Source organism: Peromyscus leucopus, chromosome 16_21 (assembly GCF_004664715.2).
Source record: "Peromyscus leucopus breed LL Stock chromosome 16_21, UCI_PerLeu_2.1, whole genome shotgun sequence".
Taxonomy (NCBI): Eukaryota; Metazoa; Chordata; class Mammalia; order Rodentia; family Cricetidae; genus Peromyscus; species Peromyscus leucopus.
The window spans coordinates 35,979,448-36,080,888 of NC_051084.1; the positions used below are offsets into that span (position 1 = coordinate 35,979,448).

Genomic DNA, 101,441 nt, shown 5'->3' on the forward strand with positions numbered 1-101,441 from the left:
GGGGCACTTCCCAGTGGGGCACTTCCCCCAGTGGTGCACTTCCTCCAGTGGTGCACTTCCCAGTGGGGCACTTCCTCCAGTGGTGCACTTCCCAGTGGTGTACTTCCTCCAGTGGGGCACTTCCTCCAGTGGGGCACTTCCTCCAGTGATGCACTTCCTCCAGTGATGAACTTCCTCCAGTGGGGCACTTCCCCCAGTGGCGCACTTCCCCCAGTGGCGCACTTCCTCCAGTGGGGCACTTCCTCCAGTGATGCACTTCCTCCAGTGAGGCTCCATCTTCCAGAAGCTCTGCAAGCTTCAGACACAGCGCCACCTGCTGGAGACAAAGTGTTCAACCCTGTGTCCTATGCAGGATATTTGACATTTAAACCAAAACGGTATCAATGAAGAGGACATGGGCGCAGTGCTCGAAGGTGCCGGGCAGGGCCCCTGGGCGTCTGCAGAGGAAGCAGAACTGAGGCCTGTCCTCCTCAGTAGCCCCTAACTCCACCTTGAGCGCTTTTCTTTCTCAAACTCTGCACTCAGATCTGTGTGTGCAGAGATGCTGTGTTTGACATAAGCTGGAATCATCTGGGAAGAGGGAACCTCAGGTGAGGAAACGCCCCACTAGATGGGCGTGAGGGCCGGCCTGTGGTGCGCCCTCGTGATCGGTGGTTGGTGGCGCTCTTTGCTCAAGCAGCGATCAGCAGGGCCATCTTGGACAGTCAGGACAAGACGGCAAAGTGTGACTGATGCTACGGAGGAAGGAAGTGACTGACATCTGCAACACCCACGGCCTCTAAATACCAGGAGTGCCAGGAACGAGGACTTCCCGTTCACCCTGCAGCCACCCTTAGTCCAGAGGAACAGGGAACCCACTTGTCCTCACGACTTCCATAATGTCTGCCTCACGCTAAAGATCAATCAGCAACACAGTGAACGTTTATACTGTTTTTAATGCTCAAAAGCTCTGTACAAAAAAAAACAAAAACAAAAAAAACCATGAAGGATTCCTCACAACATCCCTGTGAGGTAGGTAGGCAAGTATTATTCTCCCATTTTGCAGATGGGGAAACTGAGGGAGAGAGGTAAAGTGATCTGCCAGTGGTCCCAGCATATCTCCAAGTCAGTGCCAACCAAGAGAGTGTGAAGGGCCCCTCTCTGGTCTCTGACTCCTTGGTTACTTATCTGAAAATAACTGATATGCACAAAGCAGACACCAGCAAACCTGAGAAGCCGTGAACAGACATACAGCAGCTTGCAAAAGAAGTTGGCTAAGAGGGTCACTACTTCCCCAGGCAGGAAACAACTTTTGGCCTCTTCAAATGTTACAGCTTCCGGCTGACAGGTCTTTCCACCTTCCTGCTGAAGGACGGGAGCCTCAGAGACTCTTCCCTGTCCCCACAGAGTCAGACAGGTAACCAAGCTCCCAGATGTGCAACCACTGGATGGAGCAAACTACAGTCCCAGCCAAGACTCACCAAACACAGCCCTCTATGCTCGCCTTCCTACTGAGTGAACAGAACTGCTCAGAACTCCGCAGTGTCCCAAGGACACTCAGGGGTCCCGGCAAGGGCGGACCTGGAACCTGAGGCCCGACAAACCACCACGGCCCTGCCTGTCTCACCCTCCACTTCCTCCCCAGAGTCACCCTTGACCCCTGTCAACAGGCTTCCGACACACAGCTCCCTCCTCTTCACGGCCTCCCTGGCCTCCTCCACACGCCCTTTCCCCACCCTGGGAGGGTCTCCCTGATATTTCCAATGCCCCGGGAACTTCCACCTCTGCCAGTCTAGAGAAGGAAGCCGGGGTGGGGAGGGGAGTGGGGGGGGGGGAGCTCGCCTCTCAGTCTTCCAGGCTGGCGACACTCATGAGCCAGGAGGAGCTGGGCAGAGCTGCCCAGCTCGCCATCCCCTTCGCCTACCTCAGGCAGTTGCTTAGGCTGAAAGTGTGAGGAAGCAAGAGCAAGCCAGCCAGAGGAAGGAAGTTAGAAAAAAAAAACAAAAACGAACATGGCCAGCCTGCTGCCCACCTAGGCAGTCTGATGGCCAACAGTAAGAAGAGGACGGTGGTAGTGACTGGCTGTGTGGGGCGCGGGCTCCCTGGAGGCTGTTCGTGAGCTGGTCTGTGAGGTACACATGCTGGGCCCTGCCAGAGGCCATCACATACCCCAAGGGTTTAACAGAGAATGGCTGTGCCATCGACACATCCTACAAAAACCTCCTTCCAAAGGCTCTTGGCCCCTCAGTCTCTCCGGGAAGCTGGCCAGTGTTCATCTGGAGCAATGAGAGCCTCGGGCCCCCAGCCTGCCTGCCTGTCATGGAGCAAGAAGAAGAAGGTCTACAGTAAGTCCCCGACATCACAGGGCTCCGGGTCTCGGCTCTGCTCCTGCCAGCGATGGCGGAGCCTTGACAGGGGCTGCTCTTCCACGCTTTCCAGCTCAGGGAAGCCCAGTTGGTTGAGGATCTCGTAGATGCCAGCTTTGGTTGCCACCTAGAGAGGGCAGAGGTGGGGCAGAACTTCAGGGCAGTGAGACATCATCCGGCCAGCTTTCCTCATACCACCCTCCCCTGGCTGAGCTCTGAGGCACATGGGTGAGTCCTGGGCCCAGAGCTGCCCTCGGCCGGCTTAGCGGCTACCACAAGTTTGCGTGTCTATCTATCTATAACCACTTTGTTAGAGGGTCACTGACAGTCTTCTCTCCTGAGACTGCACGGAGCAGGCCGGGCAAGTACATGGGGCCCTGGACATGCCTGGGAGACCTCGGCAGCGCTTGCCTCGCCACTCCGGCAAACCACATCTGGACAGGGAGGCTGCAGAAGTGTGGATGCCAGAGCAGATGGCAGCCCTTCCCTTTGTCTGGGAGTTCAGCCAGCTTGGCTTTCTCTGCTCTGGACATTCAACACAGAGCTGGTGGCCCAGTAGCCTGGCCCTTGGCCCCAGGCTCCAACCATCTCCTACACCTTCTTGGAGACAACTCCACTTGGAGTAAAGAGATGCTGCTGTCCTTCTCGCTGTGTCCAGGGACCCTTGTCCCAGTCTTTGTCTGTCCAGGAGAGGGGCTGAAGTCGCCTGAGTTAGAGTCACACTCCTGCCTAAACCAGCATCTCTCCCTCAATATCTGTCCAGATCCAGCCCGAGAGGGAGGTGGGGGGGCAGAGCAAGGTGCCCCAGCTCTTGGTTCCCCTGTCCAAGAAGAACTCAAGCAGAGAGTGTCCTTGTAGCCAGGTGGTGGTGGCGGCTCATGCCTTTAATCCCAGCACTCAGGAGACAGAGGCAATGGGATCTCTGTGAGTTCAAGGCCAGCCTGGTCTACAAAGCAGGTTCCAAGACAGACTCCAAAGCTACACAGAGAAACCCTGTCTTGAAAAACCAAAAACAGAAAGAAAGAGAGAGACAGAGATAGAGAGAGAGACAGAGAGAGAGAGAGAGAGGAAGGAAGGAAGGAAGGAAGGAAGGAAGGAAGGAAGGAAGAAAGAAAGAAAGAAAGAAAGAAAGAAAGAAAGAAAGAAAGAAAGAAAGAAAGAAAGAAAGAAAGAAAGAGAAAGAAGTGTCCTGTAGCAGGAATCTTAACAGGTCTTATTAATAAAATCAAACCTGAAGCCAGTTATTGAGGTGAATGCTGGAAGATCAGAGAAGCAGAACAAGTCACAGCCACCTCGCCTCACCAGTTCCTCAGCTGATCCTGTTTCCTCAGACTGGAAGCTTCTGTGTCCTCATCCAGAATGAATCTCAGCTGAACTGTGCTGCTCAAAGCCTAAAAGCTTAACCAGCCAAATGTTTCTAGTTTCTGGTCCTCACGACTTATATACCTTTCTGCTTTCTACCACCACTCCCTGGGATTAAAAGTGTGAATCACCATGCTTGGCTGTATCCTTGAACACATGGATCTCTGATGGATCTCTGCCTCTGGAATGCTAGGATTAAAAGGCGTGTGCTACCACTGCCTAACCTCTATGTTTAATATCGTGGCTGTTCTTTCTCTGACCCCAGATAAGTTTATTAGCATGCACAATATTTTGGGGAACATAATACCACCACAGTGTCCCCGTCCCTGGGCTGGAGATGTAGCTGCTAGCAGAGTGCTTGCCTGGTAAGCATGAAGCCCCTGGGCTTGAGCCCCAGCAATATATAATCCAACGTGGCATGATGGTAAACCCCCGTCATCCCAGGAAGGTGGAGGCAGGAAGACCACAAGTTCAAGATCATCCTCAGATACATAGCGAGTTTGAGGCCAGCCTGGGCTACATGAGACCCTTCCACCTATATTCCACCCCAGGGCTCAAAGAAGAAGCCAAGTCTGGGCCTGCTCACCAAGGTGGTCTCAACACGGCCCTCGTCAGGTCTTCTCACTCAATACTCACCCTTAAGTACAAAGATTCATTTCCCATGCCTTCCCACACTGACACCCGAGACCAGCCCCAAGGTGCATCTTCTGCAGCGCGCATCCCCACACCCCTGTCTGTTCCCTGAACACATCTCCATCCAGTCCTGAGGCCCTGCACCTGTCCTGTACCCACTCTGAGTTCCTGGTTCCTGCTCTCCACCCACTCACATCCTGGTAGCTCACTGCGGACCTGAACCCAGATTAGAATGACTGACGGACGGTGAGGCTGACAGGACCGGCTCCCTGGCTGAGGGGTGATTACAGGCTGCTTTCCTCTCTCTCTCCTGACCAGCAGGTGCCAGGAGGGACTGGAAGTCCACACAAAGAGGGGTCATTGGGGCCATAGGAAGAGAGGCGCCAACGACCAGTTCCCATGACAACCATAAAGAAGTCCGTGTCAGGGTAGCCGTCTGCGCTTTACCCCTAGCAGGAAGCAGGTAACTGCTAGGTACCTGCCCCCACACACACACGGGGCGTGGCCAAGGGGGGACCCCTTAAGACCTGGAATGCATACATGCTTGTTCTCTTGGCTACCTCGCGGTCTTGGGTGCGGGATGCTGGTACTGCGGACCAAGGCAGAGTTCTCCAGAGAACCGCGTCGGACCGCGCCCCACCCCTCCTGGATCCTGAGACTAACTCCTTTATACATATTATGGATTAACCCTGAATGAATGAATCCCTTTTGACGACCAGACAGACTCCGTGGAACTGCCATTTTATCTGCCGCTTTATTCTTGTCTGCAAGGCCTCTCTTACCTAAAGCACACCTGGATCTTGCCAGCTCAGGCAGAGGCACGCTCGTATATATCACAGAGTCCCTACCACCTTCCCAGATGACGCCAACACCATTGCCACTATTCCAGTACAGAAGACAGCCGACTTACAAGACTGGCCACCTTGCCCAAGGTCACGGGCGGGAGGAGACAGGTTCAGGACAAACAACCTTGCTCTTGGCCTTCATAGGGCACAGATGGGAGTCGAACAGAAGAAGGGACCCAAGTGCCCAGGCGTCCAGGCAGTGCGGGCCATGAGCCACACAGAGCAAGCTCCTAGCGGGCAGGCTGCCCTCCTCACACCCACCTCTCCCTCCCCCATCCATTCATTGACTCGGCTGTCACACTGACTGGCTGTCTGCCTGGTGAGACCCTAGGCAAGGGACGCAGCAGCTGGGTGGGACGCTCCCCATTCCACGGGGGAGCCTGTCACTCGGGGACCGGGTGGGAAGGAGACAGCCTGCCTTACCCATCACCCCGAGGCAGGCCCATCAGCCTCGGCCTCCCCTCTCACCTCCCGCATCCAGGTGGCGAAGGGTCTCTGCCAGGAGCTGGCCTTCTCCAGGCGGAGGTAGGCGTTGAAGAGGATCAGGTAGATGTAGCGCTCCAGGTACTGCAGGCTCCGCAGCTGCAACCGCCGAGCCTCCTGGGCCTCTCTGGTGGCCTTTGCCTGGAGGACAAGAGGAGGGAGGGCGTCAGCGCGGAGGCCCACTGTATAGCAACACCTCCGTGCCCGCCCACTGCCTGAGCACCCCGCAGAGCGGTTTCAGTGGCCAGGCCTGGCTTGGCCACAGAGGAGACCCATGGGGACCAGTTCCTAGGGCGGGGGGGGGGGGGGGCTCTCAAATCCATTTCCTATTGAGACGACGAAAGGCCTCTATTTCCCTGGAGACCACGCTGTTCCAAAGTCAGGCTGTCTGCTGAAAAGCTGGGGACATCTGAAGTACAGAGGGTTTTGATCCAGGCCCCCCCGCCCCGAGGCTATCCTGTGTTTCTGTCTGTCTGTCTGTCTGTCTGTCTCTCTCTCTCTCCCTCTCCCCCCTCTCTATATTTCTATCTAAATCTCTTATCCCTCACTCCTAAAGAGTACCCTGAGGGAAGAAGGAGGGGGCGGCCCCCCACAGTGGGGTTCACAGCCTCACTGCTCTTAAGAACCACAGGGAACCTTAACATGCAAGTGTCTGGGTTTGGCCCAGATCAGCCAATGAGGGTCTCAGAGGGGTGGGGTGGGGGCACCATGGGATTCAACACTGGAAGTCACTGAAGGCTTGGTAGCGCCAGTAGCCTGTCTGTCGGAGGACGACACTGTGGGAGATGCATGCTCAAGAGAAAGGGGACATTAAACAAATGGAATGCTTTCAAGGTCCTTCTCAGCAGGGAAACAGGCCAGGGACACTCACAAGATCGGGGACACACAGCCAGCCCCGCTCTGTAGGGTGGTCTGCCTCCATGTCCCCATCTCCTCCTCTGCCTACCATGGGTGTGCTGCCCACACAGCTATGGGAAGGAGTCCCAGAGGGGGAAGGCCACCCAGACCCGTCGTATCCGATCCTCACACCCTCGGGCCTCTACCCAGGCCCACTGTGGCGCTCTGATCCAGAAAAAAAAAAAAGTGTGGCACGGGATGTCTTTCTAGAGATAGTGCTAACTGTGGGCGGGCCCAGCGAGCTCCCCGAGGGGCCAGGGCGGGCTGCTCTCCCAACAGCTGGGCCACAGATGGAAGCCCTGCCATGATCACACACAATGCCGACCTTCCACACTCTGGGAAAACTCCAGGGTTGTCCCCACCCCAGACATGACATGGCCCGGCATCCTAAAACTCACAGCTGGAGAGGGGCCTACACAGTACCAACTGAGCTTTGAGAGCATGGGAGGGGTGGTAACTGGCAAAGCTGGGGACCCTAGGGAGGGACGCCGGGGGTGAGGGGGTGGAGGGTACCAGAAAGGGCTGGAGAACAAGAACAACAGTGCCCTGGATCCCTGAGAGACAGCGAGGCTCCCAAGATGGTGGCCATCCCACTCTTAGCCTGCACATCTCGGGGAACTGGTGAGAAGGCACGTGTGACCCACACTGCCCCCCCCCTGCCCCCAAGTACAGGTCTGAAGCCACAGAGGTGAGGGCCGCCTGCCCTGGCCTCTGGGAGGCCCCAGTGGCTGTGTCAGGAAAGGAGGGGGAAGGGCAGAGGAAAGAGGCCCTCAAGGTGGGTGAGGAAGGAGATGCAGCAGGCACCAGGGAGGTGAGCTGGGGTCAGGAGGGAGGTGTGTCCCCAGGGTAGAAAAGGAGGCAGCTTGACGGTCGGTCAAGTTAGCAACGGGGGAAGACAGGGCGGTTAGTTTCGACTGTTGTGGACTCCGACACCATGTAGAATCCCCTGGAAAGAGAGACTCGGTGAGGAAGGGTCTAGATTAGGATGGCCTGTGGGCATGGCCGTGGGGAAATTTCTTAATTGGGTTAGGTGGGATGGGGAAACCCACTCTGAATGGTGGTGGCGGCAGCGGAGAGCTAGCCGGGCACGGCCAGGTATTAATTAATTCGATGCCCTCTGGTCCTGACTGCGGGTGTGATGGTACCAGCAGCCCAGCCGCTCCAGATTCCTACAGCCGCGACTCCCCACAGTGGAGGGCTGCATCCAGGAGCCGCAGGCCAATTAGAGTCTTTCTCCCTCACGTGCCTCTGTGAAGGGTATCTTATCCCAGAAGCAGGAAGGGAAGCCAAGACACGGGCTCAGAGCTTGGGGGAAGCCAAGACAAGAGCGTGGGTCCTACACACGAAGGGCCAGAGCAGCTGCCTGTAGAAGATCACACGGGACAAGAGCGCGCATTTCACACTATTTGAAGGATTAACATCGTGAGCTCTGAAAAATCAATGTTGATTACAGGCGGCAGATGTTAGGGAAAAGAAAGAAAAAAAAATAGAGAGTTTACTTAAACGGAAAGCACGTGGCCACCACAGTCAAACACAGACACCATGTTTGACTCACAGGACGGTGACCTGGTCCCCGCTGCATGGGTCAGGTAGCCCCCACCCCTCAGTCGGCCTCTCCTCTCCCCGTCTCCTCTGGACCCTGGAGTGTTTTCAGGAGGACTTGAGTCACCCACAGTGCTCCTTGGAAAAGCCATTTTAAACGGCTTCCCACCAAGGCTCAGGAGAAGGGCCCCCGCTCTCACCTGGCCACAACCACACCACACCAGCACCGACCCAAGACACCGGCAAGGATGAGTGAGGTCTGAGGCACATCCGGCAAAGGGCAGAGGGAGTCTTTCTCCTTACCACCAAGGGTAGAATTATCTCTAAATTCAGACGCTGTGCCAGGATGATGCCTGGCACCCCCCAGAGGTTCCCGGGGACACATCCTGCCTCTGGCCACAGGGCTGTGATTTGAGACAATGGCCCATCTGCCTGTCACAGCCCAGTTTTCTTAAAAGCACTTCCATGATGGCCCAGTTCCGGGAGGGGGCACCCGGCCCACCTCCAGTGCGTAAAAATAGCCAAGCTGTTTTTAAATGGTCCAGCAGACCAGGCTGTCATTAGCTGCCATGAAGCTGGACAAAGGCTTCCTGGACCCTTGGGACTGAAACCTAAAATAAAAGGGACCCAAGAGAGATGCCAGGGCCAGGGCTGCGCGGACCACAGGCTTCACCTCTGGCCTGTCTAGCGGGAATGTAGGGTCCGGCTCTGTCAGGATGGCTGTCTGGGAGCTCTTTGCTGGGCCACCAAGAGGTAAACGTGAGGCTGGCCTCTGTGCCTTCAGCCACTCTGTTCCTTCTGCCCAAATCGCCCTTCCTCTCCACCTGTCCTAGCCATAGTGGGCTTGTCTCCCCGCCCCAGGCTCAGAACCAGCCCCTCTCTGCAGCCTGCTCTGAGCACTCCAGGCCCCACAATCCCCCCATCCTCGGCCTCCTTTGCTCTCAGTCAGAACCATTTCACTAAGGCGGGGTTTCTAACTGCTTCACGGAGGTGGGACCTGCCTCCCCAAACAACGATGATGATGATGATGACGTCCAGGGTGGGTGGGGGTTGTCACCAGCTTTCTGCCTCTCTGGCCCTCACTCCTACCCCAAAAGGTCTGCATTAGCGCTTGGGATGAGCAAGTCCTTGGCTGGCCAGTGAGTGTTCTCCCCTGTGGTCTCCTCCCGAGGCAGTTTCCTGTAGCTTTGAGAATCTAGATTCTAGAAAGATGCCCCCCTTCCCCAACACACACACACACACACACACACACACACACACACACACACACACGCCTTCAATCAGGTGCCTGCACAACACTCCAATGGATATCTGTCAGGTACCCCAACTCATCACCCATGTCCTCCTAAGGGCGCTCACCCACCAAACCGTTATACCCATAAGTTTGCCATTTTAATGGCGACTGCCTCCTTCCGGCAATGGCTATCCGGCTACACATTCAATTCTCTCCCTTCCTTGATTTGCATCTCAACCAGGAAATCCCACGGCAACCTTCAACGCTCTTCCAGAGGCTCCCAGCCACCCCATCCTGGGGACAGTCCCTGCCTGGCCTACCTCCATGCCCCAGGTCCCTTCCATCATTGGAGAAGAAGGGCTTGTCCTGGAAGACCATCCCAGCCAGCCGACTAAGCAGCAGAGGGACAGCAGACAGACAGGTGTCCCATGTATGCAAATGTTTATTCCACCTGCCCTCTACCTACCACCCACTCACCAGACACTGCAGAGGCCTGCTGTGTGTGGCAGGGGCCTGGGAGCCGGGCTCTGGGAGTGGACCTAGGCAATGAACGAAGGACTCCCCAGACAGTGAGAGCTATAAGCAGAGAGGCAGGTCCCAGGGAGATGATGCCTGGGCCAGGGGGTGCCGGAGTTGACCCTGGGACCCCCCCCCGCTAAGTCCAGTGGTACACAGAGAGCATGGCAGGCACAGCACCAAAGTCCCTCGGAAGGCCAAAAGGTTTCCAGCCCGGCAGCCAGCAACCATGGCAAGGAAGGGGAGTGAGGATCAGTTGCAGACAGGGGCCCTCTTTACACACCGAAAACACCCGCGTGAACACTCACACTCACAGACACGCGCACACAAACTCTGTCCAGCAGCTGCACCAATTCCAATGGCTCTATTCTGAGCTGGCTGTGAAGAGCCCAAGGAAGCAGGTCCTTCCTCCTGGCACATATTCTGTGACAGCCGATGACATTCCGAGGCTGCTCTCATTACAGGGCTGGGCCCTGGAGACTCATTACCGACTGGAATGAGGTCTCCGGGGACAGTGTGGCCCGAGTGTTAGAGAGGCTGAGACCCACCAGGGCTCAGCGCCTGAGCCTGAACCGTCTCACTTCCTGTTTCTCTTAGGAAATGACTTTAGTCTCTGGGGCACTGAGTGGACCTCTCTGCCTCACGGGAGCTCCTGTTGGCTAGGCCTAATCCGCACCAACGAGACGATAGTGCACACAGAAGCAGCCACAGCTTCCTCCATAACCCTCCTTCTGACGCCATGAAACTGTCCCCTGGGTCCTGAGTGCCACCATGGAGGGGAAGGAGGACAGGACAAAGTAGAAGAGACTTCCAGCCAGGTACAAATCTTCCTTGGGCCCCAGTTTCTTCCTCGGTAAAATGGGTCTAATAAAACCTGCCCTGACTTCCTTACCTCTCTGAGGGGCGGAATGGACAAGCTCTAAGTTCTCAGAAAACTCCGTCAGAGCAGTGTGGTCTCTGTAAAGGATCCTGTGGAGAGCAAAGGGCAGCTGCAGCCACCTCTGCCTCAGCTTTGTCTCCAACTCTTTCCGGATGGAAGACGGAAGGTACAGGAGGTCATTTCAAATACAGAACGGTAGGAATGACTGCTTCACCGGAGGTAGTGGCGCACGCCTTTAGTCCCAGCACTTAGGAGGCAGAGGCAGGCGGATCTCTGTGAGTTCGAAACCAACCTGATCTACAGAGTGAGTTCCAGGACAGTCAGAGCTACACAGAGAAACCCTGACTCGGAAAAAAATAAAATAAAATAACTGTCGCCAGGCGAGGCCAAGGAAAATGCCTGCTGGCATTAATGCTTCTAGCCTGGCTTCCTCTAGAGCCTGGTTTCTGTCATAAATATCTTTCCCTCTCCAAGTCCAAAAGGAAACAACTGATTCACGGGTAGGTCAACCTGTGGGCTGGTGGCCACGTTGGAACACCTCAGTAGGGCCTGGGCTTCTCAAACTGGCCCCAGCCACCTCATCTCCACCCCAACCTCAAGAGACTTTCTTTCCTTTCCTTTCCTTTGTCCATGTGAGGCAGGTTGGTTTGTTTGTTTTTTAAATGCTTATGTGTGTGTGTGTGTGTGTGTGTGTGTGTGTGTGTGTGTGTGTGTGTGTGCATGTGTGAGTATGTACAAAGGTCAGAGGACAACTCGGAGAAGTCTGTCATCTCCTTCCTCCATGTGGGTCCTGGGGGTCAAACTCGGGCTATCAGACTTGGTGGCAAGTGTCTTTACTCACTGAGCCATCTCGCCAGCCCTTGAGGTAGTTTTAAAACTCCTTGGGCACTCTGGTCCTACACACACACACACACACACACAGACACACACACAGACACGCACACACACACAAACTCACAACTCACACGCACAAACACACAAACTCACACGCACAAACACACACATACACGCACGCACACACGGGGCACCAAAACCTAGACACAGCCTCACAGTTGCCCTGGAACTGTGGAACCATGGCACTGCTCTGAGTTCTGCTTCCCAGGCCAGGCAACTGAGGCAGGTGGAGGCAGAGAAAGGCAAGACTGTCCCAGGAAGCCCTTGGGTGCTCCCTCTTGGCATATACCGTACAACACCAGCCACAATGGTATGAAAGGCCCTCAGCCATCACCATGAACTGCCCGGGAGAGACAGGCATGTGTGTGCCTCGTTTCATCTCGCTAGAACACGGTCTGGCTCAGCCTTCTCCTTGGTCTGACTCGGTGTCAGCAAGGGACAGGGAAGGAAGCGAGCACACGCCAGGTGAGCCTAGCCTCAGACACACGGACACAATCCCAGTGAGTACTCAAAACCTCCATAATCCCACCCGCGACGAAAGGCGAGCGCGAGGGTACACAGACCAGAATGAGGGGGCTGGAGAGATGGCTCAGCGGCTCAGAGCACTGGCTGCTCTTCCAGAGGACCCGGGTTCAGTTCCCAGCACCCACATGGCGGCTCACAACTGTCTGTAACTCCAATTTCAGAGGATCCAGCATCCCCACACAGACATACATGCAGGAAAAACTCCAGTGCACATAAAATAAAAACAAATAGATTATTTAAAAAAAAAAAAAAAAAGACCACTTGGAAAAGCTGAAACTGGAATCACTGAAGCTCAGTAAACAACGGGAAGCCCTCTGCACCCCCACACGGTTCGGGGCATGTCGTAATATATCACGCCACCTCTAACAAATCAGCTGCACACAGACTTCCTGGCTGTTCGTGCTCATCTCACACATGGAGGTTCACACGCAGGACGTTCCTTCCTGATCCATGAGCGAGCAGGGGCCTCCCTCTTCCCTGCTTCTCTGGGTCCCTGGGGTTACTTTACTGCCGAAAGCAGTACCAGCGCCAACTACCAGCCATGTGTTCTTCACGGCTTCCGGTTAACGGGCAAGTCAACCGCTGAAGCAGGCAGAGGGCCGGGAAAGATGGCTTCTGGAGGGTGAGGAGCCGGAGCCAAGCTGCCACATGCTGATGGGAGCATCGTAATCTCACGGCTGTGGTCTGCTGGGAGAACTTGAGATGGAGTGGATAGACTGTCGACTGGGACATTCCCAGGCGGTGAGGCTGACGGAGGGGGCGCATCCCAGATGGAGCCTGGGCCCGTTTCCATCCAGAGCCGAGCTGCAGCATCCCACACCCCCGCCACACATGGCCCACCAGCCTGCTCTATGCAAAGCTTGCCAGGCTCCAGCAGAGACTAGCTGAGGCCCTCCAGTTTGAGACCAGGGGGCAGGGGCTTAACTGAACCCCCGGATACTGAAGGTAAGACCCCACTGCCAGTTTCTAGGAGTCAGTCCATGGGATGAGTTGGAGAAGAAACTCACCCCATTCTAGAGCCTGAGCAAGCTTCCCCCACAGCCATCTGGAGACCCTGGGCTCAACTGCAACATGGACTAGAAAGGGGCATGGGACTGGGGGGAAGACCTTTGCCTCCCATCCCTGCTCTGACATCAACTCACACAGGACCTTGTGTGGCCTGGCCTCCCATGACATGCATCATGGCTTCATCTGTAAACACGCACTGGACTCTGAGGGTATTTTGATGCTAGGAGAAATGTTATAGGACACTGTTCCTAAGATGCATCCTCCGGGCCTTCCTCTCTGCTCAGCACTTAGTAGGACCCGGTCCAGCCCGATGTGAATAGTCCTTGAGGACTTCCAAACGCTGCTCCTTGAGAGGAGCATGGCACCAGCCTGGCAGGTGGGGACATGAGCAGTGAGAGGCAGAAAAATCCTCTCCCTCAACAAACTCAGCTCCTTCCAACATCTACATCCTGGTCTTCCACCTGTCAGCCCAGATGATCTATCCCGGCTCCATCACCTCTTTCATGGAACTGGCTCCCTGTGTGTCCACTGAGCATAGCCGACCCCGCTGTCCCCTCTGATCACGGGTGTTCTCACAGCGCAGAGAAAGTGGGACTTTTCACACACAGCTCAGCGAGACTACGCAGAAACCCTCCTCCCTCGCGCATGCGTAGAACTGGCAGGAGCCCCTCTCGAGCGGGCGTAGATCTGGCTTTCTGTGCTAAGCATCTGGCGTGGCTCAGGGTACAGCTCAGCCCATCGTGATCTCAGGCAGAACACAAGCCCAGGCCTTTCCGGGTCGAGACCTGCAGAGGACCTTGGAGGAAGAACCGCCCTTCTTGCTAATGGAGGGACTTCCAAGTCTCCAAAAGCTGCCGTCCTCAAAACCTCGGGGCCATGAGAAATCAGGAATGCGGAACTTCCCAGCACTGACCTCCAATAGAGCTAACAGACACTCTACTCCCTGCTCTCTAACTAGCCCATCTGTTATGAAATGCCAACAGTTCAGATGATAATTGATGTTTAAATTTTGTTTCCTCCTTTGAGATTTATTTTTCCTTGCGTGCGTGCGTGCGTGCGTGCATGCGTGCGTGCATGTGTAAGACTATGCCATGTGTATGGGTACCACAGAGGATGGAAGGGGACATCAGATCCCCTGGCTCTCCTTACACCTTCTGAGGTCACAAAGGTCTCTGTGGATGGTTGTAGTGTGACAGCAGAGTCAAAACAGACTGGGTTTGATGTCCACGCCCCCCACCCCCCAAACACACACACATACATACACACAGACACACACACACTTGACAGTCAAGGCCATTTTGAGATACATATGGAATTCGAAGCCAGCGCAGGATATGGGAAACTCTGTGACAAAATGAAAGAAAGAGGTGCCATGGCTCATGCCTTTAATCCCAGCACTCAGGAGGCAAAGGCAGGTGGATCTCTGTGAGCTCAAGGCCAAGCTGGTCTACAGAGTGAGTTCCAGGACAGCCAGAGCATCATAATGAAACCCTGTTTAAAAAAGAAGGAAGGAAGGAAGGGAGGGAGGGAGGGAGGGAGGGAGGGAGGGAGGGAGGGAGGGAGGGAGGAAAGGAAGGAAGGAAGGAAGGAAGGAAGGAAGGAAGGAAGGAAGGAAGGAAGGAAGAAAGAAAGAAAGAAAGAAAGAAAGAAAGAAAGAAAGAAAGAAAGAAAGAAAGAAAGAAAGAAAGAAAATACACACAAAAGTACATCATTCCATTATTATGAGATGTGTTTGGCATCTCTGTAAAAACAGATAAGTAAATCCAGAAAGACTCAACAGGAAACCCGGAGCTGTCGGTGGCGGGGTGTGAGGTTTCTTTCTTTGGCCCTGACCATGCTCTAATTTCCCCGATGCAATGGCAACCGTGGACCAGTCTACTCTAAACACGTGCATGCATCAGGCAGTCCGTGAGCTACATCTCCATAAGCTGGGCTACAACGGATGCCCTGCTGTGGCCCAGGCCCCATGCCACCCCAGTTCCGAGCCATGAGTACGGTCTCAGAGCTGTGGAACATCCTGACACTCAGATGGCCCCAGCAATCTGCATTTTAGCAAGCCTGCAGGGGAATCTGAGGGACTGAAGGAGGAGACCCCAGTTCACCAGAGGTGGCTGTCAGCCTTGGCTGTACTCTGGACTCAACCCAGGCAAATTTTTTTTTTTTTGGTTTTTCGAGACAGGGTTTCTTGTGTAGCTTTGCGCCTTTCCTGGAACTCACTTGGTAGCCCAGGCTGGCCTTGAACTCACAGAGATCCGCCTGCCTCTGCCTCCCGAGTGCTGGGATTAAAGGCGTGCGCCACCAACGCCCGGCTAACCCAGGCAAATTTTAAAAGCTACTCACACACTGGTCACAAAGCAAACCAAGCTGGACTCTAGGAGGGAGCCCAACCACCAGGTGCTAAAAGATCCCCATACACCTCTTGCACACAAGCAGAGTGAAAGCCCCTCTGAGAGTCTAGGGACCTCCCCCCCCCCCCAACACACACACTCTATGGTACCTTTAAGAACATGTCCTAGGGGATGGGAAGATGACTCAGACGGGAAGGTACTTGCACACAAGTGTGAAGTCCTGGGTTTGAATCCCCAGAACCCAAAGAAAGCCAGATACAATAGTTCTTGCCTATAATTCCAGCATTCCTCCAGTAAGATGAGGGGTGGGAACAGGAGAATCCTTGAAAGCTCAGGGCCATCTAGCAAACAAAAGACCCCGCCTCAAGATAAGATAGAAGGAGCCAGAAAGGTGGCTTGGCCAGGAAGAGCATTTGCTGTATAAGTCTGATGACCCAAGTTCAATCCCCAGATCCCACATAAAGGTGAAAGAAAGGAGAGAATGTCTGACGCTCACATGCTCGCTGTGGCACACCCCCTCCCGTCATACACTTACTAATAGTAAGTAAAATTACTTCAAAAATAAATGACAAGGCCTGGACAAGATGTCTCAGCAGGTAAAGGCGCTTGTTGCCCAGCCCAACAACTTGCATTTAATCCTCATGAAATTCACTGGTGGGAAAGAATAATTTTAAAAGTGGTCCTCTGTCCTCCATATGTGCCGTGGCATGTACACACACACACACACACACACACACACCACAGAGGCAGAGTACCTGTAGTAAGGCCCTGGGTTCAATGGGAAGGTGGTGGTGAGGGATTTACCCTAATTTAGCTCGCTGGGGCCACCTGGTGGCCACACTTGTGAATAACTGCATCCAGCTTCTGGCTCCTTCAGGGAGCCTGGGATGGGGCTCTGGGATTTCATTTCATGCAGGGAGTGGTCCTGTAGGCGCCAACTTTAGCCTTGGAAATGTGAGGGGCACCCCACCTGGTGGGGAGTCGGGGAGAGATCTCCCTTGTTCAGTTTCCTCCATTAAACATTCTACTGTGAAGTCAGCCAAGCTACCGCCCCTCAAATCCAGCTCCGTCCCTCACCTCCATCCCTGCCACCCCACTCCCCAGGAGTAAAGCCAGCTGCCCACCCGATCTCCCTTCTGGTGACTGCTGACAGCACTGTGCTACCAAATAGCCTTCAGTGCCTCCAAACCACTAGGAACCCTTAGGACTCCTTGCCTTCGCCCACGTGGCCCTGGAGGCCCCCAGTGATTCCTCTTAGGCTGCTGGAGACCCAGCTCCTTGCAGCCCAGGCCCCCTGTGCTGTCTGCTCCCTCTCTGTCCTCACAGCGGACATACAGGTACAGAGTCCCAAAGAAGTGACAGTGTGGTGGTATTGTGTCCCCCCAAAATATTGTGCACCCTAATAAACTTATCTGGGGTCAGAGACAGAACAGCCACTAGATACAGAGGCTAGAAAATGGTGGCACTCACACCTTTAATCCTAGCATTCCAGAGGCAGAGATCTGCCTAGATCTCTGAGTTCAAACAGCCAGGCCTGGTGACACACGCCTTTAATCCCAGGGAGTGATGGCAGAAAGCAGAAAGATATATAAGGCGTGAAAACCAGAAAGTAGAAGCTTTTGGCTGGTTAAGCTTTTAAGCTTTGAGCAGCACAGTTCAGCTGAGATTCATTCCAGATGAGAACACAGAGGCTTCCAGTCTGAGGAAACAGGATCATCTGAGGAACTGGTGAGGTGAGGTAGCTGTGGCCTGTTCTGCTTCTCTGACCTTCCAGCATTCACCCCAATACCTGGCTCCGGGTTTGTTTTTATTAATAAGACCTTTTAAGATTCCTGCTACAGGACAGCCTGTGAGCTCTGGAGAGGGCCTGGCCCACATCCTCTGAGGCAGACCTAAGCACCCCCCTTCCACTGCCTGAGCCTCCAGCGGCCGGAACCTAGAGGCCTCAGCTCTCGTACTCTGAGGTGGGGCTCTGAACAGTGCCAGCGAGCGAGCGAGCGAGTGCTGGCTAGTTTGATGCCAACCTGACACAAGCTGGCGTCACTGAAGAAGAGGGAACTGCAAAGGAGAAAATGCCCCCACCAGGCAGGCCGGTGGGCAAGCCTGCGGCACATTCTCTGGACTGATGATTGATGTGGGCGGGCCCAGCTCACTGTGTGTGGTACCACCCCTCAACTGGTGATCCTGAGCCGTATAAGCAAGCAGGCTGAGCAAGTCAGTAAAGAGTGTTCTTCCGTGGTCTGTGCCTGCCTCCAGGGTCCCTGCCTCCAGGGTCCCTGCCTCCAGGGTCCCTGCCCTGGCTTCCCAGGATGATGAACTACGAGCTGTAAGATAAGATAAACCCTTCCCTTCCCAAGTTGCTTTCGGTAGTGGTGTTTCATCACAGCAACAGAAACCTAAGTCAGTGTGAGACACAAAAGTAACTAACTCATAGGAACCTGGAGATGGGGGACCTAATCACAGGTACATCATGCCTCCCAAGGGTGCCAAGTCCATTTTGGAAGCTCCTGATCCATCATCTCCTCCCCATGAGGGGCAACCTCTTACTCTGAACTTTCCCCCAGGCTTACCTGACTCCACACGCCGAGGCCGCCTCCACACAGGGGCCTCCCCTCTGACCCAGTCAGAATCTGACCCCAGGGCCCCAAGCCAAGGCTGTCCTGGGTCATTCTGGTCAGGTGTCCCCAACTTGAGGCTGAACAAGTGGCTTGACCCAGTCTCCTCTTACAAGACACGGGCAGAAGCCGCCCTGACCATCACCCAGCCCTGGCACACACTGCCACCTCCTGGCACCATGCAGCACTGCCCCTACCCACCTGCTTCCAGGCTGAGGAGCAGGGAGGGATCTCTGCCCCCATGACCAACCCAGTTCCCACATGCCAGAGTCCTGAAGCTGCAGACTCCATCACCTGCCCAGCCCGCAAGTCCCATGACAGGCAGAGAAGGGGACCGAGGTAAACTCAAAGGCATATTCTTTCTAAACATCTGAGAGCCCCAGATTCATACATTAAATCTGAACCATTCTGAAGACCTTATTTTTACAATGTAGTGAGGTATTAAAAAACCATTTGGGCCAGGCGGTGGTGGCACACGCCTTTAATCCCAGCACTTGGGAGGCAGAGGCAGGCGGATCTCTGTGAGTTCGAGGCCAGTCTGGTCTACAGAGCAAGTTCCAGGACAGGCACCAAAACTACACAGAGAAACCCTGTCTTAAAAAACCAAAATAATAATAATAATTATTAGTATTATCATTATTATTGTTGTTATTATTACTATTATTTGGGGTGACTGGTAATATCGCTCTGCGGGTAAAGGCAACTGCCGCCAAGGCTGATCACCCCAATCCATTCTCCAAGGCCCACATGGTAGAAGAGAGAACCAGTTCCTACAAGTTGTCCCTGACCCCTACACTCATGCTGTGCGCACACAAATAAGTAAATATGTAAAATAATATTTAACTGAGCAGAAAAAAAAAAACTAAATGGGGACCAGACCCAGACCCCAAACAGTGTAGACAAACCTGTCCTGGGGTAGAGCAGCCACACCACGCAGTACTGAGCTTCGTCCCTGTTTCCTGTCACACTGCCACACACCTGATTCTCTGCTTGGCCTCTGGGAGGACCCCAGGGTCCCACACTAGAATCGTGCTCCAGCCCACAGAGGTCTCAGGTGTTTCCTCTTTACTGGCCCCTCCCACAGCAGGCTTCTAATGTGCTTGTTATCCCAGATCAGGTGGCAGTGGCTTAGGGGCTGCTGACATTTCTCTTTCCAGGTCCACAGTCCCTTCTAAGAGGTGGGAAAGTGACCAAAAAGAAAGAAAGAGGGGACTGGAGAGAGAGCTCAGCGGTTAAGAGCACTGGCTGTGCTTCCAGAGGACCCGGGTTCAATTCCCAGCACCCACATGGTGGCTCACAACCTTCTGTAATGAGATCTTGTGTACATGCAGACTGAACACTGTATACATAATAAATAAATAAATCTTTAAAGGAAGAAAGAAAGGAAGGAAGGAAGGAAGGAAGGAAGGAAGGAAGGAAGGAAGGAAGAAACAAAGAAAGAAAGAAACAAAGAAAGAAAGAAACAAAGAAAGAGGAAGGGTCCACTGGATCCGCTGCCACCTCAAACCTGCACCAGTGACCTCCCCCACCACATAAGCCCCAGCCCATCCTGAGAGCCAGGAGCCGGGGGAGGGGGGATGTTCAGGGCTCACCTGTCGGTAGGTACAGATAATAATCTCCCGAAGGTGATAATGCATGGGTGTCATGGTCTCGCTGACGGTGTCCAGCGCCGCATCCACCTCCTTCTTCACATGGTGGCCATCGGGCAGCAGCTGTACCACCTTCATCACCACCTGAGGCCAGAGGAGGGGTGAGTGGACGGAAGGCCAAGGGCCATCCTCAGCCCTGAGCCCCCTGCCTGCTTCTCAGGCTTGGGGTAGTAAGAGGATGCAGTATCGCTCAGGCCACACATCCACATTTTTTTTTTCATTCATAAGCAAGATTTTGTGAGTTGTTCTGAGGGTCTGTACATGTCCATTTCAATGCATACCTTACTCGCTGTGTATGTGTGAAATGTGTACATACGTGTGATGTGTATATGTGATATATGAGTGCATGTGTGTACAGACGCATGGGCCTGGGCACATATGGAGGCCACTGAAGGAGTGTCCTGCTTTCTCTCCACCTTAATACTTTGAGACAGAGCCTCTCACTGAGCCAGGGCCTAGGCTGGCCTTCAGCAAACCCCATGGATCCTCTTCTATCTGCCCTGCACAATGTTGGGGTTACACACGCACACAGCCATGCCTGGCTTTTACGTAGGGCTGGTCATTGGATCTCGGGTCCTCACGCTTGATCAACGATCCCTTGTACCCACCATTCTTAACACAGGGATCAAAAAACCTAAGAGGCCGAATGTGTCCATCTCTCTTGTTCATTTCCTTGACTTGTATCCTTAGAGAGACCATCAAGAGCCTGGGGAGAGAGTTCGGCTGGTACTGTACTTGCTGCTCAAGGTGGAAGACCCAAGTTCTATCCCAAGTACCTATGGAAAAGGCCAGGCAGACTGGGACATGTCTGTACCTCTAGTGATGACAGAGGGCAGAGAACAGAGACAGGTAGATCCCCAGGGCTTGTCAATAATTAATAGTAATACTACTAAAAATAATAGGCAGCCAGCTCCTGAGGGATCACACCCAAAGTTGACAAAAATAATTTTTTAAGCCAGGCGGTGGTGGCACATGCCTTTAAATCCCACTTTAATCTGCACTCGGGAGGCCAGCTACAGAGTGAGTTCCAGGACAGACTCCAAAGCTACACAGAGAAACCCTGTCTAAAAAAAAAAAACAAAACAAAAAACAAAAAACAAAAAACAAAAAAACCCAAATAATAATAACTTTTAAGAGGATATCAGGGTAAAGCAATGGCTTAGCCTTTAAGAGCATGTACTGCTCTTATAGAGGACCTGAGTTTAGTGCATCAGGTGCCTCACAACAGCTGGCAACTCCAGTTCCAGGGAATCCAGCGCCCTCTTCTGGCCTCCAGGAGCACCTGCACTCATGTGGACATACCCTCACAGAGACACACAGGTACATGCAATTAAAAAATAAAATCTTTTGCCAAGTGTAGTAGTGCACAACTTTAGTCCCAGCACTCAGGAGACAGAGGCAGGCAGATCTCTGAGTTCAAGACCAGCCTGGTCTACAGAGTGAGTTCCAGGACAGCCAGGGCTGCATAGTGAGGCCCTGTCAAAACAACAACAACAACAAAAATACTTTAAAAAGTACTAAACCTCTAAACTGTCATGTCACCTCTGCCTGTCACAGTCACAGTTTAGTGAAACAGACAGGAATCCTCAGTCTTTCACAGCACATTAACAACAGGGAAAATCAGGCTCCTGAAACATAAGGCACACACAGTGCTGGCAAGCAGAGCCGGGGAGATGATGGGAGAGCCGGGGAGATGATGGGAGAAATGGGGAGATGATGGGAGAAATGATGGGGAGATGATGGGAGAGATGGGGAGATGATGGGAGAGCCGGGGAGATGATGGGAGAGATGGGGAGATGATGGGAGAGATGGGGAGATGATGGGAGAGATGGGGAGATGATGGAGAGATGGGGAGATGATGGAGAGATGGGGAGATGATGGGAGAGATGGGGAGATGATGGGAGAGATGGGGAGATGATGGGAGAGATGGGGAGATGATGGAGAGATGGGGAGATGATGGAGAGATGGGGAGATGATGGGAGAGCCGGGGAGATGATGGGAGAGATGGGGAGATGATGGGAGAAATGATGGGGAGACAGATGATGGGAGTGCCAGAGAGATAACAGAAGAGCCGGGGAGAACTAGGAGAGCTAGGGAGACAATGTCAGTGAACCACAGGAAGTACTAATGGTTCGAAATGCTCAGAGTATGTCAAAAGCACGGGTGAGGTCTCTTACCAAGATTCATCTTATTCTTACTTTTTAATTGTTGGACAAGACGTTTACCCACTGAGCCATCTAACTGCCTGCCCCCCATGTAAAAAGACAGGATCTTTACATGTTCCAGACAGTCCTCAAACTCAGCAGGTAGCAGAGAATGATCGTGAACTCCTGATCCTCCTGCCTCTACCACCCAGATGCTGGATCACAGGCATAAGCCACCACTCCCACTCAGGATATGTGATGCTGGGCTTAAGCCAGGACTTCCTCCATGCTCACCAAGCATCTATCTTATTTACTGCCGTGGTAGGGGTCCAGTGCAGGGCCTTGAACATGCCGGGCAAACACTCCACCACTGAGCTACACTTATGTATTTACTCAAGGTTTCACTGTGTAGCCCCCTGCTGGCCGGAAAGCTGCTATATAGACCCGACTGGCCTCGGATTTGGTTTCTGCTAGCACAGTTTGTCACACTAAGAAAAGAAAAAAAGAATCTGAGCATTCACCACAGGAGAAAGACGTTGTCTCAAGAGGAGCACGTCCAAAGGCCCAGAGGCACACGGGATTGGCAGTCTTGACCTCTCGCCCAGAGGTCAGGGAAGCAGGACTGTCCGTAGGTCAAGTGGCAGGCATGGTGTCACAGTTACCAGGCAGACAGGAACTATAGCTGTGATGCCATTCGCTGGTCAGCTACAGACCAAGCGTGCAGGGAGGAGTCACACATGTGATACGACACACGGCGTGTGGCAGGTGCATGGTACATGACAACTGGATCTGAAATGTTAGTGGCTGTCCGAGAGCCAGGGGCCCTGAGCCGAAGCAGGGGGATGCAGGACAGAGCAAGTTGCAGCCCTGCATGGGGCACCAGCCACAGCTGAGTCTCAAGAAACTGTGAGGTGGGTTATCAACAACACTATGAAGACCCCAGCGCCCTGGCCAGCCAGGGAAGGGTCCAGCCCCGGCCTACTACGGCCCTGTGCAGAGAGGCTCAAGAGTCAAACTGAGGCAGAGTCCGTCCATCTGGGAAGCAGAAAGCCAGCCCCACCCCCACTAAACCGCCAGCAGAACCCAAGATTCCAGTCCGCATAACACTCCCGGAGACCCAGGGGGCACACCCACCTGAAACTCGCCCTTGGTGAACTTGGCATCAGGCACGCTCACCAGCTCCTCCTCGCCCACCTCGGGACAGCCCTGAGGGATGACAGACCTAGATGAAGACTCTTCCCTCATCTACCACCTCCCCACACCCGGAACCCCTACTGGGGGGGTCTGTCAGGACCGATGGGAGGGGCCCCAGGATGACATCAGGCATGACCTCTGCCCTTCCACACTAGCCATAGCCAGCCCCACCCCTTGCTTGGGATGACCTCTGACCTCACTCGGAAGGCCACACCTACCCCGATGTGCCAGCAGGCCAGGACAGCCACCACCATGGCGGTGGTGGTCCGGCCCTGGCCGCTAAGGCAGCTGAAGACGAAGCCTGTGTCCGGGTCCTTGGAGAGAGCAGCCCGCACGGCCTCAAGCAGCCGGTCAAAGTCCTGCGGCGACGAGACCACAGTCCGGGTTCAGGGGTGTCACTGGCTGACCCCCACCCAAATGGTAACCCCAGTTTTCTGTGTCCATGTGCCCCATCCTACACATAACCTTGTCCCTATACACACAGGACCACACGTATGTGAAAAGTTGCATGCATTCCTGTGTATGTCCCCATCCCAGGCACCCAGGACTGGGCATATGAGCAGACACAACACACTTCAATATGCCAACTCTCCACCTGGCGGGTCATGCTCAGGTGTTCTCCAGCCAGCAGCCCAGTCCCTGCCTGGGAAGGAACCACGTCCTGCCTGAGCTCATCCAAACACTTAGAGAGCAGCCATCAGGGGGCAGCATGCCACCAACCGTGAGTCCACGGAGAGCCACGCAGGCAGAAGGAAACAGCCCTAAGTAACGCTATCCCAGTCACATCCACAAGCCACACAGGCCAAGCACACATAGCCCACAGATGTACCGACACCTGTAAGACAAACCCCAGAGGCGGCTACAAACACCCTTCTGTCACAGATCGACAGCCGCCACATGAACATCACCTCAATCACACAGCCGGATCCCACAGGGTTTTCTCCATGAGCCCCGCCCCATGGATGCACCACCTACACACGGCCCACAAACACAAGACAGATGCCATGAACCCCATGGGAACCTATACCCGCACAACCAGGGCACCATGCATCATATATCCATCCCTCCAGCACATCCCGTTCCCTGTAACACATGGTACACATGCCTGCAACACAAGACACACACACACTGGCCCCACAACACAAAGCATATGCAGGTAGAATATACAATGAATGGGCATGTGCACTTGCACACACACACACACACACACACACACACACACACACACACACATACACGACGGTAACAAGCTTCTGAAGCCACATATGAACCCCATTAGACAACCCCCTGGCCCCATTATAGAGTTGAGCTGCTCTGGTTCCCCAGAGGCCGGGCCCCTCACCTCCTCCCGGGGGGCACAGAAGTCTGGTACGGGAATACGGTGGTAGGTAAGGCCAAGGCAGGGCCCCTGGTGCTGGCTGAAGACCTCCTGTGTGGTCAGGCACTTCTGGAACCTGGGGGTGGGAGGGTTCTTCGTGTTGGGGGCAGGAGCACTCAGGTAGGCCTTCAGCTGGGCCTCCAGGGCCTGGATAGGGGCAGGACAGAGGGCAGAGGCCACTGAGACAGGCCTGAGAGGCAGGAGCCATGACTAGTGCTGGCTTCCCAGCTCCAACCTCAGGTCGGAACCACCCCAGAGGGCAGAAAAGCCACAGGAGTATGGGGACATGGGAAGACAGGAACAGGCCTGGAGCGGCAGCTGCCTGAATCATCCCCGCCTGGGCCCCAGCTTCTCAATCTACACAAGAAGGGCCCTCTGGCTCTCCCTCGTCCCCCTTCTCTCTCAAAGAGCGCCTCCCATGCAGACCATGTAAAAAGCCAGAAACCTTACCTCCAGCTGCTCAGGGGCCAGGGTTGGTCCGGGTGGCCACAGGCTGTGGATGTGACCATCACACTCCAGGACAACCTCCTCCCTCAGGTTGATCCAGACCACCTGCCGTAGTTTCCTCTTGGCATCAGACAGGTAGGCCAGGATGCCGCCTAGGGCCTGGGGGATGAGGGGCCGTCAGGGCCAGGGCTAGCCTTTCCCCTGCCCCATGTTTGGACCTGGGCCTGGGGAGCGGGCACCTTGGCACTGGGCTGGGCGGTGCCGTAGATAGGCATGCGAGGTACACGCCGGAAGTTGGCGACGTCCATCTCTCTGACGGTGCTGAGCTCATCCGGGGAAACAAGATCGTCTGCTTCCTGGAGGAAGGACACCAAGGCTGAAGTCCACAGTTACCAACCATATCCAGCCTCAGTGGGCAAGTGTGGGGTGGGAACAGTGTCCTGCTGGGTGCAGGGCGTACATGGCTGGACACCCGCAGCCTTATTGGTGCCCTGGCAGGGATGTGATGATGCACACACTCCAGAGAGCGCCAGCTCTGATATCTTTTTTTTTTTTTTTAAGATTTATTTATTTTTATTATGTATACAGTGTTCTGCCTGCAGGCCAGAAGAGGGCGCCAGATCTCATTACAGACGGTTGTGGTTGATGGAGAATTGAACTCAGAATCTCTGGGAGATTAGCCAGTGCTCTTAACCTCTGAGCCATCTCTCCAGCCCCCCAGCTCTGATATCTGACAGTCCAATCTGACTCTGTTGTCAAAGCTCTGGGCTTTGAGACTAAGGAAACAGTGCTGGAACCACAGCCCGAACATGGCGCCCGAACGCGGCACATTCTGCTCCCGCGAGACTCCCACCAGCCCCCCACCACCACCCCACCCCAACCCCCCACCCCCGGCAATGCTTCCCAAGCCCTACGGGAATCTAGAAGTCCTCAGCCCAGCCCATTCCCCAGATACACAGCCACTCACCAGGGAGCCCTTGGCGATGAGGTCCCCAGGGGCCACGGGCCCCACTGAACTCAGCATCACGGGCAGACGGTACAGCTCAGGGTGGGTACACAGCCATCGACTGAAACTGAGGGCGAAGGCCAGCGGGTACTGCGGCCCAAGGCCAGGAGAGACGGGGCATTGAGGGGCGTGGGGCCATCTTGAGCCCTCCCTGCCTAACCACAGAAAGGGAGCCCCAAAATTGGGGTATCCTTGTGGTCCAGGGGGGAAACAAGTAGGTTGAGGGAGGACCAGGATGTTCACCGCCCTGACCAAGATGGAGTCTAGGCCTGGGATGGGAAGGAAAAGGGGCCATGGGGTAGGGGCAGAAACAATACTCATCTGGACCCCTTCTGGCCCCTCCCAACCTTCCTCGGGGACCAACACACACAATACCACGCCATTCCCCACCCCGTGGGGTCCCTGTTGCTGGGGTGGGAAGTTGGGTGCTGCCTCAGGCCCACCTGCTCATGCAGATAGTAGTTAAACAGGACCAGGTAGAAGTACAGCTCCAGGCTCCGCAGCGCCCTCTGCTGGACAGCATGCTGGGTGCCACTTTGCTAAGGATGGGGGGGGGCGGGGGAAGGGAGGGAGACATGGGGTGTTAAGCGTGGAGCTGCCCTCCAGCTGTGTGTAGAAGAGTAGAAAATCCCAGAAGGAGCACGCTCTCTAGCTCCATGGCAGTTCTGCCAGGCTGGAAGTCCTTCCCCATGTCTATCCCATTTGCCGTGGTTTATCGGGAGCACAGAACTCTGTGGTGACCACACTGAGCCAGGGTGGCCCGGGTGCAAATGCTGCCTCTCCAGACGGGGTTCCCAGGCCTGGGACGGGACAAGGGTGAGGGGCAGACAACAGGGCGACTCCTCACCCACATCACATTCCATTTCCCCTGTGCTGTGCTATAGAAGCCAGCACCAACATCCTTTCCCTTTCTTGAGGGAATCAGGAACGCAAGCCAGGCGGTGGTGGTGCACCCCTCTAATGCCAGCACTCGGGAGGCAGGGACAGGCGGATCTCTGTGAGTTCGAGGCCAGCCTGGGCTACAGAGCGAGTTCCAGGACAGGCACCAAAACTACACAGAGAAACCCTGTCTCAAACAAAACAAACAAAAACAAAGCTGTTGAGTGAGTATGCTAGATGGGGGGAGGGGTGGGCCACAGTCTCAGTCATGCCCCTCTGTGTTGCCATGGCAGCATGACAGCATGAGCCCCGGGGGCCCTGAGCCAAGCTCTGATGACCCCTGACCCCTGGTCTAGACTAGGAGATAAGGCTGGTCTTTGATGACCCCCACTGCAGATGCCAGAGGGAAATCAAAACAATGTTGCAAGATGAAACTGCCCCAGGGGAAAGCCGTGGCAGGATGGGGTCCTGAGGCAGGATGGGGTCCTGAAGCAGCTCCTGTGACAGCAACTGGGACCTGTCTGGTGACGGCAGCAGGTGACATTCGGCCCTCTTCATGCATCTTTCCTCACATGACCCCAACAGTCCTCCCGGCTACTTGGCTACTTATCATCACTTGCCCCACTTCTCACACAGGGACATGAAGGCACAGAGCAGTCCCCACCCCTGTAAGTGACACCAGGCCGCTGGATCGGAAGCCCCCCCCACACACACACACACACACTGACTCGGTAGGCCGAGGCAGGCTGACCCGGCCATGAGTTTCGGTGACAGAGCCATTAAAAAATCTTCTCCGTGACAAAAACCCCAAGGATTCACATTAAAACGAGGCGCGGCTACCTCGAGAATCACAAACGTAGCGAAAGAGAATGCCCGGGCAGCTGCCGCCGCCGCCGCTTTTCCTGTTTCTAGTTTCTCAGTTTCCCCATCATGGGACACAGCCCTCGCGGACTTTCTTTTTTTAAGTGTTAAAGAAAGAAAAGATGGTAGGATTCTTCCCGTACACTGTACACAAACACTGTCGGCCCCCTCTTCTCCGCAGAGCTGGGGACAGGGGCTGCGGCGGGCCAGCCCCGCACTCCTCCTGAAGCTGAGGGATGGTCGCGGCCCCGTTCCCCCAGGGAAGCTCCACAAGTTGCCTTTGTCCGAAGACCTCCCGCGTGAATCCCCAAAGTCCCCCAGAGGTCCCTGAATTAAAGGCTGGGTCCTGGGGTGACACCGTGGGGAGGTGACGGGTTCCTTAAGGGGCAGGGCCTGGCGGGAGCTTTTTCCGGTCACTGGAGATGTGCTCTCAAAGGGGGCTGCAGGGTGCTGGCTGCCTCTTCCTTTGTGTCCCCTGGCCATGGTGTGAGAAGTGTTGTCCCTCCACAATGTGCGGGCCAGAAGAACAGAACCAATGAGCCGTGGGCGCTCTCTCCCCTCCCTTCTCCTCTTTCTTTCTCTCTCTCTCTCTCTCTCTCTCTCTCTCTCTCTTGGTTTTTTTCGAGACAGGGTTTCTCTGTGTAGCTTTGCGCCTTTCCTGGATCTCACTCTGTAGACCAGGCTGGCCTTGAACTCACAAAGATCCGCCTGCCTCTTCTCTCTTTCTCTCTCTCTCTCTCTCTCTCTCTCTCTCTCTCTCCCCCTTCTCTCTCTGCTGAACTGAAACACACCATGCAGCCCAGGCTGCCCTCGAACTCGGTCCTCCTGTCTCAGCAGCAGTGTGGAGACCACCAGCCTGCGGCACCCCAGGCTAGCCTTTCCTTTTCACAAGCTCCTGGTCTCAGGCCCAGGTTTCTCATCACCCTAACGTGAAGCTGACTGATGGTGATGATCTGGGAAATGTCTGCGTCCAGAGGTCTCAGCAGGCCCCTCTGTCCATGCTGTTTATTCTGCAGCCAAGAGACCTGCTCAGAAAAAATAAACTTCCTCTTCCTCGTCCTTCCCGCCGGTCCAGCTGCCTGCCCCACCCCCTCCAGAAACTACGGGCGGAGAAGCAGCAGCCAGGAACCATCAGACTGAAAAATCCCAGTCCCGGGCAGAGTCCAGCATGCTCCTCCTGGCCTCACCTGCGCTGGGCTCTCTGGCCGGATGCCTTCCAGCTTCCTCTGGTTCTTTAGGACCTCTTCCTTCAGGTCATGCAGCTCTGCACAGGCGGTGACAGCCCGATCCACCTAGGGCCAGAAAAGGAGGGGACTGTCAGAAGGCGAGTGGGGGAGGAAGAGACACCCCAACACACACACACACACACACACACACACACACACACACACACACACTATCCTGACCCATCCTCTCACTCACCTCCTCTACCATCTTCCTCCCCTGGGGCACCATGCTGACGAAGCCTTGAATCACTTGAAACTGCTCCATGGGCAGGGCTTTGGTCAGCAAGGAGGCAGCCCTGACAAGGTGAGAGTCAGGAGCCTGATGAGGGACAGCCACGCAGCCCTCTGCCACCCATCAGCCACCGGAGGCATCAGATTACAGGCTCCTTCTGAATTTCCCCGGGGAAGGAAGGCCCAGAAGGGTCCAGTGCCTCTCCAGCACACCAGGCAAATCTGTGGCAAATGAGGCAACCATGCCTGTTCTTCCGGATGCGGCCCCATCATCCTGGAGATGGCTTGGCCCTCTCCTCTCCTGTCTGTCCTTCCAACCCCTCAGCTGCCTGGACCCCGGCCACTCACTCTGGCTGGGAGGTGGCTCTCCCATGGTGGAACAGCACAAGAGTACCCAGGACCATGCCCAGGTTGGTCCTGCCCACACCTGACTGGCAGCTGAACAGAAGGGCAGGGGGAAGGCCGTGGGTGTCTCGGAGCCGCAGGAGGCTGGGGGTCTCCTGCGGGAGGGAACACAAACGACTATCAGGCGAGAGTGCGATGGGAAAACCCTGAGACCGAGGCCCCAGGCAAGCGGGAGGGTCAGACGAGAAGCATGGCCGCTGATGTCAAGCCCGCAGCCAGATCTGATCCATCTGCTCCCAGGGCCTCAGGTCCTGCCCCTGCCCGGCCTCAAGGGAACTCAGAGCACAGGCCAGGAATCCCACGGGGTCTGGAATAGGAGCGACTCCCAGGATCTCAGGCCCTACATTGACCTGGCGCCCCTCCCCATGTAAGACAAATTAGGGCACGATCCCAAAATGGGTTGGGACAGAAAGGCTCCCTCCCGTACCCAGTAAATATCAACAAACAAGCCTCTCAAGCTTGACAGAGAAGGAAGGGTCTCCAACACCACACGGCGAGAGGGCAGCCAAGCCGTGGCCAGAACTGGGTCCTCCAGGCGTTAGTGCTAGACTCTGGCATTAGAGAACTGTGGCACGTGTACTCAGGTGTGCGTGTGCACACACAGACGCGTGTACACACACGGCAGAAGGAGGCATACATACATGCCCACGTAAGGACACAGACACCACCCCACACCCCAACAATACTGGACCCTATATACATCACAGATGGAAACGTCCACAGAGATAGCCAGAGGTCACCCCCGACCTTGAGCATCTCCATGGGGACCAACGAGTGCCACCTGTTCAGAACTCCCCTCAGCCCCACTTACCCGGAGGACACTAACAAAGGCATCAAACTGGGCTTCCAGGGGGGCCCCTTGCTCTGGCAGGGGGAGACGGTGATACCTGCCAGGAGAGGAGAACGGCCCCATAAGCCAGGCAACGACTCTGGGTAACAGCTCATGCCCTCATCCCCAAGCACAGGCCTGAGGGGCAGATGGGGAAACTGAGGCGGCAGCTGGAGAGCCAGCCCAGAGAGGACATCAGCTCCGGGTACCTGTAGGTGGGCTGCAGGAACAGCGGCCGCTTATACACCTCCTCGGTCACGTGCACATCATCCTCACCTCGGATGGCCACGGTGCGCGGCTCCCCACGCAGGTCCTCTGTGTTGTGGTACACGTGGTACGTGTTCTCTCTCAGCTGGGCAAAGTCGTGGATCTAGAGTGAGATGCAGGCATCAGAGGGGTGTGACCCGAGCTTGCTAGGCCGCCCTGATTGTCCCTGCCCAGCTCTGGTGACCAGGCCACACAGAGGCTATACACAGGTTTCTTTCCCTTCAAGAGGAGAGTCATATGGCCTGAGGCATTCTGTCCTGTCTTCAGAGATCAGAGGCCTGAGGGCAGCCAGACCTGCATGGGCTGACCATGACCTCCATGGAGGTCAGCCGGAAGGCTCTGCCCAGGGGGGCAGCAGAAACGCACCAAGCCACCTGAATCCCAGGACGGGGTGAAGCTCAGCCAGCTGAAGCAGAAGTAAGAGAGGCAAGGAGAGGCTGGTCCCCCAGCAAGGCCTGGACTTCACCACATACATCTATCTCTGAAGCACTGTGACCCCACGTTCCATTCATATACCTCTGTGGTGGTAGTTATCCGTGTCTCAGAGGCCCCTCCCAAGGCTTTGTGTGGGAAGAGAAGAGGAGGCCCCAGAATCTCAGAGACAGGCCCAGCAAATGACTCCTTAGGACCCCACGTGACCAGTGAGTAGCCAAACTTCAGCCACGGGCGTCCTACCCCTAGATCTCTCCTTACCAGACCGGACCCCTCCCTAAACCAGGATTGGGGCTTGAAGGAGGGGCATGGGGAGAGAGGGACCGAAATAGGCCAGCTGGGAACAAGAGGTCAACCGGGCAGCCAACCGCTCACCCAAGCAGGGCACAAAAGCCGGGCAGTGTGGGCCGGCAAAGGCTGAGTGGCTCCCACAGCCAGAACGGCTGCAGGGGCATGTCTGGAGAGCAGGCTGGAGTCTCCCGCTCAGACATCGGAGGCCAGCGAGGGAGAAGCGCCCTCATCATGTCGGTCGGCACCCCCACGGGCCCTCACCTCTTTCCGGATGGCCAGCTCCAGGCTCTCAGCCTTGACCCCCGGCCCAGGGCCCCTGAGGTTCTCACGAAGGCTCTCCTTGTCTCGGGGCGTGTAGGACACGAAGTCCTCCTCGGCACGCAGGAACAGCACCGGCTCCTCCCGCACGCAGAAGATGATGCACTCCTGTCGAGGAGAAACCATTGCCCCTGTATGCACCGACAGACGCCCGTCCCGGGTCCAGCCGCTAGGCCTTTATCCAGATAGTTCCTCCCTCCTCCAGGGTGAGGCACCGGACCCGTCCCTTCAACAGGAACCCTAAAGAAACTGAAGTTCCGTCTAATCGCCGCCACAGCCTGCCCTGCCCCACCCCCCACTCCCCTCAATCAAGCAAGAATCCATTCTCCTGTCAGGCCGACTGTCTTTTCCATCTCCAAGCAAGTTCTGTTGCCTTTTAACCCATTAACATGTCCGTCGGTCTGTCTTTTCTCTCTGGGTGGACTACACATCACATTCTGGCAGAATCGCATTCTGGCCTTTTCCACAGGCCCCCAATACCTAGCACAGAGTCCTGCGTATATCAGAGCCTGATAAAGACCCCAAAAAAGAACAGGGAGAAATGGCCCCTCCACCAAGCAGTCAGCCAGTGGCCGAGCTACAGCAGCGAGAGCCATCTCCAGTGAGCTGGGGTCACACTGAGAAGCCAGGACCTGCCTGGCACACAGCCCCCCTGTCCTTCTTTCTGACTCGGCCCACTCAGCCTCATCCCAGGCCAACACGGTCACTGCCACAGCTGAGGAATCTGGGGTCACAGCAACCAACCCCTTGGCCTTATCCCACCTTCTTCAGGGAGGTGAGAGGAAGCGTGTGAAAGCAGGCACTTGGGGTCCAATTGCCTGGGGTACCACACAGGAGCCTTCAGGTACCACACAGGAGCCATGTGACCTTGAACAATGCCACTTTTCCTCTCAGGACCTCAGTGTCCTGCTCTGTAAAATGGGCCCCCCCTCTTTTTTTTTTTTACAGAGTTGACAGATTTAGGTGTCAGCTAAGACCACTATGTGGCAGTCTCTGGAGTTGGAAAATGGCTCTCTTGTCACCTCTCACTTCCTCCAAGGCTCTCAGGAGTGGGGGGTGTACAAGAGGCTTCTGACCTTGGGCAGTCCCACCCCCCTGCTCCCCCACCCCCACACCCCGCCACCCACTACCAACAGGACAATGTAATAAACACTCTCCAGTTTCTGCCTGAAGGTTGAGCCTAGGCCTAGGCCACCCTCCCTTCCCAGCCCCAGGTGAGGCACTCCAGAGCCCCGGAAGTCACCTCCTGCCATCAAGGGCCAGCCTGGGGTAAAGCAAGCTCACCTTGTGCCCGTCCTTCTGGAGTTTCTGCAGGACCCTCCTGAACCCCAGGAGGCTGGGCTGTCCCATGCCAAACACAGGGAGTCCGCCCCGCACCTGCCGGAAGTTGGGAGCCCCACAGCTCCCCAAGGTGCCCAGCGTGTCCATCTTCTCAGTGACGTCACGCACCAGGAAATAGCGGCCCTGGCAGAGAGAATCACAGCAGATCAACCAGGGATGCAAGGGTTTCTCTCCAGGCAGAACGCTGTCCTGGGCTCTGGGGGACAGGGAGGGAGGAACTGGGGTGGGGGTGAGAACGTGGCCCTCAAGCTACTTCCTGTTCACGGGACAGACATCTGTGACAGCAGCGGTGTTTGGTTCAGGCTTCACCTAGAAGGTGGCCCTGGCACCAGCCAGGCCTTGAAGAGAGCAGAGGTTAGAAATGCAAGCCAAGGCTGGCCCCAAAGCGGGGGCCTGCAGGTCCCCTGGAGGACAACAGGACACCCTGAGCTCGTAGCAAGGCTCATGGGAAAAGGGTCATGTCTGGATCGAGCCAGAAGATCACTAGGCCAGCTCCTCCTGGGAGCTCCTACCAGTTCCAAGGATCCCAGACCCGGGTGAAACGACACAGAGTGACTACAGAGAAAAGACCAGAAACCTAGCTGGTCAAGAGTTCATTCCTGGGCAGACCGGAATCCTGAGCCATCTCCTGTGACCCCTGCCTGACAGACAAGGAGTGAGTGAGGCCTGTGCTCCCAGACAAACCAGAAACGTCCACAATGATTATCAGGTAGCCAGCCAGCCAGCCAGTCACCCAGTAGCTAGCCAGTCCTACACGGCTCCCCCACCGCTGATCACAGGACAACAGTACCAAACAACAGATTTATTTATTTATTTATTTATTTATTTATTTATTTATTTATTTATTTTGGTTTTTCGAGACAGGGTTTCTCTGGGTAGCTTTGCGCCTTTTCTGGAGCTCACTTGGTAGCCCAGGCTGGCCCAAACAACAGATTTTTAAAACAGCAGGTCTCTGGACTTTTTACCCCCATGAGACATGGGGGGGGGGCGGGGAGAAGGAGCAAACTCCAATAAATCCTAAAACGCTGAAAGTTTCACAGCGGTTCTCAACCTATGGGTCGAGACCCCTTTGCTGGGCCTTCTTCTCCACAGGCGAATTATGATTCCTAACAGCAGCAAAATTACAGCCCTGACGTAGCAATGAAAATGTTATGGTTGGGGGGTCAGCACAACGACGACATCAGGAACTGTATTAAAGGGTCGCAGCATTAGAAAGGTAGAGAACCACCGGTCTACAAGAAGATGGAGACTACCAGACGGGGCAGGGAAGGGGAGCAGGAGCTAGAGTCTGGGGCCAGGACCCCTGAAGGGCGAGCGAGAAGACGGCATGAGTGGTTAAGAAGAGCTGAGGGGCTGGGGCACGGCTCAGTGGGAGAACACTTGCCTAGCTTATGAAAGGCCCCGAGTTCCAAAGAAGGACTGAGAGACAGAGCCAGAGCAGGTGGAAGTGGAGAAGGCGGTGAGGAGGTGGGGTGGGGTGGGGTGGGGTGGGGTGGGTGGGCAGGGCTGCCCTCACCTGCACTAGGTAGTGCTCAGGGGTGGCATCGGAGAGCCTGCCCATCCTGTAATGGGCCTTGAGCAGCTCATCGTGGATCTGGAACTCCTCCTTGCAGTTGTACCTGGCAGGGGCACAGTGAGAACTGAGTCAGGCGGCCTTGGGGTCGGTCCCTGACTCTGCCACCAGAACCCACGGCCAAGCCATCTCACCCCCACCCATGCGGCTGCCCCTCCATCCTCACCACACACAGAGCACCGGAACTGAGACGGAGACCTGGGCGACCCCCCTCCCCATTGCAGACTACATTTCCCAGCCTCCCTTGCAGCTAGCTGTCTTCCTGTGATTAAGCTCTGGCCAATGAGATGCCTGGGAGTGAGGTGGGGCAAATTCTGGGCCACTCCCAAAGGGGGGATGCCTTCTAAGTGTGTCTTTTGCTCCTCCACCCCACCCCACCCCCACCCCCCGGCAGAAGTAGAACAGTTGTCCCAAAAGACAGAGGCACATGCTGATGTAAAACGCTGGGGTACCCTGCATGGTCACGGTCTGCCATACCAGCCTGGACACCCAAATGAGAGGTGAGTATCCGTCTTGATTCAAGCATTCTGTATGGGCAATACTTTGTTATGGTAATCTACCCTGGACTCTGATGAAGACACTGACATTGGATGGCCTATCCCTCAGGCTGTGACTTGGAACACAGTCCCCACACTTCCAATCCTAGAGTCCAGTGGGGTTCAGGCCACAAACTCTGTGAGTCCCGACCCTGGCTGTTTACAGGTGTTTCAATTCCTCAGGCCTAATTATCACGCACAACAGGCCTGCCCACACACACCAGCTGTTTAAAGAAGCCCGTGATGATTTCTGTAGACAGGAGGCTGGGTAAAGGCGCAATGACTAAAGCGGGATGTCTGTGTGCTCAAGACGCAAAGCCACACTGCCACCGACCCAGTGCAGGAGACCTCCCTGCCAGAGCTCAGGCTCTCCTGCTGGGGGGCTCCATACAAAACAGCTGCCTGCAGGAAGTAGTGGGTAAACGGGTGGGGGACAGTGGCATGAGCCGGAGGGACCTGGCTCCTGCTCTGCCTCTACCTTATTAACCCTTCACAGTGGCCCACCCTCTGCCTCCCTGAAACCCATTTTCCCGTCTAACTCAGTTTTCCCATCCATCTGCCGTGACCAGGGCTCTGCAAACCTTTCCTGCAAAGGACTGAAAGCCATCATTTCTTCTGGCTTTGTGGGTCATACAGGCTCTGCTCCAGCCTGGCAATCCTGCCACTGAAGCACCAGATATCAACAGGTGATGTACAAATGGATGGGCCTAACGGTGGACCAATAAAACTTTATTTACATCAGTAAGTGGTGGGCCAGATTTGGCCTGCAGGATGCAGTAGTTGGTGCCTCTACTGAATGATCTGTAAGGTCCCTTCCACCTCAGTCTGCAACCCAAGGAGGGCCGCAAGCACAGCCCATTCCTGCCGGACATTTTCAGGTAGCCAGTAACTGTCTGAGTCACCTGACCCAGTCCCACATTTCCCCTGTCATCTCTGTTTATGCTGTTAAGGAAACTGAGGCCAGAGAAAGAACAAAGAGGCAGAACCCAGGCTCCAGACCTGCTTTTCCCAAGGCTGCTTTCAACATCCAAATTGCCTCTTTCTTTCTTTCTCTCTTCCTTCCTTTCTTCCTGTCTTTTTCTTTTTCTGTCTTTCTCTTTCTCTTTCTATCTTTCTTTCTCTTTCTTTTTCTTTCCTTCTTTCTTTCTCTTTCTTTTTCTCTTTTTCTTTTTTCCTTCTTTCTCTTTCTTTCTCTTTTTCTTCCCTTCTCTTTCTTTTTCTTTCTTTCTCTTTCTCTTTCATTCTTTTTCTTTTTCTTTCCTTCTTTCTTTCTTTCCTTCTCTATTTGTTTGTTTGTTTAAAGATACAGTCTCACTCTGTAGCCCTGGCTGTCCTGGAATTAGCTATGCTGACCAGTCTGGTCTTGAACTTACAGAGATCCATTTGCCTCTGCCTCCCAAATGCTGGAATTAAAGGCATGCACCACTCCACCACCCAGCAACCCAAACTAACTTTCACTGTCTGTCCAGTCACTTTTGTGTGACATTTCTTTTCTGCCTTCATCCCAAACACAGTAATTGATGGTAATTACTGCTTGTCTGCCAAGCCCTGGGGCTAGCGGCCTGATCACTCCACCCCTGGTCTTCTTTACACAGAAATCCCATCTCCCAGGGCTCTGCCGAATTCATGTGTGGAATGTATTTAATTCTTAGAGCCCCATGTCCTTCTTCCTGCATTCCAGGAAGGTCCAGAGATGAGGAAGCATGGTGGACAGGTGTGATGAGAAGAATAAGGCTTCTGGCTCCCCAGGAGGCAGACCCAGGGTCTCTGCATGCTCCTGTCTCTAGCTCCCACAAGTACCCACTCCTTCATCCACACACACACAGATGTCCGTCCTTCCTGGCCCTCCTGGATGCTTCTGTGTCCAGGTTGCTGAAAGCATGCTAACAAGAGCGAACCTCTGCCTCCTCGCTCAGTGTTCCTGAAGGCCAGGGCTGGAGCATGGAGGAGGAGCTCCCAGCTTTCCAGCCCAGGGCCATGCATGAAAAAAAAAAAAGAGCTACTATGGGGCATCATGGCACTTGAGAGCCAGAGGCAGGTGGATCTCTGTGATAAAGGACAGCCTGGTCTACATGGCAAGTCCTAGGCCAGCTCAGGCTACATAGTGAGACCCTGTCTTGAAAAAAAAAGGGGGGGGGAGAGGGGGAGTAGTAAAAAGGATGTTCCTTTGGCCAGTCTTCCTTCCCCAGGCTTCTGGCACTGTGCACATGGGTAAACAACAAAGAACCAGAGACTCACAAGAGACTCAGCCCTACAAGCTGCTTTGCTGTGTGATTCCAGAAATACTGCCTAACCTCTCTGGGTGAGACTTGGTGTTTTCAGCTACAAAACTGGAAGCCTTTGTCTGTGAGCATTAAGTGCACACAGGTTCCCCACCCTCCCAAGGCCACGTCTTCCAGGAACATGATCCCGTGTCCCCCGATACTCACGTGATCACAACAGGGGCCACCTTGTTGGGGATGATGGACTTGGCCTTGCTATTGTGCAGGCTTGTGGTGTGGAAAGACTGCACGCTGAGGGAATGCCTGCCATCCATGGCGCTGCCGCCCTGCAGGCCCTCTAAGGAGGTGCCCGCCGAGACTGTCTGCTGGGCCGTGCTTGCTGTTGTACCCATAGTCCGCCAGCCGCCTCAGGACCCCAGACCTGCGGGGGAAGAGGACACACAGTTCAGAGGGGCAGGAAACACATTAAGAAGCAATCCCCGGGGTTCGGTCCTCGGCTCTGAAAAAGAAGAAAGAAGAAAGAAGAAGAGGAGGAGGAGGAGGAGAAGAAGAGGAAGAAGAGGAAGAAGAAGAAGCAATCCCCATCATGGCTACAGACACAGACTCTCAGAGGCACCTAGCTCTGCTGACGCTGTGGGTTCCACACAGAGAAACTCTGTAAAGACCAGCTCCAGCTACTTAGAGAGGCTTCTCCCAGAGCCTCCTGGGCCCATCTCTGTTCCCTGTGTGCTCTAAAGAGGTAACTAGAGCCAAGCGGAGGAGAGAGGAAAGGGGCCTGGGAAACTAAGTCAGGACCACCCCGAGGGTGGTGGGGAGAGCAGACTGCACTGGCCACTAAGAGGGGGGCTAGAGAGATGGCTCAGAGGTTAAGAGCACTGGCTGCTCTTCCAGAGGACCTGAGTTCAATTCTCTGAACCTACACAGCAGCTCACAACTGTCCCAGGGGACTTGACACCCTCTTTTGGACTCTATAGACACCATACACACATGTAGTGCACAGACACATACATGCAGGCAAGATATCCATATACATGAAAATAAGTTATATATATTAAATATATATTTAATTTAATATTATATATATATATATATATATATATTAAAGCCCTGAACATGTTGGGAAAATAATTTTTTAAAAAAGGAAGAAAAAGGGCTGAGGGACTGAAGTGTAGCTCAGCCTTAGAGCACTTATCATGGGGTGACATGGGGTACAGTCAGGAAAGGATAGCTGCCCACAGAGGTGATGTTGGTTCAGGACGTCTAGGCTCAGAGAGTAGGAGATGAAGCTGGGTGGAGAGGGCTGGGACAGGAATGGGCCCGAGGCCGTACTCATCCCCTCTGCGTCATTCTGCCAGGGCAGGCACACAGGAAGACATCCTACCCGTGAGTTTCCTAGAATGAGGCCAGAGACATGCAAACGAGGTGAGCTTCCACCCGATGAAGTGTTCAAAGAGATTAGCGGCCACAGCACCCCACGCCAACATCTGATCGGGCGTCCGTGGCCGCCTTTGGGAGAGGGGGCGGCGCTTTCTCACCCACAGAAAGCTAGGCATCCCAGAAGGAAATGGGTCTGGCCAGGCTGAGGTTCACATTCAAGGGGCTATGGCTACGGTTGAAGAACTGGGGGATGGCGTGAGGCCTGGGGTCTGCCGGGGAAAAAAAGGAGGCTGGGTATCCCACAGAGAGGTGCAGACATGGCAGAGGGGGTCATGGGAGTTTCTAGGGACTCTGTGGCCACAGGCATCACACATGGCACAGAGAGGACTATGGGTAGGGGTCCTGGTAGGCTCCCCTGCACCCTTTTACACTCGGGAGATCGCCCACTGGGTAGCCTAAAACATGGCAGCTCTCCCAGCTGCGAATCATGGGTACCTGTCTGCTCCCGACCACACCATCCCACCCCTCAGCCCCACACCACCCTTTATTCACTGCCATGGCCCCCCAGAGGTGTGAACAGTGGGGGTCAGCACAAAGGCAGGCAAATCAGTCTGCAGTCCTGAGGCCCGACCTAGAGCTCACAGTGCCCAAGGAGACTCTCCTTATGCCTCCCAACACTGTCTATAGGGGATCCTTCCCCGGAGCTATCTCTTGTCCCGGGTACTTAGGGAGAAACTGACCATCTCCTCTGCCCTTCGAGAACCTTCTCCTACTATTGACAGTTCTTGTCCCATACGGAAAAGGCCCCCTGTTTTCTTTAGCCTCAGCATCCTTGAAAACTCCCAGGAGCCTCCTGACTGTCCTGGTGACCGCCCCGCACCTGTGTATAAGAGCCTGTCTCCCTGGCTCTGGAGACACTGCTCGATCCCCCACCCCTCAAAGGTACAAAGAATGAACCTTTACATTCCCGAATAGGAAGTCAGGTAGCTCACAAAGCAGGGCTTTTCGGTGGACCCCAGCCGATGGGCCACAGAAAAAGAACTCACTCTCTCTCTCTTCTTCAGCAGCCCCTCCAGCTGCTAGCCTCCACACTGAAGTTTCCCAGGCCTCCTCCCAGCAGCCTGGGCCAAAGGAATGTGAGTGAGAGACGGCTCCAATAGGAAAAAGAGGGAACTGGGCATGAATCCATTGCCGGCCACAGCTGCCACGGGCCAAGCCCAGGCCCATTCCCACAGGACAGGCTCTACCTCACCCACCCTTTGCCTCTATTCCCCCCTGCCTTGGGCTCGTAGACAATGACAGGCCCCAGCTGGTCGCCTGCAAGGACAGCCAGCAGACAATGCAGATGTGCACAGCTGGCAGAACAAGCAGCTAGGGTGGGCAGCATCCTTTGAAAACTGAACGGGCCTTTAAGACGTGTAGACGGTCCTATTACACAGTGAACACAAAGGAGCTGAAGGTTGCTAAGGTTGGTGGTACTGATAATCAGACCACTGCTGATGACCCTGGTCAGCTTGGCAGGGGTGTGAGTGAGCTCCCAGGCTCGTGTGGGACATCTTGGAGGTGGAGGATGGGAGGGTGGGCATGAAACAAGGCAGTGTAGGCAGCCCATTAGCACAGGTATGTAAACAACTTGCTGTATCTTAAGAATAACAAAATACCTGGGTAGTCAACAGACCCGGAAGACAGGTTCATGCTGGTCTACAGATCCAATGGTTTCAGGCAACGGTGGGTTGGCACCATTGTTTCTGGGCCAATGGGAGCGGCAGAAGCACATGGTGGAGGGGGGCCGATGGGTGGATCTCCTGACAGCCAGGAATCTGTCATGTATTATCCTGTTTAATCCTGACCTACCAAAGAGGCACTAAATCCCACGGCTCCATATGAAGCTCTCTCTCTCTCTCTCTCTCTCTCTCTCTCACACACACACACACACACACACACACACACACACACACAAAAGAACTGCTTAAAGATGGACAAGAGCCGTGAGGACGTGCACCCTTCGAAACAAGCACGCGACGCGAGGACAGTGCTCACTCACGTTCAGTGACACATTTCCAGTGACTCAATAACCAAGGCCCTGGAATTCCCAGGCTCTCACACAGCTGGCCAAGTGAAGTCCTGCGGCTACTTCCCCCCCAAAAAACGGCTCCGTAGTTTTGTTTATTTGATATTTATGTATTTGAGACAAGGTCTTGTCATGTAGTGCTGGCTGGCCAGGAACTCGGTATGTAGTCCCGGAGAACTCACGATCATCCCCTACCTCAGCTTTGTCCCGTCAAGCACTGGGATGATAATCGTGAGCCACCACAAGCCCACAAGTCCTGAAGTTTCTTACCAAGGCAAGCCCCCACGTGACTCAGCGTTTCCACTTAAAAGGCTCTACCAGAGAATAAGCCTGCAGGATGCTCCTCCATAGCTTCAGGACTCACACGGCCAGTGCCTGAGACCACTACTAATGCCCATCAGCTGGTGGCCGAGGAACAAAGCCCCGTAGATGTGTGCCAGGGAGACACATCACTATAACAGAGTCATAGTCATACGAAGAGGAGGAGTAAGCCTGGCCCCGAAGGCCAACTTTTGTTACCTCACGGCAGCACACGGCAATCTAGAAAAGGCAAGAACCTTAACAAAAGCAGGGTGCAGGGGCTGGGGGCTGCACGGGGGCTCAGTGGCACCTTGGAGGGCAGAGCTGTCCTAGCTTGTCCAGAACAGCACCTGGGCCAGCAGACATCCGAGAAGTAAACTGAGCTCTCAGGGCCAGGGAGCACTGTGCACCAAGTCCCCCCAGCCAGGGGCCACGGAGTCGTCTCAGCCTTCCACAAGACACACACCCCCACATGCTACCCAACAGACGCCCAACTCCTTCAGGAAGCCTCCCTGATCTCTCTCTCTCTCTCTCTCTCTCTCTCTCTCTCTCTCTCTCTCTCTCACACACACACACACACACACACACACACACACACACCCCTGTCTCTCAACTCCCACAGCCTCCGTAGGGCACCATAAAAGCTGCTTCTCTCTGTTCCCAGCAGGAGCCATCCTGCATCTTCCCTGGCTCAGGAGCAGCTGCCCGCCTCAGAGAAGGAGCAGAAGACCAAACTGCTCCTAGAAGGAATCAGCTCCGAGTAGGCATCTATCACTGCCTGCCCTGCCAGGCAGGTCAATGTCATGGAGCCAAGGCTAGCATTCGGCAACAAGCAGACACACAACACTGGAGCCTTCACTTCAACACCAATGTGCAAGCCAGGGCTCAGATCTTCCTTTTCACTGGTCCACTGCAAATAAATTTCCCACACCTAACCTGGCTCCTTCAGGAATATTTTTTTTTTTCAGAGCTGAGGACCGAACCCAGGGCCTTGCGCTTGCAAGCCTCAGAGGAGCAGAAGACCAAACTGCTCCTAGAAGGAATCGGCTCAGAGGAGTGGCAGGCAAGCGCTCTACCACTGAGCTAAATCCCCAACCCCGGAATTTTTTTTGTTTTTTAAGTGTAATTGCGGTAAGAGTTTCAAGGTCATGGCGCCTCCCTCCTGCCCTAGTCCCTCCTGCTCTGTGTCCGGCTGGGATCATCCCCCTGTGGAAGTCCACTGCTACAGCCCAGTGAACTTGCCACTGACCAACAAGGAAGTCCAGGAGGTGCTTTACAGAGCAACAATGGAGCAGGCAAAGAGGGGCTCCCCGATGACTCAGCTTAGTAACGGGAGTGTCCTCTCTGTCCTACACCTGGAGTCCCCGACTCGTGTCCCACGGATCCTCTTCCCCCACCTCTTCCTCTTAAATCGAGGATGATATCCACTGGAACATAAATGAAACCTTCTGAGGGTTGGGAAAGGGAGAGCCTCTACCTCTCCTAACTTGTCTTGTTTTGTTTTGGTTTTGTATTGTGTTTTTTTTTTTTTTTTTAAAGATTTATTTATTTATTATGTATACAGTGTTCTGCCTGCAGGCCAGAAGAGGGCATCAGATCCCATTACAGATAGTTGTGAGCCACCATGTGGTTGCTGGGAATTGAACTCAGGACCTCTGGAAGAGCAGCCAGTGCTCTTAACCTCTGAGCCATCTCTCCAGCCCCTGTATTGTGTTTTTATAGCACTTGGGTTGAACCTAGAGCTTTGTGAAAGTTTCGGGTTCCAGCCCCAGCAGCCTGTATAAACCAGGCAGGGTGGGACACACCTGTAATCCCAACACTTGGTCAGTGGAGGCAGAAGGATCCTAAGTTCAGGGGCAGGGACTGGAGAGATGGCCCAGTGGTTAAGAGCACTGGCTGTTCTTGCAGAGGACCCGGGTTCATCTTTCAGCAGCCACATGGTGACTCACAACCATCTGTAACTCTAGCTCCGAAGGATTCAACACCCACTTCAGACTTCTGGGAGCACCAGGCATACATGCAAGCAAACCACTCACACATAAAGCAAAATAAATAAATCTAAACAAAACAAAACAAAACAAAAAGTTCATGGTCAGCTAGAGGTCCTTCTTGGCCTGGGCCATGAGGGATGTGGCTCGCTAGTCCTCAAAAGCAAGACGGACCTACCTGGGAAACCCTGGGAGACCTTCACGCCCTGAAGCTGCCCTCATGTTCTCAGCCTAAAATCAACCTTAAGTTTGATCAAAATGTCCACAGTCAGGGCTAATGAGATGGTTCAACAGAAAAAGGCATCTGCTGCCAACCCTGAGGACCAGGGTTTGAGTCCTGGGACCCACACAGTAAAGGAGAAAACCTACTATTAGCTGTCCTTTGAGCTCCACGGGTATGAAGCTGTCTGTGTGCTGTGGTTCCCGCTCGCTCGCTCGCGTGCTGTGGGGTGTTAATGTATGTCCTGTGGGAGCCCTTCTTGGGTTCTTTGTGGCGTTGCCCAGCAGGTCCGTATAGAGGATGATTAGGACCATGGGCCTGAGTGCAGGTGTTTGAGATGGTCTGCACTTGGCTGTGCTGGGGGATGGTCTGTATGTCAAGTTGTTTTGATTGGTTAATAAATAAAACCTGATCGGCTGTGGCTAGGAGGAAGGATAGGCGGGACTAACAGAGAGGAGAAATAAAAGGACAGAAAGGCAGGAGACGCTGCAGCTGCCGCCATGACCAGCAGCATGTGAAGATGCCGGTATGCCACCAGCCACTGGGCGAGGTATAGAGTAGTAATAAGCTCATAAGAAGTAAAGATACTAGTTGTGTATAAGAAGTAGAATGGGTTACTTAAAGATATAAGAAAAGTTAGCAAGAATGGGTTACTTAAAGATATAAGAAAAGTTAGCAAGAAGCCTGCCACGGCCATACAGTTTGTAAGCAATATAAAGTCTCTGTGTTTACTTGGTTGGGTCTGAGCGGCTGTGGGACTGGCGAGTGACAGAGATTTGTCCTGACTGTGGGCAAGGCAGGAAAACTCAGGCTACACTCGCGCTCCTCTCTGATAAACAAATACTATTTTAAATACCCAGAGTGCCTTCCTCCCCCAGGAAGAGCAGGAATGACCCACCTAAGCACAACACTACCCAGGACCAAGGTCTTTCTTGTAGATACCCGTGCCATGTGACTAGATTCTAGCTAACAGGACGTAAGGGACGGCATCGCATGCCGAGTTCCAGAATCCTTCCATATGAGAGCCTTTTTCTCCTTTCTTCCGTCCTGTGGCCTGGGACACAGATGTGGCAGCAGACATTCTGCAGCCATGTCGAGCCTAGAGCTTGTGAAGGCGCAACCTAGGAAGGAACGGTGGCCATCCGAGGTCCTGAGGGGAACCATGGAGTAGAGCCTCCCCGGCAGGCGTGATCTACAAAGCCCTGAGCTTGCATAGGGACGGAGAAATAAACTTCCACCTTGTATAAACTCCTGTTATTTGGCTTTTCCTATGACTTACAGACAAATCTAATCCTGACTAATGCACCCTGTTATTTTTAGGCTGGACCCTCAGTGACCACAGACCAGATGGTCACAGGAATGAAAGCTTGCCTCTCAGGCAAGAGAATGTCAACCTTCCCTGCCGGTGGACAGGCTGCGCTAGAGACTGTACGTCTGCTCTCAGGGTTTGAGGGGGCGGGGGAGTCACAGCAGAGGGTGATCACAGAACACATGAGCCACCCCCCACTGGGGTCTTGGGGTCAACACCAGAGGCATAGACACAAACCTATCATCAGCTGACCTCCCCCACCAGCTGCAGGGTCTAGAAAGTTCTGAGCAGGTATCACATTCCCTGCTGCAGAAAAAAAAAAAAAACAAAACAAAACAACCTGGCCTCTGCTGCTCCCAAAAGGCAGAGGAGCTCAGAGTGTCTTGATGTCCCTCCAGGAGCCCTTGGAAGCCATGAGAGTCCCCGCTAGGCAAGAAGGGGTCACCAGGGAGAGAAAGAGGCCCACAGCCAAGCTGGTCTGCTCCAGACAGAGCTAGTAGTAGGCAGTGCAGTTTCCCAGAAGAGCCAGAGACTCCGGAGAAGCAGCTGTTTCCCTGGATTCTACCCATGGCAGCCTCGCTGAGTACTGGTACGACCTCAGACTGCAGGGCAGAGACAGTCTAGATGCCTTAGGGTCAGCAGAAACCTAGACTCTCTTGGGGACCCATGAGGCCATGAGGGCACCCCCTGCCCACTTCCCTTATGGCCACCTGGGCCTCAGAGGGCCAGCAGCAACTTACACTCAAGCTCCACTCGTGACCCTGGCAACCCTGCAGGGCCCCCACGGTCCGTTCTCATTCCTCCCAACTCCAGGGCCTGTAATCCAAACTGCCTTGTCTAGCATTGAAAACCCCTTCTGGGGCTAGAGCAGCAGCTCAGGGAGCAGAGTGCTTGCCCAGCAAGCACAAGGCCCTGGGTTCTATCCCTCAGCACCATGGAAACCAAGGGTGGTGGTGCACACCTGTAATCCCAGCACTTAGGAGGTGGAGGCCACAGGATCAGGTGTTCAGGGTAATCCTCAGCTACCTTCCAAGTTCAGAGCTAGACTGGGCCACATAAGACCCTGTCTCAAAAAAAAAAAATCAATGCCAGGTGGTGGTGGCACAGGCCTTTAATCCCAGCACTCGGGAGGCAGAGCCAGGCGGATCTCTGTGAGTTCGAGGCCAGCCTGGTCTACAAATTGAGTTCCAGGAAAGGCGCAAAGCTACACAAAGAAACCCTGTCTTGAAAAAAATAATAAAATAAATAAATAAATAAATAAATAAATAAAATACACCCGCTTCTCACCCCCATGCCCAAGATTATAGGCAAAACCAGACTGCACCTGCCTCAGAATAACCGGAAAAGCCTCTTAGAAGCTTCTCTCAGCCTTGACTTGCTTTTGTTCCTTTTTTTTATATTTAAATATTTGATTATTTGTTTGTTTTACTCAGATAGGATCTCACTATGTAGCCCTAATGTCATGGCCCGTGACACTAGCTGGAAATTTCAATGTAAACCAAGTTGGCCTTGAACTCACAGAGCTCTGCCTGCCTCTTCGTCCGAGTCTGACGAAACTTTTTTAACATTTATTTTATTTAGTATGTGTATGTGGTGGGGCACTTTCATGCCATGGTGGTCCTGCGGAGGTCAGAAAGGCAATTTGTGTGAGCGGGTTCTCTCCTTCTCCCAGGAGGCCCTGACATCATTAGCAACAGCTGCCTTTACTCACTGACCCACCCTCGTCCCTGACCTCCTGACAGGCCTTGGGGTCGGCCTGGCCTTCTCTGTGGGCCACCTTTGTTTCCACATGGACAGTGAGGGGACAGACCAGCTAGGTGGCGTTTGGTCATCTGACAGCTGAATCATTCATACAAAATCAACACTTCCCAACAATGCAGTGCGCAGCCAATCACATGCAGAGCCACTGAGCTGGCTTCTGGCTCAGGGCAGAACTGTAGATAGAGCCCCTGGCTCCCAGACCTGCTCCAGAGACCCTCGGGGGAAGAAACTCCAGCAGGGATGGGCAAATGTTTTGGCTTCCCTGGGCCCCAATTGGCAAAGAATAATCATGGGCTACATGGGGTGTCCAACCTGAAGCTCGCAAGCTGATACACAGACATGTATTATGTGTAATACTAGGGCATAAGGCTGTCACTTCCCAAAACTGTGCATCTTAGTTACAAAACAATACAAAAAGAAAAACCTCAAAATTTGGTGTTGGCCGGGCAGTGGTGGCACACACCTTTAATCCCAGCACTTGGGAGGCAGAGCCAGGACAGCCAGAGCTACACAGAGAAACCCTGTCTCAAAAAAGAAAAAAAAAAATTGTTGTTCGAGCACACTCAGGGTTATCCTACACAAATCACACCTCCCAGGACACAAGCTTCCTTGCTTTTGAGCCCTGGTATTCTTGGATTCCACACAAGAAGTGCCACCCTGCCCTCACCCCTTCCATCTCATCCACCCGAAGCCACTAGAAAATGCCCAAGCCTTGCCGCTCTCAGCCCATGTTCCAGTACCTTTAATCAGCCCCCCAGTCTACACCCCCCACGCCCCCCCACACAGCCAACTTGGTGTTTCTACGTACAGCAGCCCACAGACTCGAACTCCTGATACATGGAGTTTCAAAACGTCTCTTGCTGGGTGAATTTCACATTTCTCATCACTCCAGAACAGTGCTATGAGGAACAGAGGGCTATTGTCCCATTCCGCGGGTGGAACAAACTGACGTGCGGAGTTCACTGTCTGAGAAGCCACTTAGTGTCTCAAGGGACACATAGAGGCCTAAAACACGGACTGTCAGGAGGCAGAGCATGATGGGGGGGGGGTGTCCTTTTCAGGGCTACAGCCTCCCACATGCTCCTGGAAGCAGATGCCCAGGCCTTAACAATAGAGCTAAAAATAGCCTGATCCATCTTGAGGACAGTGGCTGAGTGAGGGGCCAGCTGCAGGAAACATCTGCCCCAGCTTCAGAACAAATACAGGGAAATCACCAAGCTACAGTGTTCCCCTGCTGGGGGACCAAAGGGCTGGAGTGGAATCATAAAACTTTGAGGACAGGGAGTGCTGGGAAGATGTTTCAGTCACACACACACACACACACACACACACACACACACACACATACACACACACACACACACTCACACACACATACACACACACACCACACACACATACCACACACACATACCACACACACACACACATACACACACACACCACACACACATACATACCACACACACATACACACACACACACACACACACCACACACACATACCACACACACACACACACACACACCACACACACACACATACACACACACACACACACACACACACACACACACACACCGATTTTTTTTTTTCAAGACAGAATCTCTCTATGTAATCCTGGCTGTCCTGGAACTCGCTCTGTAGACCAGGCTGGCCTCGAACTCACAGAGATCCGCCTGCCTCTACCTCCCGAGTGCTGGGATTAAAGGCGTGCGCCACCACTGCCTGGTGTTAAGTCAAGTCAATATTTTTAACTATTACAAGAAGTAGACATGCCTGAAGACCACCACCCAAGGTGGACTCTAGTCCCCACACGCCCCTGCACACAGCACACATACATACACACACACACACACACACACACACACACACACACACACACACACACTTTCAGGTCTGTCCCTAGAGCAGAGGCTCAGATTGTCCCCTTCCTTCCCAGGCCCTGCCCCTAACGCAGGCATAAACATGAATGTGTGAGAATACTTAGAGTCAGCCCCCCCCCCTCAGCCATCAATATGTATCCTAGAACTGGAGCCAAAGGTGCTTTTGAGATTCCATTCTGTTCTCTGTTTACAGAGGAGGAAACTGGGGCCCAGTGGTAGCCAGAGACCTGCTCACACTCCAACAGTGAGCAGCAGAATGGGACCCAGGGTCTCCTACCCACCTGTCCCCTGCACCTCTCTGGTTATTTGCTTGCCTGTCCAGAACTCGGGAAGACCCTATTATGGGATACACACCTGTTTCCAGCAAGCGGTGAGAACAGATTCCCATTAAAAGGACTTCAGGGAGACTCAAGGAAGAACTACCCTGAGCCTGCCCAGCTGCGTCCACCTGCCTACGGCTCCCAGAACCCACACTGCACCAAGATTTCAGTGCAAGACACTAGTCACTGTCCCAGGAACAGCCACATCAACAGGCCTTCGCAGATCATCAATAACAGAAATCTGGAGCAGAGCCACATCCTACGACAAGGCAGGGACAGTCTTGGAAATCGCAGTCACTCGTGGGTGGCCTCTCTGCTGGCAGTCTGGAAGACACAGGACCTCTCTCCAGCCTGCTCGCTCTCAGTCTTGCTCATTCCACATCTTCCTGCCCAGCACCACCCCGCATCCAAACTGAGAGAAGCTTTCTGCCCTCCCCCAGAGGGTCCCCCACATCCTGGCTAGGGCTTGGTACAAAGGGGTCACCTGAAGGAACACAGAACAGACGGTTGGACTCATAGGAGCCTCTCATGAGAATTAACGAATTAACAAGACAACACAGCTTTAGGCCAGGGCGGGGGACACAGTGCCTGTACCACAGAGGGCCACCATGGGTAACAACTACCCACTAAAAATGACAGGCAGAAGGATGCTCAGCCCTGAATTCCACACAGAGTCCAGAGGCCCCGTGGACACCAGAGGGGAGGACATCCCATCTGAGAGCACACCCCACCCATGTGGGTCAGCAGCTTGCCTGAGACCCTTGGACCTACCTCGTCTCTTGAGTCATGCCCTCCTGTCTCTCAGTGGAGCAAGAAAAATCGCCAAGCTACACCCTCCACATGCACGCCCTCATTCACACCAGAAATGTATTGAGGCTCTGAGCAAAGTTCAAGCAAATCTTTTTGTGTGTGTGTGTGTGTGTGTGTGTGTGTGTGTGTGTGTGTATCTGGGAGGAGGTATTTTGTGTCGAGTTTTGGTTGTTATTGCTTACAAGAGTCTATGTGTGTGGTTAAGTGTGATTGTCTACGTGCACATGTGTACATGTAGCAACATCAGTGATTTTCCTCAGTCACTCTCCACTGTGTTCATTGACTCAGGTCTGTCAGCTGAACCCAGAGCTCCTGATCTCCATTGTGTTCATTGACTCAGGTCTGTCAGTTGAACCCAGAGCTCCTGATCTCCACTGTGTTCATTGATTCAGGTCTGTCAGTTGAACCCAGAGCTCCTGATCACCACTGTCAGGGACTGTCAGTTGAACCCAGAGTTCCTGATTTGACCAGTCTAGTTAGCCAGCTTTTTTTCCAGAGACTCCCTGACTCTGTCTTCCAAGCGGGCCGCCCAGCCACCCAACATTGGGTACTGGGTACTCAAATTCCAGTCCTCCTATCAGCAATGGTAAACATCTCACCTGATGAGTCATCACCTCGGCCCTGATTTTTTTTTTAAGATAGGGTCTCATGTATGTATCATGAACTCATTATGTATCCAAAGATGACCTTAAACACCTAATCCTCCTGCTTCTGCTCCTAAATACTGGGGTTACATTTGTGCATCACCCCTGTCTCAGCTAGGGTATTATTCTATTGCTGTGAAAAGACACCATGACCACAGCAACTCTTATAAAGAAAAAATATTTAATTGGTGCTGGCTTACAGTTTCAGAGGTTTAATCTATTATCATCATGGTGGGACATGGCGGTGTGCAGGCGGGCATGGTGCTCCTGAAGGAACTGAGAATCCTACATCTTGACATCTTGACTCACAGGCAACAGGAAGTGGTCTGATCCAGTGGGCGTGGCTTGAGGATATATGAGACCTCAAAAGCCCGCCTCCATAGTGACACACTTCCTCCAACAAAGCCACGCCTCCTAATAGTGCTACTACTCCTTATGAGCTTATGGGGGCCAATTACATTCAAACTACCACAACACCAACTAACCAAATAATGACTTTTTAACACCAGACAGTATAATGTGCTCTATCTGGGTTGTTGGGGGACAATATAAAAATTAGGACAGGTGAGCTGGGGAGACGGTTCAGTGGGTTCAGTGCCTCCTACATAAGCAAGAGAACCCAAGTTCAATGCCCGGCACCACATAAAAAAAAGCCTGGGGCATCTTTTCGACCAGCACCAGAGATACCAAGACGCAGATCCCTGGAGGTTGCTAGCCAGTCAGACTAACTCAGCCAGTGAGAGCCATTGAAAAAGACACCCGCCCAATGCTGACCTCTGACTTGCACGCATACGCACCCCATGTACATAGACACATGAACACACACGAAGATGATGGGCAAGAAAATGTCTGGATTGCTACTGAAATGGTGACCAGTAAACCTGCAAAAGGAAAAAAGGAACGGGTGGTGTGCAGTGGCCACCAAGATAGCCCAGACACTGGGCAGAGGACTGCAGTTCTGTAAGCACGCTTCTCAGGGATACCAGGGTCCCCAGTATCTTCATTCCAGGTTACCCAGATGGGAACACAGGTGACAGCATGCTGCTTTCCTTGATGGGCTGGTATTTTGTGGGGCAAAAGCCACAGTGGGTAAACATGTCACAGCCACAGCAGGGAGCAAGGCAGTGCCCCACGTGGCTGGACTGTGTTCTCACTGTGACAACATACAGCACCCGTATCATCTCAGAGTGTCCTCAACGAGGCAGTGAAAGTTACCCAGAGCCACCGCCTTTAAAAAAAAAAAAAAAAAAGATTTATTAACATATGTCTGCAGGCCAGAAGAGGGCACCAGATCTCATTACAGATGGTTGTGAGCCACCCTGTGGTTGCTGGGAATTGAACTCAGGTCCTCTGGAAGAGCAGCCAGTGCTCTTAACCTCTGAGTCATCTCTCCAGCCTGAGCCACGGCTTTTCAATATCGCTGTGCTGACCCAATTCAGCTGCTCTCACCTCGGTGTGAGAGGGGTCTGGAAAAATATTGTACCAGAGCTGGTTAGGAGCCAGAGTTAAACTGGCCTTTTGGTCCAAAGAGGGCATTTTCACTTGAGAGAAAACAGTGTAGTTCCCAAAACGGAGAAGAGTGAACGGGTTTTCAGCCGCTGGTAAGGTCAGAGCTCTCGGTGGGAAAAAAACCAGACCTGCACCAGGAACCATGAGTGCACAGGTTCTCAAAGCATGAAAATTACTCAGGTGATAAATGCAATAGTAACAGTAATGGACAGGCTGGGGATGTCACTCAACAGGTAGAATGTTTGCCTAGCATGCCAAAGGTCCTGGGTTCAATCCCTGATACCACACACACTGTGCACTGTTGTGGAATGATCTTTTTGTACACTGTGAAGATGTGTCACTCTGGTTTAATAAAAAGCTGGATGGCCCATAGCTAGGCAGGAGGTATAGCGAGGACTTCGGGACAGAGAGAACTCTGGGAGGAAGAAGAAAGGAGGAGTCGCCAGCCAAATGGAGAGGAAGCAGAATGGGAGTACAGAGTAAAGGTAACTAAACCACATAAAAGAATGTAGATTAAAAGAGATGGGTGAATTTAAGTTATAAGAACTAGTTAGGAACAAGCCTAAGCTATTGGCCAAGCTTTCATAATTAATAACAAGTCTTCCTGTCATTATTGGGAGCCGACAGTCCCCGAGACAAAGTCCAACTACAGTGTATGGTGGTACAAGTCCAGAACTTACAAGATGGAGCCAGGGGGATCAGACGTTCGAGGCCATCCTTGGCTACACAGGGAATTCAAGGCCAGCCTGAATGAGAACCTTCTCAAAAGATCTGCCAGGTGTGATGGTGCACACCTTTAATCCCAGCACTCAGGAGAGAAATGCAGGTGGATCTCTCTGGAGTTCGAAGCCATAGAGAGACCCTGTCTCTATTGGGGGGGGGGGGGGGTTAGTGTCTTCCTGCCTAGTAAGCCAGTGTTTCCCCCAAAGGCCTGCACCTGATGTTACAAAGTCACAGAAAAGTCATTCAAAATGTAGCATGCTCATGGGATTTGGGTTTAATAGAGAAAGATCACTAACGTGTCTAGACGCTCTGCTCACTTCTAATAATCTACTCCTGGGCTAACGACATGGCTCAGGGGGGAAAGGCACTTGACACCAAGCCTGATGACCTAAGTTTGGTTAGGACCCAGGACCCAGAAGACAGAGAGACCCACATCCGGCAAGTCACCCTCCACCCTCTATGCCCACGCCATGGCTTGTTTGCGACTCCCAGCACTTGGGAGGCAGAGGCAGGCGGATCTCCGTGATCCAAAGTGTATACCTTTGGAGTTCCAGGGAACCAGCCCTTCACGGTAAGACCCTATCTGAAATAAATCAATGGAATCTACTGCTAGTAGTATTTTTACCAAGTATCAAAGGGAAGTGCCCCCAGGTGACTGAAACATCGCGATCCACCCACGCATCGATGGACGGATGAGCCTTCTCCACACATTTGAACCAAGCAGCAGATCACAGGCCACCGAATGCAAAAGCAGAAATGGGCACCGGGCTCACTTCCCCTGGGCCAGACACCAAAGAGCCTTGGAAAACTGAAACAATGACACTCTGGCCAGGAGGGCACACACATGCCTGCAATGATACAGTTTAAAATGCTCTTAGGGGGGCAGGGATAGCCCAGGTGATTTTTCTCATCTTTCCAAATACTTTTATCTTCTCTGACTTTTTTTTGGAGTTTTTTGTTTGGTTGGTTTTTGGTGGGTTTTTTGTTTTGTTTTTGTTTTTTGTGGTGCTTGGGAATGAACGAGTCACATCATGCATTCAAAAGTAAGGCCTTCTCCATAGAGCTACGCTTCTGGTCTTATTTTCTCCATTTCTCCTACCACAGACATACCCCATACACTGTAAGGCCATTGGGATGAGCAGCCACGGTTCAGTATCAACCAAAGATATGCTGGCACCTCCCCCAGAAGTGGGCCCGCCCTTGAGTACCACAGACAGACTCATAAACACCTTCCTGTAGGAAAAACCAGGACTCTGAAGTCAGCAAGACTTCTCTGCCAGCGCTATCCTGCTCCAGAGGCCTGGCCACGGCCTCTGCACCCCATTTCCTGCAGGGTACTGAGGGTTACATGAGGTCATTGTGTGCTGTCCTGACCAGGTCAGCTTTCTTGTTGACACAGGCAGCCCAGGATCCCCAGAAGAAATGAGGCCCAAGGGCAGCCATGCGGCTTCCTCACCTCACACTACTACTGGCCTGAGAGAGTCTCCCTGGACCAGTCACACAGCTTCCTTGGACCCCACTGATGGAATTCCAGGCAGGAAAGGTGGATGGCTTTTTCAGGCAGGAAGCGGAACTCGCCGGATGAAAGACAGGCCAGCATTCCATCAGGAGCCCCCACCTGCTAGTGACCCGTGGGGTCATGGGAGCTGGGAGTGTGTGGGCACATGGAAGCTGAGGAGGAAATAGGATTTACTGCAAAAGCCACGCCCAGGGCAGCCCCCTGGGCAGGGAAGTGACTTCATTTCACACTCTGTCCTCTTTGCTTCCGCCTCTGGCACGGAAGGGACTTAACCCTGAGAAGGCCATGTTTCTCCGAGTCCCGGCCGGCTTCACATCAAGCCAGGGAAAGAAAACTCAGGCTTTCTCGAACTCTCCCCGACACCGACACCTAGCCATCCCAATTCACAGATGGGGAAACTGAGGCTCAAAGAGGCTGAGAGCAGGCTAGAGCCTCCAGCACCTTTCCCATGACCCTGAGCTGCAGTCAGGGAGATGTTAACCATCCATCAGGGAAGGTTCCTGAAGACCGCAAGGGAACCAAGCCTGGAAAGGAAAATAATGGTGTCGTTTCCAGGAGGAACAACACAGATTGGTGTCCTGTGCTGTGCAGGGTCTCCTGGGAAATCACATGGTACCTGGGACTAGAATAGAGGGCAGGAGGGGGACCCCAAGTGCCTTGGGCACTGAACCAAGAGGTCAGGTGTCACTCTGTTGGTGAGATGTACTGCCCAGGCTGGGCAACAGTATGGGGGCATGGCCACAGCCAAGAGTCACTGTCCGGAGGCCACGCAGAGGAGGAAGCATGTGGAAAGGCACCCTAGCAAGGACTCGAAATTTCTCTGGAACAGGGAGCCTGAGTGTTGTGGAATATCACTTGAGCTGTGTAAAGACGTGCTCATTTGTTTGTGCTGTATTTGTTTAGTTATGTCAAGATGGGTGGTATTTGTTTCACCTTGCCTGCCTAAGGCACCTGATTGGTCTAATTAAAAAGCTGAACGGCCAATAGCTAGGCAGGAGAGGGGTAGGCGGGGCTGGTGGGCAGAGAGAATAAATAGGAGGAAGAATCTGGAGAGGAGAGAACAAGGGGGGGTGGGGGCACACACCCGGGGTAGAAGCAGGCAGCTTCCAGACAGATATGAAAAGCAGTAAAAGTAAGACTGGGCTGGGGAGATGGCTCAGAGGTTAAGAGCACTGGCTGCTGATCCAGAGGACCTGAGTTCAATTCCCAGTAACCACATGGTGGCTCACGACCATCTGTAGTAAGATCTGGTGCCCTCTTCTGGCCTGCAGGCATACATGCAGACAGAACACTGTATACATAATAAAATAAATAAATCTTTTTTTAAAAAAAAAAAAAGTAAGATTTACAGAAGGAAAGAAAGGTAAAAAGCCCAGAGGCAAAATGTAGATGAAGAGAAACAGGTTACATTATAAGAGCTAGCAAGAAATGAGCTTAAGCTAAGGCCGAGCATTCATAACTACTAATAAGTCTCCGTGTCATGATTTGGGAGCTGGTTGGTGGCCCAAAAGAAAAAGCCTGATACACCTGTAACTTGGCCCCTTCACGCTACCACTGCAACAGCTCTAAGAGGAGAGAAAGAAATTCCCAGCAGCCCAGGCCAGGTCTACAGCTGACAGCAGCCGGATCAAGGCACAGGGTGGGTAGACCCTCGAGTCCTGCCTCAGCACCAGCACCCTGGCAGCCTTGACTGAAGCCCTCTGTACTTCCGGGTCAGAGTCCGTGAGACAAAAATACCGCTTCCTGGGGCTGGAGAGATGGCTCCAGAGATGGGTAAGAGCACTGGCTGCTCTTCCAGGGGGCCGGAATTCAATTCCCAGCAGCGACACACTAGCTTATTACTCGAGTCCTAGGGAATCCGATGCTCAGTTCTGGTCTCTGGGGGCCCTGCAAGCATGTGGTGCACAGGTAAAGCATTCATACACTGCGGTGGTTACTGTTGTTTGTCAACCTGACCACATCTGGAATTAACTGAGACCCGAGCAGCTAGGCACACCTGTGAGGACTTTTCTTGATTGGCTCCTTTGAGGTCAGAAGACCTACCCTGTCTGGGCCACAGCTTCAGGTGGCGGCCCACGTGAAAAGACGTGGAGAAGGAAGCGTCTGCCTTTTGCCTGCTTGCCCTCACTCTTGCTGGCAAGTTCATCCCTTTGACTGGTAAATAGAGCCTGTTTCTTCAGTATTCCAAGGTATACTGATAACCAGCTGAGACATCCAGCCTCCTGGACTCTCGGTTGGGAGACTAGCCGGACCACAGCCTGTAAGCAAGTCTACTAAATCCCCTTTATATAGAGATAAAGACACAGATTCATCCTATCCGTTCTCTTCCTCCGGAGAACCCCGACTAATACATGCACATGAGCATAATAATAAAAATTTTAAATCATGATGATGAGGATGCCCAGCCAGACTGAGATGACCCCTGCCGGGCCCATCTGCCTGGCCATGGCCAGCAATTCCACACACACCTGCTGCTGGGCTCTTCTCTGTGCCCCACAGGGCGGCCAGCAAACACAGCTGGATGGCAAAGAATACTGGCGCCAAATTCAGAGCGGAGTACCACCTAATACTGGGTTCACCCCACTCATCGAGACAAACCATGACCCTAGGGCCCAGACGGGGTGAGCCTAGTCCCCAGGCCTCTCTGTCTACCCTTCCTAACTCCAGGCCAAGAGAGCCGCAGGGAGGGGCGCCAGGCTGCCCGGGAAGATGGGGTTTGGTTTCTCCTCTTCCTGTTTATCTGTCCCCACCATCCTGAAGCTCCTGGCACTGTTTGTTCAGGGAAAGGTCCTGCCAAGAGGGACATCCTGCATGACAGCCACCCTGGGCTGGGCTTCTTCCCCCCTGGCTTTGTGATGGGGGGCTCTGAGGGCCACCTGCCTGCACACCCCAGCCTGGCTCTGAGGCTACTGCAAAGAAGGGATGTCCATCAAGCCGGGCACCCGGGCCTGAAGACAGGCCTGCGTCCCCCTGGGCATCAGTTGGCTCCATGTACAGACAGGGGAAGTAACAGGAAGGATTGATTCCAGGCAGGGACCTAAAAGCCCGCTTTGGGGTCAGGAACACAGAGCCGACCGAGGCTATGCAGCCAGGGAGACCTGGCAGCCAAGCCTGGCTCAGCAATGTGAACTTGGCCACAGTATGAACTTCTCTCAGCCCAGACTCTCTCCTGTCAGGTGACAACAGCCGAGAGCCCACAGGGAAGGGGTGGCACCTTATAAAAAACAGCAGCTGTCACCGGGCAGTCGTGGTGCACGCCTTTAATCCCAGCATTCGGGATTTAATCCCAAACTCTGTGAGTTCGAGGTCAGCCTGGTCTACAGAGCGAGATCCAGGACAGGCATCGAAACAACACTGAGAAACTGAGAAACCCTGTCTCAGAAAACAAAAAAACACCCCAGCAGCTGTCATCTCCTTCCCCAGTGCTGGCTCCTCACTCGATCCTCAAATGTGAAATGCCCCCCCCCAAAAAAATAGTTACACTGGGCTGGAGAAACGGCTCAGCAGTTAAGAGCCGTGGCTGCTCTTCCGGAGAACCCAGGTTAGATTCCCAGCATGCACACAGTGGTTCACAACCATCTGTAACTCCAGTTCTAGGCACACACGTAGCACATATACATACACATAAAACAAAAATAAATCTTAAAAAAAAAAAAATTAAAAGAATAGTCAGTCGCATGGAGGCAGAGGCAGGAGGATCCTGAGTTCAAGGCCAGACCGGGCTACATAACAAGGCTCTCTCACAAATAAAACAAGGAGAACAATTAGGGCCCAAGAAGGAAGGAAATTCTGGCAGGTGCTGCCACATGGGGGAACCCTGAGGACACTACGCTGTTTGAACGAGCCAGAAACGGAACAAGGAGAGCTGTGTGGCTCCACTTCGTGGCTCCCATAGCCATCCACCGGAGCCAGGAAGCAGGACAGTGGCTTTCAGACACTGAAGAGTTGGTGTCTACCGGGCACAGAGTTTCTGGTGGAGAAGACGAGCCTGTTCTAGAAAAGGCTGCGGATGTGGCACAGTCGGCAGAGAATTTGCCTGGCACTCACAAAACCCTGGTTAATTCCTTAACACCATCTACACCAAGCACGGTGGTACCATGTACTCCAGAACTCGGGAGCTAGAGACAGGAGGAGGATCAGGAGTTCAAGGCCAGCCTCTGCTACATAGCGAGTCTCACGCCAGCCTGAGCTACATGAAAACTTGTCGAAAGACAGAGACAAGGGCAAACCTAAACCTGACCGTCTGCTCTGCTGGGACCAGGGATAGGGGACCGAGGAGGAGGGGGAGACGACTGCTGAGTGGGCGTGTCCATTCTGAGGCTCAGAAGCATAGTCCCCCTTCCCCCCCCTCCACTCCAGCTTGATCTGGAAGTTGCAGCCAGGGTGGGGGTGGGGAAGAGTTGGGGGGGGGAGGTCAGACAGACTGAGTGACACTTCCTGTTGCTGGCCGTCTGGAAGCTCCTCAGCTTCCTTCTTGGTAAAAGAAGGATTCCAGCCAACAATTCACTCCTGGGCGTCTCTTCTAGACAGGTAAGAGAGCTTTATTCCAACTCCCACAGGTTAGAAATACGGCTCAGGCCCACCGCAGGAACAAAGGAACACAATTTGTGACTGCTCTTCTGGAGGACCCAGGTTTGGTTTCCAGAGCACCCACAGGGCAGCTCACAACCTTCTGTGACTCCAATTCCAGGGATCCAGTGCCCTCTCTGACCTCGATGAGCAACACACACACACACACACACACACACACACACACACACACACACACACACAGGTAAACCCTCATACATATTGAAAAAAAAAGCCACCCTAATTGTAAGGACCACCTTGTACTGTCGTGCAGTCTGGGCTGGGGTTTGTTTCCACGTTTAGAACCCAGTTCCTTCTCCACGAAGGCCACGGGACAACATCACACACAGCACCAAGAAAGACGGGCTCAAGTCCGAACATGGAGTCGGGAGGGCGAACGAGGCCACCTCACCCCCACGGGAGCATGGCCCTGCCTGACTGACAGGGCCTAGTTTCCAAGCAGGCTGGTGGAGTCGAGAACATCTGTGTGTCCCGGGCAAAGCCCTTGGCTGCTGCGCCAAGTCCTGACTCCCACAAGAAGTGGGCTGAAGAACCACTCCATACAATGTCAATAGTGCCATTATTCCGCCCTTATCGGCAAGCCCAGAAACAGGCCTGCCAGGAGCTAAGGCCGACCAATTGAGACAGACAGACAGACAAAGTCACTCACGGGCAATGTGGGCTTAACTGGGAGGTCTGGTTACCCCAATCCACACACCCAGCTCCAAGTCCTTGATATACATAGTCTGAACACAGTCCAGGTAGCTGGAGGCCAAGTCAGGAGAGGCCAGGGCCCCAGAGCTCTGCCGGCCACCCAGCACTGGCCACCTCTGAGACTGGGCCACTTCCCCACACCAGCATGGCTCCCCGCAGGTGGCTGGCTTTCCAGCATCCTTTGCATTCCTGATTCTCTAGGTGTTTGCTTTTTGATGATGCTAGGGATAGAACCCAAGGTTTTGAGCATGATAGACAAGCGCTCTACCACTGAGCCTTAGTCAAACCACCCCATGTTTGTTTCCTAGTTAAATAAGACCTGAATTCTCAGGCACTTGGGTCTAACATGTATATGTACGTTACACTCTAATGTGAGTAATTTAAACCAACAAGTACTTTTCTCTTTTTTTATATAACAGACTTAATTCACTCTATTTTTGTATAAAAACCCTTATGTGGTGGCCACAGCTGCAGCCTAGGTCCTCTGAACAGAGACTCGGGTGTGGGTTTTCACAGTCTCTTTCCAGACAGAGGCCGGGGGGTCAGGTAGCTGTAGGTCTTGGAGATGGCATCAAAGGTGGCCTTGGCAAAGTTGCCCGGGGTGGCAGTGCAGCCCCTGGCTGACGTGTAGCAGTCATCAATACGACCATCATCAGTAGCTTATTCGGCTCAGGAGCGGACGATGCCAGTGTCTCTGGGGACAGGGATGAGACGCACCAACACAGAGCCACAGCGGCCTGTCACTTTGCATGGGACAGTGTGGGGCTTGCCAATCTTGTTCCCTCAGTAGCCTCTCCGCACAGGGACAATGGACAGCTTGGCCAAGATGATGGCTCCCTCAGAGGGCAGTGGCTACCTCCTTGGAGCACTTCGCACCAAAACCAACATGACGAGTGTAGTCGTCCCCAATAGCAACAAAAGCCTTGAACCTGATCCGCTGGCCAGCCCGAGTCTGCTTCTACACTGGCATGATCTTCAGAACCTCATCCTTTAGGGATGCGTCCTGGAAAAAGTCAATGATCTCGGATTCCTTAATGGGCATGGAGAACAGGTAGATCTCTTCCAGGGACTTGATCTTCATGTCCTTGACCAGGCGGCCCAGCTTGGTGATGGGGACCCCCTCCTTGTCTTTGGCTTTACCTCCACGAGCCCAAGGGCCTCGACCACGGCCATGACCTCGACCACAACCGCAGCCCCTAAGACTGCTGCTGAATCCTCTGCAGAAGACACCGAGGCCTCCTAATCCTGGGCCCCTGAGTCCTCCATGCCCTCCCACTGCATCGGCATCATCCGCCTCTTAGTATATTGAAGGAGAAGGAGAAGGAGGAGGAGGAGGAGGAGGAGAAGGAGAAGGAGAAGAAGAAGAAGTAGAAGAAGTAGAAGAAGAAGAAGGAGGAGGAGGAGGAGGAGGAGGAGGAGGAGGAGGAGGAGGAGAAGCACTTTCTATCTCTGAAGGAGGAATGTCTTTGAAAAGGAACCTGGAGCTGGGATGTAGCTTTTCCAGAAGAATGTTTACTTAGCAGGCAGGAAGCCCTGGGTTTGATCTCCAGTGCGGCATAAACTGGACAAGATGGTACTTTCCTGTAATCCCAGGCACTTGAAAGATGGCGGCGAGAGAATAAAGAGTTCAAGGTCACTCTCTGCTACACAGGAAGTCAAAGTCAGCCTGATATATATCAGACTCTGTCCCAAGGTGGCAAAAATCAATCTACAAATAACACCCGTGGTATGACTAGTTATATGAAGTGTCCCGGATCAGGAAATCTATAGAGCTAGACAGTGGACTCCTGGGTTGGGGTAAGTAGACAATACTAATAGTACAGGGTGTCTGTAGTAATCTGACTGTAATTGGATCCCGTAAGCTCATAGGAAGTGGCACTATTAGGGGGTGTAGCTTTGTTGGAGTGGGTGTGGCCTTGTTGGAGGAAGTGTGTCACTGTGGGGGTGGGCTTTGAGGTTTCCTATGTTCAACATACCGACCATTGTCTCAGTCCATTTCCTGTTGCCTTCTGGTCAAGCTGTAGCCAGCACCATGTCTGCCTGCATGCTGCCATGCTCCCTGCCATGATGGTAATGGACTGAACCTCTGAAATGGTAAGCGAGCCACTCCAGTGAAATGTTTTCCTTATTAGAGTTGCCATGGTCATGGTGTCTCTTCACAGCAATAGAAACCCTAACTAAGACAGTGTCTTTGGGGGATCATGAAAATGCTGTATAATTAGACCTTGGTGACAGGTGCACCATCTGTGAATATACTGAACAGAAGCAGCCGAACTAAACACCTCAGATGGGAGAGCTGAATGACATGTGAGTTATTCTCAAGCCAGGTGTGGTAGCATATGCCTAAAATCTCAGCAGACAGGAGGTTGAGGCAGGAGGATCACAGTAAGTTTTGGGCCAGCCTGAGCTGTATGGCAAGATCTTTTCAGAGAGAGAGAGAGAGAGAGAGAGAGAGAGAGAGAGAGAGAGAGAAATTATTTGTCAGTAACACAGATTAAGCAGTGCCAGGCTGTAGGATGCCTCCTCTCCCAGGCCTACTCTTTCCCACCCCCTTTCTTGTCCCTAAGTTCCAAGTCAACCCCATCTGAGTAAGCAGTAGCTAGACCTGGGTAGTCATCCCAACACAGAACATCTACCTGGGAAATACTTCACACGATAGTGTCAAGACACTACACTGAATTATTAAATTAGGGGAGATATTAAAACTTCACAGGCAGAAGGACAAGGGTTGTGTTTACCCATCTAGGCCAGTGTCAAGGAGGAAGTGTGACCACAGAGATTCAGAGGCGAACAGACTGCCCGGGGTTTGGTAGTGACATCCATGCCTGCTGGGCCCCTTCCTCCAGAGGTGCAGACAGGCCCAGCCCTCCACCCACACACATGCCAGAAAGCATTCCTGTGCTGAGGCCCCGACCGAGCACTGCTAAGAAAAGAGAAGACGAAGCAAGCCGTCTCTGGAGCTCCCAGCAAACCTCGGCACCTGCTCCTTCTCCTCACAGACCCCAAGGCTCTTCCGGACACCCAACCAACTGCCTTCTGCAGGGCCGGATTCCTTCTAGTAACTCACAGACACAAGAAGTGCGATGGGAACCCTGCTTGAAGCTGCTAGCTGGAGGACACGTCCACACAGACCCTCAGCTTTCAGCCGAAGCACTCCAAGATGAATCAATCCCCACCAAGCAGTGTGTCAGGCCAAATGCTTCTATGGTGATGCCTGGTCAGGCTTGGGGCAAGTATGTTTACCCAGTGAGGCATTTTACCTACCCTAAAACAGATCATTGTATGTTCAAGGAAAGGACTGCTCAAAAAAAAAAAAAACAATGGACTAACCAAAAGTAGCACATGCCTGTAAATCCCAGGACTTGGAAGACTGAGGCAGAAGGATGGGCCAAATGTTCGAGGTCAGCCTGAACAACTAATGAGTTCCAAGCTAGCCTGGGCTATCAAACGGGAGATTCTGCCTCCAAAACACACACAAAAACCGAGACAAGGAGGCTAGAGAGAGGGCTCTGTTGGTGAAACGGATGCCATGCAAGCACAAGGACCTGAGTTCGAATCCCCAGAACCCGTGTGAAAGTCAGACACGGCCACGTACATCTGTAACCCCAGAGCTCCTCCTGTGAGAAGGATAGCGGCTAGTCAACAAAGAGACCCTGCCTCAAACAAGGCAGAAGCCAAAGGCCAACATCCACAGCTGTCCTCTGACACACACACACACACCAAGACATACAGGCCCACAGTCAAGAGAGTGGGGAATGTAAATATAAACACAAAAGGCAAGACTAGAGAGAGCTCAGTAGAGTGCTTTTCTTTTTTCTTTCTCTTTTTTTTTCTTTCTTTCTTTTATTTTTATTTTTTATTTTTGTCTTGTTGTTCGAGACAGGGTTTCTCTGTGTAGCCCTGGCTGTCCTGGAACTCGCTCCGTAGACCAGGCTGGCCTCGAACTCACGGAGATCCACTTGCCTCCGCCTCCCGAGTGCTGCAGTTAAAGGTGTGTGTCACCACTGCCGAGCTGTAAAGCACTTTTCTTACAAGCATGATGCTCAGAAGTCAGGTAAGAATGCGGTGCGTGCCTGTTAGCCCAAAGCTAGAAAGGCGGATCCCTGGGGCTCACTGGCCAGCCAGCCTAGCTTACCCAGGAAGCTCCAGGCCAGTAAGAAATCCTATCTCAAAAACAAGGTGGGTGGTGCCTGCCTGCCTGAGGAAGGATGCCCAAGGAATGACTTGAGGTTAACTTCTGAACTCTACATTCACATGCATGCATACAATTTCTTTTTTTTTTCTTCCTTCTTTTTGTTTTGTTTTGTTTTTGTTTGTTTCTTTCTTTGTTTTGTCTGGATTTGTCTTTTGGTTTTTCAGGACCAGGTTTCTCTGTGTAGCCCTGGCTGTCCTGGAACGCACTCTGCAGACCAGGCTGGCCTCAAACTCACAGAGATCCCCCTGGCTCTGCCTCCCGAGTGCTGGGATTAAAAGCGTGCAATTTCTAAAAAGGCAGGAAGAGAAAAAATTTCCACCCACTCTGCAATTGAGAACGTGTTCAGAGCAGACAACCGGACCATCACCCAAGCTGATGCCCATCAGAGTCCACAGAGGAGAGGCCTGCCCCACACTTCTCTGCAGCCTAGGACCTGACGTCCTGACATGGCCCTTTGTCATGGGCATCTGGAACCTTGAGCTTACTGACAGGTCCTGAGTGAGTCAGGTCACGACACACTCACAGGAGGCGCCAAAGGTCCAGCGCCTACCTTAGTGACCAAGTGACTGCCCAGGGAAACCGTACCGTCCAGCTCCAACCATGGGTGGCAATAACCTGCACACGGTGGGTGGGCCCCAGTGGAGAGTGGTGTACTTCAGGTGTGTGCTCCTAGGTGATCAGAGGCCAATCCACCTCGAGAAAGATACTTCACCTCTGTGTGCGCACCGGTGTTCATGCACGTGTGTGGCCATGCGTGAGGGCTGGAGGCTGACATTTAGGATGTCTACCTAAATCACTCTATTGTACGTTTTTTGGAGTCAGTGTCTCACTGAACCTGGTTCTCAGCAGTTTGGCGAGGCAGGCTGGCCAGCACGCCCTACGGATCCTCATGCCCACTCCCCCAGCACCGCATGCACATGACTGCAGCCGGCTCTTCAGTGGGTTTTAGTGACGGAGCTTAGATCCTTGTGTTTGCGTGGGATCCAGCTTTACCAACTGAGCCCTGTTCCCCACCGACAGATCCTCTGTACTGGAACCCACAGGGAAGAATCCAAATCAGAATGACATTCGGTCCTTGTCCCCACCCAACATGGCGCACAATCGCTGGCCTCTCTGGTGTCACCAGCCACCCTGCTGGAAAAACGTGATCGTGATGGCTAACGGCACCCACTGTCTCCCTAACACATCCTGTGAGCCAGACAGTCTCCAGCCATCTCCGTACACACCCGCCTTACGTTCCCGTGACATTCTTACAGGGGAATCCCTTCCCCCCGCCCTGTGACATAAGGAAAATAAGGCACAGAGACATCGGTGTGCTGCTGAGGGTCACAGAGCCAGGACAGGAACTCTGTTCCAGTGTGCTACAGAACCATGCTCTTTTGAGTCGAGGGAAGATGGTCAGGGGCGAGGCTATCGGGGCATCCTGGGGGGAAGAGCCGCAGCGGACAAAGGCTGTTGCTCACTCACTCACTTCTTCCTCCCCAAGTCCCAGACAAAGGCCTGGGCAAAGTGGCAGAGCCAGCTGCTGCCAAGCTCCTGCAGCTCCCTGCAGCTCCCGGCTCCCAGGCCCATCCCTAGGCCGTGCTGGCCACAGGAAACATGAAAAGCCTGTCTCCAAGTCCCCTGCTCGGGAGCCAGGGAGAGGCAGTGCTGCCCACCGGGAGGCCAGAACCATGATTTGGGGCTATTCTTAGCCAACCACTGGCTCCCCTCCCAGAGGCCCAGCAGGCAGAAAGCCCAAGCTTCCACACGCCCAGCCTGCCACTTCCTGACCCTTTTCAGAGGACCCCAGGACGAGGAGGGGCTACAGGCAGAGAGAGAGAGGACAGAGTGGGCTGCCCCTTCCAACAGAGGGGTGTCCCGTGCCTCCATGCCCTGCTTGCCCAGGCTCCCAGCCAAGCCAAAGCGTCTCTAGGCCATCCTGGTTTGCACCCTTACTGACAGATGCGAAGTCACTAGCTTTCCATGAATTGTCCCCCATTTAACCCTCCGGGGAGCTGGGGTAAAAGATGAGGCAACTGAGACATGAAGTAACTGTGGAAGGTCACAAGAGCATTTGGTGTCAGGCTGTATCAGGGTCAGGGCTGGCTCCAAGGTGCCAGGCTGGGCAGAAGAGGAGCCGTGAGCACAGCCAGAACGTGGGAGAGTCTGCTCTGTTGAAGCCAAAGGGCGATAGCATTCATCCCAGACCCTCCACGTCTCTCCCAGTGGTATACAGAGACCACAGCCTGACGGCTCAGGGCTTAAGATCAGCAGAAAAGCCTCGAGCCAGACTCTGGGGCGGGCAGCAGCTGAAGCAGCGGACAGTGCAATGGGAAGGTTCATAAGAGTCCCGGGGCCACAAAAGGATGCCACCAAAGGCTTAAGAAGTTTCTGCTGGTGCCCCAGGCCAGACACTCAGCCCTATAACTAAGGGGGCAGGAGGTCACAGGACTTCAGAGTAAAACAGGACACTGAGCCCTCTGGGGTCCTCCAACCATTCCCAGCATGGTCTAGAAATCAATCCACAGTGGGGCTGGGTCTCAGTTGGTAAAGTGTTTGCCTAGCATGCACAAGGCCCTGGGTTCCATTCCCAGCACCCTATAAACTGGGTGCGGCGAAGCATGCCTGTAACCTTAGTGTCTAGGGGGTAGAGGCAGGAGGATCAGGAACCTGAGGCTATCCTTGGCTACACAGTGAGTTCAAAGCTAGCCTGGGATACATGAGGAAGGAAGGAAGCATACCACACAGCACCTGAGAACCTGTCCCTCCATGCCGAACAAGATGATGGTTGGCTAGGCTGCCATATCCATAGCAACGTTCACCTGGGACTGCATCTCAGCATCTGCAGCTATCAAGATCCTAGCCTTGACTAGCAGGCCCCTCTGGCCAGTATATGTGTTTCCCTGGGGGTCCGCAGCTGGCTCTATGTCTACCTAGGTACTTGAGAACCTTGAGACTCGGTGTCTTGTATCTACAAATGCCCGTTCAAATTCATGTCCGTTCTTCAGTGAGTCCACCTGTCTGTCCGTTCACACACCTGCTCCAGGCAGACTGCAATCCCGGGGACACAAGCCTGTCTGTGAGTGTGTCTGTGGCTGGTCCTCCTTGACATGCTCGCACACGCCTGTCCGCTCACGCGTCTATGCTCTCGGGTTGCCTGCCCACCCCGTTTTGTGCCTGTTTTCAGGTAAGTATGTCCAGTTCTTCCCTGTGTCTGTCTGCCCAGATGGCTGTACACCTGACTATGATGAGCTCATGGTCTGCCCACACGGCACTCGCACCTGCGACTGGGAAGCTCCCACTAAGAAGAATAGGGCCCAAGGCCTTGGACACAGGTACACCGCCACCTCCCCCAAAGTGTTGTAGAAACGCCTATCAGGAACAATAAGGACAGAGTAGAGAGCCAGATACTGTGGGGCCTCACAGGTAGGGTCAGATTGCCCAGGACCCCACCCTGTCCACTCCAATACCAGAGAAGGGAGCAGAGTGGGCCACCTCGGGCCTGTCTGCCTCCACAGGAAACCGCGTCTGGCCAATGCCTCCCACCCTCCCCTCCAGCCCCCACGATGGAGGCTCTTCAAAAAGGAAGTCAGGGCTTCCTCCTGTAGGGCTTGCTCAAACCTCAGCAGCCCCAGACTTGTGCTCCATCTGACTGGAGAAAACAAATGGGTCCTTAGACCCCCTAAAGCAAACAAAATCTGGGGGGGGGGGGGGGGGAGTTAGTGGACACACAGCAGCAGGAAGTCCTTGCCCTTCAATCCTCCTACGCTGGTTGCCCCTGAGGTGGAAAGAGGTCCCGATTGGATGGGTCATGCTAACAGAGAGGGCGGGACGGATCCCACCGGGACACTGAAAACACATCTATGTGCAAAGTCTCAGGACACCCCAGCCTTGCAGCATTGGTGTTTTGTAATTCCCAGGAGTAGCCTCTTGGCATTTTTCTTCTACTGCTACCGGTGGCCCAGGGCTGATATCAAACTCCCTATCAGAGAACTGGCTGTGTGTTTCTGTCTTGTCTACCCTTGCAGGGCAGAGCCACGCGGGGACAGAGTCCTCCCTAGTCCTCCCACCTCCCACACTGTCTGGGTATGGCTCAGAGCCCACAGCTCACAGGTGCTCTGTCACTGGCTGTGGGCAGCCAAGGACTGGCGGGGGCTGCGGCTGCCGGAGCAGAGATGGCCTCAAGCTTGCCCGGACCGGGAGGCTTTTATTGAGTCTGATTTCCAAAATAAGAGCACTCTGGCCACTACAAGAGGCCGGGGCAGTCAGTCTCCCATGCACTGTACCTTTTCTGACTCACGTCCTTTCAGGGGGTCCTCTGAAGCTTGGTGAGAGGACAGACGGACACACACCACACACGCACAGGCACATGAATGCACACACTCTACACACACACACACACACACACACACACACACACACACACACGCCTGCTCACACCAAAAAGATTCGGGCTCAGAAGAGACCAAACAGAGCGGAGGATCAAAGCTGGTGCCTGCCAGGCCCCTGGGTTTGCTCTCCTGTCCCTGGGCCTCAAGGGCCCTGTTGGTGGGAGTGGAGAGGGACCCGTGCACGGATCGCGACCCGGCTATGTCTCCTAACTTCTTCGGAAGCCCAGGTGGCCAAGAGGACTCCCAGGCCTCCAGTGAGGAGCGGGTACTGCCAGCCCACGATGTCTCCGCTCCGAGGGAAGCCAGGGTACAGGAGCTGAACCCGGGATCGACCTGCGCACGACCCAGGAGCAGCTCGGGCTTTGGGTGAGCGCGGTGGAGCCGGCCTGGGGCAGGCCTGGGTGGCCCGGAGGCCTCCACCCTAAGTCAAGGAACCCCGATCCGCCCTCGGCGCGGCCCACGAGTGCTTACCTGGCAGCCGCAGCTCCGGGGGAGCGTCGCGCACTACGGCCGGGGACTGCCGGCGCCTAAGCGGGCTGCGGGCGCGCCGGGCGCGGGCTCCAGCTAGCTCCGCCCACCCTCCCGGCCCATCCGGGGGCGGAGGCAGATCCCGCAGAGTCCAGGCGGTGCAGACCCCACCAGGCTGCGGCCACCAAGCCCCGAATCATCCCCGGAACCCCGCCCCGAGTCCGGATCCCCCCGCCCTCTACGCCCGGGCGGGACTGGTCACTCCCTACCCAGCCTTGCCCGCCGCAGCTTCGGCCTCCTCCTACGAGGAGGGGGCGCGAACTTAAAGACACACTCACCCCACCGGGTTCCGATAGGCATGTCCCCTGCCTCAGCTACAATTCCCAGAGGGCCCCGTTCCGGGTCAGCTTCCTCCGTCCGCTCGCCCTACGCCTGGAGAAAAAGTCGGGGGCGGGAAACACTGCCCGCGAAGCCAGTTCCTCTTCCCTTGTCGGCTCCGCTCCTTCTGGAAGACACCCAAGGCCGGCTTCCAGCCTCCTTGGCTGGAGAAAGCGGCATAGGCTGGTGACGCCACACCCCCCTCCCCAACTCCAGGTCCCCGGGACATCGGTAGCCCCTGGCTTCCCTCTGCTTCTCCAGACAGAGCAGAACACCTGAGCTGTTTTTCCAGAAGCTGTTTTTCACCTGTGCAACTTGAGCTAGAGGACTGACATGTCTGGGCTTCAACCTCTTCAGATGTCCAAGGATGGGCCCCCTAAAGAGCAGGTTGTTAGCTTGACGGTTGGGTTAAGAAAACTGCAGCTCCCAGTCTTGGCAAGAAGCAGATCCTCACTGCCCATACTCGACTGCCTCCAAGTAATGGTGGGCCGGCTGGCTCTGGCGAGCTCTGGGTTTGCACCCGGACAGGCTACCTGACCCTTGACCTCCGGTCTCCCAAGTGTACCTGCTCATCCCTGCTTCTGTCTCAGGAGGCCCTCTTTGTATATGAGATGAGTTTCTTTCACCCCTGAAAACACCCGATACTCAGCCCCACCCCCACCCCCCCACCCCACCCCCGTGATCCAATCAACCTCTTAAGCAGTCCTGCTGGGAACAGCTACCAGGAAACCTAAAATGGGCCCCAACACCTCCCCAAGTCCCAAATGGTGCCCCCGCAGGCCTGAGAACATGTTTCAGGACAGTATACCCCCAAAGCCCCACAGCCAGGTATGTGCAAACACACATACATACACAGACAAGGGCGTACATACACAAACATGCACAGTGTCCCTCACTGTCCAGAAGAAACTGGATCCTTGGCTGTCTGCCTCTCAAGACAGTGCCTGGAGATGTCAGAGCATGTGTGACCTGTCTTTGGTCCCCGGCATGTCTCTGGCGCATCTCCACACAGTGACAATGCACCACTCACACACGTCTCTGCTCTTGTTGAACCCCGCAGAGAAACCCTGTGTGAAGGCCCGGAAAATAAAAAAAAAAAAACAGCTGAAATCACAGCCCTTCTGACTCTAACCGGCAACCTCACAGCTCAGTGGAAAGGCCTCAAGAGCAGGGACTTAGAGACTTGGAGGCGGAACAGGGATGGGCCACAGACCATGAAGGCCTCACCGCCCAGCCTTAGGCCTTACCAGTCCCCAGCCAAGCCCCTGCTCTGAGAAGAAAGCTCTGAAGCCCTGACCATAGGGCTAAAGTCAGGCCTGAAGGACCAGAGTCACCCCACTTGGACCAGTGACACCCCAGAGTCACCCCACTTGAGATGGGGCGAGAAGCCACAGAGCAGCCTAGGGCACCACAAGCAGACAGTAGAAATCAAGGACCGAGAAGCGGCTCCTCCAGCTGGGCCAGTCCAGAACCTCTCAACTGCTGCAGAAGCTTCTTGGATGCCAGCCGAAAGCTCAGAGCAAAGCCCGGCTCTCCTAAGAAAGGACTCATGGGCCACAGAACCGAACCTGAGAAAGCAGTGGGTTCAGGACGCACCCCCACAACCCCGGCAGCCCATAAAAGACACTATGTTTTGGGGGGGGTTTGTTTGTTTGTTTTTCGAGACAGGGTTTCTCTGTGTAGTTTTGCGCCTTTCCTGGAGCTCGCTCTGTAGACCAGGCTGGCCTCGAACTCACAGAGATCCGCCTATGTAACACCTTGAAAGGCCTAAGGAGTGGGGTGCCCTGTACAGATGTTTGTGTTGAACGTGTGTGTGTGTGTGTGTGTGTGTGTGTGTGTGTGTGTGTGTGTGCACAGCCCAGGCTTGTATGCTTCTCTGCAGGAATGTGAAGAAGGAATTGTGTGTCTGTGTAAGGCTTCAGTGGGAAAGTGGGCATGCAAATGTTGGGGGGGGGGTGACTGTGTGTGTGTGCGTGTGCATGTGTGTGCTCAAGTGTGTATGTGGGTGTGCATGTGTGTATGTGTGTGCCTGCACCTGAATGAAGATGCATATAGAACACACAAAGCACCCTGCCCCATTACATGGTCAGCCAGATGCCGCTGCAAAAAGCATCTGGGGGGGGGGCGGTAGCTTGTGGGGCCCCAGGACCACTCAACCCTAGCCAGGTTTCAGTCCTCTTCAAAGAGCCCTCTCAAATCCAGGCCTTTGGCAGAAGCTGTGGGAATCCAGTTTCCCTCCTGGGAACACTCAAGCCACAAGTTACTTCCTGACAGGCACAAACGACTGTCCGGAAGGCCGAGGTGCTGAGTCGGAACCAAAGATCACATTTGACAAGGGACAAGAAGCAGACCCCACTGCTCCTCTCAGCTCCCGTCGGGCCTGGCAAGCCTGGGGACACAGAACACAGAGGATGAAGTCAACCTGTCCTTGCTCTTGGGGACCACAGTACTGACACAGTACTCCAGAGCAGGTGTCAGCGGCTCCCCCCAAGCTTGGTGATCTCTGGGACAGTTACCTAGTTCCCAACCCAAACAGTCACGGGCTGCTATGGCTACCCTGGCAGACCCTTTGCTCTGTCTCAGGATCCCTCCCATAGTTGACCGAGTCCTGCTGTGGACAGTCCACGCATAAAGGACACTGGCTTTGAACCAGGAAGACACAGGCCTGGAGAGAGCCTTGGGCTCACCCTCCACATTACCTAACATGCCTCCCAGTCACCACAGGTCTCCAGCAGTTCTTGCTTCCTGGGACCACCTGCAGGATGAAAGGGGTGCCAGCACTTACCGGTGGCATCTGTCACTCTCATTTATTATTGCCACCAGAGCTCACACTGAGAACCTAGCCCTGATCCTGCCAGAGCAGAAGACATCTCCTGACTGAGTTCAGAAGCCTGGTCCTGTAGCTGGAAGGTTTATTTGGTCCCACCCAGCCCCAAGGCCCCCCCTGATCCCATGGTCCAATAGCCGCTTATAAAATAATCACTCAAAGGTTTAATATTATTTATAAACTGTATGACCTATGGCAGGCTTCTCGCTAGCTAGCTCTTTCATCTTAAATTAACCCATTCCTATTAATCTATGTTTTGCCACATGGCCGTGGCATTACCAGTCTGCTCGAATCTTGCTTCTCCTATGGTGGTGGCTGGCATCTCTCTCCTCTCCTTTCTTCTCTCCCTATATCTGCTTGGATTTCCCACCTGCCTCTAAGCTGCCTTGCCATAGGCCAATGCAGCTTTATTTATCAACCAATCAGAGCAATGCATATTCACAGTGTACAGAAAGACATCCCACAGCACGGTCCCCCTTGGATTCCATCCTTGGTGCACCCACTAGATCTGTGGGGCTTTGGACTCCTCTACATGCTGGCCCTGCAAGCCTGTGGGACACAAGCACATCCCCTAGACCCAAGCACATCCCCCAGACTAGGTAGGTACTGGTAACTGACAGCCTCAGAATCACCAGGATTCACACTCACACCACAACCCACCCGCTAATTCAAATTGTTCAAAGTTTAAATTCAAGCATTTTTTTTTTCTTTTTCTGATGCTGGGGGTAGAGCCCAGGGCCTTGAGTGAGGCAAGGCTCTATTACTGAGGTACAGCACCCAAACACTCAGAATGCTTAAAACCAAGACCCAGATTCCTTCTTCGAGATCCCAGCAGACCAGCTGAGACACCCAGCCTCTCGGGACTGAACAATTACTAGATTCTTGAACTTTCCATTCATAACGCCATTGTTGGACTGCAGCCTGTAAGTCATTCATATATATATATATATATATATATGTATATATATATATATATATATATATATATCACACATATATATATATACAAGACCCAAAGTAAATACTTTTGTCTGGATGTTTCTTTTTTGTTTTCTTTTTGGTTAGGCTTTTGTTTTTGAGACAGGGTCTGGCTATCTCCAAGTCCCTGTGTCGCTGAGGGTGCTGTTGAAGCCCAGGTCCTCCAGCATCTTCTTCCAGATTGCTAAGATTACAGGTGAGTGTCACCGCACCTGTTTATGTGGTACCGAGGATGGAGCCTAGAGCTCCCTCCATGCTGGCCCTACAGCATGGTATTGGTGAGATTATTAAGGCCACTCCACGTAGTTAAAAGGGAGGTTTATTTTGTGGGGTAACTCACAAATGAAGGGATAGGCTACAGGGTCTGGGGAAGACGCAGCACAGTCTGGTGGTGTTCTCTGAAGAACTCTGTTCGGTCTACCTCCAGCGTCCAGGGTCCAGGAACTAAGAGAAGGAGGCCCTCTTTTGGGCCCGCCTTGTAGGCGTGATAGTTACCAAAGCCTCAATGGGAGTTAGAACTTCCAGACCAAAGCTGGAATGGCTACCCACTACAGCATGGTTCTTCAAGCACCTGTAGCCTTGAGTACCTGTAGAAGAGACGAAGAAGCCAACAAGCTGGTTGGTCATCTCTAAGCATTTTGTGCCTGCAAGCCAGGGATGGGACCTGAGTCATGGAAAAGCAGAGAGAATGGCCCTGCGTCAAGCAAGGATACCCAGCTTCCTAGGCCAGCTTGAGCTGAAGTAGATGGTTGCAAGGACCCTGCCGGCCCCAGCAATGTGGGGGTGGTTTGTTGAGTCATCTGCCTGAAACAGATCTGAGTTTTCAGTCAATTTCTGCCCTTTCTCTGTGTGACTTCAGGCAAGCGACTTAACTCCTCTGAGTTACCATTTCCACATCTATAAAGGAGCCATCCCTACCCTGGTATCATTCTGAGATTAAGCAAATATAAATCCCTTAATCAACAGGGACCCCAGGTGAAGTTCTGAGCAGAAAAATAGTTGTGGTTATCCTCAGCACCAGAAGGTTCTCTGACAGGTTATTCACCCTCCTCCCCTCCAGTATTCCCTAGCCAGAACTTATTCCAAACCCCTTTAGAACATGCAAAATTGTTTGGCTCCTGCTGCCGCCAGGCAGGATTCCAAGCGACTTTCTGCTGGGCCTCAGTGAGAACCCCAGGCTCTGGACGCTGGGAATAATGGGCACAGGGAGGGGCCACGCCCCTGCAGCAGAGAGACCATCCATCCCTGAATAAACTGCTGTCACCCGTTCCCTCCCACCCATTCTCTCCCTTAAATAATCCAGCTCTGTTGCCTGGTTGTCTCCAAGCAGCCCCGTCCAGGCTTCCAAGGATGTCTCATAATGGCAGTGCCATTTATGAAGATACCGCAGGGGAAGTAGGGAAGAGGAGGGAGGTCACAGGATCCAGGGGGGCCTGACATAGCCTCCCAGGGGCCTCTTGTGACAAAGTCCCTGTCCCTAGGAACAGAACTCCTGGGGTGGTGACATCTCCCTAAGTCAAAGGCAGGATGAACGGCTGCTTGGCCGGAAAAAAACGTCAGGGAGGTAGAGGGCCACCGACTTACAGGGAAGGTCCTGGACATTGGGAACGTGAGACATGCAGGAACCCAGACAGGAGCTTAAGGGGGTCACCTGGGTTCAGGCCCCCTGCCACCCAGCCTCATTACCAACACTGGGAGCTGGTTATTCCAGCAGGGCCTCTGGGCCTCGAAGAACCCCGGTGCTAGAGGAGAGGAGCCATAAGGGGTTAGACGAGACTCTCCCATACCCTTCGTCAGTGTGTGTCCAAATGACACAGGAATGGACCCTCGGCCCTCACACTTCTATGCAGAAATGGGTCTAAAGCTGTGATCCTGTGCCAGCAAATTGCCCCTGAGCGAGGCTGGTCATAGTTTTTAATGGTGTAAGTTTGGACAATGAAAGGCTCTATGGACAGAGAGCTGATGGGCTGGCTAACTGGAGCATGGAACATTTTATTTTATTTTATTATTTTATGGTGCATGAGTGTTTTGTCTGCACGTGTGTCTGTGCACCATGTACATGCCTGGTGCCAGAAGAGGCCAGAAAAGGACACTGAGTGCCCCGGGAACTGGAGTTACAGACAGTTGTGAACCACCATGTGGGTGCTGGGAATGGCTCTTGGGTCCTCTGGAAGAGCAGTCTATACTCTTAACCACTGAGCCATCTCTCCAGCCCAGCTATTTTATTTTTTAAGGGGTGTGTGTGTGTGTGTGTGTGTGTGTGTGTGTGTGTGTGTGTGTGTGCCTGTATTCAAGTATCTCTGAGGAGGCCAGAAGAGGGTATCAGATCCCCAGGAGCAGAGTTACAGGAGGCTGTAAGCCACCTGATATGGGTTCAGGAACCGAACTCTGAGCCTTCTCCAGCCCACACACAACTATTTTAGAACAGGAGGTAGATGGATGTAGGCTGGGAGGGGAGTATCTCTAGAGTGGGAATGAGGCCTGGAAGTGGACAGGGACGAGGACAGCCAGGGTGGTGTGGACTGTGGTGGTGGCTTCCTGGAATCAGTTAAGGTCTTGTCTCTAGAGGGACTGATCCCAACTACAGGTCATGCCCAGCTCACCCAGGCAGCTAAACACACAGACCAGAGACTGGAATGAGCTTGGAAATACTGTATCCAGGGATAAGGGCCAGGAGTGAACAGATACTATGCAACACTATTGATAGACAGTATCACTGGTGTAGACAGACTGCCCCTGTCTGTATACAGGATGCCATTTTTGTTTTCTGCAATGTTGGGGGAGAACCAGGGCTTTAGACATGCTATATTATCACTCTGCCACTGAACTCTCAGCTGAAACACTCTGTGTGTGTGTGTGTGTGTGTGTGTGTGTGTGTGTGTGTATGGGGGGGTGGGCTGCGCATTCACCTAATGAGTGTGTATGTATATGTGTGTGGTTTGTTTTTTGTTTTTTTTTTTTAAGATTTATTTATTATGTATACAGTGTTCTGTCTGCACGTATCCCTGCAGGCCAGAAGAGGGCACCACATCTCATTACGGATAGTTGTGTGCCACCATGTGGTTGCTGGGAATTGAACTCAGGACCTTTGGAAGAGCAAGCAGTGCTCTTAACCTCTGAGCCATCTCTCTAGCCCGTGTATGTGTGTTGTATTTTTAAATTAATTAAATCAGTGTCTCACCTTGTTGCTCAGCCTGGTCTTAAACTCCTGTATGAAAATTATCTTCCTGCCTTAGCCTCCCAAATACTGAGACTACAGTCATATACCACCGTGTCCAGCCCCATAATTTTTATTTTTTTTTATTACTTTTTAGTTCTGTTTATGTATTTTTATTTTTATTTTTGGGGGGACAGAGTTTCTCTGTGTAACAGCCCTGGCTGTCCTAAAACTCAATTCGTAGACCAGGCTGGCCTTGAACTCACAGAGATCTGCCTGCTTTTGCCTCTGCCTCCTGAGTGCTGGGATTAAAGGCATACGCCAAGGTCAGCTCTAGAAGTGGGTGCCATGACAGCTTAGCCCTAGAAGAGGAGCTGCATGTGGGGCCAGGGATCAGGATTTGCTGCTACCATCCTTTCATGCAGATGGATTATTTTTACCTTGTGCATTTATGCCAAATTCTAATTATTAAGTCATCTTAAATTTTGATCGTTTCCATATATGCACAAATACAAAGCAACATAACTAATTCTCCAGCCCATTGTCCAAATGTGATACTATCAAGCTTTCACCTCTGAGTGCTGGAGAGATGCTCAGTGGTTAAGAGTACTACTGCTCATAAAGACCCAGATTTGATTCCCAGCACCCACATGATAGCTCACAACTGCCTGTAACCCCATGCCTAGGGGACACTTTCTTCTGATCTCCTGCACACACACAGTGCACAGATATACACTCAGGCACATACATATTCCCATAAAAAAATAAAATTATTATTATTTTTTTATTTCATCTCTGAGCTGGAGAGATGGCTCAATGGTAAAGAGCACTGACTGCTCTTCCAGAGGTCCTGAGTTCAATTCCCAGCAACCACGTGGTGGCTCACAACCATCTAGAGTGGGATCTGATGCATTCTTCTGGCATTACATGCAGTTAGAACATATATATATATATATATATATATATATATATATATATATATATATATATATACATACATACATACATACAAAAATTTCATCTCTTAGCCGGCCATGATGGCACCAATCTAATCCGAGCACTTGGGGAGGCAGAGACAGGTGGATTTCTGAATTCAAGTCCATGTTGATCTACAGTGAGAGTTCCAGGACTATGTATGTATGTATGTATGTATGTATGTATGTATGTATGTAATTTCATCTTTCATGATTTCTTCGTAATCTTCCTTTTTCACTTCCTATTGGGTTGAAGTGTGTATGTGTATGTGCTTTGTTGTTTAGGTTTTTTGGCTGTTATTTTTGTTTTTGTTTCGTTTCTGTTTTGTCTGTTTGCTTACTTGTTTGTTTGTTTTTGGAGTCAACTCAAGCTTGCAGCAATCCGCCTGTCTGTCGTCGTCCCCTGTCCCCCCCCCCCCCCCGTCCCCGTCCCTGCCCCCCCCCAAGTGCTAGGATTACAGACTTACATGGCCACACCCAGTTCCCACTGGGGTTTCTCTTGGAATGTTTGAAAGCAACCCCAGACCTCACACCAGCTCACAGACCCCACATCAGACTGTGAGGGATGTGACACACACCATTCCAGAAGCAAAGTGTAAAAAGGACAGCCAGCGTGTCCCACCAGACCTGACCTTGACCCTGGACTAAGTTCCCTGGGGTAGCATTGCCTGCCCTCTTCTTGACTGTTCCCAGAAACTCACAACCAGAAATCTCAATCTCTTCCTCTCTCTCTCCCTCTCCCTTTCTCTCTCCCTTCTTCCCTCCTTTTGAGACAGAGTCTCATGCAGGCCAAACCAACCCTTGAACTCCGGATCCCCCTGCCTCCACCTCCGAAGTGCTGGGATTATAGACGTGCCCCAGTACACCTGGCTCGCCCAAGTCAATGTCTTCAGTCCAGTGGCTGGCAGCGATGTTTTTGAAGAGACGCCGCCGATGCTTCCTGCTGCTTTGCCGGCTTGCAGACACCTAGCAGAGGCAGTGACAACTCCCAGGTCTGTTCCTCCCTCCAACAAGCTCAGCTGTACTGCAGCCCCCTACGCCTACGTTCGCACCCACTGGACTCAGGGCTCTGTTGGAAAGCAGACCTCCCTCCATATCCTGCAGGCACTCAAAATCCTGCAGGAAGGCGCCAGCAGGAGCAGGCACCTGGCCATTCTTCCCCTGCCCTCCGTCATTAGCAGAAGCCATGGACGACACCTTTCCAGGGTGGGTGGGGGCGATGTTGACTGTTTGGGAGCCCCTGGGCCAAAAGACACTGAGCCGTCTTCTGGCTATACCCTGATAATACAACTTAGTTACAGCACCCCGACCCCCACCCGGTGTGTTAGTCAGAATTCACTGGCAGGGATACGGGGCTGCCCTGGCCCAGGCTCAGAGAGCTTCCCAGGTCTGAACCAGTGTGGCTTATGATTGCACCGCCCCCCCCCCCCACCTCCAGCAGGGAGCCTGAACTGTGAAGCAAGGCCAGATACCCTGGAGCAGGTTAGTTTATCTCCCAAACCTCAGTTTCCTTGTCTACTCAAAGAAGAGAGTGGAATTCCTCCCTCCGGGGGCCTCCGTGAAGGAGCGTGGGGGAAAATGTGGCACAGTGAACTCCCGTGCCTCTGCCCTCTCCCCTACCTGCACCCCCAACACGGAATCTACTGTGCCCTGTCCCCTCTTCATCCGTGACTGTCCTGGGCTAGGGCTCCTCTAGGGGCAACGTCAGGGGAGGGAGCTCCATGCCTCGGTTCCAGAGGCATGGAGCCCATCCTGCCTTCCTTTCCTGTCAAGCAATCAGCCCTCCTCCACTGAGGGGGAAATGGGGCCAGGCTTGAAAGAGCCATGCTCAGGCTTCTTGAGACCCAAGTTCCAGACCAAACCCTATCTCCCTGGGACTAGACTGGGCAGATTAGGGGATCCAGCCTCAGTCTGCTCATCTGTACAATGGGCAGAATCATCCTTGCCTTGTGCTCTTCTCAGCTCCATCTGTGAGGGGGGGGCACGGTAGATGCCCATTTGGTGGCAGATGCCCATTTGGTGGCAGGTGACAAACTTCAGGTGACTTAGGGGCATTGTTGGAATGGGCCCATGGGTCCACTTCCGTGGAACCTTGGGCCAAGAGGACAGTTGGAGAGGATCTCCCCACCTCACCCCGGAACTCCCAGCCCCACCCCCCCCTTGAGACGCTGCTCCTTCCTTCCCTGAGTAGTAGATCTACTTCATAGTGGCCATTTCTGTCCGACTCTGCTACTGTCTTCATTATCCAAATGCATAAAGTGAGATAATGGGCAGGTGAGGAATTTGCCCTGCATCCCCCAGTCCGCCGGTGCTCTTGTGTTCAGCCACACAAATGCTGCCCGACTGGATTCCTCTGAGTGGCTGGAGCTGCCCTTGAAGGCAGTCCTCTTTGCTGCAGGACTGAGGTGTCAGGGTGAACTTCATCCTTCCCCTCAGTGAATCTGACAGCCACTTCCAGCTGGTGCTATCTATCTATCTATCTGTCCGTCCGTCCGCCTGTCTGTCTATCTATCTATCTCTCACACACACCACCACCACCACACCACACCACACCCACACTACACCACCATCACCACACCACACCCACACCACACCACCATCACCATCAGCACCAGGAGTCTCAATAGTTTCGCTTTCAAATATTTGAGAAATACCATGCCATATCCGCCCTCCACCCCCAGGTCCCCCAGCTGAACACCCTAGCTTTCAAAGGCTGTGGGAACCTTGGAAACGCAAGAGTTCTGGGTTCTTTTTCTACCTCCCCTGTGGGATTCTTTCCCAAGATGGTCAAGAAAGGAGTCTTTGTCTCTCCCCGCCCCCCCTCCCACACCGCTGACTCTTGGCTCTAACTTCACACCTAACTGGCACTTTAAGAAACTGTAGTCCCATCCTGAGACCCCCTTCACCTGCCTCGCAGCCTGTCACCTGGTACCTGGCCCCCGACTTCTGCTTTGGGGAGGGTACAGCAGTGGTTGGCGGCAAGTGAGAAGGCTAGGCTGCTGTCTGAGGTCCCATGGGAGGGCCAGGCCAGGCCAGGAGGGAGGGACGGAACCCCAGCAGGTCCGAGAGCTGAGCTTCCTGCTCCAGGGCCTTGTGGGCATGTAAAGGGAAAGTGAGTTCTCTCACCTCCTCTCCCCCAGGGCTGACCTCGGCAGGCAAGTCAGGCCAGTGGGTCTGGCTGGGTTCCAGCACACCTAGACCTTATCTCCTCCTCTCTCCAGGCTACCTCCCCACCCTGCAAAGCCTCCTCACGTTATCACATAACGCCTATAGAGTTCCCATTGGAGAGGATGGTAGGCTTCTGGACAGTGGTCACCGAGGTCCTCAGAAATGCAGGGCTGGAGAGATGGCTCAGAGGTTAAGAGCACTGGCTGTTCTTCCAAAGGTCCTGAGTTCAATTCCCAGCAACCACATGGTGGCTCACAACCATCTGTAATGAGATCTGGTGCCCTCTGCTGGCCTGTGGGGATATGTGCAGACAGAACACTATGCATAATAAATAAATCTAAAAAAAGAAAAGAAAAGAAAAGAAATGCAGTTAGTGCTATTGTGTGAATCAGTTAAAAATACTGGAAGGTGCCTGGCTGTGGTGGCGCACGCCTTTAATCCCAGCACTCAGGAGGCAGAGCCAGGCGGATCTATGTGAGTTCGAGGCCAGCCTGGTCTCCAAAGCGAGTTCCAGGAAAGGCACAAAACTACACAGAGAAACCCTGTCTTGAAAAAAAAAAAAACTACTGGAAGGCCTGGAGGGCCGATTCAGCATTGCCTCCTCTTCCAAAGGACCTGGGTTCAGTTTCCAGCACCCGCTTGGCAGTTAACAATTATCTGTAACTCCACTCTCGGGGACCTGATGCCTTCTGCTATCCTTCAAGCACACTAGGCACACACCTGGTGTCCACAGGGACCAGAAGAGGACATCAGATTCCCCGGGACTGGAATTAGAGACCCTTATGAGCTGTCAAGTGAGTGTTGGGAATTGAACTTCAGTCCTCTGGAAGAGCAGCCAACCCTCTTAACTGCTGAGCCGTGTCCCCAGCCCCAGGGTATTTGTATATTCTACATATACATGTGGTTGGCCAGTTTGAGCGAAGCCCTCAGGACCTAGTTCATACAAAGCACGTACTCTGGGAGTAGGAAGATGGCTCAGAAGGTAAAGTGTGCTTGCCGCCAAGCCTGGCGACCTGAGTTCCATTCCTGGGACCCACAGTAGAGGAAGAAAAGCAGCTCCCACAGAGTGTCCTCTGAGCCCCATTGTGTACATGTGCGCACACACACACACACACATAAAATTTAAAAATTAAAAATAAGAAAGCGTTCAGCCAGGCGTGGTGGCGCACACCTTTAATCCCAGCGCTAAGGAGGCAGAGGCAGACAGATAGATCTCTGAGTTCAAGACTAGCCTGGTCTACAAAATGAGTTCCAGGACAGCCAGGGCTACACGGAGAAATCCTATCTCAACCCCTCACACATGCACACACCCCAAAAATTCATTCTGTCACTGAGCTACACCTCCAGCCTGTGACACATCTTTTACCACAATTTGAAACAAACACAAAAGACAACTCACAAAATGGGAGAAAATAATTTAAAAACAAAACTAAAAACAACCCAACAAACACACAAAAGTCGGCCTCCCCCCAAGAGGCCCCAGGGGTCCTGAGGTCTGGCTCTGAGTCTGGCGGACCAGCCGAGGTGGAGACCCCACACAGCGTGGGAAAGTTCTCCAGCTGCTCTCTTCCAGCGGCTCCCATAGCAACCCAGGGGCCAGGGGTAGACCCGTGGAAACCAAGAAACCCTGATCTCGGCAGAGACCAGCCCTAGACTGTGGGCATGGTGCAGAGGGCAGACCTCAAAGCTGGTACCAGGGCCCCAGGGCTGCCCTCGGCAGGCAAGCCAGGCCAGTGGGTCTGGCGGGGTACCAGCACACCTAGACCTTATCTCCTCCTCTCTCCAGCCCCGCAGGGCCCCCAGCCTACAGGGCCCACCTCGAACCAACCCTTCTGGCTTCTAAAGCCAGGCATGTGGTCCTCGGTCCCTCCTTTGGATGCAGGGTGATGTTGTGAAGGGCTGCATGGGCTGGAGTCTGACAGGGGACTGTGACTCTGTCTTATACTCAGTCCCTCATCTGTAACAAGGGCACAATAATGCCTGTTTTGAGTTACGCTGACGATCACAGCTGTTGATGGAGGTCAACATAGAGTACGTGTTCATTAGATGGTCTTTCCCTTCCATTTCTAACCTAAGACCCAGTGAAGGCAACAGTGTGTCATGTCCCCCCTCCCCCACCCCACCCCACCTCACACACACACACCCTGCCACGCTCCCCTCAGCCACTAACTCTTCTAGGTAACTGGGGTGAACCCAGAGCCTTCTCGTGGGCCTCAGTTTCTCCCAATGTAAAAATGCATGCATATAACTATCCGATGTTTCAACCACCTAAAGCAAAGGCCAGCCTGGGTTGCACGAGACCCTGTCTCAAAAAAACCCACAAGGCTGGGTGGGCATGGAGGTGCATACCTTTAGTGCCAGCACTCAGGTGGCAGAGGCAGGCGGATCTCTGTGAATTGGAGGCCAACCTGGTCTACACAGCAAATTCCAAGACAGCCAGAGCTACACAGTGAGACCTTGTCTCCAAAAACTCAAAAATAGCCGGGCGGTGGTGGCGCATGCCTTTAATCCCAGCACTCGGGAGGCAGAGCCAGGCGGATCTTTGTGAGTTCGAGGCCAGCCTGGTCTACAGAGCGAGATCCAGGAAAGATGCAAAGTTACACAGAGAAGCCCTGTCTTGAAAATCCAAAAAAAAAAAAAAAAAAAAAAAAAAACCCTCAAAAATAAATTAAAAAAATAATAATAAAGTTGTTGAACAGCTGTGTCTGAGGCATCGTGAAAATGTAAAATCACAGACTGGCGATAGCCAGGTGCCAGATGTGGAAGAGACTCCACCTTAGTGGCTTGCTAGGACCAAGACTTTGAGAAAGGCCACCCATGGGTAAGGATGACACTGGCTAAGGTGGAGCCAGTGAACCTCTGGGGTGCTGGAATGTTCTTCGGAGTGTTCTAGGCAGGGACTTCCCAGGCCTGAGCCGATGGCTGGAAAACTCTGGGAGCTAGAATGTTAAGATTCTATTCGTGCATTCAGCGCCCCCTGGTGGTCCAGGCCTGTCATCCCATCTACTCTCCAGGATGAGGCAGGAGGCCAGCCTGGGCTACAGAGTGAGTGGAAGGCTCAGCCTAGGCACCTTGGTGAGACTTCCCTCCTCAAAATAATCAATAGAAGGAAGGCTAGTCATTCAGCTCAGTAGAGCAGCGTGGCTAACATGTAGGAGGCCCCAGGTTCACTCAGACCCTAGTAACCGACCGGCTCTCTCCAGTCTCCTTCCCTCCCCTGCCTGTGCATCATTCTGTCACCCCATTACCCACTAAGTATCATTTCTTTTAGTTCCTTAAACCAGACAAGTGGGCCCCTCGCTCCAGACCTTTGCACTCGCACGTCTTTCTTCCTAGAACGCCCTTCCTTCAGACCCCTCTTCATTTTGGTGAGGGGTTCGCTTAAATGTCCCTTCCTTAAAGAGGTCTTTCCTGGCCCTCAGCCCCTCTCTATTGCATCCTGCTAAGGACCCCCAGTTGTTGCCCAGGATTATCCCCATCTGATGGGCTTCCCTGTTCTCTGTCTCTCGAGAAGGATGTGAGTTTGCGGGCAAACCTTGACCATCCAGGTTTCAGCGTGCTTCCATACAGAGCTGATGCTACTAAAGAAACATTGTGGACGAGAAGCTCGTCACCAGAGTGCCATCAGAACTGCAGTCTCCTCAGGGTGACCAGAAGGAGTTCAAATTTTGTTGTGTCTCTGCCTCCTGCCCCCCCCCCCCCCCCCCCGCCGCCCAAAAAAAAAAAACATTCAAGAGAGGCCTACTATGTGCCTGGACAATCTAAAGCCTTGAGGGGTCCACCACGGGGCAGGAGAGGAAAGGGCGAGGGACCTTGCCCAGAGCATACTCAGGCAAGTATCTTCATCTCTGAGTTCCTAGGGTCAATGCCCCATCGTGGGCTCTGGGGTGAGGAGAGGCCGCTGGGCAGCAGGAGGCTGGACCTTGGCAGGAACCCACCCCCTCTAAAATACCAGAGAGCTCCAACCAAGGCCAGGCAGGCACCTGTCGCCGGGGCAACTGTCCCAAGTCAATGGGCACTGGCTGCTAGAGGCACAAGGCCGGGAGGTGATGGGCATCTGCCCTGCCCCCTTTCCTTGTGAGGGAGGCTCCTTGGTCCATCTAAGCTGCAGGCCACAGAGCTGGGTGCTGTGTATTTTGTGTGCTTGTTTTGTTCTGTTTCAAACGTCACCTCTTACGGCTCAGTCTGGCTTCCAACTTGCTGTGTGGCCAAGGGTGACTCTGAACTCCCGATTCTCCTGTCTCTGCCGCCCAAGTATGGAGATTCCAGGACGTCTTGCTCAGTTTGTTTTTGCGTCATTGTGCGTTTTCATGTATGTGCATTTACCATACACAACTGTGTGCAAGGGTACCCAGCACAAGAGTGGGCAGCTTCTCCTGGAGATCGGTTGGGGTTACAGTAGGGGGAAGGATTGTGTGGTAACAAAAGACCTCCTTCACTGAGCATTTACTATGTCCATAGGCCACCCTCGATTCTTTTCAGGTATTTTGTTTTGCTTTATTGAATTAAGAGTCTTGAAGGCTGGAAAGATGGCTCAGTGGTTAAGAGCACTGACTGCTCTTCCAGAGGTCCTGAGTTCAATTCCCAGCACCCACAAGGTGGCTCACAACCACCTGTAATGAGATCTGGTGCCCTCTTCTGGCCTGTAGGGACACATACAGGCAGAATACTGTATACATAATAAATCTTTAAAAAAAGAAATAAGAGTCTTGCTATGTTTCCCAGGCTGGCCTTGAACTCACAGCATCCCTCTTGCCCTAGTGCTGGAATTCCAAGTACGAGCCACCACACCTGGCTGCCATGAATTTCTTCATTCCGCGTCACATGAGCCCTCGGACGCATGTGTGATTTCCATTTCACTGAAGAGGAAAACAAAAGAGGCCAAAGAAGAAACTTCCTGAAAGTCTCCTAACTAAGAAGCTGGAGCCAAAATTAGAACCGAGGCATCGGGACTCCAAAGCCTGAGCTCAGCACCAGGAGCTGTGTGTCTCTGCTGCTCATGTGGCCAGAACTCTGCACAGTAGCAGAAGTAGAGAAGATGGACACTGGGGATGGTGACATAGGTTTCCCTGGTCTCTGTTAGAGATGTACAGAAATAACCCCAAGGAGGGGCTGGAGAGATGGCTCAGAGGTTAAGAGCACTGTCTGTTCTTCCAAAGGTCCTGAGTTCAACTCCTAGCATCCACATGGTGGCTCACAACCATCTGTAATGAGATCTGGCGCCCTCTTCTGGCCTGTAGGGATACATGCAGGCAGAACACTGTATGCGTAGAACGAACCCGAGGAAAGTCCCAAGAAGCAGGAAGGCAGGGGGCTGTCCAGGGCAGGGGTTAGAAAGGCTCAGCACCTGCCATGGGGCTCTCGGCTGGACCCAGGGCTGGGGGAGGACTGTTCTCTGCTAAGGACTAATGTGAGGAGGACCAGGCCTGGGAAGCCACCTGCCAGACCACCTCAGTGACCAGCTCCTCTCCTCTACAAAGGGCATCCCCGGGCCCACTACAAGCCTGGCCCCATGCTAGGCACAGGGGATCCTGAACTACACAGAGTGCCCTTGTGAGACCTATGACATCATATACTTAAGGCATGAGGGCTACTTAGCACAAGAGAAGGTAGAGGCAGGAGAATTGCCGTGAGCTCGGGGCAAGACCAGAGGACTGAACTAGAGGTCACGACGTAGGGAAGCTTGCTGGCTTGAAAGATGACAGGGACCGAAGCCTGATGTACAGCCAAGTCGGGTCAGAACCAACTTGGAAACAGTTCCCCATCACCCAAGCCAGGGAAGCCGTGGGTAGATTCAGACAGGAGAATAAAATGGAGTGGAAATTAACTCTCAGGAGGGAGACAGACAGTGTGAGGAGGCAACGCCATCGGCAATTTGGCAATGAAGGGAAAATGTAGCAGCTAGCGGGGGAGTCGAGGGTCAGGCTGTAAAGCAGAGAGTGGAGCCAGGGCATAGTGAGCCCTCGGATGTCCAACAACGTGGCTGTGGGGTCAGAGGAAGTTGTAGGAAGACTTGGGCAAAGCTTTTCTAGAACTTTCTTTGGTTCCTTCCACACGCACCCCAGTTTCTGGCGTCACTCACAGAGCATCTACCCCTGCCTCAGATGAGGGAAACAGTGCCCCCAGAGAGAGGCCAAAGTCACATGTCCTCTTTGCTCAAATCTGCTCCCTGCCAGGCTGTTTACAACAAGGCTCCAAAGCCAAGGATTAGGCCAAGATCCCAAGAGTCCCTTGGCAGGGTCTGCTCACCTTTCCTTCCCCTACCTGGCCTTCAATAGCCAGCCCAGAAATTCCCAGAGGACAAAGAAAGACCACTCCAGGAACAGTGCTCTGATGTGACATTTCATTTCCATTTGGTCAACATCAGTCAGAAAAGATTACATAAAACATGCCCCCCCACACACACATAAGCAGTTTGTTAGTTTTAAATTACATATACTCTGTGTACCATGACGAAATCTCCAGCTGTCCCATGCCCAGGATATGAACTGTTCTTTCGTCCAGAGTATCCAGACAGTATTGCTAACCTTCCCTTGAGCTACCTAGCGGGCCATTTCAGGTCAACTATCATCACTACAGTGTTGATGTTCATATAACTGTTCTTAGCCATTTCCTTTTTGAGACAGGGTCTCATTATGTATCCCTGGCTGGCCTGCAGCTTGTAGGGGGCCCTCAACCCTTTGCCTCTCAAGGAGGGAGGCATGTAATCAGCTCCGTGGTGTGTGTGTGTGTGTGTGTGTGTGTGTGTGTGTGTGTGTGTGTGTGTTGACAGTCTCACTAGCTCAAGCTAGCCTCAAAGTCACTATCATCCTGCCTCAGCCTCCTGGGTCCTGGACTTAGAGGCAGGCACCACCACAGCTAGCTTAAGTAACCACTCATCAAGCGGAGGAGGGTGTTGGCTCATGTCTCTAATCTCAGCACTAGGGATGCTGGATCAGGGGGGTCACCATCTAGACGACACAGTGAAGTGTGTACCTGTCCAGAAACCAACCAACCAACCACAAAACCAAAATAAGTAAGTAAATAAATAAAGGTCAGGTAATACTTATTTTTCTCAAGGCAATCAACGTCCTATTTTGTCATTAGTCAGTCTTAGGAATTGCTTACTGTGCCTAATTTATACATTTTTGTTTATTTTATTTTTATTTGTCTGTTTGTTTGAGACAGGGTCTCACTGGCCTGGAACTTGCTATGTAAACCAGGTTGGCCTGGAACTCAGAGGTCTGCCTGCTCTGCCTCCTGAGTGCTGGGATGAAAGGTGTGCATCACCATGCATGCCTTAATTTAAAATTTTTTAAAAATCTATTGTTATTGTTTTGTGTATACGGGTATACCGCCTGAATGCAGTGCCCTTGGGGACCAAAAGAGGGCATTAGCTCCTCTGAGACTATTTATGGCATGCTATCACCTATCCCACACTGGTCTCCAAGTTGCCATGCAGTGGAGGATGTCCTTAAACTTTGGATAACTTCTGCCTTCACCTCCTGAGTGCTGGGATCCCAGGAATGTGCCACCACACCCAGTTTTTCACTTAGTACCCTTGTGACCTTGGGCAGGAACTGAAGCAGTGGGATCCTCAGTGTTTTCACCTGTGAAATGGGAATAAATACTGTTAGTTTCTGCCTCAGCCGCAGCCGCAGTCGCAGCCGCGTGCGTGCGTGCTTCTGCCGCCTACCTCGGCACCTGTCGCCAGAGGCCTTTCCACGGTCAGCTGTGCGCCATGTGCACCCCTTAAAAGTGCCCGCCGTAAGCTACACAGAGAAACCCTGTCTCGGAAAAAAAAAAAAAAAAGTGCCTGTTCACTCTCTTGCCTCTCTTCTTCCTCGTCTCTTCCCTGTTCCGTCTCTCTGCTGTCTGCCTGCCCCTCTCATGTCCCCACTCCATCAGAGCCTCCCCCTCTTTCACTCTCCCTCTCCCCCAACAATCCTCTTACACTCACTCTGTTGCACATGCGGTGTGTTTTCTTAGTGGCCCACGTTAGCAGGGCCTGCCGGAAGGTACCCACTTCGCTTTTCTTTTTTTATCCTTTCAACACCTCCAGAGAGCATGCCTTCCTTTTGCCGGGATCAGAATGAAAAAAAGGCACGAGTCCCTCTGAATGAAGCATCTGATGTAGCTGGCTTCATTGTTGGAGAGATTTCATTGAGGCCTGGGTCCCACACGTCTGACAGCGGGGGCTTCATTGTTGTATGGGTTTGACTATGTATAGTAACTGGCCCGGAGCTCACTCTGTAGACCAGGCTGGCCTTGAACTCGCAGAGATCCTCCTGCCTCTGCCTCCTGAGTGCTGGGTTTAAAGGTGTGTGTACCACATCTGGCTTCTGACAAGCTCTTCTTTACGCTTGGAAAGGACGCAGGTTTGGAATAGCTCCATCTCACCCTAATCCCCAAGCACCAAGAAGCAGATACAAGACCTAGAATAAAGGACTCCTAGTGTGGTTGAGGTGAGAATAGATTCTCACTTCCAGGGAAGCTGTTAGCTGTTCTCAAAAGTACTTCCTGCCCCATCCAGAGTCTCTGGCTAATCGCATTAGCTCTCCTGGGTTTCCCTGCATTCTCAGCCGGGTATGTGCACCTCTCCCATGATGCCTTTGAAGTCTGGGGCCCTTTGATGTGAGTGGGGGGATGCGGCTGCCTGGAGATCCTGTGACCCTTGTGGTCAGTGGCCCACAGAGCAAGAGCAAGGGTTCTGGGAGCCTGAGCTGCAGGTGCCCCCTCCCTGCCTGAGGTGAGCCAGTGTGGGCTTTGGAGTCAGAGAGCTGAACTCGGGAGCTAGCAGCAGCCGCCACCCACATGACCTCTGCTCAGTTACCCAGCCTCTGAGCCTCCCACCCTTCCCTTTCAAAAGAGGACTATAGAAACACCTACTAGGAGAGAGAGAGAGAGAGAGAGAGAGAGAGAGAGAGAGAGAGAGAGAGAGAGAGAGAGAGAGAGAGAACGCTTCCATCTCACCTGGTCAAGAGCAAGACTCTGAAAGACAGACAAATCTTCCTGGGTTTCTGGCAGCCCCGAAACTGCCTTCCAAAGGCCTTAGAGAACTAAGGTTTAATCAAAATATTCTCTTAACCGTATTTTGTCCTTCAGAATTATAAACAAACATATGAAGAGCATCATTCTAATTATTTCCATTTTCGACACTTAGTTTCAGGTACATGTTCGTTTAATTTTATCTGTTCTTTTTTGTTTTTTTTCTTTTCTTTTGAGAGCCCTAGATGTCCTGGGACTTGCTGTGTAGACCAGGCTGGCCTGGAACTTGTGATGAACCCCTGCTTCTGTTTCCCAAGGGCTGGAATTATAGGCATGAGCTACCGTGTCCTCCAGCTTTATTGATTTCTTTTTTTGGGGGGGGGGGTAGCATCTTGCCATGTAGCCCTGGCTGGCCTCAAACTTACAGCAATCCTCCTGCCTCTACCTCCCAAGTTGTTCTTCTGACTACCACGCTCGCTCGTACCTTAGCACAGGCTTGTCTTAACACATATACACACAAACATAAATAATTTAAAAACAAAATCACTGGACTGGGGAGGTAGCTCAGCGGTAATGTGCTTCAGTAGCACTTGTGAGACACTGGTTCAATCCCCAGGAGCAGCTTTAAAAAAAAAAAAAAATCAGGTAGGCGGTGGTGGCGCATGCCTTTAATCCCAGCACTCAGGAGACAGAGGCAGGAGGATCTCTGTGAGTTCAAGGCCAGCCTGGTTTATGAATCGAGTTCCAGGACAGCCAGGACTTTTGCACAGAGAAACCCTGTCTCAAATAAATAAATAAATAAACAAACAAAAACAAAACAATTGGATAGGAGCTGGAGCGACGGTTCAGCGGTCAAGAAGACTGGCTTGGTGTTCTCCCAGAGGACTTGGTTCCTGGCCCAGCACCCACTCCACAGCTCACACGGCAGCCTATAATTCCATCCTCAAGGGATCTGCTGCAGGCACCTGAACACACATGAACATACCCACCTGCAGACTCACACATTCACATAAAGAAGTAAAAGTGAAACAAACCTTGTCTTTTTAATGTGTTTGAGTGGTTTTCTTGTGAACCACATGCATGCCCGGTGTCCACGGAGACCAGATGAGGGTATCCGATTCTCTGGAACTGGAGTTGTGGATGGTTGTGAGCCACCATATGGATGCTGGGAACCACATCGGAGTCCTCTGGAAGAGCCAGGGCTCTTAACCACTGAGTCAATTCCCAGCTCCCAGAATGAAATAAATCTTTTGAAAATTTTCAGTAAAGCATCACAGGATGACTTTGTAAGTCTCTATTGTTTATTCTTTTGAAGTTATTAAGAGTTAAACAAATGATTATAAAAGTAAAAGGTATCCCCCTGACTCAGATTGCCAGTACAGATTTATTTTTTTTTTTTAAGACAAGGTCTTGCTATATAGCTCTTTGGGCATGATGGCACTCTGGCAGGCAGGAGAAGGTGGATCTCTGTGAGTTTGAGGATAATCTGCTCTAGGTAGTGAGTTCCAGGACAGCCAGAGCTACATAGTGAGACTCAATCTCAAAATGAATGAATGAATGAATGAATGAATGAATGAATGAATAAACAAACAAACAAATAAATAAATAGACAAGGTCTTGCTATATAGCACTGAGTGGCCTGGAACTCCCTACATAGTGCAGGCTAGGCTTGAACTCATGACAATCCTCCTGCCTCAGTCTCCTGAGTGCTGAGATTTTAGGCACGGACCACCATATGACTCTGTCTTTTCTCTTTCTGTTTTTTTTTTTCCGGTTTGGGTTTTGAGACAAGGTCTTGTGCGGCTCAGACTAGCCCTTCTTACTAAGTCACGAAGTTTGACCTCCAATTCCCAATCCTCCAGCCTCCACTTTGAAGCGCCGGAGCTGTAGGTATGGGTCCCCACACCTGGCTTGCCTTTGCTCTTAGTAAGTGCCCTCACTGACCATTGTCCTCAAGCAGTTTGAGGGACAGTCAGCACCTTTGCCCCTAGAAAACAGTTCTGATGTTATGACATCCCCAACACAGACACACAGACACCGGAGAGACGGGGGAGGAAAGCGTTTCTCAGCCAGCACCTCACCTTCAGCACTCTGGTTTCCTCCCGGGACAACGGGAGGTGGGAGGCAGGAGACAGAGGCTGTGGGAATCTCGGTAGCTCCTGGATGGGAGGAGAAGCCAGCCTCCTGGTGGTCTCCCTGTTTGTTTCACAAAACCTTCCCACTCCCTGGGGGGGTTCCCAGGCCCAGGGAGCCTTCACCTCCTGACCCTGTGGGAAGCACTCAGCAGGACTCCTGCTGGAGAGGGCCCAGGATGAGGCGTTGCAGGGCCCTGGGGCTAAACCAGCTCAATCCAGTCTCTCAGGCTAAGACGACCACGTCAGCCCAGTTCAGGACACAGCTGCCGCCGAGCTCCTGAGAGGCGGGTGCCGAGTGAACGGTGCATGTAGACGGCACAGCCATGGGCCATGAGTCCAGATACTGGCACATCAAGACAGATGTCCCCCGCCGTGTGCCTAAAAGAGTGAGGAAGACTCGGACCAGAGGGAACTGGTGACCTGGGGCTCCTGTCCTTTTGGCAGCCACAGCCCCAAGAAGTATCTGCCCAGTCTTTACCCCTTCCCACTTGTATCCCCACCCCCCCCCACCCTCACCCTCAGCACAGGTATTGGGTAACATGTATTCAATCAACAAACACATGCTGATTTCTTATGTGTAACAGAAATAGGCCAGGGGCCCTACTGATGAACCTGTCTCATAGCTCCAGGATGAGGCTGGGGGCCGAGGAGGGGACAGCTAAAAATCGAAGGAATAGCAACCCATAAAATGAGGTCATCTCTGCTGTGGAAGACGACGGAGAGAAGGCTACCATACGGGAGGTTCCTTAGCTGGAGTGACTGAGGAAAGGCCTCCTTGGGACTGTGTGGGGACATGCCAGCACCTGGCCTGTGTTGACAACTCGGGAGGACTTAGGGCCCACCCCAGCCTTACCACCCATTAGGTATACTCTTCCTTAAGTGAGCTGCTAAGTCTTTCGAGCCTCAGTTTCTCTGTCTGTAATGTGGAAGTCAACAGCCCACGTTAGTCACTTCCTAGGACTGATCGGAGGTGTCCACACTTAGCATGCTTCTAGTTCACCCCATCAGGGCCGTGTACATACAACCTAAGTGCTAGTCACCATGAGGGACAGTGAGCAGAGCCATGGGTCATCCGGACCCTCCTGAGTCTGGGCTTCCTGATTCCAGGTCTTTCTCAAATCTAACGTGCATCAAAGTTTACAAGTCATTTGACTTTTTTTTAAGATTTTTATTTATTTATTTATATTGCTTTTTCTTTGGAGATATTGGTTTCTTTGGGTAGCCCTGGCTGTCCTGAAACTCGCTCTGGAGACCAGGCTGGACTCAAACTCACAGAGATCACCTGCCTCTGCCTCCCGAGTGCTGGGATTAAGATGTGCACCACTACCGCCCAGCTTATTTTTAATTTTATATGATGTGTATGCACATGTGTTTGTGTGCAATCTGTGCGGGTGAGTGCAGTACCCTTGGAAGCCAGAAGAGTGAGGCAGATCCCTGGAGCTGGAGTCACAGGGAAGCTACCTGATGTGGGCGCTTGGAACTGAACTTGGGGCCGTTGTTAAAGCAATGCATGCCCTTAACCACTGAGCCATCTCTCCAGCCCCAAGTCCTTTGTCTTGAGGGCCAAGCAAATAGGTTTAATAGGTTAGGAAGGGAAGGGACCTGGGCACACTGACCTGGGCAGATGAAGCAGTGACTAGTCAGCTCTAGGGACCGTTTGCCATGGTGAAATGAAGATCCAGATCTTCCCATTCCTCCAGTGAAGAGAGACAGAAATCGACCTTCGGCAAAACAGCAATAATTTTCAGCCGGATGCCATGGCTCACACCTAGAATCTCAGCACTTGAGGAGTTGAGGCAGGGGGATTGTAGATGAGCTACAACCCCAGGCACACAGTGAGTTCCAGAGCAGCCTGCTTTGTATAGTCCCAGGCCCTGTCTCAAAAAGGAAAAGGAAGAGAGGAAGTGTTCTCTACTGCTAATGACTTAAGAAAAACATTTTGAAACAGGACTGGAAAGTGGCAGATAAACATTGCTCTCGGCCAACTGGCTTCAGACACAGTGTGCCATCCCCAGACACCAAGTGCCAGGCCTGCTGGCGGGAAGCTCCTGCAGGCTCTCAAGTACTTACCTCCTAAACAGAGACAGGTGGGGACCAGTCCTGAAGGACAGGGTGTCAGGGGTCGGGGGAGTAGGGGATAGTGACCCTGGAGCTGGATTCTGAGGAACAAATAATGCATTTATATATTTTACTTATCAGTTGGGTTTTGTTTTGTTTTGTTTTGTTTTGTTTTTGAGGCAGAATCTTGCTAGGTTTCTCAGGCTAGCCTTGAACTCATAACAATCCTCCTGTTTCCACCTCCCAAGTACCGAAACTATGTGTGTGAACCATCACACCTATTTATTCAACTAACTCTAATAAAGGCAGGATTTACCAGAGCCTAGGCTGGTTTCAAACTCCCTTTGTTAGCTGAGGATGACCTTGAACTTTATTCTCCCACTTCTACCTCCTGAGTGCTGGGATTATACCAAACCTGCTCTATGTGGTCGTGGGTTTCACGTATGACAGGCAGACTCTTAGCCAGCTGAGCTGGATCCCCAGCCCTACTTATTAATTTTGACAAGAGGTCTCGTTGCTGTACCTGTGTGCTCAGATCACCTGCCCCTTTTGCCAGCCTTAACTACTTAGAAGGCTTGGAGCCCCCTCTCACCTGATAAAAGCAATGTTTTGTGTAAATAAAGAGGCAAATGATTTCTGGGGGGAAAAAAACAAAACAAAACAAAAGAAGCTGTGAAAGTCAGGGAAGGGCAGGTGTTCCTGAGGGGCTGTAGCACATTCAGGGAGAGGTGGGCTGGGGGCGGAGGGGAGGACTGTGAGCTACAGGCTGGAGAGAAGGAGCTGGCAATACCTCAAGAACACAGAGAGCCACCTGAGCCCTGCAGGGGCCTCGATGGGACCTCTCAGCTCTGGGTGTCGGTCTCCCAAGAGCAGTGGTATAGGGAACGGATGCGTGGGACGTACTGAAAGGGGAGAAACAGTGTTGGGGACCCCTCCCCCTTCCCTCCCTCCACCCGCTGCCATTCATGGAGTTCTTTTATTTCAGGTCACTGAAAGTAACAAATGGACTGGGGGCTACAGAAGGGAATCAAAAACTGTCCTGCTTTTCGAGAACTCCATCTGGTGGCTGTCGTGGATACATGGCCAGCTGTGGATACATGGCCAGCTGTGGATACATGGACAGCTGTGGATACATGGACAGCTGTGGATACATGGACAGCTGTGGATACATGGACAGCTGCTGAACAGTCCTCGCTTTACTCATTTATGTGTTAATTTTTTATTTGTATTTTATGTACGAGTGCTCTGCATGTATACCTGCATGCCAGAAGACGGCATCAGATCCTATTATAGATGATCGTGAGCCACCATGTGGTTGCTGGGAATTGAACTCAGGACTTCTGGAAGAGCAGCTGGTGCTCTTAACCCCTGAGCCATCTCTCCAGCCCATTACTCATTTATTTTTGAGATAGGGTCTTACTATGTAGACCTGGCAGGTCTGGGACTCAGATCTGCCTGCGTCAGCCTCTTGAATGCTGGAATTAAAGGCACCTGCTACATGCTTGCTGGAGACTGTATAGAGAAGAGGATTCCCATCCCACCCCCAGTATTGAGGGGAACCCAGGGCCTTGCCCATGCTAATCAAGCACTCTACTATTGATCCACATCCCCAACCCTTTTCTCATTTTAAATTTTGAGACAGGGTCTCTCACTAAGTTGCCCAGGCAGGCCTTGAACTCACAATCCTCTGGCAGTTGGTGTTACAAGCTTTAAGCCCCAACTTCTGGAGGGGACTTTCAATCTGTGTTGGTGGGTGAGTTGGGGTTGACTGAGGCGATGCACTGGAAACACCAGAAAGGGGGGGGGTTCTGGGGCCTTGCTTTCTAGGTCTGAACCCACTGAAGCAGCTGGCAAACATGGTTATTGAACTCTAGACGCTGTGCCAGCCACTGGAGTGATTGATGCAAGACGGCCGACGATCTCCACCTTCACAGAGAACTCGGTATTGAGTTCTTCCACTGTGGCCTCTGTATGCTACTTGTTGAGAAGTAGCCATGAAGAGTTCCAGGCTCTCCCACGTATCAAAATCTACAGAGGCTCGTCTCTTATATCAAATAGCACAATGTCTACATATAAGCTATATACCTTCCCAGACACTCTTTTTCTTTTTTTGACAAAGCCTCATGTAGCCCAGGATGGCCTTGAACTATGTAGCTGAGGATGGCCTTGAGCTTCTGATCCTCCTGCTTCTGCCCCACCCCCCAAGTGCTGGGATTACAGGTGTGCACCACCACACCAAGTTTCTGGGAGTGAAACCTAGGGCATGCTAGGAAAGCACTCGGTAAACTGAGCTACATGCCCAGCCCTTCCCATACACTTTAGATTATCTTCCAGTGATTTACAAGATTTAGAAAAGATGGGCAAACCATTATCATACTCTATATAATGATAAGCTGGTTTTCCTAGAATATTTTCATAGCCAAAATGGTTGAATCGACAGATTAAGAACCTGTAGACTCAGAGGGGTCAAGTGTGTATGAAGGCAGCCATGTAGGTCGAGTGTGGTGGGGCACACCTTTAATTCCAGAACTCTGGAGGTGGAGGCAGGTGGATCTCTGTGAGTCTGAAGCCAGCCTGGGGTAGAAGATTTCCAGGCCAGTGGGGCTACATGATGAGATCCTGTCTCAAAACAAAACAACAGCAACAACATGGCAGGTAGGAAAAGCTCACTAATATTTTTTTTTGTGTGTTATGTCCCTGCAATCCCAGCACTTGGGAGATGGAGGCAGGAGAACCAGGAATCCAAGGCCAACCTCAGCTACATAGTGAGTTTGAGACCAGCCTGGGGTAGAAGAGACTTTGTCTCAACAAACCAAAACCAGAGCAGGAGAGAGATGGCTCTAAGGTTAAGAGCACTGACTGGATGCTCTTCTGGAGGACCTGGGTTCGATACCCAGCACCCATGTGGCAGCTCACAACTGTCAGGAACTCCAATTCCAAGGGCTCCTACCCCCTTTTGGGGCCTCTGAAGACACCAGGCACACATGTGGTTCACAGATATATAAGCAGGCAAAACACCTATTGTAACACAAAATCTAAAGGTCCTATAATAAAAAACCCAGAGCCAGATATTGGGGTAAATGCTTCAAGATCCAGAGAGACAAAGGAAGAAGCCACTGCCATGTCTCACCTCTCCAACTCCACAAATCCTCAGACTGAATGTCTCTGAGTCCTCAGCCGAAAGGAGTCCTGTCTCCTCCTGCCTTATACACCTTTCTCTCACACCCAGCCATCACTTCCTTCCCAGTACCGGGATTATAGGTGTGTGCCACCACTGCCTGACATCTGTGTTTAATCTAGTGGCTTGTTCTGTTCTCTGATCTTCAGGCAAATTTTATTAGGGTACACAATATACCACCACAACCTATACTCATAAAAATAAAAATAAATCTTAAAGCTGGGTGGTGGTGGCCCATGCTTCTAATCCCAGCACTGTCGAGGCCTGCGTGGTCGACAAAGCAAGTTCCAGGACAGCCAGGACTGTTACACAGAGAAACCCTGTCTCGAAAAACCAACCAAATAAATAAATAATTTTTTTTTAAAGTACTAATATATAGTAAACATGTCTTTGACTTCCTAAGAATCATGTCTGAGTTAACAGGTTGTGAATTCATGGCATGACCAAATTTATTCAATGAATTGCCAAATGCTACACACACCATGTTTATCTGCATTTACTATCTATGGCGTTATTTAGACATTATTATTTATCTTCATTTTATAGTCAGGCAGGCAGAAGCATCAAAATGGATCTGGCGAGATAGCTCAGCAGATGAAGGAACTTGTTGCCAAGCCTGAAGACAGGAAGCCATATGAAAAAAGGAGAGAAAAGACAGCCCCAAGTTGCCCTTTGACCTCCACCTACATGCCAGGGCACATGTATGATCCATACACAAACACGAATAAATACATCAGTGCTTTGTTTTTTAAGAGAGTAAACAATTAAGCCAGGTGCTGGTGGTGCACACCTTTAATCCCAGCATTTGGGAGGCAGAGGTGGGCGGATCTCCGAGTTCGAAAGCCAGCCTGGTCTACAGAGCATGTTCCAGGACAGCCAGGGTTACACTGAGAAACCCCGTCTGGAAAAACAAAACAAAGAAAGAAAGATAGTCAACAATTGACTCAGTACACTGAGGTGATGAGAGAAGAACCGAGATTTGCTTTCTCAAGCCTGACTTCAAGGGCCTAGAACAATCACATGCCCCACGCTGGTGTTCAAGTCGGGAGACAGCAAGAGCAGCCTGCTGGAAGCCTCTGCCACCTCAAGAGACTTTGCCCCCCCCCCACGCCCCTCCCCCCCCCACGCCCCCCAGCAGCGGTGTGACCCCGGAGGTTATCATTCAGGTCAGACTGTCTGGGGAAGTGAGAAAGTGTCACCCTCCGCCTTTCAGGAAACAACCCTGGGACTAACTAATGCCCTTAATTAAGGGAGAAAGGTGACTTGATGGTTGGCCTGTGTCCTGAAGAGGCTCGAAGACGTGGGTCCTCTTCTCGAGGAGGAGCGAGAGAATGCTGGAGATGGACGAGCTTTGTCAGACAGTCCAAGGAGAAACCCCAGATCCCCAGGCAGCTGGGGGCCAATACACACAAGAAATGAGCTCTGTCTGCAGCCCCGGTCACGTGAGGGCAAGGCTTGGGAGCCTAAAAAAAACTTTTACAAGACACATGTGCACAACTGTATCAGTCAGGGTTCTCTAGAGTCACAGAACTTATGGAATGAATCTATCTATCTATCTATCTATCTATCTATCTATCTATCTATCTATCTATATTTGGGAATATATATATATATATATATATATATATATTTTTTTTTTGGTTTTTTCGAGACAGGGTTTCTCTGTGTAGCTTTGCGCCTTTCCTGGAGCTCACTTGGTAGCCCAGGCTGGCCTCGAACTCACAGCGATCCGCCTGGCTCTGCCTCCCGAGTGCTGGGATTAAAGGCGTGCGCCACCAACGCCCGGAATATATTTTTACGGAAATTTATTGCAATGATTTACAGGCTGCAATCCAACAATAGCTATGGTGAATGAGAAGTCCAAGAATCTAGCAGTTGCTCAGCCCCACGAGGCTGGGGGTCTCAGCTGGAATGGATGTGCTAGCAAGGCAACAAGGTGAGTGAAAGCAGGTGGAGGAAGACCCCTTCCTTCCTCCATTGTCCTTACACGGGCTTCCAGCAGAAGGTGTGGCCTAAACTAAAGGTTGTGCCTTCCAGCCTCAAGATCCGGATCAGAGGCAGGTTGTCTTCTGGCCTCAAGATCCAGATCACAAGTGTGTCCTCCGTTTCTGGATTATAGTTCATTCCAGATATAATCAAGTTGACAATCAAGAATGGTCATCACACAACCTTTTTTTTTTTTTTTTTTGGACACAGGGTCTCATTGAGTTTAGTTACTATGTAGCTAAAGCTAACCTTGCAGATTCTCCTGACTCCATTTCCTGGGATTATAAGTATTGCCTGTGTTTTCTTTTTATCCCCTTTAATTTTTTTTTTTTTTTTAATATGGCTGGGCATGGTAGTGCACAAACTTAGGAGGCAGAGGCAGGTGGATCTCTGTGAGTCCAAGGACAACCTGGTCTAGGTAGTGAGTTCCAGGACAGCCAGGACTACACAGAGAAACCCTGTCTCGAAAAACCAAAGAGGGAGAGGAGAGAGAGAGAGAGAGAGAGAGAGAGAGAGAGAGAGAGAGAGAGAGAGAAAGAGGATTTATAAACAACTTTTAAAGCATTTCCTTACATCTTTATGTGCTGTGCCGTGGCAGAGAACAACCTTCAGGTGTCAATCTCCTTTCACTGTATGAATTACAGGATTCGAACCCAGGTCACCCGGTTTGGCAGCAAGGGCTTTTTCCCACTGAGCCATCTCACTAGCTCCTTCTTCTCCTTCTCCTCCTTTTCTCACCTCTTTTATGAGAAAACACCAAGAATTAAAGCAAGGATGCAGGTGACAGGTAGACCTGCCTCTCCTGCTGGCTGTTCCTTGGGTATCTCGGGGCCAGCACATCACCTTCTCCTCAGGAGCTTCCACTTTGCCTTACAGTCCTCCTGTCTTGGACATGGGGCAGATAATGAAATCCAAGGAAACTTAGCCAAATGTGCAATGCACATGCCTCTCAATAATTAGCCATTGCTGTTATCATTAACTTCAACTCGCTTGTTTGTTTGTTTGTTTGTTTTCTTCAAGACAAAGTTTCTCTGTGTAGCTTTGGCTGTCCTGGAACTCTCTCTTGTAGACCAGGCTGGCCTCGAACTCACAGAGATCGGCATTCCTCTCCCTCCCGAGTGCTGGGAGTAAAGGCATGCACCACCACCGCCCGGCACTTAACATTCTTACACTTTTATGTGCCACATAGCGCAAGAGACACAGGATGCCAAGAGCTTAAGAGAAGCTTCTAACTTAGCACTGAAGGTAGAAAACCCATAAAGTTGGGGGCTGGAGAGATGGCTCAGCAGTTAAGAGCACTGACTGCTCTTCCAGAGGACCCGGGTTCAATTCCCAGCTCCCACATGGCAGCTCACAACTGTCTGTAACTCCAGTTTCAGGAGACCCGACAAGCTCACACATGCAGGCAAAATGCCAATGCACATAAAATAAAAATAAATTAATTAAAAAGAAAAAGAAAAACCATAAAATCGTCTTCTTGACTCTTGGTACATAAATTTACCCTTAGCCACCTGAATCCTAGGAGTCCAGACTCGGAGAGTCATGGGTTCTAGAATTTTCATTTCTTCAGCACCCTTCTGCATTGCCATACTTGGTGCTCATATTTTTGTTAGTCAGGTTCTCACTATGTAGCCTTGCTGGCCTGGCATGCCAGCTGGAACTCACAGAGAGAACTCGATATGTAGATCAGACTGGCCTCAAACTCACCGAGATCCTCCTACCTCACAGATCTTCCTGCCTCTACCTCTCAGAGTGCTGGGATTAAAAGCACCTCCCCCATGCCTAGCAATCTGTCATTGTTTAATTTCTATCTGCTAGGATCCAGGTGCTGTCCACCTCTGGGGAGAGGTCTGCTGCAGAGGGCAGGAGATCCTAACTCCCATCAAGTAACATTGATCAGGAACACTGATACCCATCCCTATGTATAATCCTTTCAACAGGGTTCAGAATCTTTTAAGCACTTAGTTTTAAGTGCTTAGGAGATCTCTCCAGCTGTTTTATTTGGGACACATCCTACAAAACTGTAACCTGGCCCACCCAGGTTTCCAAAGCCTTCAGATAAGAACCACTGGGGAGCTTGTTGAATATGCAGATCACCACACCCTCTCTCCCAATTCTAATTCTGAAGTCTAGAGGGAAGTGTGGAGCCCAGGGTTTAACAAACAGCCCAGGAGACTGGCATCCTCGGGCAAGTCCAGACATGGTGCTCAGCACTATGGGTCTGCAGCTGGGACTAGAGGGGAAACTCGGTTCCTATGGGTCCACCTAGCAGGCATGAAGTCATAGGTTCAATCCCACGACCAGGACACCTGTAATGTAAGCTGAGTACTTAGGAGGTGGAGGCAAGAGGATCAAATTTTAAGGTTATCCTCAGCTACAAAACGAGTTCAAGGCTAGCCTGGGCTACATGAAACCCTGTTGGGGGAAAAGAAAAATGCTTGGGCCAGGCTATGATATTGAGTGGGAGGTCAGGATAAACCAGCTGGTGTGGAGGTCCCCAGGACCTGTGGGAGCTAGCCTGCAACGTGAGGCTCCTTCCAGCTCCTACAAGATCATGCAGGTCCGCAGGCCCCAGGGAGCCTCGGTCCCCTTTAACATCTGCTCACGTCTCAGGCTGTGCAAAGTACCCAGCACATAGTAGGTGTTCAGTAAATGCTAGCCAGCTGCTAATGTGCTAGTTGGAGGCTTGAAAAGGACGGGGTGGGGGGTGGGGAGCAGCTAAGGAGAAAGCCAGCAATCGTGGAGGAAAACAGGGGGCGGACTTCGGGACAGGAATTTACATTTCTTTAAAAGGTAATTCCAATCCTGCCTTGCCTTTTGAGAACACAAAGCCTAGGATCTTTCCATTCCCCAAATTCTCTTCTTAAGGGCTCCATTCCTATGAACGCAATCATTTGTACAGTGTGAAAAAAATGTTCACCCTCTTAACATAAATAACACCCCTTATGAATATGACATTTTTATTATACCGAGTACCACGCAAACAAATACGATCGATGAGAGTTCCTTTGATTGAGAAAATAAAAGTCGTTTAGTTCCGTCTGGGCAGACAAGGTCAGCATCAGGCCTCAGGGAGATGGAGCAGTCGTCTTGAGGGAACTAAGGGTCCTGCCACTGTTGGCAGGAGATGCAGCCAGCAGGCCCCAGTTTTTTTTTTTTTCCCCTTTTGGAAAACTCCGGTAGCAAGCAGGGAAGGGCCTGTCACCACCCAAAACACCTGGGTGAGCTCTAGCTGGGTCTCCCTCTGCTCCCCAGGAGGGCGCTTTGGTATCTGAAGGTGACATTTGTCACTGAGGCGCTTCCTGTAGATCTCACCTTCGTTCTCCCCCAATTCCCCATACCCAGTCCTTGCCAAGGAAGGTTGTATGTACCCCAAGCAGGTCTGGTGTTACCCAAGAATAGAGGATCGCCCCCTCCTCCACCCCAGCACTCCCTACGTGATTTTGGATGAGCTGAGAAGAGAGGATCACCAGGGGTCCAGGAGAGGAAGAGTAAGGAAGCCATTGTTGTGTTTCTGGGCTT

General features: G+C 52.6%; 1 protein-coding gene and 1 pseudogene across 2 annotated transcripts; both read right to left on the minus strand.

Annotated features, from left to right (window-relative positions):
• Positions 1-915: 915 nt before the first annotated feature.
• Positions 916-68,670, minus strand: Pald1 (phosphatase domain containing paladin 1). 2 transcript variants are annotated; one of them, XM_028886167.2, is made up of 20 exons: positions 68,117-68,346; positions 37,564-37,777; positions 34,542-34,644; positions 32,969-33,148; positions 31,628-31,792; positions 30,586-30,746; positions 30,359-30,434; positions 29,491-29,642; positions 29,108-29,207; positions 28,873-28,977; positions 26,389-26,484; positions 25,907-26,035; positions 25,179-25,295; positions 24,943-25,098; positions 24,457-24,639; positions 23,333-23,473; positions 23,055-23,126; positions 19,720-19,860; positions 5,654-5,809; positions 916-2,472 (listed from the first exon to the last, which is right to left on the minus strand). In XM_028886167.2, exons 2-20 carry the CDS (start codon positions 37,746-37,748, stop codon positions 2,320-2,322), a joined length of 2,571 nt encoding a protein of 856 aa, XP_028742000.1. In that variant the 5' UTR covers positions 37,749-37,777; positions 68,117-68,346; the 3' UTR covers positions 916-2,319. The 2 variants fall into 2 exon arrangements, with proteins under 2 accessions (XP_028742000.1, XP_028742001.1); XM_028886168.2 differs by lacking the exon at positions 68,117-68,346 and adding an exon at positions 68,452-68,670 and having other exon boundaries at positions 2,320-2,472.
• Positions 59,012-61,060, minus strand: LOC114704745 (annotated as a pseudogene).
• Positions 68,671-101,441: the final 32,771 nt, after the last annotated feature.

Excerpts from the sequence above, each read along its gene's own strand:
- Pald1 (XM_028886167.2), bottom strand. The coding sequence starts at position 37,748 with ATGGGTACAACAGCAAGCACGGCCCAGCAGACAGTCTCGGCGGGCACC. Across the intron at positions 34,645-37,563 it reads GTGGCCCCTGTTGTGATCAC|GTACAACTGCAAGGAGGAGT; the intron begins GTGAGTATCGGG and ends TGCCCCTGCCAG. Across the intron at positions 31,793-32,968 it reads TCCAGAAGGACGGGCACAAG|GAGTGCATCATCTTCTGCGT; the intron begins GTGAGCTTGCTT and ends TCTCCTCGACAG.